Source organism: Columba livia, chromosome 1 (genome assembly GCF_036013475.1).
Source record: "Columba livia isolate bColLiv1 breed racing homer chromosome 1, bColLiv1.pat.W.v2, whole genome shotgun sequence".
Taxonomy (NCBI): Eukaryota; Metazoa; Chordata; class Aves; order Columbiformes; family Columbidae; genus Columba; species Columba livia.
In genome coordinates this window covers 195434173-195556068 of record NC_088602.1, presented here as the reverse complement: position 1 = coordinate 195556068, position 121896 = coordinate 195434173, and the positions used below count along the sequence as shown (strand labels likewise).

Sequence of the window (121896 nt, the reverse complement as noted above, 5' to 3'; positions counted from 1 at the left end):
AAACACCCGGGATCGCCCCCGCGCTGGTTTCCATCGGGGCCCTTCCCTGCACCGCACCCTTTGGGGTCGCGCCGCCCCGGTGCCGTTTTCCCCGCTGAGGGTCCGGTACTCGAGCGGGACAGGCCGGCGGCGGGTGCGCCGTGCCGACCCCCGATGGGCCGCAGCCGCTCCGCCGTGGGGCGGCCGCCCCGCAAACGGGCCGTCGGGCGCCCCGCGCGGCTCCCGCTCGCGGTGACGTCACCGCCCCGCTCGCGCCCCAGCCGGCGGTGTCGGGCCGGGGCTCCGCACCACGGGCGGCGGCGTCGCGCCGTGGAGTGGCCGCTTGGCGCCGCCTCTTCCCCTCCCTCTCCGCCGGCTTCTCGCTCTCCGTCCCTCCCTGCGCTGCCCCATGTTCGGGCTGGAGAAGCCGGCGGGGCAGCAGAAGCCAGGCAGGAGTGGTGGGTTTCCGAACATGGCGTCCGTGGGGGATTTTAATGTGCTCAGCTCCAGCATCCCGGCCACCAAGGTGGAGCTCTCCGTGTCCTGCAGGTACGACGGCAGCTCGGGGCCGCCCTGCCCGCTGGCCCCGGGGTTGTCCGAGGGTGCGGACGGGTGAGTGGGCTGTTCCCGCGGTATGCCGTGGCAGGGATCCCCTCGCCCCGGGCTTGTCAGCGTGGCGGGCAGGAGCAGGGGCAGCGCTGGGCGCGGGGCTGCCCTCCACATGCGCAGCGCGGTGCGAGGCGCTTTCCCTCCTGCCCCGCAGAGCGCGGGGAAGTTATGGATCCCCAGCCGCAGGCAGAGCTGGGGAGCAGCCTGGGCTCGGCGGCCGGTCCGCTGCAGCCCGCTGGCCGCGCACCGGGCGTGCTGCCGGCGGAGCCCGCGGGAGAAGCGGCGGCTCTCGCAGCGGCTGCGGGAGACACGGGCAGCTGCTGCCCCGCATCCTTCCCGGCACGGGGGACGCGTCCCTGTGGGACCAGAGCGGTTTCTCCTGCAGGTATTTAACTTCTGGAGCTGTCCCAAGTGCCGCGGGTTGGGACGGCGAAAACTCCCATCCGGAAGAATAATTTCATGTTTGGTTTTGTTTTTTAAGGCTTTCTTGTAAAATTGTTACGAAACCGGGCGTGTTACTTCATCACATTTTGTCCTAATGCTGTTGCCAATAAATTAAAAAAATGCCAACCCGTAACACAAAACCTAGTGTATGCAGTTTTGCTCCACGTAATTTCTTTGCCTGTTATTTGTTTATCGGTATTTCAAAAATTCTGCCTTCTTTCTTGAACCACGGACAATTTCCTATTAGAGGACTGATTTTTTAATTTTATTTTATTTTTGGACTTGTATATTCCTATTTTCACTCACGTTTTGCAGCTTCCTTAAGTATTCCCTCATAGTTGGAGAGCAGTAGCTCCTTTTACCAGCAGAGTTGGCAGCTTCTAGTGGATGATTTGAACTGTTAGTGTTGTTTCCTGATGGGAAATGAGACAAAGTTTGTGCTACAGTCCGTTGCTCCATTTTCTGAGTAGCTGCCTGGGTGTTGTTGCTATTAACTCTACTTCTCCAAGGACAGCATGACAGTGCTCTAAACTTAAATTGTCAGACCACTCCCTCTGCTCCTTTAGTAAATAAAGTATGATTTGCTGTTTTATTAAGGTTGCCTTTCAAAAGAAGGCAGAGATCATGAGAAGTACAGTAAAATTGAATTTGGAATACTGAAACAGTCACCAGGCTGACATCTGGACACACACACACACATTGCCTGTCTTTGCAAAGTTCACTGGCAACAACCACAACAAGCCCTGGTCCCATGAAGAGCGTGCTGCTGTGTGTACAAGCAATCCAAGACCTTTAGTATTACATTGAGCTTCTTCAAATGACCTGTCACAATTACACTGGTCAGAACATTTATGCTGGGAGGTTCTTTTGTTCCAGGTGTTGTTTGCAATATTTAGTTTAAACCTTAGTTTTATAATGATTTTAGAATCCATCAGATAGCTATGAAGAAATGTAGGTATATGATACAGTCCATCATTTCTGACCTTAGTTACTTTATGTGTAACAAATTTTAGTATATGATTTACAATGTTAATTTTACTGCAGGTATCTTCGAAAGTCACAACTGTTTTGTTAAAACAGCTTTTTATTTTTTTTTCTTGTTAAAGAAAATGGTCTCTCATCCTGATATGTCTCAATATCAAGTGCAGAAGGATGGGAATTTCCATGGTGATTCCTTTCTTCATATGCTGGAATGACAGCCTTTAATCACAAAATCATGCTTCAAAATTGAGTGTAAAATGAATTACATTGGTGCGGAGATTAATGATTAACACATTTGTGATTCATCTGTAAACATGTTCATTGGCTAAAGCTCTCAAAAAGTAGTGTTAAATGACATTGTGAAATACAGCAAAAGCAAACTGCAAAGTTCAGAGAATGCTGAAAATCCTTTAATAGTTAGCAGTTGTGTATTTCTTCACACCTGGAGAGAAATGCTTTTAAACTAATTTGGGTTATGACATTAGTTTTTTTCCTTGATACCTGTAAGAGTTGTAAAACTAATTTGGTCAGTAGCCTACATCAACGATTATCAGCTGATAACTATTGTTTCTTTGCAGTTTTTTTGTTATCGTTGTGGTTTGGATTTTTGTGTGTGTGTGTTTTGTTTGTTGGATTTTTTTTTTCTTTTCCCTTTTTCATTATAGGGAATATGGGAGCTTCTTCCAGTTTGTGCAGGTGGTATAACTTGGTGGTCAGTGAAGCAGTGCAAGCTGTTTGTGCCACAAAGTAAATTTGTGACTCTAAACAATATTCTGTCATTTTGTTTTCTTCTATTATTTCTTTTCTTTTATTCAGTAAGGATACAGCTTTTATTCACTTAGCTTTTAGTTCTGTGTGGTTTATCTGTTAGCACTTCCAAAGTTAATTTGCCCTGCATGCCAATACTGTCCATGTTATCAGATGAGCCAGGTTCCAGTACTATGCAGATGGCATTGCGCTACTACTTATTCTGCAAGCCAGCCTGTTTTAGCTTCAGGGGCACATCAGGTAACTTTGAGGAGAAGTGCATTTCATAGGATGAGAAATTTTCTCTGAAAATTAAAAAAATCCAGAAACATTGTGGATATCAGATAATACTCTTTCTGAGGTTTCTTTGGGTCTAAAACCATTTCTTAGTATTCCCATGGCTTATTGAATGCCAGCATTGACTGTAGTTTTACAAATACTAGAAAAATAATAAATGAATTTAATTCTGTCTAGTTATTGTTACTTAGTACCTATCAAACAAAAAGTTCAGCGTTCTTTTCTGAATCTTGTAAGATGTAGGTCTCCAAACCTCTGAGTTGTGGTTTGTTGTTGTTGTTTTTTCCAGGAATCTGTATTCTTTGGCTCAAGAGCCAGATCTAATGTGGCAGAACAATTTCAATGTGTCATCCCAGAGGATCCTCTAGTGTTGGTAATAGTCCGCTATTGTCTGGATCAGTTGTGCTAGCAGCCATCTCCCTCTGTGCCCTGTAGCTGCCTTCATCACATGCCCTGAAGGGCATCCATGGTCTGATGAAGATGTCACTGTCACCTTCTATGTGATCTTTATTTGTTGCAGCCTGGCATAATTTTGTGGTGAAGGATCAGGACCTTGGCCCTCCGATTGGCATGGAATTGAGTGTAGGCTGTTCTCTATCTTTTAGTCCACTACTGGTTTCCAGCCCAGAGGTTCCTCTTTCTGTACAGGGTATTTGCTCTGCATACTGATTATAGGCCTGTGCCTAGACTTGAATCTTGGCTTACCAGCTATGTGTGTGGAAACTTGTCCCACCTGAGCTTGATGTAAGTTTCAGGACATGTGTCTGTCATCATGTATCTCCTTCTCTAGTGATATTCTTCACTGATTCCAGTCTACTTAGATCTTGAAAAAGCTTCATGTTCTCTTCCCGTCTTCCTTACTATCAGTGCAGTTACTATGTTGTTGGCTGAACTAGTGTATGTAATTCTGGGAACACCAGTAGATGGTGGTTAACACGTATCGGTGGGCTCTTAAATTTTTTCACTTCTTGTTGTGACCGATGCAGTTCAGTGGGCCCTCAAATTTTTCACTTCTTGTTGTGACCTGTACAATGGTGGTTTCTGTTCCTCATGGTTACTATGTGGACCCACCTAGTTTGGTTTTTTTTTTCTGTAATCTCCCGATTGAGCCACAGCCTTTATGAAACCTTATCTTACAAGAAAAGCCACAAGTTTCCTTAAGCCTCATGTTAATGTTTAGTTACTTTCTGAATGAGTAGTTATCAATCAGAATTATCTTCTTGAGAGTAATTATTAATATCTATGGGAAAGTGAAGCTGTAGTTTTATCACTTTATGACTTCTAGTAGTGTGTGAGAGATGCCATGGTTATCTGAAAGATGGTGAAACTGTTGTAGAACATTGACACAGTACAGGGTCACTTTGCTAATTCAGAGGTTTGTTATGATAGTATTGCTCTTCTAGGCTTTATGCTGGATCAGTCTGTCTGTCCTCATTATTTGGGGTTTATGCTGGAAAGGCTCTACACTGGCTGTATTCCCACAACAGGCATGATGTGTGTGAAGGCAGCATAAACTCCTCATCATTGTTAATTCAACAGAAGTACAGTTGGTTGCCCTTGTCTGGTTTGGATCAGTTCTAGGCCGCTTCACAGTTTGTACAGTAATCTAATATTAATGAATGGGCTGGATGGAATTAAGCAACTTCTATTCTCAGTAATCAAGGTAATTTAATTTCAAGTTTTTCACGCAGAGGAACAAAAAGTCCTACTTCAGAATTTTTGCCTTTCCTTTTGTTTAGCAGTCTGAAGGTTTTAACCAGCCACTTTGTAGTACCCAACAGTATGTTTAATGGTATCTTTGATTGTCCTAAGCATTGATTTCTGGAAAGATCACTTCTCTCCAGACAGTATACTTACCTCCTGTTTTTTTTTTTTTTAATCATTTGTTACAAATCCCCATCAATCACAGAAAGATGCCATGATAAATGAGACATCCATAACAAATTATTTGAGCTTGCAACTTTGTATAGGGCAAAATACAGAATATAAAATTAATCCTGATTGTAAACCTGTTTTTTGTTTTCCTGCTTTCTTTGTGTATGTGTGTCTGGGCTGGACCAAGTGTCTGTAGAGTGGTTATATATGACTGACAACAGAAGGTTTATCTTAAATGTTTTTTCTTTGCAATGAAGCTGCCTAGACAACTAGCTGGCTTCAGCTGAAGGAAAACTAGTGTATCAGGAGAAAAGAAATAAATGGGTGACCGTGTCCATTAAAATAGGCATGGAGATGTGTTCCTGATAGCCTACACAGTTTGGTTTTCAGCTGTGTGTCTATATTGTTTGAACTTTAAGCATGCAGAAATGTGACTTCTGGAATTTAAGGCGGATCTTTGGGCCTGTAAATTTGGCCTTGCGATTGCAAGCAACACTAACAGCACAAGTCTTGGGACTTGTCAGGTTTTGTCTAAACTTGTCTTAGGCTATGTAGAATTTTGTTTGCGTTTGCTTAGCTGCAACCCCCAAATTTTCTTTAGTAACCAGGTAGCTACTGTGTAGTTACTTTCTCTCTGGCTTGTCTCGGTGTAATTGTGTGGAACCATATTTCTTTCTACATATATTAGTAGCAAGTGGTTATTCTGTGTGGAACAATCAATTTGTGACCTTCACGGAGCAGGGCAGCACAGAGGGGCATCACTGTGGTGTGACAGCAGAGACCTGCAAGTGGGGATGCAGGGTGCAGGGGGAAGGAGCAGAGGCTGAATAGAGAAGGTTTGGGGTGCCTCTGGAGACCCCAGTCCTGTAAAGAGCTCACCAGTGGTCACTAAGAAAGTGCTGGCTGGGAACTGGGCAAAACTGGGATTTGAAATAACAAAGAGATGAAAGAGCAAGTCTCAAACAGTTGTAAACCACACCATACACAGTAAATTTGGACATAAGATGGGGTTGCAAACCAATGAAGGCAGAGCAAGGTGTAAGAGCATGTTGGAAAAGTAGCCCAGGTGGGGATCCTCAGAGTGGGGAAGAAGAAGCCATCAGCATCATACTCCTTCTGAGACCAGCTGCTCCATCCCTGCCACCGCTGTGCATTTCGTGGTTCTGCCCAGGCAGGACATGGGACGTGAACAACCGCTCTCTGTGCCTGCCTCCCGCAGCTGAAGCCAGTAATCTTAGTCCTCAGAAGGGGGAATAATGAAAAGTCTGCCAGCAGGGAAAGGGCTGCGTACTAGAAAGTGTGTAACAATGTTAAATGTGTTATTATGAAGACTTTCTGTAGTAGTATTATTTTCCTCATTTTCTTTGATTTCTTTCTCTGGGCATCTAAGCAATGCTTTCCCCACCAACACCCCTGCAACGTCTAAGGAAGGATGAGGAGTATTACACTGATGGCGTATGTTTGTTTTCTAAATGGCTTCTTTGGTTTGTACCTCTTAAAGAATTGTTTCAGAAAAACTGCAAAACGAATCTGTATGTTTTATATATTGTTACACATGAATGAAACATTAACTATACATTCCTGAAGAAATCAGATCTAAAATAGGACTGCATATCCATGGATTTGGATGGGCTGGGTGAAGGTAGCTGGAAAGAACTGGTGAGTTGATACTAGATCAAACAGGTCTTTTGGCCACTGGCAATCCTTAGTGTCATCCCCCAGGATACACCACCAGCATCTCAGAGCCAGGGACTGTTTACCCACTCGAGAAACATAAATGTAGATGGCTCATTGTGTTGCTTTCAAGTAATAATTGGGTTGGTACTGAAGCAGAGTTCAACCAATTTGTGATATTCCTAAATGGACTTTTTTTTTAAGTGGGAACAGTCCAAGATTGTGTTCAGGTCTGCTTCGTCTGCAAGACTATCTGGCTGTTTTCACGAACTGCTGCAGAACTATCGCCATGTTTAAGTAAACCAACTTGGCAGTTCCTATGGGTTTTTTTTTAACCGCGAGGAGCAGTCAGCAGTTTTAATAGAGGTTTAATCCTAAAACTTTGCATACATCTAGCCAGAGGAGACTTTCTGTGGGTTGTCATAAACCACATGGAAGAACTGGTGATCTTCTCATTGCTTCTCGCCTTTTTTTTTTCCCTTAAGAGAATGGCTTCTGAACCAATATGTTTAAATTAGTTATAAATGTTTTAAAAGTTACTGGGAGGCTGAAAATTACTTCTTCACCTTTGTGTGAACAAGAACATGTGAACAATTGTGATCAATTACTTCCCCAAAGGTTATGAAGAGGTATTGTGAATGTTTTCTTAAGCTTGCACATCAGAGATATGTTTGCTTTCTTCCCAGTCCTTCTAGTGCCCCAAAGAGTGGAGACAATCTGAACAGAAAGGAAAAAGTCCATCCTCATTGCCTCTTAGTCAGGAGAGCCACCTTTTCTCAGCTGTGAGCCTTTCCTAAGACAACCAGTTATTTTTGACAAGACAAATTTTGGAGAAATTGTCTAATCTGCTTTTTGGTCCAGGGCATTTTTAATCTAGAGATCTGGAGGCTAATAGCTTGCTTTTATTGTGTTCTGACAGAATATAAAAGGAGAGAGTTAGCTGGGAAAGGGTGACTACTTAAGCTAGCACTACAGCTGAAAAGTTGTTTGTGAAATTACTCTGCAAGAACTCAAGTGGACTCTTCACTCAAATGGGCTCTTTAGATGACACATCATCTTACCTGGGACTGACCAGTGCAGTGTAGTGATACCAATTAAGCCTGAGTGACAGTGGCTACTGGGATTTAATACAGTTGTGTTACAACTAGTAGTAGAATGGTACTATTCTGCACAGTAAAAAAATGAGGAGATACTGCTTGTTTTGTTCAGGATCTTCCTTGAAAAAGGCACATGGGCCCAGTGTTGAGTGAGGGAAATAGAAATGCATTTGTTTGATGAACTAGGGACAATTCCTCTTCCCATGGAGTGATACAGGTGTACTGTGAGAAAAGCAGTCTGTGTTTATATAGGAATATAATATATTGAAAATGTATGTTTTCAAAAGTTCAAAAATGATTTTGCAGGTATGTTTTGTGTTTTCAAACTGCTGAGTGCTTTGTTTCATAACCAAGGAGTCTTTGCATGTGCTTAAATGTAATCTAAAGATGAAGGGAAACATAAAACCGTAGCACCTGGAGAGATTCTGACAAATTTATCTGAAGTGAACCACATTTTTGCCATTAATGATTACAGAGCTGTTGAAAGCAATGTATAAATATTTTTCCAGTCATGCGAATGTGATTGGGTGTTTGGGTTTTGTTTTTTTTGTGGGTTTTCTATTTTATTTTTTTTTTTTAAACTAGAGAAATTGATTTAAAACTATTCAGTTCTATAGTTTCTGTGGTCTGCTCTCCAGTGTCAGAATTCTGTAATTTCTGAAGGTGGAATTGGATTTACTTCTGCCTAGCAGTTTGGCTTAACAAAGGGTTAAATTTAAAACTAAAAATTACAGAGTAGGAAACTCAGATATTGATCATTAAAATAAAGTCAAATTTGAAGCAAAGTATGTGTGAACAAGGTGAGTAAATATTACTTTTTAATATGGGTTGGTCTTTGCCAGCATACATGTAATACATGGAGTACATGAGGTTGTACAGAGCAACACAGACTGTAATGACGTGTTTAGCTACCACTAACTAGATCTGTGAATCTTGAAGTCTCTGATTTATACATACAAGATGTTTTTACATTAAACATAGTACAAAAACCAGATATTAGGAAGCATTTCTTTACTGAGAGGATGGTGAAACCCTGGAACAGGCTTCCTAGAGAGGTGCTTGTTGCCCCAGGCCTGTCCGTGTTTGAGAGGCATTTGGACAATGCCCTTAACAAGATGTTTTAACTTTTGGTCAGCCCTGAGCTGGTCAGGCAATTGGACTAGATGGTTGTTGTCGGTCCTTCCCAACTGAAACATTCTATTCTAAAACATTTTTTGAAGTAAAGCACTGGGCGGAAACTGTTGTTCTGACGAATCTTTATCGAGTTCATGAAGCTGTGTGAACTAAGTGATTCTGCTAGACGTAACTAAATATGTTTTAAGTTATTTACTGATTACCTTTTTTTTTTTTTCCCCCTTGGGGGAAATTGCTTTCATTATACAGAAAAATAAATCTTTATCCAAGTATTTATAATGTTTTGTGCTTTCCAGTTGAGACTAAGTGGGCATTATTGCTGTGACTCCTAGGTGGTTTTTTTTACCCCCCTTAGTCAGCTGTGCTATTGTAACCATTTTGGAAGGTCCACACCAAAATGGACAGGTGCAGAAGGAACTCCTTTGGGATCTGTGATGGTAGAATAATGCTTTCTGCACAGATGTTCCTAGGCTTCTTTGCTATAGGTATTTGATGTGCCTGTTTCTCCAGGCAAAAGCACGTGTCTCTTTTTTTCTTTTCTCATAATTGATGGCAATTAATTATCTTTTCTTTTTGCATTCTTTATCTGAAAAGGCTTACTGAGCATAGAAAAATTATATGTACCATGTTCAGTCAAAACAGAAGTCTGTTTGTCTTAGTACTTTGATTGGAAGAAGAAACAGGAGTTTCAGATATTTCCGGTTTCTGACTTTGTGAGTTTTCCTAGGGCTGTTTCCTGAGACAAATTGTGTAATACTGAAGAGAATGCTTTTTTCAGGAAAAAGGGGAATAGGTACACCCTGCATCGCTCAGCCTGTGTAGAAAGTACCATTGACTATTAAGTGGATAAAGACTACACAAAGTTCCAGAAATACATTCAGTCTTCTTTCTCCTTTTGGTTTTAGCAATTATTATGGTTGTAGATTGTCCTGTGCTTATGTGCCATATAGTTTGGATGTATTTAAAGGAGTATTTTCGTTGTTTTCCCCTAAAATGAAAATGCACAAATGAAATTGAGCAGCCTCTTGAACTGTTAGGTGATTTGATGGACAGATCAGACCTTTTATTTATTTATTTATTTATTTATTCTTTCTCCAATATATTCTCCTATTGGAACTAGTCTTTCAGTTCCTTCCAAAACTGGCTGTATTGCTTGAACAGCTTGTTAAGTTCTTATGTTACTATTTTGGTTGGTTATTAATGATTTGGAAGATGAGGCATGTCTGCAAACTTTTCTGAATGCATTATTTATTTATGGTAAAATGTGTGAAGGGTCAATCTGAGGATATTACAAGCTGTTTTAGTTCAAAACTGTGATTTAATGACTCTTACTGGCCTCAATTACAATGTTAATCTCCGGTATCTCAAACTTTACAATCCTTTCAGGGATACTGTCTGTGTAGAAATGTTCTTAATTCAAGGAGTCCCTGAGCAGCAAATAGTTGGAGACCAGGAACATTCTCAGGAATTATTACAGATTCTTACCTTGTTCTTACGCTGTTCCAATGGTAGCTACTTTTTGCCACTGCTGGAATAAGAGTATTGGGGTAGACTGAGCTTTACGATAGCTGGTAAGGTCAGTCCTTATGTTCTTATGTATTTGGGAAAAGTACAAGGGAAAAAAATGTAAAGGAACAAAACAGTAGTAGGAAATATACAAAAAACTCGAAGCACCTTATCTTAATAAAAGAGTCATTAAAATGGTGTAATCTTAATCTGCAGTCACAAACACTAACATACCTATTAAAAGGTCATCATATAGCATTTATACAGAGGAATTAAAATTGCTTGGAATCCTGATAGTGAGCATGGGAGGACTACCTGGAAACCTAATATACTATTTCTTTTATATAACCCTAATTCTAGGTTTTAATAGCAATTTATTTGGGGTACTAAATCCAATTCTAGTTACCATGAATTAGTGGAACTTCTAGGTATGCATAATTAAACAGGCACAGGAAGCAATTTTCTTTTTGAATTGGGAATTCTGATATTGTAGAACTTACTGTACTGTCTTTTAAAGCAGTTTGTAGTGGTCATTGTCAAATACAGACTTGGGGTTGCTGATTAGCTTGGGTTTGTTAATGTGTCCATTTATATTTGCACATTTTTGGTAAAGATGGAATACAGTCTCAGTATAATTAAATGCATATATGCAAATTCCACTTCTGAATGGATTAGTTGTGAAGTTGTGAAGAAGCAGCTTGTGCAGACTTCAGGTTCATTCACAAATACTAATTTTAATTCTATTGTCTACACTGACTAAAGAAAATAAACCAGATGCACCCAACATTCTTGTAAAGCCATGCTCTGTTCCCAAGTGTGAACTTCTCCTCACTGAAGTCTGAGTGGACCACTTAGAACAGCTGTATTGAACATTATTAATATGCTTTTAAGCACTGTTGAGTAGTACAAAAATAATGTAATTTAGATCTGAATGAGAGCAATAAATGGTGACCTTTAAAGGGCTGTACTAATTATTAAAAATAATGATCTGTAAGGGATGTAAACTGTTTATTTAATCCTCCTGATTGCTCCAGGGTAAGATCAGAGAACTTATTAGGACTTGTAGCTACCTAACAGGTTCTTAAAGACTTTTAGTGGTGGAGATTTCACATCATGTCTGGCCAGTTTTTACAATGGAAGATGGTAAAACAACGGAAAAGAAGTTCAACTTCTGCATCTGCAGTGCAGGAGATTAAGCTTGGGGTTGAACCTGTTCCTACTTGCTCTGTCTGCATGGTGATCAACTTCCATTTGCAGCAGTGTTTTCCTCATAGATGTGTTCTGTAGACTTCTGATTACTTCTGCTGGACTCTGGTGGCTCCATGTCTGCCTTAGATCACAAGAAATTGGAGTGCCCAAAAGGTTATTACTTGAATTGTTTACCAGTATTATGAAGACCAGACAGTTACTCTAAAATGGCATTCTTGTTTATGTGTTCCAGTGTGACTTTTTCCCAAAGGCACAGGATTCCTGACTTGCATTCAATTTGTGGTCTATTATGATGTCTAGAAGCATTTTTGACGTTACTGCTGTATATCCAACTATATGCAGCTGTGCTGCATTTTGCTGTTAAGTTTAACACCTAACTTAATCTACCTGCCTAAGTCCAATAGCTCTTTCTTGCCCCTGTTCAATGGCATCCTGTTTTCAGACCATTTTTCTAGTTTTTCAAGATATTTTTTTTTTTAAGTTTTAATTTTGAATGATGAAGTGTTGGTAACTGTTCTGAGAATGGTTTTCTGGTCAGTCCTGATTCTCTAGATTTATTGTTAATTTGAGTTTCCTCACCTCTGTGTGATTCTCAGTTGGCTGAGCTGTGGCTACAATGTTGGGACTGCTTTGCATAATAAATAAAGTAGTTCTTACATGCTTATTCCTAGATATTTAGAAAATTTCTCATTTTGGTTTATGTCCTGTGTATACTTTAGTTCTCTTTACCTTACTCATCCATGACAGATTCTTACAGATATTTCCTGGTGACACTAAGATGTCATAGCTATTCTTTTAAGTAAAGTTTAAAGTTTTGGGTTTCAATGAGCAAGTTAATCTCTTATAGACAGTTTGTGATTTAAAGGTATTTCTGTTCCTAACATCCATTATATATATTTAATGTTCTTGTCACATGTTGCGTTTTACTTCATGGTGTTGAAGTAGATGAGCCACAGTTTGCTCAAATCCAAAAGGTATAATAAAATGAAACGTAAGATGACTCAAGTGTTAGTGCTGACTGAATTTGAGTAAATGTTACATGTTCAGAGGGCAGAAAACTAAGCGGGCGCTAGATCAAAATTGCTATCAGCTTTGCATCTTTCACCATTTTTTATAAACGTGATTATTTTTATCTCTCTTTTTTGACAGAAATCTTTTGGACAGAGATACGTTTTCTAAATCAGATCCAAGTAAGTATATAACATTTTATTGTTTCTTCTCATATATTCAAAATTTGCAAACACTAGATGAAAAATTAGATGGGTGATTTTCTTCAGTGTCAGGTTTACACTGTCTTTCTGACAATTATTTTAAGAAACTAAGTTACTCTTAAATAATTTACACTTACAGTTTCTCTTATATGAACTGTAATTTTAAAGACTGTATTCAGCGTTGCTTTCCTGAGGTACATGGTCCCTTATTTAGCAATTAACCTACATTTTTCCAAAAGTAATAAATGCAGAAAATTTTTTCCTGTTGTTGTTTGTTTGGGTTTTTTTTTGTTTTTTTGTGTGTGTTTTGTTTTTTTGGTTTTTTTTTGGTTTTTCTTTTTTTTTTAAATTATCTGTGGTTCTAGATCTCTTTCAAAGCTAGTGCACAAGCTTATAAATAAACTAGAAGCACTTGTTGCTGCTGGTACGTAGTGTCACTGAAAACCAAAATTAATTCCTCCTGCAAAACATGACCTTTCCTGATCAAAAATAGTATGATGGTTTCTGAATTAATGTTTTCAGGTAAAAGATAGTGACATGTGTTTTCTTATTAAGTTTTATTAATGCACGATTGGATCCAAAAAAACCTCTTGTGCCAGTGAATATATATATATATATATATATATATATGATGAGACTTTTGATTTAATATCCATTAATATCTTCCTGTATTGGCTGCTTTATGAAACTTTTATCGAGGACCTGAAACCACAGGAGATGTCTTTTTTGGCACTTCCAGAGCCAACAGTTCCCCCATTCTCTTTGCCCAGGACAGTATTGCTGTATTGCGTGTTGTTGTACTGCTAACCTGTGGCACGTAGGCCCGATTGGCAGCAGAACTGGGTACTCAGCTTGAGACCAGATCTCTAAAGCATTTCACCGATTTGAGTGCTTTAAATAAGCTATTTACTGGAAAGAAGAAAGCAGTATGTTTTGAATTGATAAGCAAGGTTATGACATTTTAAAAAATAGTTCTTTATACTTTGTAAAAAATCCACCAGTTTACATCTCAGAAATATTTTAAAGATACATATTAAGGGTTTTTTGAGGTTTTTCCTGCAACTCGGCTTCCTTGTGTCCCTTACCCAGCATGGGTCTCCCACAGACACAATTGCTTGGGCTGCTCGCAGGCCATGGACCCTTCAGAGGTGTCCTGCCTTTGGCATGGGGTATGTCCTCTCGAGAGAGCCTCTCCAGCAGCGCATCCTCACAAGTATGGCTCCAGCAGTATCTTTGGCAGCTGTGTCTCCAGCTCTTAGCCTCCGCTGCCTTTTTTCTAGAATAGGTTTGGGCAGATGCACTGTGTGCTCCCCTGCCTCACGGAAGTTCTGGCAGGAGATGGTTCATTGTGAGGATTTCGGACCTGACTTGAAACCATCTGTGACAGTGGTTCACAGCCTCTTCCCACACAGGTCACACTGTGGTCCTCTGCTACTCAAACCCTGCAATCTATGCCTAGTACAGTTCTCTGTCTGATAAAAACTTGAAGCGCTTGTCCCTAATAATATTTAAACTTAAAAACTAGTCACCTCATCGCTTCTGTTGAAAGGTGCCTTGATTCAGTAAAGATTTCTGAATTCAGTCTATCGGGGGCATCAGGTCACTGACCACTCTTCAGAATTCCTTAACCTCGACAACTGAGGTTTTTATTAGTCAACTAAAAAACAGTAATATTCAAGACAGGCAATTCTACTTCTGCAAGATCACCTTACACCAGAGGCACTGCATTGCCTATGTCTCCTTTTTAAAAAAATATGTTTTATAGGTTAGGAATGTCAAAGGTAATCCTAACTTTGTGCAGCTTTTCCCCAGGAAGTAGAAGCTTTTCCCATCAGAAGTCTGCTGTGAAGTCTCTCTCAAGAAACTTTTGGTTAAGAACAGACAAACACTCTCACAAAAGTACCTAAATGTTTGGTACTGTCACATGCCTCAGTATTCAGGTATATCCCATCAGGACATGGTTACATGCCCAGACACTTGTATGTGTCTCATGTCATTTTCAGTGTCAGTATTGGCACTCAAGAAATTACTTGGCGAAGCGGCTCTGATTGTGGGTACTCTCCAAACAGTGTAAATTTAGTTTTAGTATTCTGCAGGATTTTTTATTAGCCAATTTAGTTTGTTTGCTCCCAGTGTCCTTTAGTTGAGCAGGAGATATGGCCCTATTGTAAAAGTGAAAAGGGGTAAGGGTGCATTATAAAAAGTGCTGTTCTTTTCTGCAGTTGGAAGTGTGTCAGGATAACATTTCTGACTGTCGGTTTGTATGGACAGAAGGCCATTCTTAGGTTGGTCTGTATACAGTAACTTTATCTTGTTGGCTAAAAAGGTGTCAAAACCAGCATTGTACCACTTTCACAAGATCCACTTTTAGACCCATTGAATTTGCAGCCATTAGATCTCATACAAGGTAAAATCATGTGGAGTCACTCTGTGCGTTGAGGTCTTATTGGATGTGACTAGGCCACTTCTGATATGCTTTTCAAATGCCAGTGCAGTTATCTAGGGATCATACTGATAGTGAAAATTTGATTTTATCATCTTGGTCTTTTCCTTAGAGAGGGACACACATACCTATAGTTGACTCATGTGTCCACATGAACAGCCTTCTCCTGAAATTGAAAAGGAAATTACAATTTCTCTGGTTCTCTTGGTAGGTTTGCTTAGCCTTTTCTTGATACTGTAATTGCTACTCAGTATTTATTCCAATTCTGACCACTTCTCTGCAATCTAGAATATTCATGCCAAGAGGAATCTGGCACTTTGCCTTACTAGAGGCAAGTTACAGAAATAATACAGGGATATTAGTTATAGGTGGGACAGACTTGGATAGCCCTTGCTCATGAAGTATTTTAAACAATACCAAAATCTCTTACTGGCTGTGCTTTCTCTTCTGTGGTGTCTAAGCAAGTCATATATATTGATTAATTGTAGCATTTGGATCATTCTGTTCTTCCAGTTTGGAGACTTTTTTTAGGAATATTTTTGAGAAAACCAATTTTTCTATTATTTTATTGGAGAGAATGAGCTAAAGCAGTGCTTCCTTGATGAGGCAGGGATAAAACCTGAAAAGGAGATACAGATTAATGAATTTAGCATGTTTATTTGTCTAAAGACAGGCAGAATCATTTTCTTCCCATGCACTGGCTAGCCAAACAGAGCCACTGTGCAGCTGTGGTGGCAGCACCATGCTCAGGATGGAATATCCTCTCCTTTTAGAGCCCTGTGACTCCTGAGTATGATAATAGAAAAAGTCTGATTTGAAAGAGTGGAGAGGTAAAAACTTCCCCTGAAGGATCTGCCCATGGAAGAGAGTAACAATGAGAAGAATGTCATGTCTGTTGGGACAAAGGGACCTTCAGGAAACTCTGTCTAGAAAGTACAGAAGCTGTTTGGTGAAGACTAATGGGGAGTCCCTGCTAGAACTGGGTGCAGGATTGTGGAAAGATTTAGGTATCATGGGCAGAAGGCTGATTTATTGTGGCTAAGACTTTCTTGAAGGGGAATAGATGTTTTGTTTGGGAAAACTGAGGTGGGCAGTTTGGATATAACAGTAGTTGCCAGGCTAAAGGGTAAACATACATGCGGTGGATGGTAAAGGACCAGTGTAGGGCAAGAGAAGCCCAAGCTAGCTGGGAAAATAAGAAGGTGCAGACTATAATATTTGGGGAACCGAATCTACAACTGAGTGACAACTGTTGATGCTTCCACCACTTCTTCGTTGCATGATTTCATTAAATTTACCTTGAATTTTACACTGTGGTATCATCTTCCAGAGTTAAAAATTACTAAATGTAATTACTAAATATTTCTGACTATCAGGTATGGATGTATCATCCCTCGGACGAGCTTATACGGCAAAGCCTTCCAAAAGGGTTTCTCAGCCACCTGCCTTGTCAGGGCATGTTACTCTTCATCAGTGCGCTGCTCTGAACTTCCTCGTTGCTCCCTCAGTTTTCCGGATCACGAACAACCAGGTGTTCAGCTCCATCTTAGGATGAGGTTGCATGATGTGTTAGCTTTTGAAACTTAAGAATTTCCTGGTTTTCTCACTTTATGTCTTCCCCTCCCGCATAACAATGCTATTGACTGTTTTCTGCTTAAAAAAAAAAATAAAAAAAATAAAACCTAGTTGCTTCTTGAAGCCCTAGATCTCAGGTTTGACCAGTTCAAGTGCTTTAGATCAACTTCAACATTTTTATCTGCATTTCTCCAGCTGCATATGACTTTGAATAAGTTTTTGAGGGATTATTGCTATTAGTATCATATAAAGGTTTTCATAAAACCTTCTCTCCAAGAGCCTTTAGGGATAATGAATCTTACCACTGATGGAGACTGGTGTCATGGATGGTTTCCTGAAAAGTGCTGGTGTGAGTTTTAGAGGAAAGATTGAAGTTTTTAAATTAGTTGAAATTTGCAAAGTATTTATCAGAAAATCTGGAATGTGCATCTTTTCTATAGCTTTCGTTAGCACTGGTGTTTTTTGTGAAATGTCCGTTTGAGATGCACGTGTATGTATCACTATCAACTTTCACCTTGTACTTAAATATTATATGATATAATTATTAGTCTTTATCTTCATTATATTTAATCTGCAGCCTAGGAAAATAGCAGAAAATGGCTAGTCATACTACAAGTCTAAGCTTTTTTTGCCTTATTAAAGGTTTTATACAAATTGTTCTTAAACTAGAGAGGTGGTCCAACTCCTGGGATTTACCTTGGGGAGCACTTGAGGAGCCACTGGCAGTGAAGGGGAGTAGAAGTCTACTAATACCTCAGCAATGAAAATGTGAGAATGATAGCATTGCTTGCTCTGAGTGTTCCAAAGATTTAAAAAAACCCAAAAGTAAACTGACTATGAAGAAACTGAATTTGGAAACTAGGATTCTGACAGACACACAGTTGTGAGCAGCCTTCCAAAAAGTAAGAGTAGAAGAAGGGACTGAATTAGTTTTGAGGTGGAGCTTTACACCTGTTTTTTAACCCTTTTACATTGCGTGACTCCCATCTCATCAACCGTGATAGGAGACTGAAATTATCCTCCAGTAATCTTTTTTAGTTTTTTTGTTCATAGATGATCTTTTATCTCCCTAGTTTATGAAGCCAAATAAAGTAGTGTCAGGATGTTTCTTGTCTGAAAATTTGATGGTAGTGGATATTTTACAGTTGTTTTGTTGCTTTCTTCTCCTCAATATTAAATCTCTCATATTTTAATATTCTTTTTGTTCCACAGCTGCAATGAACAATTGTTACTTGATTCACTGTATTAACACTAATGCACAGGGCAGGATGTAGTACAAAAAATAAAGCAGCAAATCGATATGGAAAAACTATTACATTTAAGAAAAATCTGGACGATACCATTATCTGAGTAGCAAAAATGCACATTATCTGTAAAGAGTGGCTTTTCCTCTTAATAAATTTCAGTTCCATTCTCAACTGTGGTTATAGGTATGAAACGTTTCTAAAGGAAAACTTAGATGTAAGTTCTTGGCAAAATAAACAAAATCCACAATTTTATCTGCTTTTGAAATTAGTAAGATATTTATATTCTTGAAAAATACTATTGAAAATTGGAAAATATTAATTAATGCAGAATTGGTAACGTCAGTTTAAAAAACTTTTTAAAGTTTCCAATGAGAAAGTGAAAGGAATGTTTGTGAGAGTCTACCCGGCTCTGTGTAGCAGTAGGAGTAATTCCAGAGAATATTTTTTTGCTTGTTTTTATCTTTGGAAACTTCATTTGGAAACATACCCTTCTTCTAGGGTTATCTTGGCACAGATTTTACTAGATACAAAGGTTTGTCGGAAGTTCAGTAACCCTGAGAGACTTCTGTAGCTGATTTCATAGCTTTAATTTCACTCTGTTTTATCACATTTTTCCCATTTAAATTTGTGTGATATAGTTCAGCAGTCTACTCCAGAGTGTGCTGTAAAAATAGGCTTGTTGGTGTGGATTCACCCTAGTATGAGCATGAACCAAAGCTGGGAGTATGATTGCCCAAGGTTTCATTTAGAGTAAATGAAGAAAGACAGACTTCTCCAGAGAATTATTTTGAAATTTTGTAAAAGCTTTTTCTTCTACAAGACATCTTACTTGGGGAAAAAAAAGTTTAATTGTGTTAACTTTTAGGTTCTGTGTGAGCTAAATAATTGAACTTTCTTTTTTCTGTCTTTCCTGTTATTTGCTACTGCCTAATGGGATTTTTGTGTGTGTGGAGCAAATACCTTTTAAGTAAGGAGGAAATGTAGTTTGAAGCTTGAATTCATTTCTACTTTGGTGTATTGATGATTCTGACTTCACTGAGAACAAAACCAGGCTTCTACCCGAAACAGTATTATTTTTAACCTTCTGCTAAAAAATAATGATCAGTACAGGAGAAGAATTTGTCAGGAAAAAAGTGTTCAAATCTCAGTATTTCCACCGTTTAGAAAGGGTTTGTAGCGGAGTTTCAGATAAAAACTGCTTTATGGTTGTTAGCTGCAACTAGGTCAAGACTGTAGCAAATAAAGTTTAAATCACTCCTTCAGTGCAAAAGATTCGTGCCTATAGTAGTGTTTAACAGACCTGATTATAATCACTGTGCCTCTGTCACCAGTCCCTCGGAGGGAAGCTGGAGATTGATGTGTAGTGGGTTCTGTACTGGAAAGCCAGATCCATAAGGAGAGTCGTGCCTGTGGGATTATGCTGCCTGGTCTTTCAAAAACAGCTTAGGCTGACAAACTTCATTGATGCTATTTTTTATTATGTTTTAGTTTTGTTATTTTTTTAAAAAGGGTGCATATGCAAGATGGTTCAATACATATAAATAACTTGAAGCAGAATTAAGGAAGAAAACCTGAGAAGTTATTTTTTTATTTTTTCCACTTTTATTTCCGCTGTCCCTTTTTTCCAGTAGGGTTCTCATTTGTTTTTATTTTAATTCTTTCATCTCTTGAAGGAATCATAATTTAGGGTAATTATGCATTAGGTTAACTAGGATAGCCAGGCCATCCACGTTTAACGAAGACCTGCTTTTATCCAGTTTTACTGCTGAGGCTTGTCAAGTGATTTGCTGGAGGTCAAGCTTAAGTGTTGCCTCCTGTTTTAGAACAACCCTACTAAACCATATTTTTGCCAGATCTCATTAGGCATACTGAAAACTGAGAAAAAAAATGTTACTATTTGATTGTCCTAGTTACTAATTTCATCAGCAGAGAGACTACCAAATTGGTGCACTTAATTTAAGAATATGATACATTCTGAAAATGACCAAATGGTTTTTTTCTTTTCACAGTCTGTGTTTTGTACACACAAGCCATTGGAAACAAAGAATGGAGAGAGGTAAGATGCATATTCATAGATGCGTAAATGTTTTGAGTATACTTAAGACCGGCCACTTGCCTCTTGAATGCCGTGCTGAACAACAGGAGTCTTATCACCGTGACCAAAGCAAGAACACCTGAACATGGCAGTGTGCAGTATTATTGCTTGTATTGTATCTTTGCACTCATTAGAGAGTATCTTGGCTAGGTGATGCACTTTGGCATGTGGTTATTGTGTCAGTTTGGGAACTACAGGAGTTAAAGCAGACTTTTGACATGCTAGTTGCTAGAAAATATGTATGTATTATCTCTATCTCAACCGTCTGGAGAAGGTCTACATATACATACCTACAACTCAGTTGACTGTTTAAACTATTTATAGTTAATGGAAAAAGATAACATCCTGAGGGTAGTTCATCAGACCTAATTTAGATGTCTGTATTAGATCAGATGAATCATTCTTTAGAAATGCCTTCAAGTGATGATCAGAAGCCTACACTTTTGACTGTGTCAGATGTAAAGTTCGGTGAGTAGAATCCCATTCCTAGTAGCTGTTATGACAGTCAAAATTCAGAGGTTGGCATGATAGAGGGGCTGAGTCAGGACTGCATATTATATGTTGTGATGTATTCTATTTATACCAATGATAAAAAATAAGGTGTTAGGTAGAAGATTAATTACATTAGATGTGTAATCTCATATCTTTAGTTTTGTGCTTTTTCTGCCTGCAGTGGACAAGGCACTAATTTCAGTAAAATTCTCTATTATGTGTCCATTTTGTTGCATTTAAACACTTAATATTTTACTAGTTTGTGGAGGTGGAAGTCACCTGGAACTGTTTGGAGAAAATGAAACTGAGACAAATAATAAGCCCCTGATGATATGTGTAGATGTTAAAGAATGGTGCTCAGTTATGGCAACGTACTTTACCTTGTTTCTGTTCCATATCCTGCTAAGCATAGTTCTCTTCCTTCTTTTCCCTAATCACTTTCTTTTGAACACTGCAGAAAATGCTTGGGGATCATAAATACAGTAAATCATTTCATATTCTCCATAATTTCACTAGCACTCTAGTCTAGAAGTGTGCTGTTTTCCCCCTTTAGCTCAGCTATTCAGATGGATTCAATACAGTGGTTAAATCAAACCCTTCACTTAATGACGAGTGGTTGTTTTCTGGGCATTGACTCTTGTTTCCCTGTGGTACAGATTCCAGTGTTTTTATCCATTGTTTTTCTTGTACACCAAATCCTCAGCAGAGAATTAAAATGTTTCATTCTCGAATTTAAGAGGGTGTTGTTTTTCAAAACAGTTTCCCTGTTTTCACTTACAGTATTAGGATATCTTCATTAATATAATCTGAGCTTTGGCTTTAAAATATTTACTTTCCCTTACTTTGTGAAGATACATTTGAAATATAGCCAGGTATAACTTACTGTTAACTACAGAAGCCTTAAATAATATATTGAAAGAATCTGAGTTTCTCCATTTTGAAGCCGGTGTTAATACTGAAAACAAGAGGGAGCACTTCAAAGGTGAATGCTAAATAAATAATAGACATTGTAAAATACTCAACCAACTGCAGTTTTACTGGCAATATCCATCAGCGGTGCGTGTTAAGGAACTACCTATGGAGCAAGACTCTGAGCCTCTGGTCCACCTACTGTAAGAATGCATTGGATGCAAATTCCATTTGTGTACCTGTCTGGAAGTCTGTTCGCTCACTGGTCCTCACCATGCTGATTTCCAGCTTTGTGATCTGCCAAATGTTATTTTATATCCTCTGTAAATTTTCATTGTGTCTTCTAAAATTGTTCATGGCTTCCCATTCTTCAGGTCTTTTTGTTCATTATGCATTTGTGTCTCCACAATTCAATGTGTAGGGAAGCTAGATCACAAACCCTAAGAAGAGGGTTATCTTTTGTTGTGTGTTTATATACTGTTTTGTGCAGTGAGCTTCCAATGGAGAGTGTTACCTAATTTTCAAAAGCCATTTAGATCAGAGCCAAGAACCTAGTGATAGTTTAAACCATTTTTTTAGTTACCTAGAATTGTAACAGAATACTAGATTCTGACTGTTCACATTTCAAGGAAGATGTTTAAAAGAAAAAAGACTAAGTTAAAAGTAATGAATTATTAAAAGATTAAATAACATATGCTACACTGAAAAACTTAAGGTCAAATTATTTTCATAATGAAAGAGTGAGTTAAGGATAATTGTAGTCAGATGTAAATATCAACACTAAGAACATTAATTTCATAATGGAAAACATCTCAGTCTAACAAAGGTGTAGAAAGAGCCGACAGATGAAAAAGTAAGTGACATAAAAATTGGGCAAGAAACAATAACTTACTTTTCACAATGGTGGTGATTAATTATTGGAACAATTTAATTGCAGTTGTGGTGAAACACTGTAAATTAAAGAAAAGAGAAGAAAACAAACAAAAAAACCCAACCAACCAAAACAAAAACAAAACAAAAAAACCAAACCCAACACACACACACACAAAACCCCGACCACACACACAAGGCTCACAGCCATAAAGTTGAAGCAAGAATTAATTCAGAGAATTCATATAGAAGGTGTTTAGCAGAGGAATGGGTTAAACCCTCATAGTTACAATAGTTGCTTTGTATCTTTAATATTCAACTTACCCCCTTGCTAGTCTTTTATAACTCTGATGTTATAATGAAGGTTATGATTTTCCTCATAGCCCATTAGGCTGGATCACTTAAACTGAGATGCTATAAAGATTCAAATGGCTAAATAAATTTTAAAAACCCCTTCTACCAGGAGAGCTTGTAGTATGAGGTGACAAAGACTCTCCATGTCAGGAAAGCCAGAAAAGGGACTCTGTTCTTTATTTTTTTTGTTGAACATATATTTTCCTTTAACTAGTTCAATTGATTCTGTTTCTCTCCTGAATGACATTTCCAGAGCTATTTGCTTGTTGGCCGTGTTAAGATTTTAGCTTTACACAACTGTCAGTGGGGAAACGAGGCCATGTGGAGAACTAATTAATTAGCAGCTATGTTATTAGTTGCAAGTGACTAGATTATAGAAATAACCTGTTCTGCTTAAATTGAGAAAACAGATTTTAAAAGATGATGCTTCTTTTAGCTGTAAAGTGTAGGCTGGTGGTTTATAGAGGCCAGCATTTTAATGTCATCTGTAAAACAAATTTTAATAGTAATTTGTCAGTAAAGCAATTAGTTATATTAGTCTCATGTGAAATAATCATTTGTGTAGCCCTTGGGAAAAAAAGTAAACAGACCAAAAAAACTGAAGCCTCAGTTAAAACAAATGTAATTTAAAGTTAGCAGTGGCACCGAATTCCATCTCTCGAGTTTTGTAACCATTTCAGTGTAACTGATGAGGAGATAAAGGTAGAAGTGTCTCCATGTGATTTAATCATCAGCATATTCCATATTTTTCTTCTTTTACCGATAGACTTCTGTCATGCATTTTAAATCAAGTCCAAAAGATTTCCTAAGTGTAACGTGGTTATAGTGTAAAGTGAAATATAGTTTACTGAAAATAAATGCATATTTGAAGGGACAAAAAGTACTTATAAATTTTTGATATTTTACTGTTTTAAAAAATAAAAGCTGACATTTAGGTGTCATAATTATATTTTTCCTTTTGAAGTAACTTTCCCTTTGAATTCATACATAGTTCTATTTCTAATGGAACTATAAAACCAAAAAACCTGAGATACGAAATATGACATAATCATGGAATAATTTAGGTGAACAAAACCTTTGTGTTATCCACCCTTCTACTCATCTGTTGTGTCTGGTTCAATCTCCTGATCCATGCAAAGCCATCTTCAAAGTTGGGCCAGGTTGCTCAGGTCCTTTCCCAGATAAGGTTTTAAATTCTCTCATGACAAAGACTGCACAGCTCTCTGGGACCCATTCCAGTGCTGAATCACTCCTGTAAGAATGTTTCCCTATATCCCTTCATCATTTCCTTCGTTGCACCTTTGGACTATTGCATCTTCTCCTTTGGTTGTGCTCTCTGTGAACTGTTTTGCTCTGTATTTTATAGTGCTGTTTAGGTAGCAGAAGATGGTAGTAGAAACAAATTTCTTTGTAAACCTACAAGTTGAACAAACTGAGCTTCGTTGGCTTTTCCTGAAGTTGTGTGATCCAGCCTGATGATCGTGGGGTTTTGTGTGTGTTTTTGTTTTGTTTTGGGTTTTGTTTGTGGTTTTCTATTGTTGTTGGTGGTGCGTTTTTTTTGTTTTGTTTTTTTTTTTTTCCTTAGGGTCCATTTAACTGAACTTCCTCCAATCCGTTGATTCAGTTGTATTTAGAGCCCCAAATTGTACCCAGTTTTCCAGGTGGAGCTCCACATGTGTTGAATAGAGGGGGAATAAATGTTGCCTTTGATCTGCTGGCTGTGCTGACCCTCCTACCATCCAATGTGTTGTTGGTCATGGCTGCACCAGGACCTTTTCTGCACAGCTCATGCCCCACCAGTTAGTCCCCAGTATCAGTACAGGACTTTGAATTTGTCATTGTTGAACTTTGTGAGAGAGTCCACAAGGCTGTATAAATTAAGCTGAGATTTTTATTGATATCTGTCTGTCCTCCTCCTGTCATATCCCCAGTCCCTTAGTACCTTCCATCTAAGTGAATGGGGAAGTTCTGAGTGTTCAAACCCAACATCCTGTGCTGCATTAGGGACAGTGTTGCCAGTAGGTCAAGGGGGTGACCCTTACCCTCAGCACCAGTGAGACCACAGCTGGAGTCCTGTGTCCAGTGCTGACCTCCCATGTATGAGAAAGATATGGATATATCAGAATGGGTCCAGCAAAGGGCTATTAAGATGTTAAAGGGACTGGAGCCTGTCTCAGGAGAGGCTGAGAGAGCTGAGCCTCTTCAGTTTGGAGAAGGTTTACGTTTTATCCATGTTTATAAGTACCTGGTGTGAGGCTGTAAAGAAGGCAGAGATGGACTATTCTCAGCTCTTTCCAGTGGAAGGACAGCAGTTAGTGGGTACATACTGAATACAAAAAATTCTATTTGAGTGTAAGACAAAAAACTTTTTCCTGTGAAGGTGATAATGCACAGGAACAGGTTGCCTGAAGAGGTTACAGAGTCTCTGTCCTTGCACATACTCAAAACCTTGACTGGACAACCTCCTCTAGCTGATCCTGCATTGAGCAGAAAGGTGGAACTGGACAATATCCTGAGTTCCTTTCCAGCCTCAAGTATTCTGTTATTCTTTCCCATTTTCCTTAACCATTACTTTTCTCCTGAATGGCTTTTGCAAAGTCAAGTATATCGTCCTGTTGTGCAAACTGCCTTTGCTATTTCAAGAAGGATCAAGAAAATGATGTGTTTATCAAGGTGTCGAGCCAGAGGTTTGTCAGGAAAGGTATTAATGCCCCTAGACGGACTCTTGACAAGTTATGCTCTGAGCTCATTTATTTTGGGTTTGTGCTTTTCAGTTTAGATGATGACTTTGGCAGCAGAAAGTAAACTTTCTTAGGTTACAGCTCCCTGTGTTCCTTGTTCCTCTGTGTCTTCCATGTATATAGAAATGTAGGCCCCGCATGATTGGAGATACTCTTGTTCTCCTTCAAGCTTGTACTGATCTTCAATAACCTTGCCTTTCCTGCCTGGTGATTAAGGAGTCTCCCAGGACAATTTGCTATTCGAGTCTGCACAGGGTGGGAGATATTTTCATGGATATCTTTGTATATGTGTATCTGATATATGTGTATGTTATATGATATATCTGTATATGTGTATTCTGTTGGACATAGCACGATAGATTAGCCGAACCTAGTAAGTATTTTTTGTAGGCCAGCTGTGCCACTGGTAGCTTCACCAGTTACAGTGCACTCATGTTTGGATTTCTTTTTGAAGGCCCATAGTCCTTTGCTTCACTACTGAGGGTAAATCTCCTCTTTATGCAGCTGAATCTTGTCTTGGAGAGAATTTGGGCATTTTGCTCTAAGAGTGCAAATGGAAGAAATAGGACACTTGAGGGGAAAAAATACACAGATGAGAGATTTTCCTGTTCAGAACTGCAAACCAGATGGTCCTTATGACCCCATTGTTTTCATTTTTCATCCCTGGTTTGATGAACTGCTGTTTACTGGCTTTTGTCAGAGAGTAGCTTCTCATTTTCAATGCATACCTTCAAACAGTACTAAATGCTTAGATATTGCTGCATATTTCATTTTATCAGCCATTCCAGCTTTCAGTTTTTCCTGGCTCCAAAAGTGTTGAGTGTTATAAAGCGTGCAGCTGACAGGGGAAGATTTTATTCATAAACATTGAGATTTATTTGACCTGGAAACTGATCAGAGACTTTGTACATAAAATTTGAATGCTGCTATTCAGAGGGGACAGAAAGGCCCTTTTGCCCAGGCAAGTATTCCAGCCATACTTATTCTCATAGAAATGCCAACTTCCTACCACTGCTATTGTTTCGCATTGCTTAAAACTTGGCCATAGTAGTCACCTGTGTTGGTTCAAGAGGGTGGTTTTTTTGTTACAGCAATCTGTCTGTGAACTTTATCCCAGTGTTTCAGAGAATATGTTGAATAATTTTTAAAGGGACTGACTTGTTTCATCTGAAACAAACTGTAAAGATTGAACTATTTATTAATGTTTTGATCTGTTTTCGGAATCATGTGCATCCTGTGCTAGTCCTCTCTTAAGAGACTCGGGGATTTTATTTTGAATATCCAGTATCTTCATCACTCTGGAGAGCTTCTGGAGATTTCTGCTGCCCGTGTTTGTGCTTACCCTGTTTGTAGCTAGTGCTTTAGCTTAGGGAAGTTGAAGAAATACAGTGATTGCTAATGGGTAATCTTACTTTCTAAACAATTTGTGCCTTAGGACATATTCAGAAGCTTTCTTGCAGGGGATATCAAGGTTCCAATGAAACCAGAGTATCATTCCATCTGGGTTATAAGAAATGATGTAAAGTCTTGGCGAAGGGGTATGGTAATTGACACTATATGTTAAATATTCTTTGCCTTTTTGAGGTGATATCATTCATTGGGAAGATAGTTTTGCTTCTCTGTCTTTTATAGGAAGTGCTGGAATATGGAGATCTCTGAATAAGACTGTCCCAATTGAACATCTCACAGCATAGCCAAAGTGAAGGTACCCAACAGGATTCAAGCACACTCTGTAAAGATGCAAATCACCACTGTGTCACTTCTGAGGATTGTTCCTTTTCCTGAGACTTTATAGAGCTGTGTCTTGAAGATGTGTTAACTTTTGTTGAACATTTTATTGTACCTAAGACCTTTGGGTGGATAGCTGCTTTTTGCAAAGCAGTTGCCCTCTTAGATACAGGCCTGCTTCTCCAGATGACCTGTGTAAAAGAATGGTGCTTGGAGTCAGTCCCCTGCAGTTTGAATACATGAATGCACAGTCATTCAAAGGAGTAAAAAGGGTTGCTGACAGTAATGGAGTTTCTTTAAAGCAGGCAAATAATGTGGCTGGAGTTCCTTACCATTTTATTTCAGTAAGAATCAAGCAGTGAAAGGAAGTTGCTTAGTTTTGCGATGAAGAGACAATGGACTATCTTTACAACAGGGAGGGTCCTATTGTAAGCTTAGGGGCTCTGTGCAGGCTACAGTGGGTAGATTCATATCTGTGATGTGAAAACATTTTTAGGAAATGCATCTTAAAGACCTTCAGTTGCAAGGTTTATTCTTTCCATCCCTGGCAGTGTTCAAGGTCAGGTTGGATGGGGCTTTGAGCAACCTGGTCTAGTGGAAGGTGTCCCTGCCCATGGCAGGGGGATTGGAACTAAGCAATCTTTAAGGTCCTTTCCAACCCAAAATGTTTTATGATTCTATGATTTATCCATGTTTATTGATTTAGTTAAGTCCTGTCAATGAAGTGCTTGTCAGTCTTTGAGTCATTCAAAAGCCTCTAGTCCCAAATTGCAGTTTTGAGGACCCTTTAATGATGATCTTTCAGCAGACTGTCAAAAAGCTTTTCAGTAGGGTATATTAAAATTTCTCTTGATATGTTCAATGTGTAGGACAAAATGAAATGCTCATTTCAATAATAACTCTTTTTTTTGTTCGTTTTCTAAGAATCTTGAAAGAACAGCTAAAACAAGAACAAAACAATCATGTTGATATTTTCAGTCATCTATATTTGTGATGTGTATGAACTGATGTCAATCAAAAGCGGGTTTTGTTTTGTTTTAATTAAAGTAGTTTCAGCTTGATGAGAGCTGAGGTTCTTCCTGTAAACACCAAGAAAGCAAAGGCATTTTGCCGAAAGCTCAGAGAGAGGGGAGGTTAAGAGAGAGCTGAGCTGAAATAGGAGCAAAAATGATACACTTCTAATGGAAGAACAATGTTCCCTAATATTTAAAGCTTTTGCTTGCCGTTGTCATTTTTTTGGTAGATTTTTGTGTTAACTGCATTTCTTCCCCAGATTTTTGTGGATTCTGATCAGTTTTGGGAGCTGATGTTTATAAACTTTAGGTCGTACAGTACAGGGTGTGCACCACACTTTATATTGAAATATGAAATCTTCTACCAGTCTATCTTCAACCACAGATAACTGATCTATTCATGTGAACACAGTCATTTTCTTTCATGGTATCTATTCAAGACAATTTTTTACAGGTGCTCTCATATATCACATATTGCTAATATTGACAGTCTACTTAATTATACTTCATTATAGCATGTGGCTTAAACATATACTTTTCTCTTTACAGTTTGGAAGAACAGAAGTAATTGATAATACTTTAAATCCAGATTTTGTAAGAAAATTTATAATGGACTACTTCTTTGAAGAAAGAGAGAATCTGCGATTTGATTTGTAAGTTAACAATATTTGATTCTAATAATGTAGCCTCTGTAAACTTATTAAGTTTTGTTCAGCATAAAATAACTTGAAAAGAGACAGTGTCTATTGACATGGAACACATTAATAAGCATTATTGATTTAGCTTTGCTTCCTCAAAAATAAATGAAATCATGACTAAGTTTTAAGAAATTAGCAGGTATTAACTAGTCTACGTACAATCTTACTTACAATCATTACTTTTAGAAAACAGAAAGCTAAGTATGTGAAAATGTTAAAATATTCTTGCAGCATAGTCATTAAAACAGGTATGGACATACCAGAAATAAAATACTGTACAAGTAATACAGAGCCAACATTTTCGTTACTAAAATAAATGCCAGTATGCGTTTAAGTACACTGAATTTTATGATTTGAAAATGAAAGCGGTTGTTCCAGAAGTAGATGGCTTTTGACGTTATTCTGAAGTTACTAATTTCATTCCATTGGTGGAATTGATCTCATTTTCACTTTCACAAGATTCTGCTTTCATTTTTATTTCTTTCGGTATATTTGTTCTTGAGAAATATTTAGGAGAATCCTGTGTTAGTTACTTAATAAATATATCAAGAAAGATACAGTGTAGTCTCCCTTCTTATAATCTATAATCCTAAAGACCGAGGTCTCCTGATATGCTTTATGGAATTGTGACAAATATTACTCAGGTGTTGATTATAGTAGTGCTAAATTGTAGTACCATTGCTTCCCAATTTAAAGTTACATTGCAAGTTTGCCTTGATATAGAAACTGCATTTATTGCATTTCTATCATGTAGACAGCAAAACAGATGAAGAAGGTTGGGGGTTGACTGCTGGAAATCAGCACTGCTGAACTGGACCTGGGAGTTCTGGTTGACAAAAGGTTGACCATGAGTCAACGTGCCCTTGTCTCCGAGAAGGCCAGTGGTATCCTGGTGTGCATTAGGAAAAGTGTGCCCAGCAGGTCGAGGGAGTTTCTTCTCCCCCTGTACTTTTCCCTGGTGAGGCCGCATCTGGAGTAGTGCGTCCAGTTCTGGGCTCGCTGGGTTAAGAAGGACAAGGAATTACTGGAGGGAGTCCAGCAGCGGACTATGAAGATGATGCGGGGTCTGGAGCATCTTTCTCATGAGGAGAGACTGAGAGAGCTGGGTCTGTTCAGCCTGGAGAACAGAAGGCTGAGAGGGGATCTCATCAATGTTTATAAATATCTCAAGGGTGGGTGTCAAGGGGATGGGACCAGACTCCTTTCAGTGCTGCCCAATGATAGGATGAGGGACAACAGGCACAGACTGAAGCACAGGAGGTTCCATGAACATGAGAAGAAACTTCTTTACTTTGAGGGTGCCAGAGCCCTGGAACAGGCTGCCCAGAGAGGTTGTGGAGTCTCCTCCTCTGGAGACATTCAAACCCACTTGGACACATTCCTGTGTGATCTGCTCTGGTGAACCTGCTTTAGCAGGTGGGTTGGACTAGATGATCTCCAGAGGTCCCTTCCAACCCCAACCATTCTGTGAAAGACTTCATAATTTGCCTAAAATCTCCTAGCATGTTCATCACAAAGCTGTTTTAAAATCTTCTAGGTTTTAGTCTCAGTGTGCCATTTACTTACCCAAGTAGTTGCTTCAAAGTGACTCTTACAGTCTCTTTTTTCCCACCCCCAAGTTTCTGGAATGCAGATCAATCTGTACATTTAGCAGGGCATAAAATAAATAGTGCAGTGATCATGTTAGTGATGATTCTTCACATAGCAGTGGAAGAAAATATGAGTTCTTGATAGATCTATGTTAGCAATGTTAATAATTTTTCATGTCGTTTTGCTGATTGTTTGAGGCTGCCGGCAGGGTGTACTGCTCTTGAGTGGCAGCAGTTCCTGTATTGTGAAAACAAAAAGAACCCCACACGTCTAATTTTTCTTTAGCCATAAAATGTCTTTTTATAGCATGTCAGAATGCTTCCTAAGTAAACGAGAAGTGTTGGAGGGATGAGTGAGGAAGAAAAGTTCCATTGCGTTCAATACACAGATAGCAGCTGGCTGTTTCCACCTAGACTTCAGCTGTTTCAGGGAGTGAAAGGAACCACTCAATGCCAAGAAAGCTTACAGGGTGCTTCTAGATGGCTGGGTACAAACTCTTTCATCTGCACCATGGAAGCCTGGTGCTGGTGCAGACTTTATTTTTTATTTTAGAAGTTGGGTTTAATGTCATTAAATCTGCTGTGTTTAACTGTTGCCTGCTATTTAAAATAACTTTAAGTAAGCACTAGTTACTTTGTGGAATAAAGGAGGATTCTCCTCCAAGTGTAGGTAAAGCATTGCTGAAATAAGACACTCTTGGGGTTGTGTAGGAATTGTGGTTTTGTTGCCTCTTGCTCTTCGCAGGATGCGTGTATGTTATGGGGAGGAGACAGTGCAATAGAAGAGACGAGCAAAATAAATGAATCAAGGAAGAGAAAGCTAAGCTCAGTCTAGGCAAGAAAAGCAAAGTCTGTAAAGAACTTCTGAATAAGGGCTATCTGCAAAGGACTTGGTCCTGGAAGGGAAAATACAGTCTCCAGTTTGATTCTTTGTGTAGCAGAGAAATGGACTCCTGTTTTTTTTTATTGATGAAAAGCTGTAAATACCAAACATACTCTGTACTTATCAGAAACACCTGACTGCTTTCTGCTGCTGTTCTGGATTACCTGGACACAAGTCTATTCTGAACTCAAAGCTGAATAACTGTTATTGATGTTTGCGTGCAAGTGACCATGTAGCCATAGTCTGTGGATTTGCTTTAGAGCCCTGTAACAATGACAGATGAGAAACAAAGTATTGTAGAACTTCGAGTTAAAAATGTGAAACTCTTACAGCTACTCATGGATTAAAACTCTGATTTAGATTAGGAAAGAAGCATCTTTAGGAAGCTTCCTTTTTAAAGTTCCTCAGCAAAATTATGTACTACTGTTGGCTAAAGTGTTATTTTTCATATAGAGAAATGTCATATATTTGTTGCAACAAAAATCAAGTGGCAAGTGTGTATCTGATTTCTGGTGTTCTGATAAATGAGCCTGAGCCCCCTTCCTAAACTGTACAGCCACCAATGTCTCAGGCCCCTTTCTGTTTGTATTTGATTTGTTACTGTATTTGTCAGTGAAGTAGTTCTTTGTTTTAGTTTTGTAGCTGTCCCTTGGGGTTTTTTTTCTGTTCAGTGTCATCAGACAGTATGCAATTACTTCTTTTTTTTTTTTAAATTTATGCTAGGGATTTTTATAGTCATTCCTCTGTTTACGAATATGTTTCTAAAACTTTGACTGCATGGCATCACATCCAGCTGTGTTATGTGTTACGGTATTCCTGATTTGTGATCTGGTCCATACCATATCCCAACAACCCATTGTGGCAGCACCACCACGGGGATAGAAAGCACATGGTGGGAATGGAAACGTGAAGGAGAGGTGGAGAGGGATGTAGATATTTTTCAGTTGAATCTGAATGTAGGATTTGATAAAAGTATTACTGTGGATTATCTGATAAAGACGGAAGACTGTGAAAGTATGGAGATTAGTAATCCTCCTATATTTTAAATTATATTATGTTTTTTAGTCTCTCTTGGATTCACAGAGTAATTTTTTTTGAAATCTGACTTGGTAATGGAAGGGAAACAATGACATTTTCTAGCTGGAGGAAGAACAAGATTATGATGAGATGCAAACAAGTCAAACTCTTGCTAAAAGCAGTTTAGTTTATTGTCAGTTATTACAGTTTAACTAGTCAAATGACTAAAAAATTACCCCAAAATAATTCATATGTTAGTTTGTTTTCTAAAATTAATTTTTATTTTTTGTTGTGATTTTTGGCAACTTTCATTGTTCAAACAGGAGTATCAATAGTTTCTCTTGGTAGCCTGTACTTTGTTGAAAATTAACTTCATTTCAAAGAGCTAGTGAACCATAGTGCTATAATCTGTGATGATTCAGTTTGTCTTCCTTACTGGTGAGACTTCCATCCACATATCTATTTCTGTGAATTTCACCCATGGAAACAGTGAAAGAATTGTGGTGGGGTGTTTTGGTGGTATATAGGGGTATAGGGGAGGGGCGGGGGGCGTTGTTTGTTTGGTTTAATGATTTATTTTTTTTTTTACATTGTCTTCAGATCTGTCATCTGGCAACTCTGATGTAACTTTCCTTTTTTTTTTTAAGCTATGATGTTGACTCGAAGAGTCCTAACCTATCAAAACATGTAAGTTTTACCTCGCTATTATACCTTCTTGTGCTGAAATGCTTACGCTTTCCTAAACATGTTTATTTGCTTTTGACTGTAAGTAATACCAGATACATGGAGACAAATACAGTGATTGTGCTGTTGCTAATAACATACATAATGCTCGTGAGTATAATTTTAATGGGACATTCCTCCTGTAAAGAGCATATTTAAGCACACGTTTATACCTTTTCCGATACCTCATAAGCTGCATTTTGTTGATACTTCTCCGCATCCTAAAAATTTTTAACTGTAAACAGGCTTTGATTGTGTCCCAGTTAATTTAGTAGAAATCTTTTATGCTCATATCATCTTGAAGTAGAAGGTTTAAATATTAACTTTAGATTTTAGAGATGTGAGAGTCGAATTTAGCGGCTTCTGAGTGATTCTTTTAAAATAAAAACAGGAGAAGTTTCTTAAGAGAACCTTTAAGAATCTGGAGCAAAGGAAGATAGAATAATGGAAAGAATGTGGGGTGTGTGTGCAGTTCACAGTGAAAAAACAAGACTTTTGGCCATTGATCTCCCGTTAGATCCTCCCTGTAAAGATTTAAAGCCCCTGACAAACTGTTTTCCATCTCCATCATCATGGAAAGGTAATCTGAATAACTACAATGCTAGATAAGAGGATGCAGAAAATAGAAGTCTTCCCTGTAGTGTCTTCAATAAGGATAAATCCTCATCCTGGGCTTCTGCCTGAGATTGTTTGCACTTCTGTAGTAACTGGTTTGTCTGAATTCTTTTCTTTCTTTTTCCCCAAACGTACTTTTTTGTACAAAAACCTCATAATGAAGTTCTAAGAAAAATTACACAAGTTAGTCACTATTGAAGTGCAAACAAAAAATATATGGAAATACAGAGCCTAGATTCAATTGATTACTAGAACAGGAATTGATGAATTTAGTATCTTGCTGAGCCCACCAAAAAACAAAACAAAACAAAAAACCAACACACACACAGAAGAGAGTCTTAAGACTATTTGAGTGCATCGTGAATTACGTATGTGCCGTATAGAAGGCTAAGCATACTCAGACACATTAGGTCCTGTTTTTTCAACAGTGCAGATTCCCTCGAATCTTCAAGTGTGGAGTGAAACTGTATTCTTTAGACATTAATGTTAATATCAGAAATATGTTTCACTCTATTGTCTCTAAGAGGAAATGTGTACAAGTTGATGTAGGCTTGGTATCTGTGCTGAAGACACCAAACTCTGCCATGTAGTATTATGTACACAAAGACAGCTCTGAGAGCCCTGTGAAAGATGGTAGCTAGAAACGTGTTTCTTAAACACGGCAATTAATTTCCATAATTTCCCGAGTGGTCAAGGTTGGTCTGTATGGTTCCTGTTGCTGCCAGCGTCCTGCATCTCCTTCCCAGAGCTCTCAAGGATTAGGGCAGTGAGTTGGTGGGATGTGAGCAGAACTTTACTCATATCTGTGCTCTGGGAGCTTGGTGTTTCTGAAAAATGTCAGGCCAGAGGTGTTTGCATAGTGAGACATCTCGTGTGTTGTTGTCACTTTGTGTGGAATAAGATCCTTCCTGTTCCTAAAAACAGCTGTTGACCCATTCCTTTGGAAATACTGGGCAGTGTCATTTAACAGTTGAACAGTTTGGGGATTGAAAAAAGAGTCAACCTGGAGAGTTTCAATTCCAGTGACTGAGATTTGGCAAAAGGAGAAGAAAGTGAAGCAAATGTTATAATAGATGGATGAAGTAACCAGAGTAGACAGTGCTGCCATTGTGGCTGGCTGTAATAACATAATCTTATAAAACTGGCTACCTGAAATTAGACTTTTTTGTTCATGGTAGATTCCTCATTTAAGAAAAAAGGAACAGACTAATGAACAACTGTAATTAATAACAGACTGTGGAACTAATAAAAATTAATCAGAGAAACTGCACCAAAAGGAAGAGAAAATTGTGGAATATGTGGTTTCAGTGTAGAAAATGGTGTTATTTTAGAATGTATCATGCCTAGTGTTTTTAAAAATTAATGAGGAGTTGAGTATTTTCAAACAAATTTTAACAATTTTAGAAGACTCTATGGAAACAGCGTCGCAGTGTCAGAGCAGTTAGAGGACACAGTGGGATTCGTTCTCAGACCCAGTTCACTGTATGGACCCATAACTAACACAGTGCAGAGACGGGAATGAGTGGCCTGGGCCGAGAGCAGAGTCAGAACTGTCTGTACGTATATTCCCTACTATATATAGTGTCATAAGTGTCACGGAGGCACCCCGAGGTTAATTTAAGGGACAACAAGGTCCAAAAACAACTTTTATTAGACCGGTGAGGAACAGGGTTTTAGCACTCCAAAAGTGACTTAAATAAAGGTTCGGATATCAGCTGAGGAAAATTATTTAAGGGGCAGCAACTAATACAACAGGCGGTCCACAGTGTGCATGCACGTGGCTTCACCCAAACAATGCCAGAGCCGTCCCTGAGTCCCAGAGAAATACACACTTGCCTAAACACGGTGCAGGATTATTTTTAAAGAGATACACGTACTCGTAGTGAGTACGGAAAGTGTACACTCGTGATTCCACGAGGGTAAATTTATAATACACTAGCAATCCTGCGAGGGTTAATTTACTTACACGTGCAAGTGTGCACGGAATCCTACACGTGCTTACGTGGAAGCACGGGAGGAAAATACACTCGCAATTGTGCGAGGGGCTCTCGGCGGCCACTCGCAATTGTGCGAGGAAATAATTTAAAGTATGCGTGCAAATATGCACAGAAAGTTACATGTGCATATGTGCACGGGAGGAAAATACACCCGCGATTGTGCGAGGATTAATTTTACACGCGCTCTTATGGAGCGCAGAAAGTTATACGTGCATATGTGCACGGAAAGTATAAATATACTCGCAATCCTGCGAGAAGTTTTACTCACACCCGTGGCGGCGAGGCAAGCAGAGTCCCCATCCCGGGGAGGGGGGCTCTCGGCAGCAGCATCTTGCTCGTGCTCCGAGAGACCCACACAATGGGCGGAGTCTCGACGAGAGTCCCGTTTTTATACTGGCTGATCAGACCTGACTCTAGGCACTCTAGAAGCTTCTCTGCACCCCCACACTGTCTGTGGGTGCCCCTGAAGCCTCCAAACATCCCCCACACTGGGCGCGGCTCAGTGTGCCTCGGCACTCCCTTCTCCTAATGGTCCTGGCCAGGGTGCTCTGGGGCCAAACAAAAGAAGCTGTTAGCCTCAAGTAGCAGAGAAAGAGGGAGATGTGCCTACTCCTTCCATACTGAAGGAGGGAGGGGGAGGTGGAGGCGGGGGGGGTTGCATTCTGCCACAATAAGTTATGGTTTGCTGTACATGAATTACAGTGTCTTGATTCTCTTTACTGTTTGTGTACAAATGTCACAAGCTACTGCTAACACCACTGCCGGTGATGCTGGGAAGAGCAGAGCTAGCAAGCTCTTTTTCACTTGCAAGATAAGGAGTTGGACTGCAGCATAATTTTTTATTTTTTTCAATATACATACAACAGTTTGAAAATCCATTCATATTTTTAGGCTTCTTATACTACAGGGAGATACAGTATAAAAATTACGTGATTTTCGGTGATGCAGTTAAATTATAAAACACAAAAATGAAGTCTCTCGTTAGAGCAATACTTGTGCATAACTGTCAATCCAGGGTGCTCATACAGATCCTGCACGGGCATGAATTTCTGCCAGCATAATTAGCTGCCAAGAAATTAATAGAATCAGTGTAGAATCGCTTCATAAAAGAGAAATTCATTAAAATGTTCCAGTTAAAGAAGGTGAAGAAAGTAATGATTTTTTTCCATCAAATTTCATTTTTTGTTGATTAAAATGGCAATATAAAAGCAGTAAGTGGAGTGCATTAGAATTACTTCTGTAACTGTAACCCAGTGTAATGTAAAATCTGTAATAGTGAGTCTGTTTTATGAGTGATTATTGCATAATTAATTTTAAGATGTGATGTTCAGCAGAATGTATTCTACACTAGTGAAGCACCCAGATAAAATGGGAAACCAAATTTGTCTCAATGTGAAATATGAATTCTGAGTTTATGTTACTGCTTTTCAGGACTTTTTGGGACAAATGTTTTGTACACTGGGAGAAATAGTTGGATCACAGGGGAGCAGACTGGAAAAGTCGATTGTGTAAGTATGGCATTCTTGAATGCTGGATGAATGCACACTGCTGCCTGAGGTCAGAAGTGTGGTGGTTTTGCCTTGAGGTATCTTGGTACATGGATTTGACAGACATGGCTTCAAAGAGAGTAAATTGTTAGGTACAATAGAAATCTTTCTTTATGATAATTTAAGCTTCAGTTTGGACAATTAGCAAAGGAATTGACTCATCCAAAATGTTTACCAACTTCATTACACCTTGCATTAGACAGAGTTTGAGTATACTAATCTTAAAAATGTTTTTCTTTCTAGTTTGCAAATGAACACATCATAATCTTTATTGCCTTCTATTCAAGCATCATGGAAGAAAACCCTCACTGTTTCAAATCCAAACATTCCTACTTGTATTTCTGTTGTTCCCAATAATACAGTTCCTAAACAATTAGACAAGCCACAGTATGAAATATTTTCTATTTATCCTACTAAATTTATGAAATCTTTCTTATGATCGATGGATTTTTCTCCCACCGATAGGATTTTGATATTTACCAACTATTGCTCATAGGTATGCAGAGATATTTAAAATACAAATCATATGAACAATCTTAATTTTCTGTTCCTAAATAATGTTTGAGTAATTGAAAATATTTTACAATTTTTATCAGAATGTATGCTACAAATTCACATATGACATTAAAAGCAAACATTTAAAGTTCTAACTGGACGTTTCATGTGATGGTAATATCTTTTGACTTTTTTTTTTTTCTTTTAATTGTGATTGCACTGCAGTGAGTGATCGTGGGTTTGGTTACTCTGTCAGATGGAGCGTCCTTCATGTCCCATTATACTGGGTTCATTATGAGCAGTATACCAGGGTTACTTCATTAACTTTTCTTCACTGGTTTCATTATAAGGGCAGATGAAGTTTTCAGGCTTAGCAAGCCTGGTATTATTCTGGGCCAAACTTTGCTGAAAACACCACATATATTCTGACTTTGTATTCAAATAACAAGAACCAGGATCTTGATGAACTACAACAATTTGCAAAATTCAGAATGTATTTAGATATTATTTTAGTATAATTTAGTATATATATATTTAGTATTTAATATAATTTTAGTGTAATTCCAAATACAAGAAAACTCTTTAATTGAGTTATATTATTGAGTTATATATTATCTTAAGAAATATATTCCTAGTAATACATTTTCTTCTATGTGTATATTTGAATAACCATTTCTGTTACTGAGATGACACTTCTATATCTATTATTAGTGGTTTATATGGTTTATACACTCTTCATGTACATATCTTGTATCCTGTACCTGTCAACCTCAAACTTAAACATTAAGTAGTAGCTTTGAAGTCCTGTGAAAAATCTCAGAAGTCGATATTCTGTTATCAGTGTATAAAATATACCAATGGTAACTTTTTCCCCTAGATTTTATAATATACTTTTTTCTTGTTTATGTAAATAACTTAATGCCATTGATAAATTAGTTGTTTAAAAAGAAGCTTTTCTCTAGTTTATATTGAATAGCATGGTGATGTTCTGTGGGGGTGGTGTTAAAGTTTCTATCATGGTGAAGACAGTGTCCAGCTTCAAGGAGGCCCACCCATGATAACTATCCTTTTATCTTTCAAGAGCTTGGAAGTGTTGAGCTGTCGAACTCAAAGCTTTTCTCACTACTTGAATCTAATTAAATTCTTAAATATTTGCAATTCTGCTGCAAGTATAAGCTTGGAAAAGCATCGGAATTTTCCTGTTTTCATGCCAAAAATAGTATCAGTTTGTCTCTAGAACTCTTTCTGGCTGAAATACCAGTTTGGAACAGAATATTTAAACTGATAAACCTAAAGACAATTCACATAGTTTTCATTTAACTTAGTCTAAGGGTCCTTAGGAAACCATGAAAACTTTAAAATAAAAGACAAGTAATGTTTCCATTATAAAAACTGTGGTAAACTTTCTTTAGTTATATTTTAAGTTTAAAAAATATTTTAGTGGAATTTAAACTACTTGAATTCCTGAGACTTAGGCATACCTGCAACAAATCCTTTTGAATGATAAATGCCATGGGTTGGCTGGCACTGCTCTGCAGGGAGACATTCCTGTAATTATGCCCTTCCAGTCCATTAGCCTTGACTAAATTTTGCCTGTAAATGTCTTATTTCCAGTCATTTGGTTTTTGTACAAAGGCAATTTTCAGCTATTCAGCAGGACTTGTTTATCATACAGATCATGCTGAAAAGTAGAGTAACATAAAAAAACTTGAGAAGTCTTTGCAAAACATTTCCACTTAGTGTTTTATCAAAATAACCCTTTGATTTAGTCTCCCTAATTTACAGCCAACTGCAGATGATTCAGATTGATTTGTAACAATGATGTATGAAATCTGTTAGTTCTCTTGCTTAATTCCCTGAACGCTGCGATCATTACTGCTGCAACATCCTTTAACAATATGATACATATTCTCTTTAATATTCAGGATTGAGGTCAGTAATAAATGCACTTTTGCTGAATTTTGAAGGGTTCTAAGTATAGTCCAGTTACCTGATCACTCTATTTACAGACTCAGTCTTTATGACAAGTCCCTAGTCCAAGTAATCCTCCCTGCTCCCCGCAACCTCTCCTGCCCTCCTCACCCTCCCTCCCCAAGGACCACAGCAGTAATTTTTACACTATTTACACTATTTATTTTTAAATCAAGGGCATAAAGAGTTCTATTAATACCACTACATGTTCCTTATTATTTCCCTTCTCTGCACTGGTGGGACTGTGCACACTGGGAACGACTCCATTTTCAGGGTAAATTCTTCAACTCTGAAGGTGAGGAAGGTTTCAGTGTCTGCAGCATAATTCAGGAAAACTCTTACAGACTATTTAAACTTAAAAACACACTAATGCACACCGTAACATATGTTAGAAGTAATACTACTTCACTGCATCACTTCCTTAAATAACTTGAAAAACTACCCAGAGAAGCCATTCTAAAACTGTGTCACTTTCTGTTCCTATCAAGGTTTTCAGATGAACCTTAACTTTTAAGATGTCCTTCAATTTCAGTAGCTAATCAGAAGTTGTCTGCAATAAAATAAATATTGTATAAAACTTAAAAATATCCAGGAAATATCCTTGAGGACGAGTATAGTAAGTGGTATAACAGAAGAGGTGTGTTAGGTTACACAATTAAAAAGCTTGTCTGCAAACAAAGAAGAGAGGTGCAACAGCAGGTGGGGGATCCCAAATTATACCTTGCCCTGGCTGCTTCCAGACCCCTCCCAGGAGAATCATCAGCTCATCCATGTCCTGTCTCTGCACCCACAAAGGAGCACAGAGGTACAAGGCAGGAACAAGGGGTAACTCCAATGACTAAGTTAAACAGCCCCTGCCCAGTTCCTACCGGCGCTGTCCCAGGAAAACCTCAGCACCATGGCATGGAGACACACGTCTCCACCTGTTTGGGACATGTTTTTAGCTCTTGGTGGCCCTCAGGTTGTTTGCAGTGTTTGGCTGTCTGCTTGAGCACACAAACACTGCTGTCGATTGGGACAAGAGGATGACTCTATTTTGTTTACTTCTACCACAACAAAAGTTCACTTACTTTTCACTGTCTAGGCCTAACTTATGCTAACGGCCGCAGTGAATTGTGCTGTTGCAGCTCTGCTGACTGTTCCAACTAGTTATTGGTTGACTCTACTGGAAGCCAGTGGTGGCGTGGTCAGAGAAAGGTGCTGACTTTGGACACCCATATTTAATAAGACAAATCTTGCTGACTTCTTGAGGGTCTTTATAGTTCTTTCTGTCTACAAAGTGGTAAATTATTTGGCACACTACCCGTTTTTTAAATGAGAAAATTCTTGAAATTTATTTCAAACATGTAGATTAAAAATCATCTGTTCAGCAGTTTCACGTCACTTGGTACAGGTTAAGTGAAGCCTGAGGTGTGTAACAGATGAAGTTTTAAAGATTGAAGTTATCTATGAGACAGGAAAATATATCAGTGAAGATTCTATGGAAAAAAGGTCTTATAGTTATTTCACAGATGTGTTGGCCTGTGTAATACATTCTGTCTTGGATAAACAAGCATTGTGCAGGTCTGGTTCTGAGCAGATACTCTGTTGTAAGGCAGTTAGTAAATGAGCCCGAATCAGTTGTCTCCCTTTTTTATACGTGGTATGGGTAGATATTTGTTAATATTAATGGAAAAAGTCTTCATGACTCTTTATCAGCACTTGCCAGAGTTCAGGTTTTATTTTGAAATTGGTGCTTTTCACAAAGTGGTGACAGTGCTGTGACTGGACAAATGTGCCTGGTTGATTGTTGACTCTGGACTCTCTGAAATCTGGATACCTTGGTGTCTAGGAGACATTGTCTTATTTTTTCCATTAAACCATTGCATTGCATTCCAGAATTGTTTGCTTATAGACATGTGTTTAATGTCTCTTAATATTCAAATAACAGCAATTAAATTTACAATATTGCATGTCTTCTATTCCTAAGTAATGCTTTGAATTTACAGTTCTCTTCACAAAGTCAAGTTCACATTCACATAGCTTGAAAGTTATTTATGGTGTCACTTGAGATAAGAGAGCTTTTTCTCTTCACAGTAGTTCTGAAGCTTGTTAACATTTTGCTTTTTCTGTTCTCTGCCAAGGGATGTGTGACGAAGAGAATGCCCAGTACTGTTTTAGTCCCAATCAGCCACCACCGAAGTAGTACTTTTTGTACTTAAGCAGCTTGAGAATCTTGAATTCCATTCTCTGATTGGCATTCAAGTAAGCTCTGGCATTATTTCAACATGAAAATTAGAAAAAACTTGAAGCTTAAACTTCAGATCTATCTAGTTTAGACATTAGAAAAGCCTGATGAGATTCAGGACTCCATGGCTGCCATGAGCTGGCCAACTCCGAGTCAGATTGTGTATCACCAGGGAAAGTTCCCTTGGAAAGTCTACCATGAAAGCATACTCTTATCTTTCATCAAAATCATTAAGCCTAGAGGATCACCATTGCAGTGGTCTGTCAGGCAGGCTGGAAAGTATGTTGCTGCTAACCTTCATGATGAATGCAAAAGTGAAGATATACATGCACATTTTTCTTCTTTGCCTTCGTGACTGGCATGGCTTGCAGTTTCATTGGTCATAAGAGCACCAGCAGATTATGCCTGTGAGGCATGAACCTAATAGTATTTGGTCTTTGCAGCTATGACGATGTCTCCTGAACCTCACTCTCTGTTTCTGACACCATAATGGGCTTTGAATTCAGTGCAATCTGTCACTCCAGGTATGGTGGTGTGCTAGCTGTTATCCCTGTGACTATCAATGTTTCTGTTCAAGAACATAATTTAGTGCTGCACTTTATTTTACAGACTGGCCAGGTACAGAGGTGAACATTTGCTCTGGATGATTTCTCTTGGAAAATAAATCTAGTTATGCAAAGCAGGTGAAATGGAGAATCTGGCATTTTAACAGTAATATTTACTCTCTTTACCTGTTGGGATACTAGATTCATTAAATGCTTTCTCAAGACAGCTCCATATGTAAGATTTCCTCAGGCTGGCCTTGCATGCCCCAGTTGTATTAGCATGAAAGGATGAGGTGCATACATACCTAGTTGCAGAAATGACACAGCTTTATTTTTCTCTCAAGAGAGTGTCACCTTCCCAAACATTATTCAGAACTAGATATTTGCATCTTCTGTCTTCCTAGAGAGAAGATGCTAGCCACATTTGTAACTCTGAGCAATGCTTCTTTCAGGATCTACTAAGTGCATTCCTGTAGGGATTCCCTTTAATGAGGCGGCAGAGCCATTGCAAAGCTTAATGAGCATTCTGTGCTAGTTATTCACATCTGAGTGCCATTGCCTGCTAATGAGGCTGTACTGGAGCCAGCTGGCCTCTTTTGGGAAGTTCTTTCTCCTGTCATCTTGCTGTGAACATAATTGATAGAAAAACATCTGAACCCTGGAAATGGGACTCCCTGTATATTTGTCCTGTTGTTTTATCTGTGGTTGTGACTGCCAGAGGGTTAAGTTCTGTAAATTCAAGGATAGGACTGTAAATTTTTGAATGATCTGAAAAATGTCCCATTCTCTGCCTCATTTCAATTTCAGCTTGCAAAATTGGAAGCTCTGTTTAACCTCTTAAGTTTGATTTCCCATATAAATTGTCATCTTTTTCTAACTTTTTCACCAACTCTGGAAAAGTCCTCCTTTCAGTCCTTGTTAAAGCCCAGGTGGTCTTCACAGTGTCCTTTCAGACTTCTCTAGGTGCTGCAGATGTGATGTCTCAGTTGTAGAATCATTTTTTCTAAGGACACAATAATTACTCCTCAAGACTGTATCCTGTCCAGAGACATGCAGGTATTGTTGAGGACCTTTAATTTGATGATGGTTTTCAGTTCGGTTCCTCTGACAGTCAAATTATTTGCTCCCTCAAATACTGTTCAATTATTTTGCCATCTCTGGGCATGTTTCCATTGGCGTCTTTGTTCTAAAGACAAAGCCTCTCATTCTTTAGCTTTTAGTATTGGAGGCCTCAGGTGAACCCCATGGCATAACAACTTCTGTCAGTAAGGCATTTTAAACAACTGGGGCATGCAATGCCAGCAAGGCATTTTAAACAACATTTAAACAGAAAGGAGTGATCACTGTAGAACACTTACACGTTCTGGGCTCTCAATCCAGAAGGACCTGCTGAAAAACATAGATCTTCCTTACATTTTACCTTCCTTTATTCAGTTTGCACCCTGTTTAGCCTTAGACTGGCACACTTTCTACATCTGGGTGCCAGATAACTACCACTGAGTGTTGGAGTTTGCAGTGGTTATGCAATACAGACTGGCTCATCATTACCCCTCAAAACCTGATCCGTAACCCTTTCCAGCAAAACTTATCCAGCGAAACTGGTTGCCGGAACATAAATTCTATATTGTCACTTCAGTGCTATAGAACCAAGTCCAGCTCAGGACCAGCTATTTCTTAAAACTAAAGAAGATGGGTGGTAGCACTGCATTCTGGATTTAAACAGGTAGAACTCTTACATGCTCATCTTGAAGAGAATATTAGTCAATATTTCCCTGGCAATTGGAAGGACTGGTTTGTAATAGTGAATCTCCAAGTAGTGTATTTTCATACAGTCATAAGACCAGCTTGAAATTATTTTGTTATTTTCTCACAAGGCGCATTATTGCTTGTTAAAGGTCTTTTCATGTGGCTGATTTGGTACCACTGAAGTTTTTGTCAGGGTGCTGACTTTACATCTAAGTGGTTTTTTTAATAATGTTTTTTAAAGGAACTTATAAGAGAACAAACTCTTTAGTGTCTAGTGTCTCCAAATGGTCAAGTACTTTTTTCATGCTTGTGTTCTCAAGACAAGCATACAAAGTTCGTACTTAATAATTTCACAAACTGCAGAGGTCATTTGGTAGAGTTTTTAGTTCCTCAATAATGAGAACTTTTTCTTCTGTAGAGAAATTCCGTGCTAATCTTGAGTAAGCATTTCACCTCTTTGCCAGTCATCATAGTGTAAAAATACTGTCTTTCTTTTATAAGGCACATATCCTTGAGAACCTTGGTGACACGTCAAGCCAAACTTTACCCAAATGCTTTCAGAGGTGACTATGCTGTTTGTACGTTTGCATCTACTCAAGAGTTCCCTATTTTTTCTGACATACCCAGGCAAATATCTGGAGGGGGTTGCCTCTCCAGTTTCCCTTCAGACACATGTATCTCTTGGGTTTGGGCTTCCCCTGGCCTTCAAGTTCATAAGATGAGCTGAAGCATGTCTCCTAATAAATGTCTTCCTGTGCAAATCTCAGTTTGAGACAGGCAGGTGTTGACTGTCATGTGTTATAACTGCAGGCAGGGTGGCACAAGGTTCTCTGTCAAATGGCAACTGTGTGGTGACTAGTTTGTGGGAAATGGAGCTTGTTTATCAACAGTTATCAACATGACAGCTGGCTGAATATGAGCCAGCAGTGTCCCCAGGTGGCCAAAAAGGCCAACAGCATCCTGGCTTGTAACAGGAATAGTGTGGCCAGCAGGACTAGAGAAGTGATTGTACCACTGTACTGAGCACTGGTGAGCCCACACCTTGAATCCTGTGTTCAGTGTTGGGCCCCTCATCATAAGAAAGACATTGAGGTTCTGGAGAGAGTTCAGAGCAGGGTGACGAAGCTGTTGAGGGGCCTGGAGCACAAGTGTGATGAGGAGCAGCTGAGGGAACTGGGGCTGTTCAGCCTGGAGAACAGGAGGCTGAGGGGAGACCTTATCTCTGTCTACAACTACCTGAAAGGAGGGTGTAGCATGGAGGGGGTTGGTCTCTTCTCCCAAGTAGCAAGTGATGGGACAAGAGGAAATGGCCTCAAGTTGCATCAGGGGAGGTTTAAATTGGATATTAGGAAAAATTTCTTCACAAAAAGAGTTGTCAGGCATTGGAACAGGCTGCCCAGGGAAGAGGTGGAGTCACCATCCCTGTAGGTGTTTAAAAGGCTTTTAGATGAAGTTCTTAGGGACATGGTTTAGTGCTAGAGTTAGGTTATGGTTGGACTTGATGGTGCTGAGGTTCTATGATTCTAGTTTACTTCAGACCTCCAGCTCTTCAGGAGGTGATCGGGTTTGTACTTCTCACAGTCTAGCATCTGACACAATAATATTTTGGAAGTCGAATAAATCTGTTTGACTTTTCACATGAAAGGAAATGTTTGATACTTTTCTTCAGAGTACTGTCACTGCCCATACTGTCTCAAATATGTCCCTAATGGCACAGTTAACTGTGCTTTAATACTTCACTAAGAAGAATTTTGGTTCATGTAATGGCAATTCTGATGCCGGTGCCTTGTAGTTCAGTTGGCATGACCTACAGAATCGTGGTGCTGAGAACTTCTGGTTTTTTAGTTACAGTTCTGACATTTTTGTTTCTTCCTTACCTGTCAAAGCCAGTGTCATGATCAGCTGTTCTTGAAACATTTCACCATGTAAGGTCAATATCACCCTGATCACTACGTTATTTCTGCTACTGCTACCAAATTCCAAACACTTCTGAATCGTCAAGAAGTACTGTTCAAAGTAAAAGATTCAGCTTTTCCATATTTTGAAAAACTGATATTTCATTTGCCATATCCCATTGCTACAGAGGGTAAAATGGGTAATTTTCAGTCATGAGCTGTTGAAGCTTTAAAACCACATGATTTTAGGATGCTGATAAAACTATGTTTTTCTGTTATTTGAAGAAAATTCTCCTGTTTGGTCTTAACTGTACTTTATAAGTCACACTGCATTAAATGGAAGAATGCTGTAAGTCTTGTATGTATTTAAATCATAATTTAAAATTTCACACCAAAAACTTGAATAGTTCCCATATCCCCTGTTTTCCTTGTGAAATTTAAACTTGCTGTGTAGCACTGAGGAGTTGCAGGAGAGCAGTCACCTGTCCCCAAATGACTGCAGCAGTATAGGAGCATCATTCCCTGATGTATTCTCCATAGACGTAAACATCAACTTCTGAACAAGAGTTTCATTGAGCTTGCATAAATTTGCATCAGTATTTGTTCCTCTGTTACTAATTTCCAAACTTTTATCTGCTTTTAAAACTGTTTTCCCAGCAGTTCTTTGTTATGCCACAGTCTTGCTAAACTTATTTAAAGTTGTAGAGCACTGTAAAAATTTTAGAAATTTTAAGGAAACTAATAAATGAAATAAGAACAACAGTAAATGTTTACATTAATGTTTTGTTGTAACAAAAGAACAGGAGTGCCCTCTAGTTATCTTAGAAAAACCTAAAAAATAGAATCAATTTGAAAATTTGTAACCTCATCTGGGTGTTCCTGCTCCGGCAGAGGGATTGGACTGGATGAGCTTTTGAGGTCCCTTTCAATCCCTGACATTCTGTGATTCTGTGATAATGTTACCTTAATGTCATATTGGAACGTAATTTTATTCAAATAATTAATTATTTTCAAGAAAGATGTGAAGAAATAAAGAACTAGAAATAAAATGAGCATAAGCAATCACATTAGTTTTGAAAAAAAAAATCTAGAAGGAATTGCCAAGGTGTGTGCTAATGGACATGCTGATAGACATTAGGATATTACAGAACTACTCCTTTATAGTGTGGCATCATGCAAAAAGTTGCATCTAAGTATTTGTACTTCCCTGCCACCCTCCCCTGCCCCCCAAAAGTCTGCTGCCACTGAATACTATCAGATTATGTGTGGCTTTTCTCTTCCTCTCTTGGTTTCTATGCTAAGGATCTGTTTTGTGCTTTCAGGTGTTGCAGCAGCATGTATTTAATTGCTGGGTGTGAATTATAATTTATTTTGCGACTATGGTATCTGATGCGACATTATGTGTCGTCTTACATATTTCAGAATAAATATTGTCAAATAAGGCTGGTGTATAGTTTTAAATATATTTTAGATATTTTGTTTAAGGAAAATTTGCAAAAGGATGCTTTTCAAAAATAACTAAGTTATAGAGTCATCTCTCAAGAAAATGAGAATGGGAGGGTGGAAAATAGAATGTGTGATATTCTCATATCAACCCATTTAAACTTTTTATGCTATTTCCTTTAAAATTGAAACTGATTTGTTTCTTGCTAGTTCAAATAAATATGCAACTCATTTAACAATTCCCTTTGGATGAACCAACTTTTTTACACAGGACAAGTGACAAAAGAGGGAAACTGTGTAGCAATGCCATCAGTTTTGTGACTTGAAAGTGCAACTTGTGTTTATCTGTGTCAGCTGTAACTTTCATAAATGATACTAAGGAACTGAGTTGATGAAGTTGTATTTTCTTGCAGGGGAATTCCTGGGAAGAAATGTGGAACAGTCATAGTAACAGCAGAGGAATTGGGCTGTTGCCGAGTGAGTGTGTGTTCATTGCTTTCTGAAAAGTAAAATGAAAATGCTCTTGTGATTTATACTGCAACAGATTGCCAAAGGTATAAGGTATAATTTTGCATTTTGCGATATATGTAAGAAGGTAAGATAATTTTTTCCTGTCAGTTACTCTTAGTTTTAGATGGCCGAAGAGTAAAACAATACAAAGCTTAAAGTTTTTGATTCTTAGATGAATTTTAAATCTAGTCTTTATTTCCCCAAGTAATAAATCACATTTTAATCTCTTAGTGTCAAAATTTTAACAAAGATTCATTTGTTTTAACCATGGAATTATGTTTCCATTATGGAACATTGACATTACATGAATATCAAAGTACATTTTTGGATTTTTAACCTTATAATTAAAAGGATTTATGCTAATAGTGAGTTGTCATTTAAAAAATGTGAAAATAATGTTTATTGAAAAAAAGTAGTAAAGTATTTTAAATAATTGCCATAAGAGTTTAAACAGTAGAAAGTGCCTTATTAGTGGCATATGCCTACTTATTTAATAGAAAACAGAAGAATATGGGGGGTGTAGGGAGTGGACCAGCAGTGGGGAATTTGACTGGTTAAAGGGAGAGACATGGTGTGGCCATGACCTTCCCTGAGTGTCTTATTTTCTTAATTTCATTAAATATTTAAATTAAAAAGAAACCCTTAATTTTGTGCCTTATTTCCAGATTAGTCAAGTTTGTATTATTTCTCTGCAGAACTGGTGTATTTGAATAGCACACAGGCTCAAATCTTCCTTGCCTTTTCCAGACAACCTGCCAGTCCTGCACAGTTATGTTAACAGGGTGAACCAGCTCAGGCTCCTTGAACTCCCATGTAGCAGGAGGAAATTCCCATGTTACTAGTACGAATGAATAAGTATGGTCATGGAAAATACCTGTCTTTCCCTTCTGTTTTACATCGGGTCAAACTTTTGTACATAGTACATGATCAAAATGTTCACACTTTCATCAGATGACAAAATAGATACATCACTGACTGCTTTCCTACAGAAATTGTGTCTCTATGTTTCTTAAGAAATGTAGAGACACCATTCTTAAGAAGGTAGGAGGAGAATGGTCTCTTAAGAGACATATGCCATCACCCCAAGCATCTATTTATGACCTTTAAAAAGTCCAAAGCAAATTTTTTCCTGATATTCCAGGTTTGTCCTCCAAGACCAGAATTTGTATCCCAGTTGTAACAAACTATTTAAAAGTCATAAATATGTCATTAAATCCATAATCAGAGGGATTTTTTTTGTTTTCCTTTTAATGAAGACAAATACTAGGTGGCTTCCAAGGCTTTCATGTTCTTCTAGATTCACCCCATTCAAATTTTACATCTGTGATGAGTAGTTCAAAATCACTGAAGGAATCTTGCAAAGAATTTGGGATTCAGTGCCTTTGTCTTGCACTCTCTTTTGCATTCTCTGTCATGTTCTTTCATGTGTGCACTCTCTCACACACTCCCTTGTGCTTTCTCAGCAGCTGTTGCATACTTCGTCTGTGATATTTTCCTGCTTAAGGTTATTCAGTATTTGGATTAATTCTTATCTGATCTTCCGAGATTTTTTTTTGCCAAGAATTTTGTAATCACTGGGTTGCTGAGGTTGGAAGAGACCTTGGGAAATCATCTAGTCCAACCTACCTGCTCCTCTTAGAGCAGGTTACTCAGTGCTCTGTGCAGTCAGGTTTTGAGAATGTCCAAGGAGACTCCACAATCTCAGTGTTTCAGCGCAGGCACAGTAAAAAGGTTTTTTCTTGTATTTAAGTGGAATTTCCTGTATTTTGACTTCTACCCATTACGACTTGTTCTTCCACTGGATACCACTAAGCAGAGTCTGTTTACTCCCTCCCATTGGATATTTACACAAACTGGTAAAATCCCCCTGAGCCTTCTCTGCTGTAGGCTAAATAATACCTACTCTCTTAGCCTCTCTTATGAGAGATAGACCAATCCCTTCAGCATTTTGGTGACTCTTTCACTGGTACCGCTCCAATATGTCCATGTCCGTCTTGTATCGGAGAGCCCAGAATGGAGCACAGTCCTCCAGGAGTGGCATCACCAGCGTTGAGTCACCTCCTCCAGCTTCTGCCAGTGCTCTTCCTAATGCAGCCCAGGAGGCTCTTCGGCTGCCTTTGCTGCCAAGGGCACATCAGTCAACTCAGTGTCCACCAAGACCCCCCAGTCTTTTTCTGCAAAGCTGCTTTCCAGCTGTTTGGCCTGCAGCCTCTACTGGTCCATGAGGTTGTTCCCCTCCAAGTGCAATACTTGGCATTTTCCTCTGAACTCCATGAAGTTCATGTTGGCTTATTTTTCCAGACTATAAAGGTGGCTCTGAATGGCAGCACAGCCATCTGGTGTATAAGGCACTACTTCTAGTTTTGTATCATTTGCAGACTTTCTGAGGATCTACTTTGTCCCATCATCCAGGTCATTATTGAAGATGCTAAATATTATTGGCCCCATTTTTGACACCTGGGGTACACCACTGGTCTCCAGCTGGATTTTGTGGCACTGATCATGTCCTTTTCAAACCCAACAGCCAGTTTTCATTCCACCTGTTATCTAGTCTGTAATTAATCGGTTTGGAAAAAAGGTTATTACAGGAGACAATGTCTAAGGCCATGCTAAGGTCAAGATAAACAACATCTACTAGTCTTCCCTCCATCCACTGAGACACTGTGTCGTGAGGAAAGGCTTCAGGTTGATCAGGCATGGATTTCCCCTTTGTAAATACATGCTGATGACTCTCAGCCACTTTCTTGTCTTTCATGTGTTTGGAAATGTTGTCCGGGATTATTTGCTGTGTCATCATCTCAGGGATTGAGGAAAGAATGGCCTGGGTCCTCTTCCTTGCCTTTTCTCGAAGATAGGAATGTCAGTTGCTTTCTCCCAGTCCTCAGAAACTTCTCCTGAACATCGTGACTTTCCAAAGATAGTGACACTGGCCAAGTCCATCAGCACTCACAGGTGTATCGTATCAGGATGGATTTCTGTTACGTCTAGTCTGTTTAAATGTTCCCTTATCTGGTCCTCCTCTACCAAGGGCAATTCATCTTTTTTCCAGACTTTCTCAGGTGCCCAAGATTCTTGAAGGCAAATCTTTCCACTAAGGACCCAGACATAGAAGGCTTTGTCACCTGGTCCTCTGCCCCACTCCTTGATGAGCCCAAATTTTTCCTGGTCATCTTCTCACTGCTGTTACACCTGTAGGCCTATGTAAGGAACACAGTCTTCCAACAGGCCCTGCCTCAGTTAGCTGGTGAGTCTGCAGCTTTATCTTTGCATTTATAATCTTTTTCACGTTCTTGACTCTGCCCAAAAAAGTGACCATGTGTGACTTTCAGTTTGCCTAGCCACAGCAAAGCAACTTTTCCTCCTTATTTGTCATCAGAATGGAGGTATTTGGTATCTTCCAGGCTCATATTCTAGAAGCTTCTACACTCTTAACAGCAAGCTGTTAAGCCTTTTGCTTTATGGACAGCAGGAGCAGACAACTACATGTTTAAGTCACTGAAGGTGTGAGTCTTAGTCGTGTCTCACTGGAGTTTTTAAAATTACTACTAATGTGTGTTCCTTTCCTGTGCATCTGCTTCCTTCAGAATGCAACTTTGAATGTCAGAAAATACTGGAAAAATCCTGAAGCATTTAGCATAGAAATGTACCCTTCCTCTGCACCTCCCTGCGTAGGAAGTCTCGGTTCCAGCAGTTCAAACTGCACTGTAAGGACATTGCAGGAGTGAATGTAGAGGGCATCTAGAAGGCAGATACCCTCATTCCCCCGTTTATTTTGTTTTCTATTTATATGGTTATTTTTTTTAGTTTAGTGTAATAAAATGCATGTCGTATGTAATTTTTCTGTATTACCCATTTCAGGATTCTGTTTTAATGCAATTTTGTGCGAACAAACTAGACAAGAAGGACTTCTTTGGGAAATCTGATCCTTTCCTTGTATTTCATCGAAGCAATGAAGATGGCAGGTAGATGCCTGTTAAGTATTTCTCTTGATAAACAGTAGGCAATTTATTTGAAGATCGTGATATAGTTATCATTTTTTTTATATTTGTCAGATTAAGCTGCATTTCTTTTGTGTTTGTTGGATTTAAGTATATTATATTATGCAGTATAGGAATAAAACTATTGTAACAGATTGAAGATTACAACTCAGGGTTTTAAGAGTTGAATGTATGATAAATAATTGAGCACTGAAAAATAATTTTAATTAAAATAGTTAAATAATGTTACTTTTGCTAAGATATGGTATGCCTTTAAATAGAATTCTCAAGAATATGTGAATGCTTAGAAATTGTTTTAGGCAAAAACATACTGCAAATTTGAAAATATCTTTTATCTTTTTGACAGAGTCCTAGAAAGTAGAATTCAAAATACCTTAAATATAGATATTTTTTGCAAGTGGTTGTTTGCTGCATTCAGGCTTTAATTTCTTAAAGTAGGTTAATCTCATGTTCTGCTGCTAAGACTTGACATGCTAACTTGTGGTCAACACACTGCTTATGTGGGGGTCTACTGGCAGGTTAAGTTTTCCTGGAAACTGACAGTCCTCACATAGAACATTGTATGAGCCCAAAGGCCAGACATCTGTGATATTTGGCCAGTTGTGGTCAGCAGTTCTGACTGTCTCCTTCCAGCTTCTTGTGCACCTGGCTGTAAAAGTCCTTGACTGCTTAACAACAAACAAAACATCAGTGTGTTATCAACGTTATTTTCATTCTAAATGCAGAACACAGCACTGTACCAGCTACTAGGAAGAAAATTAACTCTGTCTCAGCTGAAACTAGGACACCTATGTGTGGTGTGGGTCTGTTCCCTGTTCCCATGCAGAAGTTTTGGGTAAAAACATTTTAGGTTTAGAGTTGTTTAGCACCCTAGTCTAGTATTTCTCAAACAGATTGGTTCTCTTCAGTCCTCCCTTGTCTCTGATTTCTCTGCATTTCTTTTTTTCTTATCTTAAGTTTTGTATGGACATTGTATGAGCAACTACAGGTTACGGCTCTTTTAATTCCATGTTTGATGACACGCGCAGAAAGTAAATAAATACAAAACATATATATTTTCTTTTAATTACAGTTTTACAATCTGCCACAAAACAGAAGTTGTAAAAAATACGTTAAATCCAGTGTGGCAGGCATTCAAGATTTCTGTCAGAGCACTGTGTAATGGAGACTATGACCGGTAAGCTTTCCTAGCGTATATGATTTTTTTCCCCCTAGCTCATGTATTCTTTTGTGTGTCAGTTTTTTATGCAATTCACTCCCTGAAGCTATTTAGGTAATTTAATCAGCATTTTGAAAGGATAATATGTGTTCAAAGTCATTCATCATGTTAAAGAATTCAGAAAAATACAGCCAATATGCTAAATCTGCAAGAAATGTTCGTGGTGATTTCTGGAAAAACAAATATTTGCTCTCCATGGTGTCATTAAGAAACAGAATGTACTTGTCTGGGTATTTCAAAGGCAAAAGTTTGAATGCCTTGTAACCCCTAAGCATCTGTTTAGATTGGTATGATCTTATATAAGTTAGTTTATCTTTTTAATTAAAATAAGAAGATATTTAGCATTGCATTCTTCTAACTGTGAACTAACGTTTCAATTAGCAGAAGCCAAATCCTTTGCTGAAACATTGCTGCATGTAGAGAAATGAAGACTTTGCTCAAATTGATAATTTTCCTATGAGGGTGTCTTTGAAACAATCTTTAATTTGGAGTTTAAGTAGTTACTTTTCTACCTCAGTTTTTAGTTTCAGATTCCATGTATGTGTCTACCATCCATTCATGTACATTTTATGTTACTATAGTATGCAATTTTGCCATGTCATAACTCTAGCACCTTACTTTATCAGGCTAATTATGGAGTGAAATGCATACACTAAAATTATTTTAATCAATTACCATGAAAGCTTAGTCTTGTGGGGAGACATTCCTTGAACTTGTAATTTACTGGCTAATGCCAGGGGATAAACAAACCAGCTCTTGAATCAACTGACTGGATCTCAGTAATCAATCTGAAGAACCAGGAGAGTAAATTTTATATTTGCTAAGCTGAGCAGAATGCTTTCACAGTGGTAAACTTAAAGCTCTGTCTTTATAAGCTGCTTAATAAAAAGTCAAAAGATAATTGCCTTGTGATTTTTTTGTTTTCCTAGGAGAGTGGTATTTTTTAGTCATTGGGAGAGGGGGAGGAGGAATGGCCATTTTTACTCTTTTCTAAAGGATCTTAGCCTCTTTATTTGATCTGTCATACTCTTTCGGTAGTTGATGTCACGTTCCTTCAAACTGGAAGGAAAAAGGATTCTCCTATGTTGCCAATACTCTTCTTATGAAGTATTTGATACAGTTGTCGTTAGCCACAGTGGTTACTCTTTCAATTAGATTCAAAAAACCCAGCAATTTCATAATAAGTACATTCTAATCAAATAGAATTTTTAACTTGAATATGGGTTCATGTGCGTAATGCATAAGCAAAATAGTGCACATGAAACTAGTCTCTGGACGTGGCTGTATTTGTCATATTAAAGAAAAAATATTTTCTTAATAATTAAAAAAGATATTGTGGTAGAGGCATATTGAAAGAACTCCAGCATTCCAAAGGAGAATTAAGAAGTATAATAGTGTGCCTCAAATTACTGTGTAACTACTGTTTTCTCACGTTGAATTTACTTTGAATGCTTTCAATGTTATGTGTTCAGTGAATGCCTTAGAAATAAAAGGCTCCATGGAACTTCGGAATCCTGCTAAACAAAAATCATGTATCAAATCAAGAAATACTCATTAGCTGTCAGATTCAAATTAGTACCTGCTAATAGACCACAAAAAGCATCTAAAGTCTGAGTTTGTTTGTTCTGTTTTGTTATTTGAAAACTTTTCTTTCTAAAGGTAAGGATTAGATTCCTAAGCTCAGCATGGTAATACATAAAAACACAAACTTTAAAAGTCTCTTTCAGATAAGGAGAGTTTCACAGATGAAATTTTGGTGCTCTGGATTCTGTCATAGATGTGAAAGGTGGAAATAATGTCATTAGTAAGAATATGTCACAATAAACATTCATTCTAGTTTTGGGGAAAGTAAATCTTCAGTTAGTGAATGCTTCTGAGTGAGCTCTGTCTACAGTTTTCATTGTCAAAAGGCCCGGATTTGCTTAGTTTTTCTCAGGCTACATAGTCTTACAATGTATTGTCAGCCATCACAGGGATGGGATTTCAGTGCTACAGTAGTGCTTAGTATCTCTAATATTTTTGTCCTCTTCTTTCTTTCTCTTAATATGAGCTCTCAAATAGCACTTACAGTTATCTTCTGCATAAAAGTTTTAAGGCAGAGTTATCCTAAACCCCAAGGTTTTCTAACATAATTTTTTAAAATTAGAATAGAGAACCCATCATCTAAACTGTGTCCTTTAAAATAAAATAGCAGCGTAGTGAGGGTAAGATATCAGTATGTAAAGATTTGAAAGACCTTTTAATATCTTGCGTGTCATGCAGAATGGGTAAAACTTAACATCTGTGATCAATCTTTTTAATATGAAATAAATTTCATGAGAGAGGAGCTTTGTTCAAAAAAGAATTGCTCTTACTGAAGTTGTGTGTCTGAAGATCCTTCTTGAAAATTTATCATCTTAAGTATTTATCTTAAAAATTCTAGTTTTCTCTGTGAGATGATTTGGCTATTTGAACACAGATTTGTAAGGCAAATCAAAACTTAAGTCCCACTAAACCTTATGTAAATCTTAACTTACTAGGGTGCCTGTGTATCCTAATAGTAACAGGTTTTGAAACCTGGAAGTAATGGTTCTTTAGGGAGAAAAGCTGTGTGATATTGCCTTTCTTACTAAATTTCAAGGGCCAAATACTTGCTGGGATAAAGAAGGTTTGGAGCTGTTCTTGATTTCATTGCACATTAAACTTTCACTTTAATCAGTTTACATTCTATGGTCACTTAACCTCAAACTGAAACTCCACAAGAGGGGTAAAATGTAGCAAATGGTGTGGTCAGAGCCATTAAATTTGAGTTGAAAAGAGAAACATCCAGACAAAGCAACTTCTTCTTTGCCTTTACCATAAAAACTGTGAAAAACATCTAGGCATGAATTTATTGGCATGTGTCATATCAGCTGTTGATCAACCTTATCCCCAAAGAGTCCCTTCCTAGTAAAGAAAATTATTCAGCATGTATTCAACTGTATCTCAGAGGAAGAAAGGGCAGCAGCTTCTGTGGAAGCAAATTATAAAGTAATTGCTTGCATTCCTGTCCCCTCTAATACCAGAGACCTGATGAATTCACTTTGTGTGAAACTGTTCTAAAGAATAAAAGTAAACACGTTGTTGCTTAAAATATAGGAAGTCCAGAGGTGTTATTTTCCTGCCCCACATTCAGTTCATTTTACGCTGGATAGGATTCATTATTACTGCTCATTGAATTTACTCTCTATATAATACAAACTTCCTGTAGTAAAAGGAGTTAAATAAAACTATATACTATCTCCATCCTGATATGTTTCCTGTTTCATTAGTGATATTGATGATCATATATTCTATAATATTTGCACTTTAAGCAATCTGTTCTTCAAGTATGTAAAGTAAGTTTGATCCCTTTACATGGTAAATTTTGGGGTTTTTTTTACATTTTCTGTGTTTCCCAGTCATCCCTGAAGCAAGAACAGAGCTCTCCTCAGAAGTTCACTTTACTCATAAGGAAACAGTTCATGGCTACATTCATCTTCCATTTTCAGCTTTTACATGTGTATAGAATGATAGAATGTTCTGGGTTGGAAGGGACCATTAAAGATCATGTAGTCCAACCCCCTGCCATGGGCAGGGACACCTTCCACTAGACCAGGTTGCTCAAAGCCCTGTCCAATCTGACCTTGAACACTGCCAGGGATGGGGCATCCACAGCTTCTCTGGGCAGCCTGTTCCAGTGCCCCACCACCCTCATGGGGAAGAATTTCTTCCTTACGTCTAATCTAAATCTGCTCTCTTTTAGTTTAAAACCATCACTCCTTGTCCTATCACTACAGGCCCTACTGAAATCTGTGTCTTTCTTATAAGTCTCCTTTATATATTGAAAGGCCACAATAAGGTCTCCCTGGAGCCTTCTCTTCTCCAGGCTGAACAACCCCAACTCTCTCAGCCTGTGCACATAGAAGAGATATAATCTCATAAATGTGAAATAGTGCAGAGGAGGTACATGAGCTTGCATTTTGGGCCAGACTTTTAGTTAAACTGTTTTGATATCCTGTCTCAGTATCCTGATTCACACAGTAGCCAGTTGCAGATTCATCAGAGGGATGCTCAAGAAACTGTATGAAACCATTATATGCTTAACATTTCTAATGAGGTGCTTCTCTGAAAATTTGCCAATTAGTTATTGTTTTATACTGTGAAAAAATATTTTATATCCATGTATTATTTTGTGTGTATAATAATCTACCAGTTTGGCCTTTGATTCTGCTTTAAATGAAATAAATTCAGATTTGTTCTCTTACTGAAAATGTGTTTGCACTGAGTATCTGTGTTTTAGCAGATTTTACTATAACATTTTATTGACACTTGCCCACCAGCTCCTGACTCACCAAGAGAAGGTTGTGTGTTCCCAGGGTGTCCAGGGCAATCTGTCCATTTGGGAAAAACTGATACCCAGAGTGTGCCTCTTTCTGATCCCCCCCAAACCCCGCAGTCTGTGTGTCCCATTTCTAGGAAGCCAGACTCAGATGGTTATATAGTCTAGTCTGATGAAAGAGCTGAAAGCTCTGCTGTTGGCATTACAGCAATTAAAAAAACCAATCATACTGCAATTTTGTGTCCTCTTTGGTCAGATAGCCAAGCAGCCTCCTCCTCTAGAGAGGTAGGAGGGAACTCAAGGGGGGAAAAGGACAGGTCTTTAAAGAACTACAGATTTCTTTTATCTGCAGCCGCAGACAGGACCTTCAGAAAGCCTTAGGTGGACCCCACAGAGTATTCCATTTTCATCACTGCACAATGTTTAGAACAGGTTAATACCATTAATACTGTCTACTAGATTGAAGCTTTATTTTATTCTAGAGTAGTTATTTTCATTTAAGAACCAAAATGTATGGACTAGAATTCCTTACTGCTTTAAATGTGCTTTACTTTGTATTGTGAACATTGTTTTTAATCTCTACTTTGGTGCTTAATCAATGTGTTTTATAATGGCCCCCTCAATCTCTGCACAATTCTTCTCTAAATATGGATATATTACCTTTTTTTCTGTAAAATCTTATTACCCACAGAGGATATCGTTTTTCTGGATAACAGCATATACCAGACAAAACTTCACAATAAGTTCTAGCTTGTTAATGTTCTTAAGAACTTTGATAATACTTTAAGGTTTAAAGAATCATTTATTAAAAAGAAAAAAAAAATCAGAGCATTAGCAAGTAAAAATATCTCAGTTAAACTTCCTGTGTGTTTAATTGTTTCCTTAGCTTCTGCTGTATTTTGCTGTTAATTTATGAAGATATATTTGGTAACCTGAGTGACTTGCTATTTTCTGCCCCATGAGAAGTGACTGGAAAATTCTGCCTTCTGGATTTGACACAATCAATGCACCCATATGCTATTAAAATACAAGTATTAAAGGCAATCCGAATACATTTTAATTTATGTTTTAATAGGGTTCTGTTTTTACTTTTTTTAGGACAATTAAAGTAGAAGTGTATGATTGGGATAGAGATGGAAGGTAAGACATTTATTCTATTGTTAAACTTTAGGGTTATCCATGTGTATTTATACACATTTTAAAATGTATAATTATATATTCATAGTGGTCAGAAAAAGGACTAGAAGATGGTATTAATCGATATTTAGAGGTACAGGTACTGGAAAAATAGGTTACTGTGCTACAGTTCTGTTTTGTTTTGCACTTGTGGTAAATACTGATGGATTGGCCCATTTCAAACATAACGTGTTCGTATTCATACATGGAACAAGCAAGATGTCATCTGTAAAATCAGTTTGGTGAATCTCATGTTATCAGTTAATGGACATATATAAAGAGATGGATAATCCATTTTATAATCTACTTTCTTCTGCTTAAAACACCACACCATAACTGTTTCTTTTCAAGTATGATAAAATGACTGAGCTTGCAATTGCTTCTTCGTGGTTTCCTAGATATTGCAATGTAGAGACTACCTATTAATTATCGTAATTTCAGAGTGGGTTTGAATGTTCTTTCCATGCCTGTCTTCATCTAAACATTGTTGTAAACTCTAGAATTGGAAGTTTTAAGTAACTGTACTGCTAGAAAGAGGACGGCGGAATGTACGTGGGATTTCTCTTGCTAAATTCAATCTGTTATCATTTAAGCTTGCTGTCTGTACTGAGTGTACCCTTTTTTTTTCTAAAGAAATTAGCCTTTCAGGTCACTTTTATTTTGAAAAACAAGATAGAATTATTTTTTATCAAACTGGATTGATACCTCTTGTTCTTTTAAAAATGTTTGAGCTTGTATCTTAATAGTTCTGTTAGAAACTGTACTCATAAATCACGGTGCTAGATCTTGTATGGAATACAAGAATGTGTTCATTTCTATTTATCTTTAAGTTGGTCTGTCTTAATTATTTCCTATCAATCTTCATTTGTGTTTTTAAATATATGCGTATGCACTTACATTTGGATTTTTAAAAGTATATTATTTATTATACAGTAATGTCTTTAATATTGCTAATGCAATCTGCTTCTAGCGTTATAGCTACTGATATTATGCTTCTGTGGCCCAATAGATCTTGTAATCACAATAGGCAAATTTGTCCTGTGCTGCTGTTCAATTCCTTGCTGACAAGGTCCAAAATCAGTTTCAGTGTTCTCAGCTTATACTTATGTCTTTTTGGTTCTGCCGTGAAGCCTGTTGGTTTATAAGCATTCTTATCACATGTTTATCCTCTATAAATATCTGCTACCGCAAACTCATCCTTCTTGATTAGATATTTCCTGGAGTGACAAAATAACGTATTCTGACAATTAAAAATACAAGGATTTGAATTAACAAAGCTATATTAGCAAAAAATCACTGCATCACCGTAATGATGAATTTCTGTTAACATTCTCTGTTCCTCACTTAGATTTCCCAACTCCTTAAAAAATTGATATATTTACACTTTTGTGTATAAGCAACGATATTTTTTTAATTATCTAACAATGAAAAATTTAATTGTATTGCCAAGTTAATAAAACATAGATTATACTTTTTTAAGGTGTCAAACCTCATGTGCTATCCAGTTTTGTCCAAAATCTGAAACTGAGGTGTGATTAGAAAGATAAGAAAGAAATCTGACAAATAATATTGTGTAGCTGCAATTCTGAGTGAAGTTGTCAACATACTGTGGAATTCAGGATAATCATCATTAGCCTCTGCACACTCCCAGTTTGCGAGATTACCTGCTTTTGCTCACATCCCACTCTGAATACCTACAAAATTAATTTCTAAAACAGCAACAACAAAAAATAAGGATACTGTTTGCATGTATTCCTTTTTTATTCTAGTTGTGTCCTTTTTTTTGCCTTTTGCTTTCTACCTTTTTTGAATTTAGAGGCAGGCAGAACACTGACATCTTACACGTTAGATTCCTCAGCAAGACGAGACAGCGCTCATCTCATGTAACTTCAGACAATGTGAAAATCAGGCAGTTAGACTGAACTAATCATTTGAGCTACTTCAGTAGCTTACAGGGGAAGTGGTCTGATTGAATCCTAACTGGAATAAACTGCCATTCAGTGGTGCCTATGACTTACTGGTGATCATAGCAAGAACCTCAGTGCCTAATTTAACTTTGACATTGTCAAATGTATCTGAAGGGAATCCCATTCAAGAATTAATCTATCATTTTTTTGTCCAATGCTGCTTTTCCTCGGTTTATATTAATTTCCGTTTTTGATGGGCTGTTTGTTTTTAACCAGTTGTTACACTCGCTGATCAACTCTCTGGGCTCAATCTGTTTGCTCCAGATGTGCAGTCTGGGCAGGAGTAACCTTTGAAAGATCATCAGAGAGCCTGCTATGTAGCAAAGCAAGTTATGCTGAATATTGCAGGTTATTCTGCAATCAGCAAGGCAACATTACTGTGCATGTACTTGATTACTGAATCTTGACTTGACTCTGACTGCTTGAGTCTTGATTTAGAAGTTTTGGGCTTTTTTTTTTCTCTTTTTTGGGGAAACAGTATCCGGGTGCTTTGGATTGAGCTTCTTACTGTCACTTTCGTGAATTACATTGTTAAGAATAATTATATATTCTTAGCTCTCATTTGTTTTTGAACATCACTTAAAATTTCTTGACTAAAAGGTAACACAGGACCTTTGTAACATTAATATCATTTATTACTAAACATTTCTTTGTCTCAAACCAGTATTTGCACAAAAGTTGTCAGATTGTGAACTGCTTACATGCCCCAAAATATTTGGCTCTACAAGAAGTCACAGAAGTTGCTACTTTGGACAAGCCCACTCATTTGCTCATGTGAAACAAAGTGACTTTCTTTTTGTTGAGTGTCCTTAACAATTAAGTACTTGCAGATGGGTCTTACAGCAGTTAAAATAAGATGATCTGCAACGTCCTATCAGCAATACTGATTTATTTCCCTCCAAAGGCTTTTTCACTGATTTCAGATTAGTTGTTACTTAGCGTATATGGTGCAAAAGCGTTGACATTTATGATCTGTTATGAAGAAGAAATGTTTTTTTCTTTATTTTTAAAACTGTAAATATTACCATGCTAACCTAGGGCCACCGAAACAGTCATCTGAGAATCTAAACATTCCAGGAGAGATTGTCTCTCTCAGATTCTAGGCTCTCTCACTTTATTTCTTGGTCTCCATCTTCATCCTCCTTCTCCAACTGGATAGTTGATTTTTAGGTTATGGCATTTTTCCCCTTACTCATTGACATATCTCTGGTGATCAAATTTATATAATTCTGAAAGGGATTTTCAGCACTTCAAAGCATAGCATCAAAAGTGGTAGATTTAGGGAGGTGTGGTTCGAGTGATTATTTTATGTGCTAGGAGTCTCCGATGCAAGGTTCTGATACACCACCCATGGACAAAAGTCTTTAAGTCCAGGAATATTTAGTGGTAGAAAAGCAAAGACAGTAACTTATTTGGATTCTCAATGCAGAGACTAATAAGGAGATCCATTCAGTGACATGTGATCATGAATATTGGGAGGGATCGGTGCCGAGTTTTTCTTAAAGATTTATACTTCTGGCGAAGGCAAATATTGTCTGACAGACACTCATCTGTCAGAGTGAACGTCATGGGGGGCATACATCCATCTCAACACTGACTGTGAAGATCCAGGTTGATGATCTTTTAAGTTCAAAGAACTGGTTATATATGCCCACACCTTTTTAACATGATTAGTTTGAGGAACTGTATCTTTCTAGGTCCGTTCTTATCAGTCTGTGTATATTGCCACAAGGAAAGGAGGCTTTCCAATGTCCCTTAGAATTAAGGAAATGGTTACTTTTGAGCAATACAGATTTTTTTACCCAGAGACATCCCTGACTGGAATTGCTTACAATTCCTCTGTTTGCTGCAGCATGTTTGTAGATAGTCACAGTATGTTTGGGATTGGAAGGGACCTCAAAAGATCATCTAGTCCAATCCCCCTGCTGGAGCAGGAACGCCTAGGTGAGGTCGCACAGGAACATGTCCAGGCGGGTTTTGAATGTCTCCAGAGAAGGAGACTCCACAACCCCCCTGGGCAGCCTGTTCCAGTGTCTGTCACCCTTACTGAGAAGAAGTTTCTTCTCAAATTTAAGCGGAACCTCTTGTGTTCAAGCTTGATCCCATTACCCCTTGTCCTATCATTGTTTGCCACCGAGAAGAGCCTGGCTCCATCCTCATGGCACTGACCCTTTATATATTTATGAACATTGATAAGGTCCCCCCTTAGTCTCCTTTTCTCCAAACTAAAGAGACCCAGCTCCCTCAGCCTTTCCTCATAAGGGAGGTGCTCCACTCCCTTAATCATCTTCGTTGCCCTACGCTGGACCCTCTCCAGCAGTTCCCTGTCCTTCTTGAACTGAGGGGCCCAGAACTGGACACAATATTCCAGATGTGGTCTCACCAGGGCAGAGTAGAGGGGAAGGAGAAACTCTCTCGATCTACTAACCACCCCCGTTCTAATACACCCCAGGATGCCATTGGCCTTCCTGGCCACAAGGGCACAGTGCTGGCTCATGGTCATCCTGTTGTCCACCAGGACCCCCAGGTCCCTTTCCCCTACACTGCTCTCTAATATGTAATTTCCCAACCTATACTGGAACCTGGGGTTGTTCCTGCCCAGATGCAGGACTCTACACTTTGCCTTGTTAAGTTTCATTAGGTCATTGAGCTATTGTTTGAATTTCTGTCTTTGAAATACACAAGCTGACTCAAAAATTTAAGGTAAGAACTTCTACAAAAGGGAAATATTCCTCTTTTATCAAGGTGCATTTTTCTCCAGTGCCACAGTTACACAAGGTTAAATACACCTCTTGTGCTACGGCCCATATAGAACTCAAGTTCTGTAACCTGTATGAATGGCTTCCTCTGTTCCCCTGCTTGAATAGTCATTGCAATCTGGAGAACATTTAGTCAAAGGAGATGATAACTCCAAAATGTGTTTCTTAAGAAAAATCTTAGTCTGTCAGTCTCAGAAGCAGTTTCCTGGTCTCCAGACTGGAAAGGGAGTGTTTCATGAGAGGTGGTCCCTTCTGGGTCTGAGTAATCGGGAATATCTTTACCACATAGTATTTCTCAAGCTTTCTTACACGATGCTTTGCTTTTTTCATTTGCGTTGACATAATGACTGAACCTTTTAATTGTTTGTTTTACATAATTTGTGAATTCATGCTGGTTTCAGAAAGTGAGATTCATATTTGGGTTTTTTTTTTTTTTCATTTCATCATGAATAAATGAAGAAAGAAATTTCATATCACTATGGATTGTTTCCATTTTTCCTCTTCCTGCAACATTGATTTATTTAAATTTGCTTTTAATATTTATAGCTTAATTAGAAATGTGCTGTATTTATTAAAAACAAATTTTGCAAGTAACAAAGTCACAACACTTTGACTTTCTATTCTAATGTACCATTGGAGGGAAGGTAAAAAAGTGAGTTTCATAACTCACCAGATGCGGAGGCAGAATGTGGAGGAGATAAAACACCTCGTAAGGGAACAACTGTGAAACCAGAGGGGCAGGGGGATGGGAGCTGGAGCAGCAGTGAAGAAAGTTCAGCTGGGAAGAGTGGAGACCGGGAGCAGGTCTGTGTGTGCTGGGAGGTGTGTGCCCAGCTGTGCGGCGCTCGCCCCTGGGGTCACTTCCATTCCAGACCCCCATCTGAGACACGAACCTGCAGCTCAGTCACTTCTGGCAGCCCCGTAGTTTCTGTGCCCCAGGTCCCTGTTCCCAGCCACCTTTCTCAGCGACGCTTCATCCCCTGCGCTGCTCTGGACACGCGCTCGCAGCGGCTCCTTGGCATGCCATCCCCTGCTTAGGAGGTGACAAAGCAGTTGTCAAAACGTGGGTGACAGCACAGGAGTCTTGAATGTATTCCTAGAGCAGGAATAGAATTTAGAAAGGAGAAGCTCAATAACCACTGCTTTAGTGTTAGCTTAAGGTCTGCTTTCCAATGGTGTCTAATACCATAAGATGAGTGGCCTCAGCGGGTGGCTTTTCTTCTCCCGAATGGGAAAACACAGCAGCTGAAATAAGCTTTGGGTCTTCCCCTTAAAAGTACCACTCAACGTCATATTCACCGATTGGTAGGGCTGGTCTTTTCTGGTTTGTTACTCCTTTCCCTGTCTTACTTTCTCTCATGTAGTCCTGTACACAGTTCAGAGTCCATGATGACAGTGGTCACCCAGTGAGAAAATGGAGATAGTCTTTGATAGCCCACTCTGGTTTTTCAGATTCTGTAAGCTTACATTGGGGTCAGATCGCTAATTTAAGCCTAGTCCTTGTTGTGCAGCTCAGTTAAGCAGAAAACATCAGAAAGATACTTTTCACATCTAAACTGTTATTACTAATAGAGTGAACATCAAACAGAGGGAAAAATAAAGCTTTTTTTTAAGCAAATTACATCTTTTGCCATTGCTTCTTCCTTGCATGTCAGTTCATACTGGCTGTGCTTCTCTTTTTCGTAAATAGATCTAATACACGTTTCAATTAATAAATGCTGTGCATTTGATTGGAAAACCTTTTTTTCTTTTTAATACAGCCATGATTTCATTGGAGAATTCACAACAAGTTACAGAGAGTTGTCGAGGGGGCAATCTCAGTTCAATGTGTACGAGGTAAGTATTGTGAGTATTTACTCGCTTTCAGGAAACATATGAGAACACTTCAAATGTTCTCATGGCAAACAGGTCAAATCTGCACAGTGCTTGTGAAAATCACACTTTGGAATTATTTCACATTTCTTTTATAAAGAAGAACAGAGAATCTGAAAGTGCCGTTTCATAAAAGGATTTAAGGACAAGTAGGTATGTGTGCCTGTGTCTGCGCGCTGGGCTGTGACAGGGCAGGAAGAGTGCCTGAAGCAGTAATAACTTGGTAATAACTTGGAACAAATACTGGGTTACCCCCATTTGTGTATGAACAATTCGTCATTTATTTCTCCTTTTGGCAACTGTTACCTGTGTTGTACGCTGTTTTCTACAATCCGAAGAATATCTGTTGATCCCTACATCAGATGTAGTCTCACATGCCTTTTATTTTAAGTGCAGACTTCAGAACCTTTAGAGTTTTGATGAAGGACTTACAAGTGACAGAAAATTTATCTTACTTATTGGTAGGGTTTTTCATGTGGTGGGTTACCATATTTGCTTAAAAATTTGCATCTTATTTGCAGTTTAGGAATTACACTTCTGCCAGCTACTGGGATTGACAGGCAGTTGTCAATTCAATTATAGTGGTAAGATGTTATCATGTATTGTAGGTGAATGCAGGCTGCATCCATGTATCCTCTTAGTCTTCTTCCTCTTTTCTGCTCAGTGCCCTTTGGCCAAAATTGTGCAGACTTGTTTATTTCAGATCTAATAAATCTCTAATTTAAGACTTCTTTCTTAATTTAGTCTGAGATTATTGAGATTTGCAAAAAAATAAACTTTTTTTCCAAGATCGAACTTTATTGAATCTTCAAAATGTGCTGTCGTTTATTCTCAGAAAAAAACAATGAGTTTGTGCAAACAAAAATTGAGATGCACAAACTTGAAGTGACATAAAGGAATTTGGTTTTGATTATAAAATATGAGATCTTTTGTCCTTTTCAGAATTTATAAATAATACTAAACACAGGAATGGTCCAGTTTTGAGTTGGTTGTTTTTTCCTTTATTTCATATTAAAGAAGCTGCAGTCTCCTCTCTAATGAACTTAAAATTTGTTTGTATCAGTTGAGTAATGAACATAACCCAGGAAAATATAGCATCTGCCAAAGTGCCTAAGAGATAAATAAGAAAGGTGACTGCATCCTACTAGAAATTGCCTTAATTTTGCCTTGGCTCTTGAAGCCTTGCTCTTTTTGGGTTAGACCTTGATTCTTACCCCTGTGCAATGGGTTGCTGTCATCACACCACAGTACAAATGCCCATTCCTAGGTCTGATTACCAGCAGGATTACTCTAGTTAAAAGTAGCTCTCTCTTGCAAAATGTCATCATACACAGAGCCCTCTCACGCTTTAGACATTCTGGTAGCATAAAATGGGTACTCTTCCTGCAGCAGCAGTTTCAACCCATGTCTTATATAATGTAGACCAAGTATAGGAACTGAAGAAAAATTAAGGCACTTAGAATTTTTCCCCTGTCGTTTCTGATGTCCTTAAAAGTATTTCTTCTTTCTTGTATTCTGGAGCTCCTTCCCAGCTTCTGCCTGGGCTATTGTGTGTGATATTTCTCTTGGTATTTCTTTAGTGACTCTGTGACTCTGCTGTTGATTTCCAGTGTTACCAGAAGCCAAGATTTTGACCTTATACCTCCTTCCCCTGCTTTCCCAGGGGAAAGTAATAACTAAGGCTCCCCAACATCAACAGTGGTCATATTGCCATCTGAAAAAATGGGAAAAGCTTTTTCCACGGAATCTCCCAATAACATAGTCTTGTTAGTATGAGCATCTTCTCTTTCAAATTAGCAGCTAATTTGTCTTCGAGTTATACTGCAGGTAATATAGGCACTTCTGCTATGTGATGCCACCTGGTGACTTGTGGATTCATATGGGCTGTAATTGCTTTTGGGATGGTTCTGTGATGAACTGTCTTGAAGATTCCGTTTTGTCCATTCTGGTAGGAGAGCCTATTCCTGAATTTAGACTCACGTATGTGCATGTTGGTGAAACTCCTGACCAGCCTGTCTGCGAGATCTTCATCAATGTAATCTTTATCCCATGATTGGAACTTCTTTCGGTTCTACTTCTCCCAAGGGTGATTCAGATGTAAGACAAATCCAGCTGATTACTCATGGCTATCCTGGTAGACCATTTAATTTCAAGGCCTCTTATGTCCTTCAGAATAAATATGTAAGACTTTCTTCAGGGTTTTAGGTATACTTTTTGAAGGATTTAGGTTAGCTTCTGCATTTGCACCATGAGTTCCAGCATCACGCAATTTTCATGCACGATGTCTCTCAGAACTGTAATGTGTTTTTTCTTCCTCATGGAAGATATTCTTGCTAATAATGAGAATACAAGCCTATGTGGCTATAGCCTGTTTGGGTTTTTTTTTGTGTTGGTTTGTTGGTTGTTTTTTATCTGCATGGTGTTCAGATGTTTGTTATTCTGTAAGCTATCCTTTAATCGGTCTTGGACTACAGCCATCAAATATCAGTATTTTGTAAAATTTCATATTCCTAATATAGGTGATCACAAATATGATTGTTTAGGCAAACACTAATGCGAGATCAGCCACAGAATTACTGTAATTTACATCAGTTTCCTTTGGATAGTGTCACAGCACAGATTACTGTGTGCAGTGAAAATGTCCTCTCCTGTTGTACCACTGACATGGCTTCTACCCTGCCAGGAATGTTCTGTCGTAATATTCTAAGTCATTTTGCAATTTCTTAAATATAGTATCAATATCACATTCCCACATTTCCTGAGCATCCCATGTTTGCCTCCCCACATTGCAATCCTCTGTGCTTTGCTACTGATTCTACTTGATCAGGCTGTGCAATATCAGAGCAAGAGAGACTGGAAAAAATATTTTTAAATTATTTTGCATTTACATATTGACCCAAGGCAGGTAGAGAAATTCGTGTTTGAGTGGGTGCCTGATAGTTTCAGATTAGAAATATTGCTATGACAAGCTGTTTTCAATTGACTTTTTTTAACAGGTGAAAGTTCATGTAGCTTCCTAGGTTACTGCAGGGGTGTAAGGCTTTCAGAGGCTAAAAAATGTTGGTTTATTTAGAAAGCTATCTGAGAAAAAATAAATATTATAATAATTATAGTAGCTGGAATTATAGGAGAGAGACAAGCTGTAATGTAATTACTCTTTGATATCAAGGAGATGCCTTGTTTCCTGTGATATTTCACTCCAAGCTCCAGTGAAATTCCTAGCAATTCCTTAGAAACCAATTGTCAAGTTACCTGAAGCAGAAGATTCATCTGAATCTGCTTTTTGGCATTTAATGACTGCTGGCAAGAAATATGCTGCAAATTCAGGCCTGACCACTGGATTCTGGAGAGCTGTGAATGAAGGGCCACAGGGCAGGCAGGCAGTCTGGTACCTTCATCTTCCTCCTCTGGGCAGCTGTCAGCAGGAATCAGCTTCTGGCTGAGATTCTGGTTCAACAAGAATCACTTCATTGTGTATAAACCGCCATTACACAGATTTAATCCATTGCTTATCAGTCAAGATACTGTTTATAGGAGGGACAGGGTTTGTTTGGGGGCTTTTTTGTGTGTGGTGGTGTTTTGTTTTGTTGGTTGTTTTGGGGTTTGGTTTGGTTTTGGTTTTGGTTTGGGGGTTTTTTTAAGTGTTAAAGGGCCTTTGTATGTGTGAGGCAGTAAAAGCTTTGAAGAATACTTATCAGTTAACTGTGGCTTACGGGAGCCTATTTGGGAAGACCTCAAATGACAGTTACCTCTTTCTGCCTTACATTTCACAGCTGTTGTATGTTGTGCAAGGAATATGATCTTAAAATGTAATTTCATTTTGGTTGGGGGAAGAGAATGTTTGGAAGACATGTATTACTATTTTTCCTGTTTTCAGGAAAAATTGTTTAAATATTTTATAGCAGTTAAGTGACTAAGATTTCAGTTGGGAATGTTTTCATTCCTTGTCATTCACAGAACATCTGTGAGTAGTTTACAGTAAAACTTGGCAGTAAGCCACAAGGGTTTGAGTTTCCTAGTTATATAGGAGATAGTTGATCAACCTAATTAACAAAATAATGTTTTGCTTCCAGTTCCATGTACAATTTTGAGAAAAGCAGGAATACATTTTAATGTGTATGTAATGAAACTGGCTGAGACTTGCCTTTGAATGGGTAGGTATTCATAAAGGAAACAATTTTTTGGGGGACTACAGCGGGAAATTTTATAGGTGTGGGCTCAAGACATTCAAGAAAACTGTTTAATGCTTTGTAGTCCAGTTCCATGAAGATTGTTGTGCATGGGGAGTGCCTTGAGGCCCTGCAACTCCTGTACAGCAATCAAGTGGTGGTCTGCACCATTTTCATGAAATTACTGACTAGTTTTAATTCTGGGACAGTATGATCTGCCCCCAGAATTGCTTTTCCAGTCAGCCAGATCCTGTCACTGCATCAAATACAGAAATGGGGAGTAAAACGACTCTCATGTTTATCAGATAATACTGAGGCAAAAATGGAAACACATTAACTGGAATGTGAAGAGGTGCATTGTGAGATGAAGAAGCGGTGACACAGTACACTGAAACACTGCAATCAGGAGTGCAGAAAAATGCAGAATCTTGTGAAAATGCAAAGAGGTGTTTTTTCACTGAGCACTCAGATTTAGTGAACACTATCACCTCTGCCTCAGTCCCCTAGTTGTCAAATGTGAATAACAGCACTGGCTTACTGAGCAGGTACCATGAAGATAAATTCACTGGCTTTTGAAATATGCATATATCCCATCACTGAGGTGCATAAGTAAACAGTATGCTGAATAAATTTAGATTTCACTGAAAATAGACTACTTTCTGCATTGAAAATATTTAAACACTTATCTTTATTTTAGATCATAAATCATACTGCTTTAATATTTTTATCTGTGTTTCCAGGTAATAAATCCAAAGAAAAAAGGAAAAAAGAAAAAGTATGTTAATTCTGGAACAGTAAGTAAATATATTTTATATTACTGGATGCTTTTCTCTTGAAACACAGTGTAGTTGGCTTGTAATTTAACAGGATTAGAACAGAACCTTCTGTGAATACCACAACAGTAAACTATTTACTGTTACACAACTTTTATTTTCAGATTATTTTAATTTGAGGAGTCAGATAAAAGCTGTGTGCAGGTGTGCTGTTAAGTTGCCAATGCTTTCCAAATTTGTTGTACCCATGTTTTAGTCAAATCCTTGGAATTCCTGGACTGAACACTTAATTTTTATCTGAAATTTATCTGCACTTTAAAAAGTTAATTTTCTTTTTAAATTAACTCCCGAGCTAGCATCAGTCAAAGCTATTATGCTTATCATGGCTAAACAAAGCGATTAATCATTTTTTATTACCAGCAGGTTTTTGTAAATTTATGTTGAAAGATCTGTTTGTATAGTTTGGGATGAGATTTTAATGTCCTTTCATTCATATGCCATATTCTGTTTTATGAAGCATTTGCTAGCAATGCAAATAATTCCCTTCAACGCTTCCTCAACTTCCGTGCTCTGGCATCCATGATGTTCCAACATCAGTTACAAAAAAAAAATGAAGATAAATGTTGAAGAACTGCATATTGGAAAACTTAATCAGATATAAGATATGGTTTTTTGAAAACATATCCAGCTTGTGGGTTATTTTCCACATGAGCAGTTCCACTGACGTCAGCACAGGGCGACTTTCACCCTGAGCTGTAGCCTTGAAGGAATTTTCTGTTGTTCTCACATTCTTGCATAAGTCTGTTCATCAGTAGGAAAATAAACACTTCTTTGTACCTCTGCTTTAAATTGTGAAAAAGAGGCAGAAGCAGCTTGTCCACAAACATTTAAAATACAAGACCTGATTCATTAGATAATTTACTTTTTGCTAACATATTCCTTTTACTAGAATTGAGTGTGTTAAAATAAAGTTCTGTTACGCTAAGTCAGTGAGTAACTTATAAAAAGCGGTTATTTTAAATCAATACCAAAGGTAAGTGTGTTCAAAATTGTAAGTACGAAATCTGTCTTAGGGTACAGAAGAGAAAAAAATACGTTTACATGTTACATTTTCCTGTTGATTTTAATTTTAAATATCTTGACACCTTCATATGAATGTCTGCATTTGAAAGAATGTATTTTTCTTACGTTTGGACAGACAGAATCAACTGTGTCTTGTTATGCTTTGTCTCAAATTACACGGAAATTCCCAATAAAATGCTGTTAGTAAATTTCTTTTCTCTTTCCTTCTCTACCAGTCTTCTCTACTGTTGGTTTTGTAATTTCGTCATCAAGTCGTTTTTGCCTCCATTTGTCATTAACTTCTGTTAGTCCTTCCGGCTTCTCTTACACTTCTCCAAATTGCCGTTTTCCTATGTGTTTGCCTGAAGTTTTGTTTTTCTTCTCCCTGTCATTCACCAAAAATATTCTTTATCCCACGGATTTCTAAATTTCAAGAGCAGGCAGCAAGACCATTGTTTTCACTGATAGGAAGTTGGCTTCTGGAAAACTAATGTAAAGTGGATATAGATCATTGACTGCTACCACACTGCTGCTTTTAAGTGCTGTGTACCTACAGTAGCCATCTCAATTCATTACTACTTCAGGGGTCATGTTAAATTCAGATAGACAAAGTACATACTAAGCAGAAATGTTTAGTTTTAAACAAAGCAAAGTAGTACAATTTAAAAGTCACCATATAAAACTTGGAGCATTGGTAGTCATTGTCTGTATGGAAGCAAACATTTTGGCCACTTTGGAAGGGTGGCGTGTGTTTCCATTTGTTACGTTTTAAATTGGATTCACTGAAATGTTTGTTTAAACTAATTAGGAGCAAGATAACTAGCTGTAATAACAGTTGAATCATTCATATGACTGTGTCCAGTGGGAAAATGTATAGAGATTGCAGGCTTATATGCAAGACTAAGCTACTGATAGTCTGGTAGAACTTTGTTATGACTTATGTTCTCAACTTGAAGGGTAATTTGATGGTTTTAAACTTTGCAAGTCACTTAGGATCATAGAGTAGTTGTGACAAAGGAATTAGGATAGAAGAGAGAATTACTACCTGTAATCTCATTCTGAGTCCAAATTTACAACATAGGAATATTTTCAGTTTTTATATTTTGCTGCAGGTGGAGGCAAATCAAATTTTGTTACAAATTCCATCCTTTTTTTATTCTTTGTGTCATTATTAGTGAATTTGCTTTGAGTAGTTACTTAAGCCTGCCTGCCTGGTGTACTTATGTTGTGAGAGAGTTGTGTGTCAGTTTGTAAATAAAATGAAAATAATTTGGATTTAACTATTTGGTTCATAGATGTTGTGCAGTATATGAAGATCTTGAATGCTGGATCTTTTCCACTTGAGTTTATACTTCTGTGACTCAAGTGCTGGAAATGCGAGTGACACCTTTAGACCACTGTCTGTGTTTTAGACCTCTATTGTTTCTGAGTGATAGAAGCTAGGACTGAAGAAATTTCTTATCTTTGCATTTTTTATATATCCCACTTCATTTATTTTACATATTTCATATATATGTATAATTTACTAGATTTTTTTCATTCTTGGCTTGCATTAATACTCAATATCACTTTGAGATGAGAAATGACATAACTAATTGTAATTGGGTTCTTTAAGCAATGTTGAAATACTCAAAGGATAGATGCATTGTCACTCAGCCTCTAATATTCATGTGTAGGTGTAGTGCACACTGATCAGAAGAGATGCATGTGGTAACCTGCCCTGGAATACAACCTTCCATCCCTTAGCTTTTTCTTAAAAAACTAAAAAAGAGGAGCAATTGTAGCAGATTTTTTTTAATCTTCTAGGATATTACATCTTAAGGATAGAGCTCCAAAAACATTGTGCTTATGTCTCTACTTGTTCAGCTGGGAAATGACAATTCATGTCTGACTGTCTTTTATTTGCTTTCAGGTAACATTGCTTTCCTTCCTAATTGAAACAGAAGTTTCATTCCTTGACTATATTAAAGGCGGGTATGTGATTGGCAACAAACCTTTCTCGTTTTCACAATCTCATTGTCATTCACTAATAATTTGTATATGTACTTTGCATATGATGACTCTAAGTAGTATCTGTGAAGAGCTGTATTGTTTCCTCATTTTAGAGGCGGTCCTTTCCTATGTAAAACCTGCAGATAGTTATTGATGTAAGTTAAGTTATGGAACTTCGCTTATAATGTTGGAATTGGTGTGGTGCTAAAACACTGAGTAATGACCACTGATCAGCCAGAGAAAATTGGATTAAGCGAAAGGGAATTACCCATATGCTAGCAAATTAGTAAAATGCTGTTTTATTTCTTCTGATTACACTGACCTTTGGTGTACTTAATATTGGCGTTTGTTTAGAGACTTTCCCCTGCAAAGGCATTTCTTCAATACTAATTATGTAAAACTTATGTTCAATTTCTCATTTATTGTCATTTTCCCAAAAGGGAAGTAGAGACAGAAGCATCAAATGGCTTACCCTAGAGCATGCCTTGAAATAGAATGGAATTTCACAGATTTCTGGCTCTTAACCTCCCTACCAGAACACAATTCTTCTCTAAGATAAATGGAAATAATTTGTCATATGTTCCTAGGTACTTAATGTGGATTTTTGAGTAATAAAATCTGAATATACATTCCACATTTATTTTAGAGCATTGATTACCTGTGAAGAAACAAGTTAGTTTTTATGCCAGTCTTCAACCAGGCTTCAGCCAAAATAATAAATAAGTCTGTGTTGTGTTTTGGCAATAGCAATATAAGACTTTGCCTTTTTTCCCAACAGTGATAATCCTACAGACAAGAATGTGCTTAAGGTTTATTCCTAACATATTAACCGCCAAAGTTCATTAAGTTAAAGTGACAACCCCCATCATAATTGTTAGCTGCAGAGAAACTGTCAGTAAGCTCTCTGGCCTGCCATTGCCTTCAGCGGTTTGAAAAACCACAACCTGCGGCTGTACTCAGCACTGAACTGCTGACCTGTAGAGGGAATGGATTGTTGTTCAGATGTTCTCCAAACTGTTGACCCTAACCCATGGGCTGCTGCAGAGTGTAGTTTTTTTCTCTCTCAAGGACTAACAGCCTCTTTGATGTTTCAGTTCTCCAAACAGTTAAATTTTGAAGTTAGGAGATCCAGGTTCACTGCTATTTGATCTCCAGCCAAGAAAATAAATATTTTCACTAAGGGTAAATTCAGTCTGTTACATATCTCAAAACACTGTGTCTTTTGGCTCATTAAGATTAAACCTGACAAGAATGTTTTATGCATAGTACTTAAAAATGGGAATGCTTAATTAGGGTTTTTAACATTGATGTGGATGTATTCTCCTTAAAATTCTTACTCAGTATCTTTGGAGAAGTTTGTGATTTACCTTGCTGATTCGCTCGCTCTTTGGTGGCTGAACGTATTTTCTCGTTTGGATAAGATACAGAGCCTCTGCAACATTTGATTTGATTGTTTGATATTACAATGTTGTATGGTGTACACGGCTGGTTATGGGTGACCTTCAGAGGGAGCTGTGTAGGCCCATCATGGAGACGTGTAAGTAGGAGGACACATTAGTGGAAGGAAGGGGCTGTGTGAGAGGGCAGCTGTCCCTCCCCAGGAGGTCTGGGAAGCTGGGGGTGCAGCTGGGCAGTGTGGTTGGCAGGTGGGGTCTCACCAGCCAGTTGTGCAGTGCACAGGCAAGACAAGCAGGGCAGGCCCAGAGATGGTGGCCAGTCTCAATGGAGAGTCCAGATCATCAGGGCAATTTGCGCTGATGAGGCAGACCAAGGTCAGGCTGGGAAGGCAAACCACAGATCCAAGTCAGGACCAGGTCCAACCATTACCAGGCAGAACTATGGTGGACAAGGCAGGGAGGTCAAGCCAGGAAGGCAGTCCATGGGTCAGGATCTGGATTAATGAAGTTCATGGCCAGGCATGGGCTTGACTGAGCTGGAGACCTATACTCCTCAGACGTAGCTCAGACAGGGACTGAAGGCTCAGCTGAAATGTGGCTCCTGAGCCAGTGGAGAGGCACCTGGTGGAGGGCCGAGGTGAGTCTGTTTGGGGCCGTTAAAAGTCTCTTTAGTACACTCAGGATGTTTCTGGACTACAAACTTATCAAGCTTTTCTAGAATTGCTATCCTTACCTCCAGTTCAGTTAAATGGAAACTGCTGCTCGAATAATTCTTGTCTATTTTTGCACTCTTTGGATCCTACAGTTTCTCCTCAGAGAGGATTTAATTTGGTTGTTGACTGCCTTAGAATCTGTTACAGTTTAGCAAAGGTAAAACTTGCTAATATTGGTCAGGCATGCTGTCAAGGTACTACTGCATCTTTAACGGCTGAAGAACATGTAAACTCTATATGCTATAAAGAATCCTATTGGCATATTTGCTTGGCAAGCCGTTCCTCAGGCACCTAGATTGCCATGGTTAGGAAACCGGGTAATTTTGTGTTTCTGAGTCCATTTCTCATGATGAATACGGGTTGTGCCTGCTTTGAACCACTGTGAGTAACAGATAGCTACTTGAGATAATAGAAGAGTATTTGGAGTATCAAGGCTCTGGATGTGATTTCCATATGAACAGTCGTGGTCAATCTGTTGTGGAGCACTTCTGATTTGTGCAAGTATTCTGGTTTTAGTACAAAATTGTAGAGTTTGAGAGAAACAGGTCAATTTTATTAGAACTGCTGTTGCCTTTACCAGAAGCAGAAAATGGCCATCCATCCATGTTTACTAAAAGTTTGTTTTGAATGAAGCATTTGTATGCACAGATGCATGAAGAAACAGTTTTACCTCTAGTGTAGCTGTTTGTTCTTTGATGTGTATTGTACATATATACCTCCACTATCTTATTTCCCATTCATTCATCATTCATCTCTACAAGAAGAGTGTGTATAAGGAACTGAGGTATTAAGTTTTGTATCTAAATTTGGAAAAAAAAAGAATATAATGTGTGCATGTGTAATCTTTTTTGGATGATTTATCACATTTCCCACTGAGATGTTACAATACAAGTTAATGAACCTAATTATCTATATACTAAAGACAAATAGGATTTTTGAATACAAATACTACTTTGTTGTTACTGATATTTTGTATACATCTCTGTAACTGCAAGTCAAAGAAGACTTGTGATATTAATAATTACCGTTCAAGCTTTTTTTCTCTCTTTTATATAAAAAGAGTGTAAAACAGTAAAATGCTGTGCACTTAAAAGTAAGCAGTAATACTTATCATTTAATTATTTTATACAGAATCTTGGTTAGTGATTCATACAGTTATTTCTGTGTTCATGCCAGTGACAACTGTAGAAGTAGGTGTATAAAATGTTACCTTTCCTTCTGCAACCGTTGCAGTTTTATTTGTAAACATGGCCTGAAGGCTGAGACTCAGTGTCATTTCCCTGGCTTCTCTGTTCATTCCTTTGTCTCATTTAATACTACTTTGTATCAGTTGCAGTCCAACTGACAGATTTTGAAGGAAGGGAGAAGATTTCATCATTAATCAGTCTGTTTTCCCATCAAGCATCGCCTCCAAAATTGCTTTTTTAGTTCCCTGTTTTACTTCCATTTAGTTAGGCAAGGGGAAGAAAACACTGATTCTGCAATTGACACAACATTGGCTCTTTTAAATGGATGTTTATGAAATACTTCATGTTCAGAACTTTAATTGGAATTGATTTGAGGTGTCTAGAACTAATACTGATTTAATGGAAATCTTGACGTCTTTAAGTGTGACAAATTGGGATTGCATTATTGATTTAATTTATGTTTTGAGTCTGCATCTGTTTAATTGGTATATTGCATTGTAACTATCATCAATATGACCGTTTTTTTTTAAAGAGCTTTGAAGAATTAAATAGAAGTTTATCCACAAGTTCTAATTTTGTTTTACTACATAATACTGTGTTTTATAGCAGTATGGCAGGAAAGAGGTAGCTGTTTCTTTTGCATCTGAATGTTATGTCAAGGGGTGCCATCTTAGTAGCTGACTTTTTCTAACATCTTGATACTTAATCACGTATCTTGCCACACTGGTCTTCCCATGATTAAAATAAGTACATTGTACTAGAAATTAATGTCTGTTTCAAAATCAGACTTCTCCTGCCACTTAACAATTAATAACGTATTTCTATCAAAATGCCTCCTAATATGTGAATAAGCTCAGGAATGTAAGGGGTATGGCCTTGAAGAGGAATGCACTTGAAAATATCCTGGTTTACAGGAATGCCTGTGAAACACTTAGTTTATAGCCTCCTCTGTTTTTGTCTGTAGGAGAGACCAGGAGCCAAAAATCTGCAAGACTTAGTGGACTGAAAGGATATTTCCATGTGGAAGTTTCTAGCCTGTTAGACTTCTTAGATCACTCCCTATTCTACTAAGTTACTCTGGGCATTTGTAAATCAATAAAATCAGAAGCTGAATCCTTTTGCAACCCCAAAATATTGTCGTCTCTTCTGTCCCAAATTAGTGGAAGATAAGAGGAAATGTTTTCTTCCCATCGTATTTAAAGCCTTACCTTCGCCCAGGATTTTGGAAATGAACACCCACATGTTGTTTGGATTCTAAGGGCTTTGGGCATACACTTTTAACTGTATTATATTGAGTCATTGATGGTCATAAAGGAAATTTAGAGCTCCTTTCATGACAGCTATTTTCATCCAGCCAGTGCACCATATAATGCAATGGCCTGCATATTTAATGTTCGGAGGAGACCTGGTGTGCAAGAGAGTTTTCAAGCAAGGGCTGCCAGAGCTACATGTTTTGGAGGCTTTACCAGATGTTTATTGTATCCTTGGGGAGTAATGAGTAATAAGACTATATAAGAGGAAGATCTTATAGAGCTTTTATCAGAAAAATCCTCGTTATGTTGATTCTCCATTTGGCCAAACAAGCATCTGCAAAGGGGGAATTATGAACTGACTGTCACTGGGGACTTAAATGCCATGGAGAGGATACAGCCTCTTGGTAGTGTTAGTTATTCCATTAGCTCTGTTGTAGAGCTGTGCACAGTAAGTGGTCCTCAAACGTTCAGCAGCTCCCCCCTGCTAACAGACCAGCTGGTTGTCACTCTGAAGCCACAGGAGGAAATTCATGTTTCCTTCCAATGTACTATTTAGAAAAAATATAATCGTTACAAATGTTATCAAGCCTAGTAGGAAGCTACACCCAGGCTTTAGTTTGTTCCCTTACGTATATCAGTGCTGATACAGCTCTTAATAAAAGAGGATAGGTCTCACCTTGTTCTCCCAAAGAAACTAAGTTGCCACTCTGTGGTTGCGAAGTGATTACTGTTCCTTTTTCAGATACTTTCTTCATTTCTCGTCATAGTACAGGATGAAATCAGCTGTCCAGGTATCAAATAGATCATGTTATTCTATACCAACTAAATTCTGGCAGAGCAGTAGTGATCTGTTCAGCTCCGAATCCATAGGGCACATTGCTGTGCATGGATGTTCTGCCTGAACTCTCTCTTGGGACAGGACAGGACACTGAGCAGCTCAGCCTGCCTAGCCACGTGTCAATGTTTTAGTGGTTTTTGTGCAAACCCTCATGACCTTGCAACATCACTGATGTAGCAGGTGTTATGAGCTTTTAATGTAGCTCCTTGGAGAACTGTACAGTTGGAAAAGCAGGAACAGAGCCTTAGCCAAAGAATTTCCTTATTAAACACAACAGGTTTTGTTGTCTTCTTGTGTTTTAAAATTTGCATCATTTAATCAGTCACCTAAATTTGTCTTGAAGACTTCAAGTTTATATGCTTTTTAACATTTTGAGTGTCCTTATTCTGAATTAATGATTTTTCAACTAATGTCCCTTTACATAAAATATAATAATCAATAATCTCATTTTTAAAAGTTAGTGTTGATGAAAGTTAATATGTTAATAACAGTGACCTAATAGTGTGTCCTTGATACAATCTAAGAATTAGTCTGTTAAAAAGAAATAAAACATGTAGTAGAAATCAAGAAAAAAGAAAGTGGACTTTCAGATATATTAATTACATCTAATTTGGTTCCAGAATAACATGTGTTGCCAAGAAAACATTTCTTAAAATATCATCCAGATGAATTTTCCAGTCATCCCATTTGGCTTCCAAAGTAGTGATACCTGATGTTTTCATGACACACAGCCTCTAAATTAGCCTTCCTGGATTAACGTTTTAGTTATGGATGTTTAATTTTTTCAGTCCCGATGAAACAGTAGAGAAATTAATACCTTTTGTAATAATCTTTCACACAAAATACACTTGTTCATTTTTGAAAATAGTTTTTTCAGAGATACTAACTTGAAGTTGAATTATTTATTTGAGCTTGAAAGACCAGGTTTAGTGTTCAAAGATTTAATTATATTTTGACAATTTTGGCTGCAAGGTTTGACTTTTATTTTGTACCTTTTTGCAATTCATTATTCCTTTCCTCAGAGGACACTGGTGCCCTGTGTAACTTGGGCTTCTATGTCTCTTCTCCATAAGATCATATTCAGAGGGATGTTTCTGATAACAGAATCATAATCATTTAGGTTGGAAAAGACCTTTGAGATTGAGTCCAGCCATTAGCCTAACACTGCCAAGTCAACCACTAAACCCTGTCTCAAAGCACCATATCTCCATGTCTTTTAAACCCCTCAGGGATGGTTACACCGCCACTTCCCTGGGCAGCCTGTTCCAATGCCTGACAGCCCTTTAGGTGTAAAAATTCTTCCTAATATCCAAACTAAACCTCCCCGGCACAATTTGAGGCTGTTTCTTCTTGTCTTATTGGTTGTTACTTGGGAAAAGAGACCAACACCCTCCATGCTATAACCTCCTTTCAGGTAGTTGTAGAGAGCAGTAAGGTCTCCCCTCAGCTTTCTTTTCTCCATACAGAAGTTACATGACAGATCAAACAAAATGATCGTTGAAAACAGGGCAATAACAGTGCAGGTTTGCTCTAACAGGGTTTGTTGTAGCTTTCTTGGTCCTCTGTAACATGTGAATGATGTTCTCTGGGGTCATGAGTCCATAAGAAAAAGTGACAGATGCATTAAGAGTGAGAGGAAGTTTCCTGGACTGTGTAGGCATCTAATGCCATTTTAGACTACCAAAAATGTCCATGGTGTAGTAAGTACCCTGGGGGTTATAAAATAACATTAGGAACCTATATTTAGGAAACTGAATTTGAAACTATGTACAGTCATCTATTAATGGTTGAAATAGTGTAATTGGTTTAAGTTCTTGCATGACACTGTCTTGGGAATGTACCTACAGATGGAAACAAATTATAGAGATGTAGACATCAGATTCAATCTCATTTTATGTCATGATTTTTATAGCTGTCAAATTGGCAGATACTGTAACATACAAAAGTCATAGTCCATATTATGTTGGATTGTAAATGGGAGAGGGTGTTTTTTAGTTTACCAGGGAAGTTTCTGTTATCTGGAGCAGTATATTTTTAATACAGATAGACACCAGTTTGAGGAATACTTCACAAACTGATGCTGTCAGTCATCACCTGTAGCCACATGAAAATTAGGTTTGCTGGTTTTGCCATTAGATGTGGGTTTAATATTTTTTTATTTTACTTTTGTTAGATGTTTTCCTTTTTAATCTTCTTTTACTGTGCTTTCTCTTGTTTCTGCCTTGAATTCACTATCTACGAAACTCTGTTTCTTACCAGTTGGATCATAACAGCTGATCCAGAAAATTGGTTTACAAATAAGTTCTGCTGTTCTTATGCAGAGGAAAAGCTGTTTGAGGTTTGGTTTTTTTGTTTTTTTTTTTTTTTATTTTGTTTTTTCCGCAGTGGCACATTCTTCAGCACACTGAAAGATTTCTGTGCTAGATGTACCTGACATGTAATGCTCAGAGGAGTCTTGTTTTGCTCTTCAAGCATAACACCACATCAAAGCCCTTAAAATTTATGTACAGGGGATTATAGCCCCAATGCAGTTTTGCTTAGCAGTGCCAGTAAGAACTTCAAGCATAAATCTGAAAACTGTATTGTATTAGGCTTCTTTGTTGTTGTTTTTCCTAACCCCTTCTTATCTGAGGAAGAATACAACTTTTCTGCATACTGTAGTTTAGAAAACTAGTTGACATGTATGTCCAGATCCTTATTCTTACAACTAACTGACAGTGCAGAAGGATGTTGTGATTAAGAAGCCGCAGAGCCTGGCATTTGGGTACAGATCAAACAAAATCTGACTTGTTGTGCCATTAAAAAATTTCTGGTGAAACCACATAAAGCAGAATGCGGATGTATTGGCAGAAAGGGTCTCTTGGAAATCTTAGGTCTCTGAACTTTTCAGAGATTGCAGCAGCTTTCACTGTTTTTTTTTTTGTTCAAGCCACAGTGTTTTCAGACATAGTCAGGGCTGACCGTGTTCCAAGGAACTGCATGACTTCTTGATACTGTGGGCATTGGTAGACTTTTATAATACCACTTTTTGGAGACAGAGTCAACCTGTAACCTCGCTTATTTTGTGTTGGCCTTGATCAGTATGATAAAATGATTCCATGTGATTTTTTTTCCTTATGCACAGCTTTTTATGAAATAAACAGTATTTTCTCTGGCCACATGAGGTTATTTGAACAGGAAACGGTTACTGCAAGGCCAAGTATCAAATTGTTGATGTTTAATCAAAATGTGTATGAGTTAAATCTGTTCAGTAACTTTCAAAGAGCTTTCATCTTTGCTAATTTGGTCATTTAGTTCATAGGTGCACATGCTGTGAGAGGCAGAAATTTGAAGGAAGGTGTAAAAGACTCAATCTGAGCAAAACATCAATTTCATATTCGTACAAACTCTTTTTCCTGATAGAGTCCTACTAGCTAAGAGATTATCTCCAGAACGACAGTATTTTGTCATGAAGAAAGCTGTGGAACAGAACTACATTTAATTGGATTGTCACTCTGTAAAAGTCTATTAATGATAAATTTTTCTGACAGCAACTCAGTGCTAACAATTGATCCATGCATGATAATGGATTTATTTAGCTACTGCTCCAAATACAGATCTTTATGTTGCTGCTTCCAGATTTTACTTTTGTCTTCCAAGAATTACCTTGATATGCTCACTCAAAGTACTGATTATGTTCACAGGAATAAAATCCACTGCCAAAAACTATGATATCCTGTAGAAAGATTTTATGCATAGCATGATTTCAGATATGCTCTGAATGAAGATACAGTTTTAGTGTTAAGAAAAGCAGCAGATTAGTAAAACCTGACTTCCCTTGCCAAAGTCTTCCATGACTAGGGCTAAAATATGTACAAGGAAAAATCAGTATTACTGATGAAAATGAATTAGTATTGGTTATAGATCGTAATAACCTTATTAACAATTAGGATTTTTCATAAACAATTAAAAAAAAAAGGAAGGATGGAGTAAAGTAACTGTTTTCATTGTGTTAATAAAATAACGTTAGGTAGCTCTTGACTGGAACCTTTATAAAGGAGTATTTTCAGTGTTTATTTCCTGTATTACAAAGTCATTGTCCTACAGTTTGTCCACAAACAATGTTATCATCTCTTGTTTATTTTTCCACATAACAGTAAAACTATTAATAAAATTTGTATTTGCTTTTTCTGCAGAACCCAAATCAATTTCACAGTAGCTATTGATTTCACAGCCTCAAATGGTAAGGAAAAATAAAATAGAAGTCTTGTGTATGTATGTGCTTTGTTCAGATTTAAGTGTGCATATCTGTGTATCTATATCAGTATTCTGCTTTACTTCATCGTGTTATTGATTATGTGTATGCCTGGCACCACCTGGAATCAGGATTCTGTATTGCTGAGCAACAGACTAGAGGCCAGTTCCTACCTAGAAAAGCAGGGCAAACAGAACACATAAAAATTGAAAAAGCTAAATATAAAATTTAACAGGTAGGAGCAGTTTGCAAATACTAGTGTACTTTTTGGTTAGTTTTTATTATTATTATTATTATTATTATTGCTGGGAGAAGACTGGCTAACTTAGATGACCTCACAGAGAGGGGCAAAAGAAAGGAGTTTAAGGTGGAGTGAGGCTGCAGTGAGATGAAGCAAAGTTGTGATCCTCCTCCAAAGCTGCTTTCAGAATGTCATAATACTTTTGTGAATTCTGTTTTCAAAGTGTATACCATATTATAATATAACACAAATTCACACCTTATGAAGTTCAACAAGGCCAGGTGCAAGGTTCTGCACATGGGTTGGGGCAATTCCAAGCTAGAGGGGGATATCCCAGCCATACAGGCTGGACAGAGAATGGATTCAGAGCAGTCCCGAGGAGGACTACTTGGGAGTGTTGGTTGCTGTTGCTGAGAAGCTCGGCATGACCCAGCAATGTGCACTTGCAGCCCAGGAAGCCAACTGTGTCCTGGGCTGCACCAAAAGGAGCGTGGCCAGCAGGTCGAGGAAGGTGATTCTGCCCATCTGCTCCACTGTTGTGAGACCCACCTGGAGTCGTGCATCCACCTCTGGGGCCTCCAGCATGGAGGGACATGGAGCTGTTGGAATGAGTCCAGAGGAGGGGCATGAAGATGATCAGGGGGCTAGGGCACCTCTTCTGTGAACACAGACTGAGAGAGTTGGGGTTCTTCAGCCTGGAGTAGAGAAGGCTCCAGGAAGGCCTTATAGCAGCCTTTTAGTACTTAAAGGGGACCTAGGAGAGAGCTATAGAGGGACTTTTTAGTAAGGCCTGTAGTGATAGGAAAGGAGTAATGGCCTTAAGCTGAAAGAGGGTAGATTTAGATTAGACATAAGGAAGAAACTCTTCCCCATGAGGGTGGTGGGACACTAGAACAGGCTACCCAGAGAACTCTGGATGCCCCATCCCTGGCAGTGTTCAAGGTCAGGTTGGACGGGGCTCTGAGCAAAGTGGTCTAGTGGAAGGTGTCCCTGCCCATGGCAGGGGGGTTGGACTAGATGATCTTTAAAGGTCCCTTCCAACCCAAACCATTCTATGATTCTAAGTCTAATCACAGTTTCTTGTTGCCTATTCAATGCTGAGAAGGTTTACAGCCACTGCTGTTAACCTATTAAAATGTATTCAAAACACTCCATTTTAACCTGATAGAACCACTTCTATTTATTCAGGAAATAAGTTCATTTTCTTTTAATTATCTTTTCTTTACAATTTCTACTTTCTTAGATTTCTATAATTTTTAAGAGAGAAAATTTTGAAAAGTTTCCATTTTACAGTGAATCTGATCCTTGCTTTAACAGGTAACCCTTCACAGCCAACTTCATTGCACTACATGAATCCCTATCAGCTGAATGCCTATGGCATGGCACTGAAAGCAGTAGGTGAAATCATTCAGGACTATGATAGTGATAAAATGTTCCCAGCTCTAGGTTTTGGAGCTAGACTCCCGCCAGATGGGAGAGTATCACATGAGTTTGCACTGGTAAGTAAATTAATATTTATAAATTATTTTAATTTCTTTACTACAACATTTTTGGAATTCAGGTTCAGTCTTAAGTGATTACTGGACAAGTAGAGAACAGAGAATGTGGTGATTCTTCTGTCTAAAAGGCTATTTCAAAATTTTTCATCATAGTGAAGTTACTGATAGAAATCCAGAATGAAGAAGTCCCTGTAGGCCAAAAATAGTAATAAAGTAATTATCTTTAACCTCATCTGTGGCAGCATGAGAAGCAGATGCTTGAAAGAATTTAGATTGAAGCTGTTCTATCTTAAGAAGCAAGTGAATCGTGATCCAAGATAATCTTTCATTATTATTGTTACTGTTCTCTCTCATTTTCTGGGATCTCTTTGTCTTTACCAGGCTGCTTAGTTTAGAGACATAGAGATAACTAAGTGGACTCTAAGACTGGGGTGACCAGAACAAATCTGAGACTGGTCCATGTGCCAGTTAAATTACAAACCTAAAATCTAACAGGATTTTCCAGACAGCTTGATGTGTTGTAACTGATGCTTGTGATTGGCGTGGATGTTTTATCTACTTGCTTATTTTGAGGTTTTTATTCTTCTGTAAGATAAAGTTGTCAGAATTACAGCAAGTGTAGTTATATCAGGTGAGTGTAAATTAGATAGCAACAAAGACATGGCAGAAGAGTAGTGATTGTAGATGTGTATTTTTTCTGTCAGCCTGTGCTAGAAAACAATGCCATATGTCTTATCTCAAGGAAAGGTTTTCCACATGGATAGTAATTTAGAACAGGTGCAATTGCAGATACTAATTTGAATCACAGACTTGCTTTGGACTTCCGTGTAGCAAGTTAAAATATATTGGTACATATAATCTTAAGGCTATTAAAACAGCAGACTTATTCTTGGCTGCTTCCAGTTCTGAAAGCGGTTTCTCAAGTTAATCCAGTTAATTAATGAGGCATTATGGTGCTAATATAGAGGAAAAAACAGTCTTCCTTCCTCCATGTAGGCATCTCCCATTTAATGCTAAGCAGTTTTCAACACTCTTTTAACATTCTAGATCAATTCCATTTAAAATCTCCTTTGCTTTTCCAGATTTGCAGGGAGGTATACTCTACCTCAGAACGAGATACTGGTACATTAAGGCAGTGAGGTGGTGTCACATACAGTAAGGTTATTTGGAAGTCTTTGAAGCTTTACATGGATCATTTGTTTGGCCTGACATTGGGTCATTAATCTGGGATTTAGCTTGTGTTTGTATTGTCATCTGTAAATAGGTATCCTTATTATAGAGTCATTATGGAGATAGGCAGTAAAATGCCAGCCCAAAGAATTTACTGTCCCAGCCATTTCAGTGGGTTCCCAAAGAATATGTTAGTTTCTTAATCTCTCTATACCAGTCCAAGAATCAGTTTTCCAATGCAGAACAGTACACCAAAAGAATGAAGAGTTTATAGCTTACCTTATACTCACATAGTGTAGGAACATCAGGATCTGCCTACCATTTCTTTTGTTCATATTTTTAAAGTAAGAAATAGTTGAGCCAGAACTGTGTTCTTAAAAATTATTCCAGTTTTATATCTGCCCTGTAATTCATACCTTAACTCCACACAGGGAAATGCCTGTTAGTATTTTACATGTAAGAAAGACTGTTTCATTCTCGTTAGGATAGTATTTATGTCTAGGAACCAGTTCCAGTGATTCAGGCTGCACATACAATAGCACGAAGCTGCTAGAACCTCCTTCCCTAAGCAGTTAACACTCATAACCAGCCATGGCACTTATATTAGTCACTTGTAGTAAACTCTCTGAATAGATCCTGGAATGCTTAGGTCTTTGCCATTTAAAAATATACACCAGGTAGTGTTCACTAACCTACGTAATTTTTGCTTCATAATTACTTTTAGTGATTAATCATCTTTTATTTTCATTAGAATGGAAACCCTCAAAATCCGTACTGCCATGGAATCGATGGTGTAATGGAGGCATATTACAGGAGTCTAAAATCTGTACAGCTTTATGGACCAACAAACTTTGCCCCTGTAATTAATCATGTAGCCAGGTAAGCATCACAATAGGTAATTCACAGAAACTTCTTACTTTCAGTACAACTATCACATACAAGTCTAACAGTTGCATGATGCTCAACATTGAAAAAGTTATTTACGGTTGTTTTGTTTATTCAGTTTAACATGATTATCTTGTACCTTTGAGTAGGTTTGAAGAGCATGTGATAGTATTATGAAGAATTTCATCACTGTTTAAAAATAAATACAAGTGATCCAGTTGATCCACCCTCTGCTAAAATCTCAGAAGAAATAAAATTTTTGTGAGATCACTCTGACATGCTCCTTTTTTGTCCTTTGGAGCACAGAGTTTTTGCTTCACAGAAAAGACATCAATCTATTAAAAAAATACTTTTTTAATGCATATGTCATTCTTCTAATCTCAAAATGTTCAAAATGTAAACAAAATTTTCCACAGCTTTTTGTCGCAGCAGTTCCCGGCTGGTCATGGTGCTGTTACGGCAACAGCGCAGCAGCCACCACTGGGGACCCACGATGCTGTGCTATGCAACAACTCATCTAGCTTCTCAAAGTAAAACCTTCTTGTGTTTGTAGAAGTTTCTTAAAGAGGATAATGGTGCCTTATTGTGGCAGACAAGATAATGACTTACAGTATCCCTGCATGTGTTGGTATAGGAAAAGTGATATGTCTCAGCTAATTTAGCCAAGTAACTACCTGAACAGAGTTTATTTTATTTATAGATACGGAGAAAGAACTAGTGTTTATAAAATAAAGCAGTAGGGATGCATAAATCATTGTACTGTTAATGTTTTATTTATGAGCTTGCAAAATATATAATTGTTGCAGAAAATATGTATTTACTGTCTGTTCTTCCTCTTGGTAGTTCTATAGCTCAATGAAAAATAATTTGCAAGTTCCATAGTGCAAAGAATTTTCTGTGCACCCCAGCATGGCTTGGGTTGGTTTCAGTTATTTATCATTAGGATTAGTTGTTCCATCTTCGAATCATACCGTGCAAATTATGTACATGCATATTCCACTGCTTCTGTTTAGCAACTAGCTGTTTGCTTTTAATCTTCTCTTTGGCCGGGTCTCTCCAGTAGTAGTTTTCAGATTGTGAGGAAATATGCCAATCCTTATGAGAGCTGGATTCCATGTATGGAATTCCAGGCATTTGTTGTCTGTATTAGCCATGTAAACTGGAAATCCAACTCATTGATTTTTTGGCTCTTTCTTCTTCTTTAGAACTATTGTATCAGCCGAGCTGGCTGATTCAGAATTTTGCAGTTAACCTCAAGCCTCCTGTGCATTGCAAAAATTCATCGTCTAGTACCATCAAAGCATTGGCATACATTGAGTTCCTTTTCTAACCAGTAGTTTTTCAGGGATATTTGTCAACTTCTGCAGAATTCCAGAAGCCTGCCACCTGCATATGTAGTTCTTCCACTAAAGTTTTGTCTAAATATCAAGTGGTTGCAAACTTTGGAAACTCCTTCTGGTAGTAAATCACACTGTACTATAGTGAAAAAGTTAAGTATCTTCCTGAGGATTTCTACTGCATGATCATCCTTAATACAGTCCATGTTCCAGCCCAGTTCTCAGTAACATGATTTTCTTTCAATGTTCAGTTTCTTCACTCTTCTATTGACTTTAATATACATGGTAGTAGAAATTATGATCTAGCTGCATTTACTCTTTGAACATACTTTCAGTCTCAAAGAAACTTCTTCCCACATCCCTCCTACTTCAAATATGTCTCTGATGAAATCTCTGGAAACTGTGTCAGATATTACCATCCTGTTGTGATCTCAGAACTCTTCAGAAGCTCTTTAAGCAGGTAATGACTTTATTATCCTTCCCCTGACTAGGGAATTATCTACACCAGATTCTGCAGAGTGTCATTTGTTATCTCCCCTCCTCATAGAAAATCTTTCTTGCAGAAGACTTCAGAATGTGTTATTCTGTGAAATAACCAAATTTCTATTCAATTTCTTCAGTGTGGGCATGTAGTATTAAGTGCTCAGAAAGAATAATGATTTTTTGCTTTACTCTCTTGTCTTATCATCCCTTGTCACTGCAGTCATCAACGAAAAGATCGTAAACATTATGGAAAATGAGGTTAAAAAACTGTCGGCATGGCAGAGAAAATGTATTCTACAGTAGGTCTTATTAATCTAGATATTTAACCATCTGTTCCTACTGCCACGATGTAAATAGATGTTCAACAGGTTCATTGTCTGTGTGGCTTTTCTACCTGTCTGTATCTTGGGGACAGAGAGAGAGGAGAGTAGTGACTTTAAGTGAGTTGTAGATTCCATTTCACACACATTCCTCCAAACTCTTCCAAATGTTGTGGTCACAGCATCTTATTTATTGGTCGTACTCGCTTGCAAATGCACTGTATACCATCAGAGTTAGAATTTACTAAGCACGTGCAATCATCATGAGCATCATTAGAACAGATCCTGTTTGGTGACACAGACCTTTCATGTTCAGTGCCCAGTGAGACAGTGACAGTCATATTCTGTACTGGGGCATTCCACAGTATTCATAGGGAGACTCATATTTTTTTGTCCCGCTCTCCATACTGCTTATCACCAGTTTTATCACAAGGTTCTCCTGTTTGACTCCTTCACAGCACCAAGAGCCTTCATGAAGAACTGTAACTATATTGGCTGCTGTCAAGTGAAGCAGCAAGTGGAGCAGCCTGTTCCACGCAAAAAAAAATTAAGTTCTTCACTAACCATATAGGACACTTTGACCCATGGGAGCTGAAGATAAATGAACCTAAGTCTTAATTTCTGGTATGCAGGCCACAGAGTTCAGTGTGGCTGCTACCAACTCACCATCTTTCAGGACTTTCCAAATCTTCAAAAACTGCTCATTTTTCAAGAGCAGTTGCTTCTTAGGCCCTTCAGCTGAGGCAGGATTGGAATGGCACTGGATACTCTTCGTCTTGTATTTGTGTACAGAACAGGGAGAAGTTTGGGTCTTGAAATCACGTGTGTGGCTGGTGCAAAGAGATGAGTATCTAAGCCAAGGCTGCAGGGTGCGTGTTCAGCCATTTTACAAATGTGCACATAAATGGGAACTGTAAGTCTGCTAGTATGGTCAGCAGTATATAACCTGGTTTTGTAACACAAGAAAAAAATTAGTGAAATATTTTTGTAACGTGCTGATTCCTGATAAATTGTATTTGTGTTATAAAACCTATATGCATCTTCCCTTCATACCAAGCTATGTTCCTTAGAGGTAATAACTGTTTAATAACTTAGACTTTCTAACAACTCATGACTTTTTAAAGGGCATTTTGTCCACGCTCCTCTTTGTAGTGATACAGTTCCCATTTTCACTGATTCAACACATGCAGATTATCACTATCAATATTGTATTAATTAATGTTTTTCTGATGTTCTCATTCAAGAGTAATGTCCATCTTAATTATGAATGTCTTTACTTTTGAAATCCACTGCATCATATTTCTGTATTTTTATTAGTCCTTAGTAGTCAAATTTTTAGAATAAAGCTTCTTTTCATATTAGTTCCTTTGTATAAAGGGTTTTTTTTACTATTATAATGTTGTTTTTTTCTTCCCTTAGATATGCCGCTTCAGTAAAAGATGGCTCCCAGTATTTTGTTCTTCTCATTATCACAGATGGAGTTATTTCTGATATGGCTCAAACAAAAGAATCCATAGTAAATGTAAGTTTTGCTGGAAGTGTTGAAATTCAAAGGAATTGCGTTTCTAGGAATTAATATTTGGGGTGATAAAATAAAACAGTTAATATTTAAGGCACTAAATTTGTTCCATAAATTAACATTTTTTTATTATGCATAACGACAAAAAGAAACCAAAACTTGAATCTCAGCTTAATTAACTAGTGTTCTGTGGGAAGTGATACTTTTCCTCTCCGACACTGTGTGTTCATATGGTTTTCCTCATCTGATTCTTGCCTCCTCCTTCCTCATGCACATTCCACCATGTGGACTGTTCTTTCTAGTAGTTGCAGACAGCTTTGATGCACACACCTCACCACCACCACCACTTTTTAGAAACTGCTCCAAACTTTCTGATCCCAAATGGCAAGCATACCAGTCATTTGATTTCCTTCTAAATAGTTCCCTGGAATTTTAAAAATTCTTAGTTGCTTCTCAGCTTCTACATTATTTTCAATATTTTTCTCTTCAAAACAGCTATGCTTATAATTAATAAACTGTATTATGAACAAGTTTCACTTTTGCGCCTGGGAGATGTCAGGTGAAAGTGCACAGAAACAGCTATCAGACAGGATTTGAAAAGATCTATACTAACAGTTTAGAACATACCACAGCGGATCTAGTTGCTAGTGAAGTGGTGGCTGAAAAGCCTACATTAAAATAATTGAGCATCATGTCAAAATGAGTAGCGTAGAATTAGGCAGCCTGTTTTTTGAGGCCCACTGTCTCTACCTCCAGTAGAGACTCAATACCATTCTGGTTTGTAGGGTGCACATGCAAATATTACTGAAATGTTCTTGCATCTCTTTCCCTGGAGAGCAAGACGCCCTCAAGTTCTAGCTAGCAGCACAAGGACAGGGTCCGTGTCAATAAGGACTCTGACATCCCACCTCTAAGTTTTTATACCCAAAGCTACAAGTGTGTTTGAAGGCACCACTTTGCTTCCTCTCCTCTTCCAGTATTAAAATAGGATAAACCACTTTTAAAGCAGATGAACAAGCTTTTAGCTTGGAGGTTCGTCCTCTAGTTTAGCTTAGAAGTTTGGTAATAAAAAGGCTCCATGGATCAAAAAGAGCAGCTCTTGATTTAACTTGTCCCTCAGTTTAAAGTCCATATGAGACCAACAAGTTCAGTTGGCTGATGTTTTGTAAAATTAAGTAAATAATTTGCCACTAAGACACAGAAAAACCTTGTTTCCAGTAATAGTTAATTTCCAGGAATAATAGCTGTTAGCCTGCAACTGTCTGGAAATACAGATGTGTTGTTAGCTTGGAATGAGTGGACATTTGGGAATATTTGCTGTCTTTATGAAGATGCATTTGGTTTTCTGTGTACTCTTTGAACTGTGAGCACAGCGTACCATGACGGAACTAATTAAGTGCTATTCAATAGCAGTTTTTTCTGTCTTGAAAATATCCAAAATAATAAAAAGGGCAGTGATGTTCAATGCAACTTGATATGTATAAAACTCAAGAAGAGTATATTTCATTTTTTAACACTAATTGTGCTTTTAGGCATCTTTCTCATTACAGCATATATGTCAGACACATTCTGTTTTACCAAATTGTTTAAAGGTTACACTGTCATTCAGGAAATGCCAGCACTTAAGTTTATATGCAAAAGTTAACTATTTGTCTTTATCGTGTCCTTGCCACTTACTGTTTCATAAACATTGTGTCACATAATATTGTGTCCGAGTAGGAATGTCTTTAAAGGATGTTTTCTTTACAGTCAAGTGGTAAGATTCTAGAAAACATCTGAAAAACCAAAGGTGTTATATTGTAAGAAATGCCTTCATGTCTGGAAAATATTCCATACTCACTATTATTGACTTAGGCAGTGCCCTGTATTTCAGATACAATTACACTGTATTTGTGGCCCTTAATCACAGACTGACTGATGTTGGAAGGGACCTCTGGATGTCATCTTGTCCAGCCTTCTGCTCGAGCAGGGCCACCTAGAGCTGCTTGCCCAGGGCTTTTAACTATTATCTTCAGTAGCACATTAGTTTTTAACTAACAAGTGATTATTAGAGGGGTTTTTTGGTTTTTTATTAGCTTGCTACAAAATTTTAGCTGGAAGCTTGACTATGTAGTAACACTCTGTGATGAATTTGCAGCCGGTGTGTAGCACATAGTGAATAACGTCTAGTGGTGTAGAACATTAAATAGTGATTTATAGAATGGCATATTTTCATTGTTTCAAATAGCATGTTGACAGTAATTAACTGTAAAGCTACTTAAAGTTAGTTTTGTATAGATATATTTGTATTATGACAAATGAAAAATGGGAAATGCTGATGATATGTCTAAAATTATAATGTCTTCTAAACGAGGGAAAATACATGTTTTATATTCCAAAAGAAAAATATAACAGTATGTTGTAAAACCACTTGACTTCAGACTTCAGTGAAGCCAAAAGTGTAGATCTATGGTTCTGGCTGGTGTATACTCCCATTTAAAATTGCTGTAGAAATTTCACAGTTCATCAGAATATGTCAATAAGGAACAGTTGTTAACCCTGACATTCGGTGACGGGTTTTTTAGTTGTTACCCTCCTCAACAGAGGCAGTTTCGGATCATTTCTTTAAAGTAACAGATATCTGGTGCTACTGTCATGGCAGGAAAATCCAGTATTTATTATACTGTCTTTGTCATTTTAAAGGTTTTACAGAGAGTTTATTCATGGGAAGCCAGATATCATCTTTGCCTTGTTTCATTGAATGAAAAAGATTACGTAAAATTAAAAATCTTACTGTAAGTCAGTTCAATATCTGACTTACTTTGTGGCATGGATGACTGACTTGAATAAAATTTCATTTGTGGAAGAAATATAAGATACATATTATTCAGGTAGTTTATTCTCTTGAGAAGAACTGACATAAGACCTGTGTAAAAAAATAATGTCACATAGTGCCAGGCAGAAACAGCAAAGTACATTTAAATACATGTCAAACTGTTACTGGGTACATATTTGCAATTAATGCCAGTTTGCAGAAGCTTCCAAGATAAATTTGTCATCTTAGTTGTCAGATTAGTATTAAATCCTAACATAGTTTGTGTTTAATTACTATCCCATAGTATTCCAAGATTTTATAAAGAAAAAAATAAAATAATCATCTTCCTTTCTCTCTTCATCCAAGATGTTTTGTACCATTTAGGCAGATAGTTTACACAACTCAACTTTTCAGGTGGAAAAAAAATTGTTTCTTAAAACATAACTTCTGCATTTTTTTTTTATTCCAATAGTCCTCAGATCTCACATATTATTGGTATAGGTTATGTTATCCATTAAACCTCTTTTTTTTCTTTTGAAGGCTTCAAAGCTTCCTATGTCAATAATTATAGTGGGGGTAGGACCAGCAGAGTTTGATGGTAAGTGTTCAATTTTTTCCTAGAATTTTTAATATTTGTTTACATTTTAGTATTCTAATATGTGGCCTTTCAAACAAATATTGTTCTTTATAAGAGCCATCATATGGAACAAGCAATAAGGGCTGTTGACATTTCCAGCTGGATTGATTGATAACTGAGTATGATTTCAAGCTACCATGTGGAGCTGTGGAGCCCCTCAGGCTCTCTGCTCAAGTCACAGGACCATATGGGGGCTCTGCATTTACAGAGCTCCAGAAGATGAGTGGAAAAAAGCCCCCACGGTAAAGTAAGCATGCTCAAGTAATGTTGAATTTCTTCATCACGGATATTTAGTGGCCTTGTGAAGTCTCAGTTGACTGGAAATATTCATCATCTGTTCTTACTGTGGTAAAAAATACTGAGAAAAATAAATACGTTTGAGGAGGTGATCTAGGTTAAACTGCATTTCACAATATAATGGGAGTGAGCTTCACTGTGTAGCAGCATTGAGAAAATATTACACCAGGAAAGAAATTACCAGGCTTACTTACATGTTCTTTCATGTGATGTTCCAGAACACTATTCTCTGTTGCAATAAGTAAGCTGCTTCTGTTGTTTGGGCTAATTTATTAAGTGCCATCATGTATATCACTGCACTATGAAGTGCAGACATTCCCTGTATATCTATTCTTCAAAGTCGTACATCCTTTCTTTTTAATTCTAGTATTTCTGGTTAGACATAATGCCTTCTTTTGTACATGAAATATACTTAGTACTACCACTTTTGTATCATGTAAATAGTCACTAATTACTTGAATGTTAATTTTTGTACAGTATTCTAAGAGTATGAAAACAAGAGGAAAAAATAGCACAAGAATAATAGTTTATTGGGAGTTGACTTTCTTACACTTTTTGCCAAGTGATATATTAGTGATAATTTTGAGTATCTTACTCCTTGAAGAGACTGTCAAGGTGGATGCTCGCACTTCACATGGTTGTATGTCACAAGCAATGAAAAAGACAGTATATCTTCATAAATGCATATGAGGGAAATTTGCAAGCTTCATTTTCCCCCCTGAGAATTCCAACTTCAGTCATATGTCACTTTTCTGTGACCCTTCCTTTGCCTTTTCCCTTTCTTCCTGTTTGCCCAGTCCTTGGGTTTGCCCAGGCTCCCCTTAACTCAGTCAGAACGTGTAGATTCTGTCTTCATTTTACTTCTGGAGGTTGTTTTTGCAAGGTTCTTGAGATGCCATCGCTGTTGCTTTTATTAAGGCAGGATTCTGTTTATAGTGCAGAATACAGTTTCCATCTAGGGACCCACACTCCATGACTATATCGCCTCTGTGAAATTCACCTGTGAGGTGTGTGCCAAATCTGGAGTCCCTCAGTGTCCAAGAGGGCAGAGAAATTACTTTTCCACCCGCAGAAATTCCTTCTGGAATAAAAACAGACTCCATGACTGATGTGGATACTGAAGAAGTGTGTGTTCCAGGCACACTGTCTTACAATCGCAATGCCAGTCAAGCATCAGTTCTGATGTAGAGAGACTAAGCTACTCCTCTCCAGGTTTCACTCCCCCTTGGATCTCCCAGTCCCTGGGGGTTACCAGAGGGTTTCTTAAAAGTCTGGAGCTCAGATACTGTGCTGGTTTGACTGAAATCAAGTTCATTTTTCTTCATGCAGTTAGAATCTTTAGTACCTAGCACAGTCATTTGTTTTGGGTTTATTATAAGAATAATGTGATAGCACCCTAGCATAGTGTTAACGTTTTCTTTCAGTAGCTTGCTCTGTTTTGGAGTCAATATGAAAAGAATGTAAGAACTCAATGATATCTGGGCTGTCATCAAGGAAAATAAGGACTGCTTCAACCATTCATCTGCAGGTGAAAATTGATAGGGGGGGGGGCACAGATGGGACAGCATCTAAATTGACATCCAGGTTGATCAACAAAATATTCCCTGCCATTAGTGTCATGCTCACTGTAAAGCTGGAGCCAGCTTGTCTGTCTGGTTAGTTTGGGTCTTCTAGGTCATTAGTTTGGTTATTTCTGTTCAGGAGTTCTGTTCCATTGGGTGTTGGGTGTTAGTTTGGCTTTTTGCCATTCTGCCATTTTGCAGTTGGCCTTTTGGCCTTTTTCCTGTTTGTTCTCTCTCACTGGGATCGGTTGTTTGGGACCAGGCTGCTCTGCTCTCTGGGACTGGCTGATTTGGCGTGACTGGAGTTTTGTGAGGGATTGCACTATGTATTTGTGTATAGATATATATATGTTAGTATATTATTAGTGTTTTGTTGACTTATTAAACTGTTTTTATCTCAACCCAGGAGTTTTTCCCTTCTGTTTGTTTTCTCCCCTATCTTACTTGGGGGATCAGGGGAGTGAGCAAGTGGCTATTGTGGTCTTAGTTGCTAACAGGAGCAAAACTACAACAGATAGGATGGCACATACATTTGGCAGATCTTTACACAAGGATGTGAAGATAACTATAACAGGTCTGATCAGGGGTCTGTTTTTATCTGATGTGGCCATAGGTTGTTATCTAGAGAATGTTAAGAACAGAATAAGCAAATATGATACTTCCCTGAATACTGTTTTTAGATTTGAATTTCCTGAGCAGAATGTGCTTTATGTCTATTTTGGAAATTTTCAGTGGATCTGTCCTTCAAATACTTGTTCAGTCTCCTGGATTGAACACACGGACGTTTTTTACATCAGCAGCATCAACTGGCAATGTACCATACAGACCTACTAATTTTTTCGTTGGACAAACATGCTCTTTGGTTTGAACTTGGCTCCTGATGGCATCGTTTGTGCTTTCTAGTTGTTATACTGGACGAACTAGATTTTCAAATGTTGGTTTCAGTGAACTCAGCTCATTTTGTAAAACCCTGAGAAGCTCAGTGATGCAGGGCTTTGATTTTCATGGAGTATGCTCGAAGAAGGGTTGTAGGATTGCAGATCCAATGGCTGAGCAGTAGTCCATGATCCCAACTCCATCCATTTCAACACTGACCAGAGAGCAGGTGTGCCGTTCTATCTAGAATGGCTTCTGGGTATCTGGGCAATTTTAGTTTTTCTGGATCCTGTTCAGAAAGATAAAATAATAAGTTGAATATTTTTTTTAAGAACTCCTCATTCCTGTGCATTCCTGTCATTGCTTTTCCAGTATGAATGTGAGTTATTATGTCTTTGTGCTGTATCCTGTGATATCTTCTGTAAGAATAATTGCTAAAGATGAATTCTTCTCCACCTATGAAAGCATAAATATAGCCTTAACAAAACAGATACACTTGCTGGTTTGAGAGCTGGAAGGATGAATACCTTATCATGGTCTCTTTTATTCTGAAGATGACAATAAAGGCAAAAAGTATGAATTGCCAGTATGAAAAAGTGCAAAATAACTGCAAAGCATGGTGTCTTTTATGGCACAAATGATCTTAGAGTTACTTAAATAACAATTGTTGGCTTTGTGGCTCTGAAGTGAAAATTGACTAAAGTTTTTCTCAGTGAGTTTGTTTTTGTTGGGTAGCTGAACTCATAGATTAATTGTTCTTGTTTCTTCTTTTTTAAGCTATGGAAGAACTGGATGGTGATGTAGTGAGGATTTCTTCAAGAGGAAAGTTCGCAGAAAGAGACATTGTGCAGGTGAGAGAAAAAAATTAATGGTTAGATTTTACTGATCCTCTTTGTTTGAACTCTTGTTTCTTTCCATAGTCCTGCCTTTCATTTTACCTTAGCACTGACATACTTCATCTTGAGGTGTTCATAACAAGCTCAGGAATTCTCTGTGGTATCTATTAGCCTTTGTGTAACACATAGTAGTGGATTTGCATTCATTAGGAAATGACCCCTAGCTGGCAGCACACTGATATAAAGTCTTAGGGTTATACAGCCATGGGGTAAGAGTTGGGTGCCACTCTACTGAAATCTCACTGTAATATAATACCATGAAGAAAAACTACAACTTCTGTAGAAGTCGGCAATACCTAGATCTCTAACAAGTGCATTTGAGATGCCTACAGTGTCTTTTCTTGACTTTGCCAGTCCAGAAGAGCGTAAGTGTCTCCCAGTTCATATGTTGTGTCTGTCACACATGACCATGCAGATGTCTTGTGCTTTAATGAACCTCAGGTGATAGCTGGAACAGGTTGTCCAGAGAGGTGGTAGATGCCCCATCCCTGGAAACTTTCTGGGTCAAGTAGGATGGGGCTCTGAGCAACCTGATCTAGTTGAAGATGCTGCTGCTCATTGCAGGGTAGGGTTGAACTAGCTGACCTTTAAATGACCTTCCAACCCAAACTCTTCTATGATTCTGTGACCTGTGTTTACATGTCTGAACCAAGCCCGAAGAGTGCTACTCTCATCTACATTCCACAGATGCCTCTGTTTCTCTGCCAAAGTCCTCCTGTTCTGTTCCTGCTCCGTACAGTCGTTCAGTCCTCCCAGTAGTTGTCATTCAAACCTAGGCAACCCCTGGTAGGCTGCTGTAGCAGTTTTGCGTGCACATGCACACCCACCATAATCCCCGTTCCTCTCAGAGCTGCAGATATTTAGAACTCCACAGTTGTCCAAACAATGTACTTCATCCATGCTCCAGGCCCCCTGTCATGCTTTCTGATTACCTGCTCCCCTGGAGAAACTTCATTTCATTATTTTTTTTGACCAAATAAAATTAACTAGCTATGCATTTTTTATTTTCATGGGATACGAAAGTGGAAAAAAAGAAAGAGAAAGACATTGGCTCTGCACACTAATCCTTGCTTGCTAAAGTATTAAAGCTGACATTTGAAGAGCAGCAAACTACTGAAAAAATGGATCAACCTGATGACCACAGAAAGAATGATATCTGTCTAAAACTAATTCTTTTATGGAAGGCATATTTTCCTGAATGCATTTATGAAATTTCAGTTGAAAGGGACCCTCAGTGATCATCTAGTCCAGTTCCCTGACCACTTCAGGGATGACCAAAAGTTTAAATATATTATTAAGGGCATTGTCCAAATGCCTCTTAAACACTGACAGGCATCCTTAGATTCAAACCTTTCCTTACATCTGCCATCTCTTCTTCTCCCTTTGTTCTTCCTATTTGTCAAAATTCATAGTCTTCACTTACTTTTCCTCTTGCTTAGTTTATCATCTTTCTCTCCAAGCCAGGTTGGATTTTTATATTATTGTTGGTTAGTAGAATATATATGTTTTGAATAACTGAGCTATACAACTAGCTCATATCGCAGGTGATAATGTGTTAATAGTAATTAAGGTCATGTTGCAGCTGATGAACTTTGGAATGTGTATATTTCTTTTCATTTATATATGCAGGAACTGTAACTTTTCTGGACCCCAAATGAGTTTTTCTGCAAAGCCATGTGCTATGTCAGATCTTTTTAAAGCTAATTCAGATATCTCTGGCATGCGTTGCACTTATGTTTAAATGCATCTAAATGTACACAAGGTAATTATACATAATTTCTCCAAACGGCAGCAGGTCCAAAAGCCAATGGTTTTACATTCAAAAGGCATAAATGCATAGAGTTCTTCAATTGTTATAAACAAGATTTGTGAAAATACTGTGCATCAGAAATATTCTAATTCCTGCTGAGAAATAAAACTGATATGCAATGAATACCCTTCTGTATTTCTTTAGAATTCATTGCACATCAGAAATGCAATAAAACATTTATTTACTATTAATATATTTCAATCAGAATTTTGCCCCAAGACATATTGAATTGCCCAAAGGTAGTATTATTTTGTGATCTTTTTCTGTCCAAATACTAACAAATACATCATAGGCTAGCTAAATAAATAAAAAGGGATAATGTCAAAACCTTTACATTTGGTATGACCGTTAGTTTGTATCTGGCAGGATTAAAACGACTTACTTTTATAAAATTAACTATTCAAATATAAGGAGTTAATCTTTTTTGTGTATTAGATTAGTTAAAATTAGCCAGTGAAATTAACTGTTAATTTTAGCAGTCAGTATTGTGAAATATTTAAATGAAACTAGTAGGGGAAAAAATAGCCTAACAGTGAGTCGCCGTATCTATTATATTTACTGCTGACTGCAATTCAGGTAAAGACATGACCTTCGTTTTTCCCTCCTCGCTAGTATACGTGCGTATTGTAAGGACTCTTTATTATACGTGTAGCAATTTTCCTCAGTTTATTTCATTTCTGCTCCTTTGTTATCCTTTTTCTATGTAAGAAGCTTTAGGAAAATACTTGCTTGTATTAATCTACCTATTGTTTCTCTTGAAAATTGTGTATATTAGCCTTTTAAATTAAACTCTCAGACTATAGAAGGCTATATATACACATGCTTGTATTTTATACTCCATCAGTTTCCCTTTGGTTTTTCTTCCATCTTTGGTTGTGTTCCTCTGCCCCCCCTGCTTCTTCTACGTGGCAATTCTAGGCCCTGCTGGCATTGCCAGCTGTCCTTGCATATCTGTATGTATACTTATCTGTCCATAGTTACACCAGCTCCTCTGATATATATAAATATATATATATATAATGTAAGGAGAAGGGAGGGAGAACTAATTCATTCCAACTATTAATATATTGTATAGTTGCCTTTCAACAATTAGGCTGCTGAAGGAGCCTCGCTTTGCTGCAGAACTGTGGTCTGAGTTTCCATGTCCACAGACTAATGGGTAAGGTGATGGGTAAGATGGGACACATTTTGTTCTTCAACTCAGACTCCATCTGCTTTTTACGTGCGACTGGCATTGCATTAGAAAATGAGTAAGCACACGAGGGGGAAATGAACACCAAGCTTATCCCTTCCCAGCTGAATGTGTAAACCTGCATACTACAGAGATGCTCATTTTGGTTTGTTGTTCTTCTAACTTCATGCTTCTGGGGACAGTCAGGTGTATTCTTACAGAAAAGTTGATGGAATTTAAGAAGAAACAACCACTTGAAACAGGGCAGTGCAGGGTTGGCTTCTGAACACTGCTAGAGCTTTTTTTGTGAGATGGAGGATTCAGTACTAGTAAATGTCACAGTATGTGCTTGTCTTTTGTACTGAAGAATTACTGAATAAACACAGAAAGACAGCTAAATATGGAACTGCGGATACCTTGCACCCTGGCTTAATACCCTAAAATCAGGTTCCTTTATGCCTGTTGTTCTCCTGCCCTTATGCCTGATACATTCTTGGCCACCACCCAATGAAGAGGTAAAGAAAGGATGCTCCTATCTGGAATAAAGGCGGCTCTCACTGCATAGTCCTGCTGGCTGCTCTTGCAGTCCTGTTGACCATGGCAGCCTGGGCAAGCTGGCTCTGCTGGAGCAGCAAGGTTGGACCAGAGGGTCTCTAGAGATCACTTCTGGCCTCAACTGCTTCGTGACTGAGCCGTCATCTTCTGACAAACTGCGGATCTCCTGCTTCCTGGGGAAATGCCCCAAGCGGTAGCTGTTTACACTTAATTTGGTGACAGGTTCCAGTTTAATTCAATGCAGTTCAAATCCTTGGCTTGAAGCCTTTTTTTCTGGCAATTTGAGTTAAGCTTAATAACTTTTCAGGAGAGTTATGCAAAAAACTCATCTGTTACTTGAATTCTAAACACCTTTTAGTAGGAGATTGATGCCTAGATAGGTGTCGTAAGTCTAGAGTGAGAAGTGCTTTCCGAAGTCATCATAAAAGTTATTTAATTAAGTTAAAATTCTTTACTGCTGAAATGTTGTCTTTGTTCTGGGGATCTTTTGTTTCGTTTGTTTTGTTTTTTTGCAGGGGCTGGGGGAATCCAAGTTTCTTTTTTTATTTGTTTAATATATTTAGTAGATCTCTTTTGTTTATTTCTGTTTTTTCTGGAAAACTCTCAGGATCTCAGAAATACAGTGTGGGCTAACCCTCACTGTAATTCATTGTTCCCCTAAATCTTGAAAACTTCAGTGCTTTTTAGAAAAATGGAATTTAATCTGTAGCCTTTTTTGCTGTGCATCCAAGAAATCAAAATCTGTCTGGTTGGTTTAATGGGCGAAAAAGTCTTCAGATTTTACAGTTCAGACAGAAGATGAGAGATCTGTGAGTCTGACTTCTTAATCAGTTCTAGCTTTATCCTGGAGCACAACAGTTAGCAAATCTTCCCTGTTTTGAGAGCAGGGGTGGAAAGGCACCATTAGGCTTTGAATTCCAGCATAGCATAGTGTAGCATGTCAGTACCAGAAGCAGCTCTGGACACTGAATCCCCGTTTTGGAAAGTCCCCCAGCTGTTGCCCAGAGATAGGCTCCAAAACCTGAGCAAGAAGCAGAATTTCAAACCAGTCTTCTCTTTGACGTAACCCATGAGCTGTCTTAACCCACTAGATCCCTGCATGCTGTCTGTTGGGAATAAAAATCAAGGAGTTTAGATTGTTGGGGTTTGTTGTTTGTTTGTTTGTTTGTTTTCTATACCAGTAGCAGAATAATCTCATTAATTATTAGGAAATTCGAGCCAGAGCTGGGTAACTAACTCTTTGTAGGTGTTGCAGATCTGGGTATCACATTAAAAGTTCCTTTTTTAATCCAATCCTTTTTGCTTAGATTCTTCATTAATTTGTTAGTACTTTGTAAAAATTGTTCAGGTGGTTCATAGTTCTACTAGGTATAATGCAGAATGGTCAAGAATATAAAGTCATCCTTTCTATTTTGTTCACTTCAGATGGCAAAAATTCTGTTCACAAATTGCCAGAGCAGAAGCAGTTTGGTAGGAGAGCCCCATAATCAGGAAAAGTAAGCTAAGAATAGGTTTCTGAGGCAGAATTACCTTCTTGTACGAAAAGAGGTTGAGAGATAAATCAGATATATTGATGAAACATCTAATCAGCAGTCTGAGCTAGCCATGGCTTATGAGAAGTTTACCCAAGTGAAAGCATGGCACTGTTTCTACTAGAAGATGGATTTTTAATAATTGAGATATGTGTATATCTACAATATAGAATGGAATGGAGTGGAGTGGAATGGAATGGAATAGAATAATATGTATATAAACTGTGTAAAGTAGTATATTCATGTACTCTAACTCCCTAGATAAAACTTTCTCATTTTTGTATTGTAAAATGTATTCTGTGTCTGCATAATGACCCGCACGACCATCTCTTTTCTTTTGCAGTTTGTGCCATTCCGAGATTACATTGACAGAAGTGGAAACCACGTGTTAAGCATGGCGAGACTTGCTAAAGATGTGCTAGCTGAGATCCCAGAGCAGTTTCTGTCCTACATGAGAGTCAGGGGGATAAAGCCATCACCTGCACCGCCACCCTACACACCCCCCATTCACGTGCTGCAGACTCAGATATGAGGGTGCCAAAGTGCTGAGCATTTGTCACAAGTCAGGAGTCCCTGGATGCAGAAGTAGCTTCTCATAGCTTTTTGGAGCTATAGAAAAATTCTCTTCACGTACCAAAATTCTCCTATGGTTGCGTGAGCAACTGGAAGGCTTTTAAATGCTAGGAGCAAAATGTTGATGTTCTCTCCGAGTCTCTTTTTTTTTGACAAAAACCCCTGATTTTTGATGTATTTATTTGAGGGGAAAGCACAAGTCAGGATTTCAACTCAGAAGATATAGTCTTCTCTGAATACTGTGTGTATATAAATGTACAGGAATGCTGTTACTCTCTATCAATGTTTACATGTTACTATTTTTAAATTTCAGTACTTTTATAACTATTCTTAAGAATAAAAGTTTGGAATATTGACTCACATGTCTTCTAGCTTGCAATAGTTTGTCACAAGATAACAAGAGAAGCAATATCTCTTTGAATGTTTGTCCAGACAAATACAAACAAAAACAAAGAAAAGGACAAATATATATGTATTTTCCAATACTTGAGTTGCTTCAATCAGTGCTCAGTAATCCATTCATCTCACCGTTTAACTCCTAAAATGTGAATATCATAATTGCATGAGATTTATGACTAACTCCAAACTTTGAGGGGGTGGTATGTGTATTTTTTCAGACATCCTCCAATTTCTAAGTTTATCTAAGTTTACAGTTTTTTAAACTAGTTACTGAAGCAAATTAGAAGAGTTACTTGCTATAAGTAATTAAAGAAAATTACCTCAAATAAGAACTATCAGAGTATTATAGTTGACTCACTGAACTCATTAAACCTTATCATGCCTTCCTTAAAGCACTGGAAATTTTGCATCAAAAAAGTCTTTTGGAGTAATTACAGCAGATGTTTTATAATGAACCATTTTAAACTTAATTTTAAATTTTAACTTTTTTTGTCTAGGTTGCCCATTCAAAGGGATGCTGGCTCTTAATATTTGGGTTTAATATTGTCATTTAATCACAATTCCATTCAGGGTGCATGAATGATGATGTTAACTAACTGGTTTAAAAATTGCACAACCATGTTGCTTTGTGCACATTTTGTGTACGGAACTACCCAAAAATTTTATTATATGCCTGTTCATATATAATTATAAAATGGTTTTGCATGTACAGTTTTTACAAAATACACGGGTTTGTGAGTTTGTGTTGGATACATTTTATTTAGAACTAATGGCCTTAAATTTCACAAAACTTCTGAAATGATTGTGAATTGCCTTCAAATACTGTTAAAACTGAACATTTTAATTTTTTGTCATAGTTGTATCTGTCTTGTAATGTAACTTTTTTCTTCACATATAACCTGTTTACTACTTCTGTTTCTTACTACTGTATGTTGTAATGTACAGTATACAATTAAGGTGCGTTTTTTAAGCATGAGAAGTTTTTTGCCAGAAAGCATATCTTCAATATTGATGGTATATACCTGTGTATATGCAGAATCTTCCATTTTTAAATATATTTAACATCCTTTATCTATCTTATGTGGCAAATTACTTTTTCCAGATAATTATTCTGTTAGTAAAAAAAAAAAAAGTTTTTTGTAAAAATGAATCTTGTTTTATTTTTGTTTCAAAACAGTTTTTACATAAATATGGACTTTAATTTTCTCACCGAAATATGTATTTCTTAGTGGATTGATTGATGTTGCATGAATCGAATTTGATACCTGACAACTACAAATTTTGATGAAAGTGCATCATAAAGAATAAGTTCAAATCTGCTGAATGGTGGTGGTGTTGTCCTTCCATCTTCTGCGTTCATTTTTCATACTCACCGTGTTGGCACTTGAGAAATAACTGAATTGATATTGTATTTCTATTGTGTCATTTGATTAGATAAATCTTTATGCTGACATTTGTACTGGTTCCCAGTGGCCCATGTATTTAACAGGTTTTCATTCTAAGGCCAAAACTGCAAGCTTCTTTTATTCAGTTTAGAGTAAATTTATTAGCTCTCATTTAACCAGCACCTTTTATTAATCCAGTGATCAGTCTCAAAATTAATTTAACAACTAATTTAACAAGCGAAGGAGCTTTTAAAGATAGGTATTACTTAATCAAAATTATGTTTTCTGTCCAGCCTAAGTACCAGTCTATTCTATTCTGCACTGCTGTTTTTTAATTCTGTTTGGTATTGGATTCTAAATTCAAACATATGTAATAGAAATAAATATATGTGATCAGTGGACTAAGTATTCTAGTGGGAAAAGGAGACTTGTTCCAGACTTGCGACGTTCCCTATACATTTGACATCTTGATCCTGTGATGTGTATGTGAATCATGGTGTAGACTCACACAGTAGCCTCAGTCATTCCAGTATTAGAGATGAGTTAATGGTCCAAACTTGAATTTCTTCAAAATACTGTATTTGGCTATTTTTACTTCTGGCTTTGTTCTTAAGAATAATGGAACACAAGACTTCCATCCCTTCCCAAGAAACACTAGCTGCTACCAAAATTTGATCATTTTCTACAACGGAAGAGTAGCAGATAGTATTTATGTTTAAGAAAGGTAAAACCTTACATGTTAGGTGATAAATTATTTGCCCTGAAAGGCTTCCCTTGGTATCCATCTTTGAACAGATGTTTTCTTTGTATTATATGCAGAAAATGCTACTGCAGGATGCAAACTCTACAAATGTTCCTGCAAATGAGGAAGGACTCCGTCTCATGGAGGATGTGGTTTGAGAGTGACCCTTTGAGGTTTGATTCTGGCTACTGAGGACCTGTTTGCTGACCTGGAAGAAGCAACTGGTTTGTCCTTGATTAGAAAAGAGGATTTTTAAATTTTAGCTAAAGATGGCAACATATGCAACAATTTAAGTGAACTTCAAATCAGTTAGTTCTATACACAAAAAGGTTTATTAAGTGTGGTGCCCCAGGGAAATATCTGGAGGGGAGGAACAGAGTTGAGGAGAGCAGGTTTTCTCTGAAAAGACACGTTTTGAAAAGCTGGAAATTCTCACCCAAGGAAGGACAAATGGAATTCACCCCAGAATACTTTATAAAATAGCTGCAACAATCAGAATGGTAAATGATTATCATCTTTGTGAACCAGTAAAAGGCCACGTAATGACAAATTATGCCCGATGCAGTGGGAAACCAGGGAGCATAGTAAGAGGCTATTGTGACTGTATCAGAAGTTCTTTAAACAGAAAAGTCAACAACAATAGAAAGGGCGAATGTGTTGCTATGGATAAATGTAAAAGCAGAGATATGCGTGAAAAGGGACAGAAAACCAAAATAAATTATGACTGCTAAAGGCTGGTAAATCCCATGCTAGAAAGGAAAGTTGAGTCCATTTTTTAACAAAAGAATGAGGAAACGGCAAATCTAGGAAAAACAGAAACGATCAATGTCTTTTTCCTTCAGGCTTCACAGAAGAGGGATAATAATTGAATTAAATAGTCAATTAAAAAAAAAATAAATCTAAACCTAGGTTCACATCTACCGATACAAATTTGTTAATAATACACACTTTTGAAACAATTATCTTGAAAAGCAATATAATGAGCTTCAGGATAAAAGAGAGAAACTGCTGCTTTAACATGACATTTTATAAGCAAAGCAGGAGATAATCGCCTCATTTGAAGTGTTATGAAATACTACAAAACTCATTAGACTGTTCAGAAAAATGCTATCAGTCTTTCATCATCAAGCTGGAAAAATACAGCAACTGCTGTTCCATAGGGACCTGTCTTGCTTTTGGTATTGTTATTTCTGTTTGTGACAAAATATATAAAAGATGGTTATTAAATGAGCAGATTCTATCAACCAGAGATAGTTGAATCACTTCCAAAGATGAGATTAAAAGTTGGAATTATTTTTATGAGTTAGAAAAAATACCTGAAAGAGAAGCAAATTCAATCAGTGCAAGTAGGTAAACGGTGCTCCAGTAGCAGAAACCCACTACATAGTTGCAGCAGTTTCTGGCTCTGCGGCAGTTCTGCAAAAGAGTGACTGATTACAGTGGATGACAAAATAGACAGTTTTTTATATAGGCACCTGAGATAATCCTTTCATTGTTCGCAAAACAATAAGGCTTCATCTCATGTACAAGGTACAGTTTTGAGGCTTCAGACAAGATGTGGGTCAATTGGAAAAAGTCCCAGAAGACTGCTGGAACAAGTTGGGCAAATGATCAGGGAAGGTTTCTGTGGAGTTGGCCAGAGGTCTCTAACCTTTTTTTGATGACCACAATGAACTACCACAGCAAGGGTCGCTGTGTGATATCACAACAAGCCTTTCTGGTGTCAGTGCATGTGGGGGAGCACGTTGATGCCATTGTAGCAGGAATATTTTCAGGAAGGACTGACCACGTCCGTTCACATTGTTAGGTTGTTGTTTTATACTGCTCACATTTTTCATATGAAATGCACCCTTACTTTCTTTCAAAATGCTTTATGGCAATAGTACAAATTTTCTTCAGTACTCCATAATGGTTTATTGCTTCTTTGCCACTGAATTGATAGAGTATGATTTCAGGTTTTATTTCAAGCCAGAATTGTGCATTTGTGTTCATTGCCATTAGAGTGTGAGGGACTGTACATGACCAGTGTTTTCAAGTTCGCCACCTAAACGAAGAATATAGAGTACTACATTTCTGAGTATGTGCCTACAGCCAAACATTTGACAAAAATAAATTTCCTCATTGGGATTCTTATTTGCTGATTTTATTTTGCAAACAATCAAAGGCATTGAAGTGGCTGAGTGTTCTTACAGATATTCCATGGTACAGAAGGTGTATGACTGCTGCAAGGTACCTGCACCACAAGTGTGCAGCAAGTCACCTACTGCCGTGCGTGCCATGGACATCCCTCCCAAGCCACAGGTGGTGGGACAGCCTTCCCAGGCCATGGGTGGTGGGACAGCCTTCCCAAGTCATGGGTGGTGGGACAGCCTTCCCAAGCCCCAGCAGGCTGGGGCTGTGCACCAAGCAATTCCATGACCACTGCATTGGTCTGTTCCCCAGGGAGCAAAAATTCTGCCCAGCCTGGAGGGGAACATGATTGTCATAACTGGGTAGCCTGTGTGTCCTCGTGCCACAGGCTGTAATATAGTTCAGTTTGCTTCAGGCTGATCATGAAGTCAAAGCAATTGACTGCATGTGCAAAGTGATTAGCGCTGAACGCTGTGTCTCCAACTGAGTGGGCCATCAGGATGCAATCACCAGCCAAAGCGAATTCAGGGGGAAATGAATTGGCTGGTTTCTGCGAGCACAGGAATACTGCAGCCTGGGGAACTTGTCTGTGAGAAGAAGGGAGTGAATAAGCCCCTCACAATATCATTAAATACTTCCACTGGCTCTGACAGAAAGCCTCCAAAAGTACAGGAGTGAGCACACAGCCTGGATAGGTTGCTTTCTGTGAGCAGGAGTGAATGGAAAATACCAACAGGTTGTCAGACCTGGAAAAAAGGAGAGGAGTCCAGCGGGAGTCGCTCATGGCTGTTTCTGGCAAATATTGTCATGAATGCAATTAACAAAGGGATTAGGGGCTACATTGGTAAAGCCAACGAATGTATCACCTCAATGGGGTTGCAAGCTGGGAGGCCTGATTAGAATTCAAAAATGGTTTAGATGAATTGGAGAGAAGGTCAGGAATCAGTGAGATAAACTGCTGTGAAAAAATAAAAAGTGGAAAATACTGCAGTCAGGAGGAAAGTAAATAAGCACAAATGAAAGGAAAATGAAAAATACCTGGATAAGCAGCAGTTCTGAACTTAATAATCTGCAGATTACAGCTGAGCTCCAAACAGAATATGAATCAAATTGTGATATTGCTGCATAAAAAGCAAAGATCACCCTGGAAGATGTTAACAGGGGTTGTGTTCATGTGGAAGAGGGAGATAATTACTGTTCCATGCTAAGCTAGGCTGAAGCCTTAGCTTGGCACTGAGCCTGGACCATGGGGCCACACTTTAGGTATGGTGCAGACACTTTTGAAAGAGAGAGGAAAGGGAAAAGAGGAAAAGAGAAGAGAGGAAAAGTAGATAATTTTTATCCTGTGAAGAAAAAATTAAAGCATTTGGGTACGTTTCATATGCAAAAGACCAGAGGGATGGTGATAACTGTGTGTCTGTGCAAAGGGGTGCTATAATGAGCTATTCTCAAAGGTCAGTGATGACAGGTGATGTGATCATCTTTGGCAGCAAGGAAGGCTTATACAGGCTGATAGACAAACCTCCTTCACTAACTGGAGGCACCTTCTAGTGCATCATGGGGAAATTCTGTCATCTTTGTCTTAGGAATTGTTCAGAACAGGCTGGACAGCCGCTAGGGATGGCCTAGTTGCGTGGCCTCTCTCTGAGCAGGAAAATATGACATTAAACAGTTAAATACCCTCCTGAAGCCCTGTTTGTCAATACTGCAAATGTAGGCGGCCTAATTAAGATAGTGGCAAGGATAATACGTTAGTGGAGGAGGAAAGGGGTGAGTGGGTGAGTAGGGAGGCCCTGGGAGGGCTGAGGAAGGCTCTGGAAGGTTTTTGTCTGAAATACAAGAATTCTTCCAGTCACCCATTTTCAGAGTGATGGACTCAGGCTGGTGAAGGAGAGTCTCTTCGGACATTTCTGTTTGGTGGACAGGTGAGATGACTGCCCCTGTGTGTGACCAAAGGCTACGTGGAGGCTATGGCCTCACGGCGGTCACACCAGCCAGGTCAGCATCAGGTGAGGAGCAAGAGGTGCCAAGGGAGTTGGTCCAAGGGCAAAGTGAGGTGGGAGTCTCTGTGTGCGCACCTGAGGCTTCTAAGCATAACTGTGGTGAAGTGTTGTAACGGCAGTAAAGCTGGCTTATTTCTGTGAGAAACTTACTTAGAGAGTTTATGAAGGAGCTGAGGTCACATTATTGCCTGCAATATGTGGGAATTTAATTCCCCAATGTTCCATTGTTCTCACCCGCAGCACATGGCATCTCCCCTCCACCAGGCTCAGGGAGTGTGGGTGGTGGAGAAGCTGAACAGCATGGCCGGCTCGCTGCTGTCAAACATGCTTCCAGCTAGATGTGAAAGCACATGTTCGGGGGAGCAGAGAGTTCAAGGAGTCTCAGAAATGAGCTTGAACCATCGGAGCCAGAAGGAGCTCTGTGTCCAGCGTGGCCTCCAGCACAGTGCGGGGTGCTTGGGGATGCCGTGTCACTGGCATTACAGACTGGGCACCAAAATCTCTGCGTCCTTCAGCTCCTGGTCACTGGCCCTTAGTTCCCATTGATAATTAAGTACGACCAGTCCTACAGTCATGACACGTTGGCTAGATGTGCTCCATCAGCCATATTTACCCGTAATTCAATAATTGAACATCACATGTGTTAGCATGATTTGTCCGTAACAGCTTTGGAGTTAAAACTCACATTTCAAGCTTGTGGGCTGTTAAAAAATTTTTAAAAAATCAACAGAAGTATTCCCTACAATCTTCACAGGGAGGGACACAATGTGCTGTTGGATCCTTGGGACTCATAGCACCAGGCAATACTGAAACACTCAGTTTCTTCCATAACAAGAAGTGATATTTCCCTCATATCTCTAATTCACTCAGTGGTAATAGAGAATTAAGTCTCTTGAGGAAGCATTTAAGGGATGTTGGAATAGAACTATAATTGGATTAACATTATCAGATGCCCTTAAATCTGTGCTTTGAATGTTCACCATGTAAAAATTCCTTGGTGTGGATGAAAAATCATTTTACAATGCAAGCTGTCAGTTAATCATGCTCTCCCCCACTGACCTTCTGTTTAACTAATAGTTTGCTCCTCCAGTTGGAGTTGCAAACACCCTTTTGTTGCAACCATGACAAGTATTTGATAAAAGAAACCCCACTGGTTTTGAACCTGAGTCATCCTCATTTTCTCTTATCTAGACCTCCTCAAAACTTGTCACCTTTCTCTAACTTAGACCTATACAAATTCCTCTGCAAATGCCATGTCGATAGCCCTTCAAAAAGCTTAGAATAAAACTTTTTTTTAGCATTTTACTCTGTGATTCATTCAGTAGAACTCACACTACGGAGAAATCACATCTGCTAATGAAATTAGCTATTTACTGCTTGCTAAATTCCTTCCAGCATCAGAAGAGGTGTTACAGCAGATAAAGTCTTTAAAAAAAGCCCCAAACCCACAAGTCAATTGCAGACACACTGCAATTGCTTCTGAAGTAGATTTTCTCATCTTGCTAAGCCTCTTGGAGGAATAAAAACGGGAAGAAGGTGCTGCTATTGCAAGTGTGGAAACCATTGAATCGCAGCATTTCATTACTTGAGAGATGCTGTCAGCTGCACTGCAACATCTCCCACTGCCCTGGAAGAATTAGCAGAAAAGAAACACACATTTTAGCACACACCCACAGCATTAGCGAGTTTTTTTTTTTCTGGCACTGTTAGGTATTTCACAGCACAGATTGATTTTAAATGCTCTTCATGCCTGCGCTGTGTCATTATCAACAGATCTGTCTATTACCTGTCATTGGAAGGAAGTACCAGGCTTCCAAAAACTTGGAACCAAAAACTTCCAGCGCTCGGCAGTGGCTGGAGGTGGGTGGCCCTGTGGCTCCCTGCCCCGAGCTGGGTGCTGTGGGCAGCGAGGGGTGCTGAGGGGCCCCAGCCCCACCTGCCTCTTGAGAGGGGCAGCCCCATTTTTAAGTTCAGTTTTACGATGAAGGATCATAGCAGCAGGCCTCATTGGTGTATGACTACAAGTGTAATTAATTAGTAACCACCACAGACAAGGGAGAAGACCCCAGCACAAGCGGTTAACCTGCAATCCTCCACCACAGTGACATGCAAAATCCTTGCCATCACCAGCAGAACTGTGTTACATCCAAGACATTGAAGGTGGGGCTCTGTGGCACCACTTGTTCCAGCTCCAGGGACAGCAATGGAGACCATGAGCCTGGCTTTTCTCTGCAGCAGTGCTGGGCTATGGGCAGCACAGAAGGGACTGGAGGATGGAAAGAAATGGCTGCCAGGAGCCTGGCAGGCACCTAAGATGTGTCTGGCAGCTGAGAGACCATGGAGAGCTGACAAGGTGGCATGGGAGAGGGATACGAATGGCAATTGAAAAAGCTGCTGAAGAAAACACAGTAAAAACAGGATCTGTGGTTTTTGTATGATCAGAGAGCAGATTCTCCCTTTGCAATGTCACTGGCAGAGCTGACACCCCAGCCAAGAGTCCCACAGGTGCCCACCGCAGAGCTACCAGGGCAATGGCCGCTCCTGCCCAGGCTGGGGCCTCCTTGCCTGCAGTCTTCCCCCCAGGACATCTCCCAGCACGGGATGTCCTCCTCAGTGGACACACTTGTTCCATCACACATGCATGCTGATAGATCTAAGCAGCCTGGCTCCTGCTGTGCTTCACAGCTGAGGTTCCCAGGTCTCTCTGCAAAATGAGAAACTGGATTTTTAGGAGATGGCTGATGATGGTGGGATGCTGTGAGAGGAACAGGCTTCACTGGGAAGCAGCTAGAGCTGCTCCTCAGGCCTGCACAGCTCCCCAGCACTCAATGAGTGGCAAGGAATGCTGCTGAATTTACACCGAGGACACCTGGAGCCCCAGGAGACAGCAAGTGATCACTGCCATGAATTTAGGATATCCTTGCCAACAGCCCTTTAGTTTTCCATCATCTACAGAAATGGAAGTTACTGCTGGAGAAACGGAAGGCAGAGGCAAACGGTACTGAATGTGCTTTTTTGATGAAGCCTTAAACATCTGAGGGTCGAGGGAAGGTGAAACCAGTTGAATGCCAATCACTGTCAGGAGCAGCTGGTGGTAATGTAGGTGCCTGAGCTGATTTACTTCTCTCAGAGCAGATCCTGCCCTGTGCTGGGGAGACAAATGGTGGGCACCAAACTGCTCTGTGCCAGTGGCCCCTGAGAGGTTGGTGTGTGGTCTTTGGCCACTGTCCCTGAGCCCTGCTCTTCCCTGCAAACCCGCCAGGAAACCACCGAGCAGGTTGCTGGTTTCTCCTCAGTTCTCCTGCTGTGCTTTTTTCTGCAGGTTCAGGAGGAAAAGATAAATGGCAGAGTCATCCTGTGCTAACAAAGCCAGCAGGGAGAGGAAGGGCCAGGCCTTTTTCTGGCCTTTTGATCAGTAAAAGGGACTTGTTGCTTTTCAGAGCAGGAGTAGGTAAGGGTGTAGCTCAGCTGAGCTCCGTGCTATACATTATACACATGTTAGCTACAGCTGCTAAACACCAACCCTGCCTAGATGTAAAGGGAGCTGAAAGAGGGCTCGCTGCTCAGCACAGTGTGGGAGGGGTTGTACTTGTTTTGTGTAGACAGCTGTAGGTAAGTCTGTATAAAACATGTAAGCAGGTGCAGCAAGCTCTGTGTTTAGAGTTTGTAGGCAAAATTTCCCAGCAATGCAAGTTGGGACTTTCTAAGGACAGATGTGCCTCTGCGCTCTGGCTTCAGTACTGTGGGATGCTCAGGACACTCTTGGGTGACCAAGGGCCCTTGGAGAGCCCTGTTTGAGTTATTAGGAGCTGAATTACGTGTTTTTGCCCCCGGCAGTCACTGGCTTTCTCTGTATGCTGGGCTGCTGTGTGCTGAGACAGGTGCCACGGAGTGGCCAGGGCAGCAAGGTGCATGGCTGCGGGTGGTTGTGCCTCTGGTCAGCATGCTTGGCTGGTGGGGACAGGAATGGACAGCTTTTATTGCAAAATGGGACTGCAAAGATGTATTCTCAGCATGATGGGATAGGGCCTCCCTGGCTGCTGGCAGCCGATCAGGCCTGACAAGACAGCGAGCCGTTCCAGTCGCTGTTTCCTTCTTGCTCTTATTACATTATGGTGCATCTAAATTGCGATTACTGTAAAGAAAACTAAATGATCCTGTCCTCCGGGTGCCTCATTATGGCTTCTGTTAGAAATAAGCCAGTGACAGGAGGAGGAAGCTCCAGATCTCTCAATTGCTTTCTAAAATTTGCATGAATTTTATTAGAAACCAGAGCTCAGGGGTGTTGGGGACGTGCTGCTCTGCCTTCCCTGCCAACTCATACCTGTGCTCACTGTCCACGGGCAGGTCTTGCAGGAGTGGAGGAGGAGGGGTAAGTCCCTGCATGCTTTGAAAACTCTCCCACCTGCTTGTTTGAAGTTTATGTACTGCGTTTAACCTCAAATCAGAGCTTCAGTGGAGACTCAGAGCAGCACCATCTTCCTCTGCTCTCTTTCATCCTTCTGCGGTGGTTCCCATCCATCCACCCTCGTGGTCTGTCTGACACCTTCTCCTGTATCCAGGGCTGGAGTGTGCGGACATCACTGTGACAGCCATGGTTGTATCGTGGTCACACACCTTGGCCCCAGGTGTGGGTGCCCGAGGGACTGAACCCAGGCAGGGGCTTGGTGAGCTCTGGGTGAGTGGAGTAGGGCTGGAGGGGACCCCTTCTGCGCTCCCATCTGGCTGGCACAACCTCGTGCTGCTTCCAACCCAGCAGATTGGTTCAATAGCTCCTCTCCTGGGTTTATTATTTGTTTGGTTTGGTTTGTTTTATTTTTTTTTTTTTGTTTCATAGATATTGAGTCATTATGTACAAAGTCTGTCCATTGTATGGACAATCTGTTCTGGGGAGAAGTAATGGCCCTCCATACTCGGAGCAGCCAGCTGTACTTAAAGCCAGCCTCAGCAGGAGCACGGGTGACACACGGTGGTTCAAAGCCACAAAGGGAGGCACTATTTTTGAGAAAAACATTTGTTTTCTCCATTATTTTGTTCTGGCAGAGGCAGGAATGCTGATGTTTAAAGACCTGTGGGCTGGGAGAGCCTCACCAGCTGTGGGGACGGGCAGGTCTCGCTCCCTCAACGGGTGCAGGCAGCCCAGGAGACAGGTGGTGAACCATGAGCAGTTCCCCTTTTGAGAACGGTCTCTGGCCTTCCAGTCTCCCAGAAGCAAGAAGTCTGAACCAAAGCAGCTGAACAGGAGCTCTCACCGGATGGGATGAGGTGCGGTGCAGTACTGAATGAGCCAGGCAAGAAGCTATTTCGGATTTACACCTTTGTAGCTGCTGACAACCTTCAGTTAAACCCAAGCAAAACCTGAATAAAATGAAGGCAGAAACAGAGCCTCAATGTTCTTTGGAAAGTTACTTTTATCTCAAAAAAATCACCATTTTCCCAGCTTATGGTGGGAGGCGACAGGAGAAGGAGGAAGAATAACTTCCTGTCCCACCATGTCAAAGAATGGAAGGAAAATTCCACAAGGACTGAAGATACAAAATAGGTGAGATTCAACAAGTCTTAGCTGCTGTCAGAAACCACCAGGGTTGGCATTTGCCCTCACAAGGAAACTGAGAGAAAAAAGGAAACACCCAAAATTAAGCGATAAGCCAAATAGGTTCTTCCCATTAGAAGGCTTCATATAGTAATGATAACTGTGAAAAACTACCTGGTGCTGAGCCATCTTTGGTGGGATCACACCTGAAAGTCTCTCCTTGGCACAGGCTGTGCTAGGACATGGCTCTGCAGAGCTGGGTTGTGGTGGCTCTGAGGGCAGGAGCATCTGCAGTGGCCCCTGGTGAGCAGGGCAGGGCCGACCTGCATTTCTGCCTTTCAAAGAGGCTGGAGCATAAAACCCGAACATCAGTGCCACCATCACTGTGTAGCTAATTGACAGCCCCAATGCCACTTGTTTATACTCCTGGGAAAAATCAAAATCTTAGTTTAAGAAAAAGATCATGACATTTTCTCCTCCCCACCGCTAATTTTCACATTGTTGTAGAATCAGTGGTTTAATATTTCTTCCTTTCTTATTAAAATGGGTGGGCTTGGCTAACTTTGTAACAAAGGTCAGTGGAAAAAGGCAACAAATTCAACATGTCACATATACAGGCATGTACATGTACCTTTCCTTCTGGCTTGTACTCTCATGGGGCTGCTCCATGCCTAGATCCTCCAGGCAACGTGGTGAGACCTTTGTGATCCTGCACTCAGACAAGTCTGTCTCTGTCGTGGTTCCATGTAAGCCCATATGGACATACTCTCCAAGGTAAGGAGCCAAATACACACAGGCAACTCAGGCTCCCCATGAACCTCAGCTCACTCCTGAGTGACACCTAACACAGAGGGGTCCCACTAACGTGCTTTGTTCCGGTGGTGTATCCCCCTGTGTGATGTCTTGGGTGAGTCCTCCCAGAGGACTGAGGCAGAGGGCTTCTGGACCTGCTTAGTGGTGCATAGCCATGCCTGGGGTAGGTGGACAATTTCTAATTTTACTAGCAGTTGTTTACAGGGAAGAAGAGAAACTTCTTTGCATCTGTCTGGGTAGGATTTATGGTGCTCTGGACCCACACTGCACTGTGCTGTGGTGGCAAAAAACTGGCAAGCTCTGGGGCTGCCAAAGCAGGGTCTGGGGCCAGCACAGGCACCGAGGTAGGTTAAACCCAGCTCTTTTGAGAACTCTCGGCAAGTGTGATATTTCTCAGTTCTTCTGCCACGAGCATGATGTCCATGCCAGACTGAAGGGAGACTGATGCCCAGGCTGGTCTGTGCAGCAGTTTGGGGAGCACCAGAAAGCTCCTCGGGAGACCTCGGGACAGCTTCAGACTTCAACAGTGCAGGAACAGTGATTCACGGGGCCCCAGATGTCTGCCTCAAAACTGAAATGATGGGACATGTCAAAGCACCATTGAAAGATGCTCTGCACCACCATGTTCAGGAGGGCTCAGCACATGTGGCTGTGCACTGTCCCCTGAAAAATGAGAGACAACAGCATACATTGTAGACTCTTCCATGTGAACTGCTCCTGCTCACCAGGAAAGGGATGCAGGTATGGAGTCACATTGCACCTCCAGTGACATCAACAGTTGGCTGACACCAGTGTTGTATTGTCTCTGCCACCCAAAGGCTTTTTGAATTCACATCAGCATGGTGCAAAATGCTCCCTTTCCTTCAGCCTCCCAATTCCATTTCTCCATCCCTCCCTGCCCATGCTGCCTGGGAGCCATGCAGCCATGGATGCCTGGGAGCCATGGAAACCCTTACTCACTGCTCACAACAATAAGGGCAGGTGTTCACCACCAGCAAAGTTCACTGGCCCAACTTCAACCCCCTTGAGCCCTGATACCAGAAGCCCGATGTCCACAGAAGCTGCTTCCACCCTTAATGAGCCTTCGCCTGTTTCCCCTGGCTTAGGGGAGCCAGAAGATGCAATGAGTTGAGCAATCTGTCCAGGCAGGCCCGGCAGCCAAGTCTCCACTGGTCCTCATCATGCAGAAGATCTTAGTAGAGCTGAGAGAGACTCAGGTCCATTTGCAGCAGCACTGCTTGCATTTGCAACAAGTGGCTGGATGCTCAAGCACCTTATAGTGAAGAAGAGCGGTGGCTCTTGCCACAAGGCATGAACAGTGATTCCTGTGATCCTGGAGCAAGAGGTGGGGTGGGAAGAGTGAAGGTAATGTATGCCAAGTGACAAGACCTCAAAGCTGCACACCCCAGGTGAGGCACTACAAGGCATTTTGGAAGCAGCAGCAGTGTTGTTCGCTGCCTGTGGCAGGGAATCTCTGCCCAAAGCCTCGACCGACATTCGATTGTCACTGGAGGATCTGGGAGTGATTGCACAGAGGACCCTTCCCTGCAAGGAGCCTCTCCAAGGAAGTCTTCAGTGTTTAAATTCAGTAGAAGCACTTGACACTTGAAGTAATGCCATAATAGTGCTCTGTGAAGCTGATGAAAATCTCTTATCAAGACAAGTGTTGGCTGCAATGCCAGGAAGGGCTGTCTGGAAGGGCTTCAGCTGTTGTCATGGGCTCTAGTGGAAGCAGCAGGACAGAGCAGAGCTGCTGGCACTTCTGGGAGCGTGAGCATCCATCTCAGGCTTAAAGGAGGTTGAAGGGACTTGCAAACACAGTCACACCTCCAAAGTGACCCAAATACTCCTGTGAATTCCTTCCCAGATGGGAAGGGAGCCCCACAGCCAGGTGTTGGGTGGGAATGGCTGCTGGAACAATGGTGGGCTGGGGCCAGGTGGTCAGCAGGCGGTGGTGGTGGTGCACATGGTGGTGGGTGCTGGGGCAGGGACGTGGGAGACAAACAGCCAGAGGAACAAGCACAGCACAAGGAGAGTGGCGCAGCCCCATCACCGTGGTGGCCAGTGAGGACTTCAGTTCTGGTGACACTGGTCCTGCAGAGGCCAAGGCTGGTGATGGCATCACCCAATGGCCCCAGTCTATTGGAGAGCAAGCAGTTACAGGGGCCTCCGTTAGGGGAGAGGGGGCTCCAGGGATGTTAGCGTCTAATTCTTTGTAGTGAAAGGGAAAGGAATAGAGCAGAGTCCCAGTTCACAAAAGGAATAGCAATGCTATGGAAAGCTGTAAAGAGAATGTTAAATGAAGAAAAATAGAGACAATATAAATACAGCAGTTGTTGCTCACCTAAAATCAGTGGTGGGAAAGCTGGTCTAAAGCTGGATCCTTCTCCTGGTGCCTGGTGTCCAGCTAGGGCTGTGTTCCTGCTGCATGGACAGGAGATGCCCAGCTGAGAAGCAGGTGGCTTGGGAAGAGCAGAGAACTACTCAAGAGGATTTTCAGTTTCAATTAACCATCTCTTTCACATTTCAAGGTTTTTTTCTCTCTTTCAGCATATTAATGCTTTGCTGATATCCATACTAGCTTCAAAGAAAGGAAGCCTCTGTGCATTAATTACATATATATAGTTTATATATTTATCTATAAAAATTAATTGAAATAAGCTGTTCAGATAAGTACATTTTTAGTTGTCTGAGGTTGGCAGAAGGTTCAGCAAGTCAACAGTTGGCATTTACCACACTGATCATGTCAGTGCTACTTATCTTTTGTAACCAGATCTGAAAGAAAGAATTTGTACAAGACATTTCCCCTGGCAGCATTGCTTGCTCCTGCCTAGGAGGTACAAGGCTGTGCTCCTCTTGTGCAATAAGTCTAGGCATTTTCTTAATTAAGAATAAATTAAAAAGAAAAAAAAAAAAGGCCTTCTTTCATCTGATTAAGTAGATAATAAAAATACAGACTATCCTTAAGCACAATCACTGATTAAACATTTGGTTGTCAAACAAACAGGCTGAAGAAAATTTTAATATCTAAACAACAGACTCCTCTACTAAGTAGCCAATAAAAAAAATATCACTAATTGGGAAGACTCCGCACAAGAAAAAACAAAGACGAAAAGGCAAAGCACATCACGTGAATAACAGATTTCATGAGGACGGGGGGCTGGGGGCAGGTGGTGCAGGATGAGGATGGGTCTCCAGTGCTGTGGAGAGGAGACCCCCCCAAACACCCAGGAGTGAGCCTGAAGGGCTCTCATGCTGCTGGGGCAGCTGGTGGGGACTGGGGGCTCCCCTGAACTGGTAGCCCAACAGCTTGGGCAGCAAGAGAGGCGAAAGGTGAGGTCGACATCTTCACAGCCCTGCAGTGGAACTGCAGGCAGTGGCATCCTTCTGTTCTTCACCCACAGGAGTGATTTGCCAGGGCTGGGTCTGGTTTTGCAACATTTGGAGGAGTTCAGGTGGCAGCACTAAGACTAATTTGGATTTCAGTCAGAAAGGAGACCTCCACTGCTAATTTGTCCCTTAGTATTTGTGGCAAGTCCAGTGGGATTTCCAGCACATCAGAGAGAAGCACTAAACCCTATGAACTGAAGTTCTCTGTAGTATAATATCTGTCAGCTTGCAGCACACTGCGTTGCCATTCACCCAGAAGTGTTAAACAGACTTGGATGCATCAACAAGCTCTTTGCCCTATTCCTGATGGTGCTGTTACACTTCCAAGCTTTGGTCGCTATCCCTGCCCTACTTTGGGGTCCTGCTGTTCCATTTTTAAGAAGCACAAGCGGTGGCAGATGTTACTGGCACCAGCAGTCGCCATCCTGGCACAGCTGTCAGCAATTGCAGCACCAAGAAGCTCAGTACTGAGGGGCTGCATCCTGATCTGTGCCAGCAATGTCATGAATCATGTTGGACAGTGATGAATTTGAAGGCAGCCACAACATTCCTGGCCACAGGAATGCAGAACAAAGCCTCCTACAACTATGGTTACACAACAAGGCTTAGCTCTTGTCTAGCTGAATGCAAGACAGCGTCCCATGTTTCCAGGTGCTGGGAGAGGAACATTAGTCTTCCTTTCAATTACTAAGTGTATTTTTTGTTCATCCTTTTAATAACTGAACTTAAATAGGAAGAGCCTTGGAGGGTGTGAGATAACTGAGCAGATAGAAACCCAAAACAATGACTTTGTTTAATTTATTCCAAAGTACATCTGCAAGGACATTAGCCAGGACAGATCATTTGGGAACACTTTATTTTTCACATGGGCAGCAACTAATGTCCCCCAAAGAAAACACTGTCTTGTTCTGCTCTGGATATTGCATCTCTTAATTACTGTAATGTATTTAGTCTGCTCTGTTTGATTTTTCACTCAAAGAAGCTGTGAAGCATCTGCTCTTAAACTTGGACTTGTCGTTGTCTACTCTGGGCAGCTGTGAGGCCCCGTGCCCTCATGCAGCACACATTGGCTCCATATCTCACTAGACTCCTGCTGACCTCCCCATTTGGGAGAAAAGAGCAATGAGGCAGAGCAGGACTCAGGGATGGGACATGTCCATGAAAATGTTATTGATAACGACCCGTTCCCTTGCATGTCTGTAGCTGCTCTTTGTGTCTCAAAGTTTCCACTTCACCTTCAGTGAAGCACTGGAGGAAGCACCGCTGCCACTTCCACTTGGGTCTACACCTCCAAGGCACCGTTCTCCCTGGTGCGGGGAGCCAGAGCCCTTTCCATTTGGAGGCACAAGGACAAAGACTCGTTCAGGCGACTATGTGAAAGGTTTCTGTATGAAAGAAGTCTGTGTCTTGTCCGTACAACTTCCCCAGCTACCAAAGTAGTTGTTAAAAAAAATAAATGTCCTTTGATTGTCCTCTTCATTCACTGCTTGTGTTACCTTCACTTCTTGTACATGTCACTCTTGTTCTTCCTCTTGCTGTCATGTCCTATTTCAGCTTACACCTCTGCTGTCTCTTGGTTCTCTTTATCTGTTCATCCACAGTAAAAATCCCTTGTTCCAAGGTGGGATTTCCCTTTCTAGTGCTGCTTGGGTGGGTTAAAATATTTCAACCAGAGGAAACAATCTGGACAGCCTCAGAGGATGCCAAGTGTGGAAGTAAGTTGGCGGTGTAGAACAGTACGGGTGTTGCTGATATGACTCAGAGGTCATCTGTAAATCAGCACTGCCCTGATCACAGACATCTAAATCAGGATCCATGCTCCAGGCCAACTCAAACCTTACATGTCTTACCTAGAGGTGAGAGGATCTCCTTTGAAAAATGGATCCACCTCTTGGAGACATTCACAACTCAACTGCATATGACCCTGAGAAACCTGATGTAATTTGAGCAGGAGATTGGACCAGCTGTAATCCAGTGGACCCTTCCAACATAAATCCCTCTGTAAAAACATGATCTTGAGGCAATGGAGCCTGTAGAGGTGAGTACCAGGATAGGAGTGGCCTAGTGTAAGTTCTCAGAAGGGGTCACTTGGTGCATTCAACTCAGTGTTCCATGCTGGATACACAGGGCCATGCTGCTGTAGAAAAGGATTTACTTCAGCATAATGATGCGGTCCCACTGAGGGTGGCTCCTGGATTGCCATCCAAGAAATAAATGGGATCTTTCATAGTGTCAGTGCCTCCCACTTTCCAGGACTTGTCAGTG

The 121896-nt window shown here is 39.1% G+C and overlaps 1 protein-coding gene across 4 annotated transcripts; it reads left to right on the top strand.

Moving 5' to 3' along the window:
* Window positions 1-250: 250 nt before the first annotated feature.
* CPNE8 (copine 8) lies at window positions 251-104953 on the top strand. Of its 4 annotated transcripts, XR_010469613.1 has the most exons (21): window positions 251-528; window positions 12702-12742; window positions 20038-20084; window positions 28780-28883; window positions 33065-33104; window positions 37184-37260; window positions 48035-48098; window positions 51990-52093; window positions 53202-53306; window positions 58786-58827; window positions 65350-65425; window positions 70371-70424; window positions 73378-73439; window positions 83021-83067; window positions 84638-84819; window positions 86741-86868; window positions 90434-90536; window positions 93868-93925; window positions 97477-97550; window positions 100481-100564; window positions 103007-103145. XR_010469613.1 is itself a non-coding variant. In XM_005498108.3 (20 exons), exons 1-20 carry the CDS (start codon window positions 389-391, stop codon window positions 103193-103195), a joined length of 1737 nt encoding a protein of 578 aa, XP_005498165.2. In that variant the 5' UTR covers window positions 253-388; the 3' UTR covers window positions 103196-104953. The 4 variants fall into 4 exon arrangements, 3 of the variants coding, with proteins under 3 accessions (XP_021136115.2, XP_005498165.2, XP_064905065.1); XM_005498108.3 differs by lacking the exon at window positions 100481-100564 and having other exon boundaries at window positions 253-528; window positions 103007-104953; XM_021280440.2 differs by lacking the exons at window positions 73378-73439; window positions 86741-86868; window positions 90434-90536; ... (2 more) ...; window positions 100481-100564; window positions 103007-103145.
* Window positions 104954-121896: the final 16943 nt, after the last annotated feature.

What these genes read in the sequence shown, in the direction of transcription:
- CPNE8 (XM_005498108.3), top strand. Translation starts at nt 389, where the DNA reads ATGTTCGGGCTGGAGAAGCCGGCGGGGCAGCAGAAGCCAGGCAGGAGT. An exon ending in GAGAATCTGCGATTTGATTT is followed by an intron (nt 28,884 to 33,064) that starts GTAAGTTAACAA and finishes TTTTTTTTTAAG; the next exon opens with CTATGATGTTGACTCGAAGA. An exon ending in CAAAAGAATCCATAGTAAAT is followed by an intron (nt 90,537 to 93,867) that starts GTAAGTTTTGCT and finishes TTTCTTTTGAAG; the next exon opens with GCTTCAAAGCTTCCTATGTC.